The sequence below is a fragment of the Calypte anna genome, chromosome 1 (genome assembly GCF_003957555.1).
Source record: "Calypte anna isolate BGI_N300 chromosome 1, bCalAnn1_v1.p, whole genome shotgun sequence".
NCBI classification, from domain to species: domain Eukaryota; kingdom Metazoa; phylum Chordata; class Aves; order Apodiformes; family Trochilidae; genus Calypte; species Calypte anna.
Genome location: NC_044244.1, coordinates 82,946,988 through 83,070,686, shown reverse-complemented (window position 1 = coordinate 83,070,686; position 123,699 = coordinate 82,946,988). Strand labels below are relative to the sequence as shown.

Genomic DNA, 123,699 nt, shown 5'->3' with positions numbered 1-123,699 from the left:
TTTTGACTCCAAGCCTATCTGAGATTCTATTCCAAGGCTTAACTTTTTGGTAATTGTTCATCTTGTACACGGGACACAGAAGAGAGGGCAGCATTTCTTGGGCATCTTGCTTCTGATCTCAGTGAAGGTAATTATGTTTAGTGGGTCCTCCTAAGCCTCAGATATCCCATATACTCAATTACTTATGCATTTTAATAACTCATAATACAATGCCAACAACACATTGTGGCATATGAAATAGTCATCCTCTGCAATCACCACTCCTTCACAGGTGCTCAGTAAACACAGCAACTGAAGATGTATGTAAATTGAAGTTTATGTGAGGGTCTAAATGCCTTGCCAAAGAGTCTCTGAAGGGTGTGCTTCTTCAGCAAATGTACAGCATTTGGTTTTTTATATATTTTAACTTAACCATCCGAGGTTTTGAAAATGGAGGTCACAAGGAAAACAACTGCTGTATGGTGTTAGCTCACTAGGCTGTCACTCAGTGATTAGTGATTTATAACTAAAAGGAAGAGGAGCTTATGTTTGGGAAGCTGTTGTTTTTAAAGCAACTTTTTGAAGCAACTTTAATGTTGGCAGCACCATTTCCCTGAATTCGTGTCTGTCTGTCTCTGAAAAACATGTGGTGGGCTTAACAAGCCTTGTGTCTCCAAAGCTTTCCAGAACCTTTACCTATCTTTTTCATAAGAAAAGAAGGAAGAGTGTACATTGTTCCTCTATGCATTTGATCTGTCATCTTCCCTCTAGTTTGAGTGTTCTTTCAAACCATTTTAACTGAACAGAGCTGCAAAAAGAATCAGGATAAGAAGCCAGATGCTGTCTCACATTTAGATTTATCAGAACTTGAGTAACAAGGGGAAAACACATCCTTATATTCTATTTGTGGCTGCAATTGCATATGTGATACAGGATGTGGCTTTATATCTGGTGCAAGTACAACAGCACATATGGTTCTTTTAAGCACCCTACAAAGTAAATTTGCTTTGCAAGGTAAGCCATGCAGCCACAGGTGAGTCCCAGCTGGCAGACATAAATATACCCCAGATCAAGAAAAGGCAAGAAAGATAAGCATGAAAGGGTCTCCAAGGTCAACAGTTCTTCCTCTCCATCCTTTCCTGCCACCTCAGAAAAGCATAGCTGTCTGATACGATGGAGAAAAATGTTTGTCAGCCAGCGCATCCATGACAGAAAATAAGAGACTTAATCTGTGATGTCTGTGCCTGAATTAGGCCACTTATTGAGGAGGACACTCCAGCAAATTACAGCACCATCCACAAAGACTTTTTGGCATTGTTGTTAAATGGAGTGGCAATAAAATACTGTTACCAGCTCTACATAACTACATTATTTTTGTTTGCATCATCAAAGCATTAATGGATCCAAATGGGGAAGTCACGGAAAAAATCCAGAGACTGAAGCTGAGAGTCTTCCCATTTTAAAACAATAGCCAATAAAGGAATACCTATGTACAGTTGGTATTCTGAAAGATATTTATTTGGGTAAGGTACAGCCGGAATTTCTAAGCTAAATCTCTAGATTTCTAGATTTTTTTTCTCTTTCATGAGAAAGAGAATTCAAGTAGAGTGACAAAATTCAAATGTATTCCTAAATAAACTATTGATGTTTCTATCTCTTACTGAAGCATCTGGAGTACTACCTAGAAGGCCCAAGAATGTCTGACACTCCTCTGCAGGCTCTGGAAAAAGTCATGTGGGACAGATGAAATGGATAAAGATTTACTCTCTAATGACAAAAGTGATTTTCACCTTGACAAATAAAGTAAAAAAAAATTGAAGTGACATGAAATTCTCAAAGGAGGCTTAATATACATGCAGCAAGATCTGACAGTTCTCCAACTCTCTTCTTGGAACTTTGTGTAGTTGAGGATTTATTTTTAAAAGTTATAAGTACCTTCTTGAGGAAAATTCAACAAAAATTGGAATCTTTGAACTCTGGACTTGGTTGAATCAGAGTGAATCCGAAGCAACCCCACTGTATTCTGCAAGTTCTGATACACAGAAAAACCAGAAGTCAGTCTCTGGAACTCAGTTCCCAGTTAGAAATGCAACAGATAAGAATGTCAGCTCCATAAAAGAAAAGCTCAATATAGTGACAAGATAGTCACCTTTAATTGCTTCCTTGATCTGTCATCAGGGACCACACAATGCATACTTTAGTACTGGGAACTACATGGAAGGGACTGCAATAAGACAATTATGAGAAGCTGCTCTCAATTTTTTTTTCAAATTGATCATGCATAGAGATGTCATTTTGCTCCTGTAGAGCAGAAAGCAAGGGCACTGCTTCTACTAATAATCTCTTTTTTTTTCCTGTTTCTGGCAAGTACGCTAGATTTCATAATTTAATATTCCAGCCAAAAGCACTGGAAACATTTGAGATGATCCTCATGGGATTAAGGACAAACTATGGATTACATTCCTGGCATCAGACTGCACTGGAAGACTGCATTTTTCTTTCTGTTCCTGAATATTTGTGAGCTAATCCAGTAAAACCACAACAGAATTTAGAGTAACTTGATGTTAGTTTACTTTTTCTCCTCAAAACATCCCAGGACGTAATAAACTCCAGTTCTTAGTCTAAGGGAATGTGCTTGGGTCAAGTGAATGTGTTTATGCACATTAACCTTGAATATTAACAAAGTGAGAACAGGTCATGGGGTAGTTGAGGACATGACTTTCACTTTTTTTTCTGCACTCTAGAAAATGTGTACATGGCCATGAATCCTGCTCCTGTTTCACTGATATAGGGGGTCAGTAACAGACAGCCACAGAGGCTGGTTTTGCATCTGTGCATTTAAAAGCCTTTCTAGGATTTTTTTTAATGAAAGTATGAGTACTGTATACTTTCCAAGAAAGTGTACAGCAAAACTTAAAACATATAAAACTGGAGAACAGTTTAAGTAATTTGTCTTTTACAAAAGTTCAATTGAAACAACTGAGATACAGATAGCACACAGAAATCAGTTAGTTTTAAAACTGTAAGAACTTAAGAACCTTGGCCATTACCTGTATTGTAAGATTATTCTTAAAAAAAGGTGTATGTTCTCTAAAATGCTCATGCTTTCATGAAGCCCCAAGAGTCATCTAGTATATAATAATATTGCAGTAATCCTGTGACAAAATTGCTCTGAAAATGTAACAGGAATGTGCCAATATGTTTTTAGAGCAGTATCTTTCATAGTTCCACAGACTAATAGACAGTATTAACACTTATTCATGGGGTTTTTATTATCTAGAAAATGCCACAGCAGTATTAAAGATAACCCATTTTTCTGTTACATTGGACAGTTCAAACAATGCTCCACAAGTTTACAGGACTTGATGCACAGTTCTGGGATAGGTGAATGTTGTGTACAACATCCCTTCCTTTACTTCTTATAGGGAAGTATAAAACAAGAAAGAAATGGATTACAGTGGGGGGGGGGGGGGGGGGGGGGGGGGGGCCCTTACTGATAACAGGTGAGACAACAGAACAACAATTCAGCTAGTGAGCTAGGACACCACACTTGTATACTCAGCTTTTGCCAGTCAACAAATGTAACCCCTTATGCATTCAAGATAGAGGTTGCAAAAACACTAATGATAGATTAAAGCCCAGTTAGTAAATGTATTTTGATATTGTGGAACTCAACCTGATAACCTAAGAGGGACCCTGCCTAAGAATCAAAAGCAGGCTGGGCCCTGCATCTCCTGGTTTGCACAGAACCCCTTGTTTTAAAAAGAAATCCCCATCTTTTTGCACCTTCCTCAGCAGGTGAAAATGAGAGAATGCCTCTAAGGGCCCTTATTAAGAAATTGTGAAGGACAAATTTCTGTTTCTCCAGAAGCAAGCACAGTAGTTCCTTGGTCAGTATCTTACATTAATGGAAGTTCAGACGACAGGAAGTTTGCAACTTCTGTGGGAGGAAAACTTGCAGGAATTTTCTACAAGTAGAAAACAGCTCTTTTGTGAAAAGTAGGCTTGGGACAACAACACTAAGGACTTGAGTTACCACATAAAACAGGGCCCTTGAGGAAAATCAGTGATGAGCATGTGATTCTAGCCAGGGACTTTCAAGGCAGTTTTGAAGAACAGAGGAAGGCAGGCATCAGAACAGGGTTCTGGGTTTATTACACTGAAAAGGAACAAAACTGAGGAAGTGGTAAGATACAGTATTGTTTGGGGCACTGCATTTCATTTAAAAGCTGAAAAGCCAATGAAATCCTACAGAACCCATGACAGGGCATGCTCTTGCAAGAAGACAGTTACGTAAATAGACTAAAAAGGAAGTCTGATGCTGTGGTGGTGCAGCTGCCCCGCAACATCCTACATCTTATCAGTATTTTTGAGATTTCTGGTAAGGAGTCACACAGATAAAGCTCTTGGTAGATGACACTAGTATCAGTAAGAAATTGGTTCTGGGGCTTTCCATATGCTGGCCTGCTCCTCAAATCCATTTTAGTCTTTGCAAGCCACACTTTACCCAAGAGGACTTCCCTAGCATAGTTCATCCCACTTGGGAAAACTTTTGAAAACAACTTTTGAAAAACAACAGCTGTGGTTTCCAAGCTAACTTTTACAAACTGCCTTCATAAGCTTCTGTTCTCTGTCCTTGTTGTCCACTCTCCCTAAAAGTACATTACCTACAATTATCTGTACTGGGGCTCCTCCATTTCTCCACTCCAGCCCAGTCCCTAGAGACCCTGCTTATGGATTTGCTTCTGCAGTCCTCAGCCTCATCTCCACTGTAATTGTTTTTGCTTTGGTGACACAGACCTAGGCCAGTGTGAGATGGAATGTTAAGAAACTCATGCAACAAAGGAAGTGAAAGCTGTGATTCAACAGATGGTGATTCATCTTAGGCAAGACTACAATCAGAGTGCTGCCAGGGCATTTATTGACTGGTGTTTTAAGGTGCTCTTCTTCAAACCAGATACAAAAACAAGCAGTGACAAAATTATCATTCTTTGTTTTCTCAGCATTTTGAGAGAAGAAAAAAATACTCAAGACACTGGGTCAATTTAGAAATTCATTAACTTGTTGATAAAGGTCTGTAGTGTTTTACTTGTGAAAGGTGCATTTCACCAGCAACATGTTCCTGAAACATCCTTGGCATGTGGTGACAGTGGTGATGATTCAAGAGGCCAGTGGGCTAAGACACTCCTTTGGGAGGCCTGATGGCACGGACAAGAGCAACCAAGGGCCAAGACCCACCAGAGCACCTAACAGAAACTGGGTTCTAGATAAGGTCAAAGCTCCTGGCTGCAGGATTTTCTAGATGCAGAATATTCCCCAGGGAGATTGAACCAGCATTTTTAGGAGAGATTTATGGATTGTCACTAACTAGGTAAACCACACCAGGCTCAAGAAATCCCTAAACTGAAAACACACATAGGCTAGGAGAGTATCCAGAAGTATCATGCCTCACTCTTCTGCTTCCCTGCTGTCTTTTCCTGGGTTTGGTTTGCTTTGAGTCAGCCAGCTCAGTTTGTACCTGGTACAGCACCACCAACCTGTTCTTGTGCACATTATAACGCCTGTCCCCTCAGCACCATTCCTGCCAGGAGGGGCATGGAAAGACCCACTAGTGCACTCCTAACTGTGCCTCTGAAGCACTAGGAGCATTTGTACAAGAACCAGATGGTCTTGCTGAGTTTCTCACAACTCTGCTCTGAGAGGATCTCCCACCTAGTTTCCCATTATATCTTCTTGCAGCCACACCACTGTCCCCATGGAGCATGTATGCTTCCTCACCTGCTGGTCTGGGTAGGTGTTGAGCTAGGCAGGGTTTCCCTGAACTTGGACCAGTTGCTTCCCAAAAAGCATCCTTTCACATGCTAGGCTCCTGGCAAGCCATTAGACAGTGACCTTGGGGCCACTGCTAGAGGCAGAGAGCAGGCAGATGTTTGGTCTGAATCAGTCTGATCATTTGTACATATATTAGTTTACAACTACAGCCCTCAAGGACATTCAGGGTCATGCATGAGGGGTGCTGCTTGCACTAAAAAGTGCCTTGGTTCATTGAGAATTAGATGTGTTTTGAAAACAGCAGAAATACTGATGAATAGTCAACCACATTTCTATGCTGATGTAACAGACCACATTCTACCCTATCCTGTTCTGCATTTCATACCCAACCTCACAGGAGAAGAATGACTATATTATATTAAAACCAATGGAGAATATCAGGTCTTACAGCTAGATTTGTTCACTGAATAATGGCCATTGCAAAACCTGTAGTTACAACTTACATGAACTAACACCATGAGGAAAGAATATTCTTACTTGACAGTAATCAATGTAATAAGCTGGCCTTATCACTAGTTTTATGGAGGCAATGCGGAAAAAACAGTTTATCACCTAGTTCATAAAATTCCTGCCTGACCTTATACCTGTAGTACAGTATAAGGGTAAGATTAAGATGGTGCACTGGGCATATTGTTCCACCACACGGTAAACCAGCCTCAGAGCAATAGGTTAAAAATGCAACAGATAGGAACCATCAGGTCCAACCTGCCAGGTTCTGAATGAACTCAATGCCCCTCTTGTGTATTATCTCTTTGTTCTTACACTGCTCATCACCCTCATCAGTGAGGATGAACATAGCCCTTTTTTCCATGGAGACTGCTTTCCTGTCCTAAAGCTCTCCATTACTTCTCTGTATATGCACTGCAACCTTCCCTGCCACTAGTCTTCCTGATGATGCTCTCTTTGGTTGCAGCATGGATACAGCTGCTACTTCTCCAAGACTTCTAATTTAACAACAGCAACTATTACAAAACATGCTGAATACTATATGATGTTCACTTACATGTAAGTTTGATCAGCCACTGCAGATGGCAAGATTCTTTGATTCAAAAATCTTGAAAATTTTAGCAAGCTATGCAAAACAAATGTGAAGAATTACAAAGTAGCTGGGTGTGAATGCAATTTAGTCCAGGTGACTGAAAATGAACTAGAACATAATCCTGCCACTATGCCTTACACCAGGAAAGGTTACAAATATACTAATCTGTAGTATATTATTAGTTGTATAGTAGTATATTAGTAGCTGTAGTGTAGTATATTATTAGTATATACAAATATACTAAGACAGAACTCCAGCTCTTTTATTCTAAAAATTTTATTCTAAAAAATTTTAGTACCCTGGTCTTATCAGAGTGGGAGAGATCTTATTTTATACCACGATAAAATGTGTACTGCTTTTTGAAACCCTTAGAATCAAGGCTTCTTGACAGGCACTACTGAACTTGAGGGAGCATAAGCTTATGATTTTAGATATAGGAGTATGAAGGTCTGTTCTGTAGTTACACAGGAGCATTTCAAAGACTACAAATCTCTGGAGCTCTGCTGAGCTTCCCACAGTAGAGAGTAGAGTAGTTTCAACCACACTGTCACACTGTATGTCTGTTACTCAGGAACTCACAAGTCCCCTAAGACTTGAGAGCTAACTCAGCTAGTCCTTCAGCTTAACCGTAAACATTATTCCAGGGAAGATATAAAGGTGTGTATTTTGGCTTCTGGACAGACTTGCATAACAACAAACATTACATTTAATCTGTATAAACAGCTACAGTGGTTGTAAGAAAAAAAAAAACCACAAAACCCACTGGGTTAGGGGAGTAGTGCGCTTGACCAGGATCTCAGTACAAGAAATAGGGAATCCACTTACACAGCTCACTTCTGCTCATAATTTCCCTTTCCTTGGAAGCCTGAGAGAGGTCATGCTCTGGCTTTTTAGCATTGATGAAGCCATATATGCAATAGCTATAGTTCTGGATAATTCATGATGTTTTATGAAGATGGTGTTACGTAACAGTAAATCCAAAGGCAAAGCTAAGAGAAGAGTGCATAAGAAGCAGGAAAACAATGGGCTGACCTCTCATTGCAGGGAAGATGGTAGTGCCTGACTTGTAATGCCAGCATATTTTCCGAGGAAGTTGCATGCAACATGTTTTAGGGCTTGAGTGTTAGTGCAAACCTTTCCAAGGGACTCACTCTTTGGGCAATTCTACTTTTCACATTTTCTATTCCTTTTATTAACTTTGCAGAGATGATCAAGTGTTAGAGGACAAAAGCTTTTCCTAAGGCATTTCATAATTTCTCTTACCTTTGAGGAGGTAGTCTGAAGCAATTCCAGTACAGCAGCTTCCTGTTCTGTAGTTACCCTTTCTCTCTTTCATATATCCAGGACAATCAATCCTGCATTTAAAATAAAAGTAAAAAAGGGAGATTGTTCTGAAACTGCCAAACAGCTTATTGAGATAACAGACATAGAAGGAAAGGTCTTCATCTTTCTTGTACAGCCTTCACATCACCTACTGTTTCAGCTCAGTACCCAAAGCTCTTACTTCTCTGACAAAAATGCTGAAATACCAACTTAATTCAACTTATACTGTCATGAAAAACTTCTGAGACAGCCTCTGTTAAACAGAATTAACTCTATTAAATGAGTAGTTGTCCAGATTTGCAAGCCCTCAGCATCACTTTCAAGTCACAATCAAGCCTTCATGTGATAAACTGTGTGAGATTGGGTTTTTTAACTTTAGAAGTGAAGAAATGCTAACTTGTTAGGGGATTTTCCCATTCACAATAGATCTTTTTCTTCCTTCTTCTTTCTGATAAGAAACTGCATTAAATCAGTGCTCAAAAAAAAAGTATCAAACAGCCTCGGTGAAAGCATTGCACCTGTCTTGGCCTGAATCAGACCTGATCCTGCTCCACTACAGTAGAACATGAAGTGTCCCCTGTTCTTTTGTCAATACCCTCTTTGTGCATAAGTTTTCATTAAAAAAAAAAATAACAAAACAAGGTAGACAGCACCTAAATACATGCAGGAGAGAAGCTCCAGAGCTCTTTTCAAAGTACACATAAAAAAACACCAACAAAAGAAAATTAGCTGTTTTCTTCATTGGAGGTCTTCAGAGGAGTTAAAAGCCCAGTTCTTCAAAAACTTCTTGAAATCACTGTAGTCCCTGCAGTCTTTTCTAGAATCACACTCATCTGCACCAGCAGAGGTTTTAGCTGTAAAACAAGTCTCAATGGCTTCACTGTTATTGACAGCAAAACCCACTAGAGGACCCTCACTACCACAATACATACATGCATGATTATGGGCACTATGTGATACAATATTCAAAGTCATCTTACCATGTAAATTTAAAATTGACACAGAAATTTCAAAGGGAGGTCAAGGCCCTAGAATTTCACCCAGCCCACTTACAAAGGGTAAGGTACATTTTCTTAGGTTCAACTCTTGTTCAAGCAAATGCAAGAACCAACTCCAGGTTTTCCTTTTGGCTTTAATCCAAGATTTCCTCTATTTTTGGTATTTCCAAAAAAACCAGAAGGGCACAGAAATTCAACAGCACACACACAAACTGAAAGCCACCACGCTTCATACCACCACACACAAGCTGAAAGCCATCACCACACTACACAGTGCAAATGCAGATCAAATTGAAAGATGTAATTTTCTTGCTTCTTTTCCCTGTTGAGTTGCTGAGCATCTTACACGTATCAAGTACACGCTGCTGTTCTCAGTAATGTAGAGAAAAGTAAGATGAAATAATGTGGCTAAGTACACTAATTCAAATAAACTGAAGGAATCTTGAGCTACAACCTACAATGCTATTCTTACTGACCAGCACAATTTGGGTTTACACATATAAATAGGGCTTGAAAAAAAAAAATCTCTTGTGCAAGATGCCATATTTGATATCTTGTTTGCTAATTGCACCTTCCCCACTGCTGCACAGGGAAAGTATATGGCATTTGGCTGACATTTCAACCTTAAACTAGTGTTAGGTGTTAGAGAGGAGGCCCTCAAGAGTTAATGTGAGAGGATTCAGCACAGAAATAGGAGGACTATCAATTTTACACTGTCACTTCTCCTCACCTCTACCAGAGAGTGTAGCCTAACCACACTCAAGAATCCAGCCTGAGAAATCCCAGTCTGTAAAGAAGTTGTACTTAAAGATTCAGCAGCAAGAGCAAGACGCTGACCTGACGATATGGTTGCAGCAATGTAAATTCTCACTAGATAGAAGAAAAAAATCCTCCTGGTGGGGCTGAGCAGTGGTGGGGAAGGAGTCCAGCCATGATGATGAACCTCACTCCCCAGAGGTTTTGTAAATGCAGCTGGTCAACAAAGGCCCTCCACAACCAGGGAACAGTCTGGGAACAGTGAACCCCTGAGGCTGGACAAGAGACCCCCAGAGGTCCTGTCCAGCTGAATTACCAGATGTTACCAGTGAAAGATTGCACTCAACATAATACAAAAGAAAAAAAAAAACCACAAAAACAACGATAAAATGTTCATCAGCATGAATGCATTTTGCATGTCTTTTGGCTTCAGTATTTTTTTTTTTCCAGACCCCTCTTGGAAATAATGGGACACTCCTTCACTCGCTCCTATCTCCAGTGTCTCGGGTCAACTGGCTCATCAGGGATTCCGTCCTCCAGCTGATGGCAGAAGAGAGCTCAGCTCAGAGGTCTCCTTGCCCTCCTGCACAACTTCAGCAGCTTCACAGCATCCTCTGCTGCCAAAGAGCAGAATCAGATCAGAAGTGAGGAAAGGGACTAAGCCTTCGAGTAAACGTTATCACCTTACACAGACCTTTCCGGGCCCAAATTACCCTACAGTGAAAAGACAGATAAAGCCCTGAAACATTTTAGGAACAACTCTCATTGCTTTCACAGAGACAGCCTTGAAAATTATCTCCTCTTGGCTACTACAGGTGCAAAGCAGTTCTGAAATAACAGAAGGACACTGGTTCTGAGGAACAGTCCCATACCAGAGAACAAACCTTACAGGGCTGGGCTTTTGAGGTAGCTGTTATTTTTCTCAGCAAAACTCTCGTATTGGTCCTCAATCAATGACAGGCTTGATAAATGTCATTACTTCTTAGAAAATAATAGTGTGCTTATTAAAAAATAACATTGGAAATTAGCTCTTTGAGTTGAAAGAAAACATAGCTGTGTTCAGCACAGTACCATCATCAATGACTGTAGTCAGTTATGTGTTTGCCTGAGGAAACCTGTCGGTTTATTTGCTCACTAAAGTAATTTTGCTAGTTGGTTTTTTGTACTGCTTCACTGTTGCCACAGTGATGTCAACGCAAAAAGAAAAGAAAAATAATTTGAATGGATCCAGTGACAACATTAGCATCAAAAAAATCAAACTGAACCGTAAGTTGGTGCTACACAGTACCTTTCAACACCTGGCTATACATATCTTTTCTCCTTATAACTCTGAATCCTTGTATTATTAGGAATGAAAATGCACTTAGAACAGAGAAAGAAGGTACAAACATGTGTCTTCTCAAATCCATGGGACATACTCCCAATGCACTAAACTAGCAGTCCTGAAAACTGGTCAGATTATAAAAAGCATTACTGCAAGTGAAAAAAGCAGCAATGCCATACAGAGGAGAGCAAGTCTACTCGGTTCGTAAGACAGCTCAAGAAAATACACCTTGACTCCTATTCCAGCCATGTCTGGCCTCCTTGCTACTCACACGACTCTACAGCCTCAAGCAGCTGCACGGAGGGGAGCAGGTTGTTCGATACCACTTCGTAGAAATGTTTTATGGGTACAAGGCCAGCGGCCCCGCACCGGCCGGGCAGCAGCGCCTGAGCTCTCCCTGAACCGCAGCACTGCCTCGGGGCGGGCAGGCTGGCTCCGGTGGCACCCAGCCGGGAGGGATACAGGGCTCTTACCCCACCCCACAGCAGCCAGCCGAGTTGAACTTCCCTATACAGGCACAGACCTACATCCACCTCTAGCGAGACATATTTATATACCGCGCCGAGCGGCCCAGCCCGGCCCAGGCCTGGCCCAGCCAGCCCCGCCCCGCCCCGGTCCGGCCCCGCCTCGGCCCGGCCTCCTCGGCCCGGCCTCCCCGGCCCGGCTCGGTCCTGCCCGCCTCGCCGCCAGTGCGGCGCTGGTGCTCATCATGGCGGCAGCCGCCAAGCTGCTTGGCGGGGTTGCCCGCGGGCCGCCCGCCCTCGCTCTGGCAGCCGTGGCAGGCCGGCGAGCGCTGGGCTCCATGCCGCCTGGGGTAGCGCCATTCCGGGAGGGTCGGCGGGCCGCGCTGGCGGCGGCGGCGGGGGCGCTGGGCGGGCTGGGGCTGGGGCTGTGGAAGTGGCAGCAGGCCGAGATGGCGGCGTCCAGGGAGGACGAGGAGGAGAAGGAGGAGGAGGAACTGCGGAAGCGGTTCATGGCGCCGCCGGTGAGCGGGCTGAGGGAGCTGAGGCGGCGGCGGCGGGAGCTGCGGAGCCGCATGGAGCTGCTCATCATGGAGACGCAGGCGGAGGTGTGCCGCGCCCTGGCCGCTCTGGACCCCGGCGCCGCTTTTGCTGTCGACACCTGGGAGAGGAAGGAAGGTACGGGGTGCAGGGTTGGGGGATGCTGCGGGGCACGGGCAGCCCGGGAAGAGGCGGCCACGGCGAGGAGTGACCCCGGTGTTTTGACAGGCGGAGGCGGCATCAGCTGCGTACTGCAAGACGGCGAGGTCTTCGAGAAGGCGGGTGTGAACGTGTCCGTCGTGTTCGGGCTCCTGTCCGAGGAGGCAGCCCGGCAGATGAGAAGCAGGGGGAAGTCTCTGAAGGCCAAAGACGGTAAGGGGTCCGGGGAGGAGGTGGGGTAGGGGCGGAGATGCGTACACTCGGGGTGTTCCTCTGTGTTACTCTGGAAGAGATGCAGACCTGTGAACAGAACGTGCGGGAGGCTGGAATGACGAACGCCCAAAGGTGTATCTGGTGGTTTCCAACCAGTAAGCCTGGCAGGTGGAGTTGCATATTCCTTAAAAAACTCGGTATCCGGGTGTTTCTCTGCCTTGCTGCTTTAAAAAGCAGTGTACTCTGTTGCTTGTCTGTAACGACGCTGTAGCTCAACAGTGAAACAGCAAGTTATGTCCCAAACAGGAGTTATGTCCCAAAGACGAGGAGGGAGAGCGCCGAAGAGACCTGAAGGCTAAAGACGATTCAGCTGATATGTTGCAAAGAGTAACTGTGGGCCTTGGGGTGGCAGAAAGCCTCAGCAGTGCCTTGCGTTTTATGTGATCTTATTCTAAGAGATGGTCCAACATATTTTTGCATTTTTGGACAAACACACAAAAAAGAGCATTTAGTTAGGTGCACACAAAAGTGTGAATGAGAATTTGCATGTTGATTCATACTTATTAAGAATGCAATGAGAAATATTCTGGTAGCTTTTAGCCAAAGGATAAGTAATGATGTTAATTAACTTATTATAAAAGAAGTTATTTGAAAAAAGGAATATTTTTTTTTTCCTCTGCATCCTTCTGTCTAGGGAAGCTGCCATTTTGCGCCATGGGTGTGAGCTCTGTTATCCATCCAAAGAACCCTCATGTTCCAACCATGCACTTCAACTATAGATACTTTGAAATTGAAGAAGCAGACGGTAAGGACTACAATCAAGTAAAGTACTTGTGAACCATATAACTCACTGTATGAAGTATGAAGTGAACAATTAAGAACTTGTTAAGTTTTGTTCCCAGCTATGCCAAGAGCTTGTTGTGTATTACTGGATCTCTTAATCTCTGGGTCTTCATTTACATGTTTTAAAATCAGCAGTGTGATGTGTGTGTCTGGTACAGTAAAGGTGTTTGTCATTCACATTTTGCAGTGTACAAGAGGGGTCCCAGATTGAAGTTAAAATGTCGGAGATACAAATATATGTAAAATATATTCAAAGAGTTATAAAATTTAATAGGAAAAAGGTCTTTGAAAGGCGGATAAGCATTCTGGTTTGGATGTCCCTTTGTCTCAGGAGCCAGGAGGATGTACTGTCAGAAACATTGCTCTTTACCTGAACTGTACGTGAGTTTCTGCAATTTGCTGCTTTCAGAACCAGACCACCAGGTTAGATGGTTTAACACTGAGAGCCCCTCTGTGCTTTGTGACAGTGTATGTACCCTCAGAAGCTCAGAGATTTTTTTTTCTCACAGCATCTTGAATAATTTCTAGTCAATTACTTCTCTGAATTAAAAAACTGTTTCCCTTTCTTTGGCATGCAGTAAAATGTTTCTGTATGTTTGAACAGGAGTTGCTAGCCTATCTTGTGAAATTGATACCCTGTAGTCAGGATCAGTGGTCCAAAATACTGAATCAATGATTTTTACTGCTTTGTTTCATGTGTTCCTGAAGTCGCTGGTCATTGCACTATCTTGAAATCAGATTTTTCATGCTTGATGTTTAGAAACACCATTGGATAATGATTTTGATTTGTATTGCAAAAGTAGTTGTTAGTTGCTGGTGAATCACTAGCAATGTATTTCAGTTTGAAAGTTTAAAAGCAAAGTGTTGCTCCTTGCCTCTCTCCCATAGGAAATAAACAGTGGTGGTTTGGTGGTGGGACAGACCTCACTCCAACTTACTTGAATGAAGAGGATGCTGTTCATTTTCACAAGACTCTGAAAGAAGCCTGTGACAAGCATGATCTGAAGCTGTATCCCAAGTACAAGAAATGGTATGTGAAGAGAGAGGCACTTGGGTTTCTTGGGAGCAGAAAGCATGGCAATAGATATTACCATTTAAGTGTACTCTGGGAACAGTCAGTCCTGGTGCCTTTTTTGAAAAGTATCAGCATATGCTAATGAAAATCAGCAGATGTGCACTGAGACAAAATGTAGCCTTACAACAATCTCTTGTTTACAGAGGCCTGAGTTTTTCAAATCAGAGGGACAACAACTAGGATCATAAGTCTGTAGTCTGAATGAAAACCAAGCTGACTCAACAAGGTTTTGTAAGCCCAGGCTTTACTAAGCAACTTAAACATTCCTTTTAGCCCCTGGAAACTTAGGACAAGACATCTGCTCCATGGACTTGCCCTGGTTCTGCTTACAGTGAATTAATGAAAAATTACTTTAGTGTGAGCTCTTTGATCAGCACTGCAGTTCTGAAAATCCCATTTCAGTTTTTCACCTTTCACAGTCAGACCTTCATGACCTTCCTTTTCTTTTTTTTTCCTCATAGGTGAAGGAGTTTATCTTTAATGTAGAAGCTTCATAGTTTTGATGGAGCTGTACTTTTTTTACAGTGACACATTCATTGAGAGTTCACCAGCAAATTCTTTAAATATGCAAACTTTGAATTTTTCTTGAGTTGAGAGATACAGGTGATGGGATCCTCCACTGCTCAGTGGGGGCTTGCTGCTGTGTCTGATAATCCTATCTGCTACAAGCGGTGGTATCCAGGAAGGTGGGGTAGCCCTTTTGTAAGCTACCAGGTCTTGTCTGAGAAGAGAAGATAAAAGTGGGTGATGTAACTGGTATGAACCACTTAGTAGAAACACATCTTACAATCGTAAGTCCAGAGTCTTGTTCTCTTTTGCATGGTAGTTCAGAGTGTCTGCCTTAATGGTCAGGGTGTTTGCAGTGTAAGTAGGCTAGTAATGCCAGCTGCAGGAAGCCTGTTCTGAGTCTGAAGGCAGCTCAGGTGAACTGAGTGTATTGCAAAGACAAAGGCAGTTTTCTCAGTCCCAGCACAAGTTTTTGCTGAAAGCAGCAGCAGCATTTCTCACTGGTGGAACAGTGTGAATCTCCTCTGAGCTTAACCCCTCTTTCCACCTTTCTCAAACATAAAATCTCATGTTTACCATGCTGTCTTCTCATCTAGCTTTAAGACTTTTGTGAGGCTTGTTTGTTTGCATTTCTGACTCAGCCTTTTTTCCTAACTTCCTGCTGCTAAAAAAAAAACACCTTATCATCCCAGAGAATAAAAAAATGAAATCGCTTAGATTATCTTTTACATCTCCATGTCTCTCCTGCTATGGCCATACCATTTATACTACTTGAGAACAGCAACTGTGGTTGGATACATGTATCCCAAAAACTAGCCTGGAAGGAAGGCAGGGTTTCCTTGCTGTTGATGGTTTCTTCTTCCTACCTCACTTCATTTCGACTCCATGTGAAGACTTGCAGAGCATAGCTGCCCAAGCAAGCAACTGTAAGCAGGACAGGGTGTGGATACAGTACATCAGCTAATTACAGTAATTGCACACCATATTCCTAGTAAATACAAAGGAGATTGTCTCCCTGTTGTAGGATAAAGAATCATAGAATCATAGAATTGGCTGGGTTGGAAGGGACCTCAGAGATCATCGAGTCCAACCTTTGAACCACCGTTGCAGTTGCTAGACTATGGCACTGAGTGCCACATCCAGTCTCTTTTTAAATATCTCCAGGGAAGGAGAATCCACTACTTCCCTGGGCAGCCCATTCCAATGCTTGATCAAAGCTGCGCTTGCTCCTTCATAAACTTGAACATGAGCCATGAAAAGCTTCTGGAATGATTCCATACTACTAGAGGTACTCCATCTTCCAAGTTTACATATTAAAAAGTCTTTTTTCCAAGGAAGGCAGTCTAACTTTTCATTCTTCTTTAAATGACAATGGCTTTCTTATCTCATCTTGCTTTTGTTGATTGTTTTAGTTTTGATGCAGAAGATCAGTTCTTTCACTGGAATGGCAAAAAATATAAAGAAATTAAATTCCAAATTTATTTTGAGTTCATCTGAAAGCTGTACAAATAATTTGAGATCTCTATATAATTCTGTGAATGAGATCAAGAAAGAGTTCATAGGGTGAAGTTTTGAAATCAGGTGTACCTCCTTGTAAGCAGAGGATACAGACTGGATTGCTCCACACAAAACATCTGCCATGGTATTAGAGTGTTAGGTGTTCAGTGACTGTGTGGTGATACACAGCTTTCAGAAACCATTTGAGAGTTTTTACTGTAAATGAATGCAGGGGTGCTTTCCACATGATGCTGTACCACCCTAGCTCTCAGCAGTCAGTGAAACAGTACAGTACCCAACACTGCAGGATCTGACTTCTCATCCATATTTCACTAGTGCCATCCTGTGCCTACATGGCTCCTGTTTGGAGCTCTGTTCATTTTTTTGAATACTGTGGACCCCATTGATAACTCTCTGCTACCTCTTCTAGGTGTGATGATTACTTCTATATCAAACACCGTGGTGAGCGAAGAGGGATTGGAGGCATATTCTTTGATGATGTGGACTCTCCCTCCAAGGAGGAAGTATTCCAGTTTGTGAAGAGTTGTACCAAGGCTGTTGTGCCTTGTTACATTCCCCTTGTGAAAAGGCACTGCCATGACTCCTTCACACCAGAGGAAAAGCTGTGGCAGCAGATTCGGAGAGGACGGTGAGTACTCAAGGAGCGAAAGAATGCATGGGAGGTGGATTATGCTGGCAAGAACAAAATGAGATAGTTCTTCATGGTTGCAGGGTTTCTGTCCTGCTGTGGTGTGGGCTACGTTTGCATGAGTGCTTTAAAGCTGTGCACAGAACTATTTTTTAAATCCAATGCTAGATTGCCAAGGAGGGTGCAAAGAAGATGCAAGCACACCCTCACCCATATCCTGCCACTCTCCCATGTTGGAGGTAAAGTAACTTACACAAAATGTCCCAGTTTCTTTCCAACTTCTTCAAAATCCAAGAGAAACTGCTGCTTTGCAGCAGTCAAATGGGGGTGTGTGTGTCCTGAATCCTGCTCAGTGTCCTGAATCCTGCCTTGTTTTGCAGCCCAGTGCTGCAGGTAATAGGACTGCTCTGTGACATGACGAGTGTAAGGATGAGGGAGTCATGCTTCCTTATGTGTAACATAGAAAGTCATGTAGTAACCCCAGAAGTCATGGAATAACTATACTTTAGAGTATTTTCACCTTCTTACATATGCATTTACTGCATCCAGTCTTGGCATTGAAATGAGGATGCAGCGAAGTGCTTGTAAAGGAACAAACTTATCAGAGGAGTTTTGTTCTTCTTCATGATCTAAGGTCACTGTAACATAAAAAACCCTGGAGATTACTTATTAATGTGAACAACTGTTGATGCTGCAAAAGCTTAAGTACATTGGTATATACAATTGTACTCATTTCTCTATGTCCTGTGATTGTGTAAGCATACAGAGAAATGAGAATACATGTGTTTTCTGCAGAAGTAGTGAGTCTTTAGTTTCTGCCTCTCTGCAGAGAAGGCTGTGAGAGTGGCATAGAGAGGATATAAGCATTTAAGTTGAGATCACTGGCCTGCAGCAGTTACTGAAATAAACATATATCCTTAAGTTGGTGTGACTGTTACTGGAAGCACTGGGCTTTCAAGATCCAGTCTGTGGATAGGATTTAGGAAACCTGCTAAGGTTATAAGGGAGGAATGGCTCCTTTAAGCTGCAGCTGGGACAGCAGCTCATGAGGCCTCTGTATTTCTCTCTGTTTGCAGGTTATTGGCCTAGGCAAAGTTCTCAATTTCTGCAGACAGATAAGAGCTCCTCCCTTCCTGTACCACTGCTAAGTACTAAAACCTGAGCACTGGTTATTAAGATAACCCCTGCTGAACTGTCACTACTCTTCTCCTATGCTGGGGGCAGGAAACTCTATTTTGGCACTTCTAAGTCTCAGCCAGGACTCTGAAGTCGACTTCTGCAGCAGATCTCCCCAAGAAACAAAAAAATCTTCTGACCTTGCTACTTACATATTTTTCAGCATGGAGGACTGCACAGTAGAGTTTTTCCCTGTGGTCATTGGCAGTTTCTTTAAGGCTCTTTTTAATGTCATCATTTTTAATGACACCACTACACTAAAGATAACTAGCATAACCAAGCTAAACTTGATGTCAACTTTGCCAGCAGGGCTGAGGCCAGGGAGAAGTAAGCTAGTATAGCACCATGCAGAATGCTCTCTTTGAATAGTTTGTCTGCCCTGGTCTATTAGCTCAGGTCATTACTTCTGAAGCTTTATGGACTGGGAAGGTCACACATGCATTCCTATGTAGAGGATGCTGGAGAACAGGTGTCCCCAAACCATGGTTTGTTTTGACACCCAACAAAGCAGAAGGTCAGGCTGATTTTTTGTGATGTCTGCTAGTGGAAGAAGGCACAAGCAACTTCTGATTATAAATTTTTGTTTCATCTCTTCACTCCCCATAGGTATGTAGAATTCAATTTGGTTTATGACAGAGGTACAAAGTTTGGCCTTCTGACACCAGGATCAAGAATTGAAAGCATTCTTATGTCTCTACCACTGACTGCAAGGTAAGGGCATTCTTATATGGACTTGCAAGTAGGCACTGTTCTTATTAAAGTACTTTATAGGATTAAATCAAAGGTCTGTCCTAGTGTCCAGTCTGTTAACAGTGGTTAGTTCATGCCCACTACAAGAACAATACAAGAATATGGCCAGATACATAGAGATGCTTTTTCTGGTCTGCTGCACCTGCCCTGTTGCCAGTAATGTGTGGCCTAGATATTTTCTGCCAAAAAAAGTGGTATTTTTTGTCCTTAGTACCACTAAACATTTCCCTTCCTTGCTACATGTTTTTTTGTTCAGTAGCTCTTTGAAACCATGTCAGCTTTCGGCAGGCCTGACAAGCCTGTGGTAAGTTCCACAGTTTAATTGCATGTTGTATAAAAAAGTGCCTCTGTTTTCTACTCAACCCTGATGGCTTCATTCAAGTTTTCAGTGAGGAACTAGATTTTCTTCCTGTTCGTTTTCTCCATAACAGTTCTTTACAGACTTTTGGTTTTATTATTGTCTTATTTCCAGGCAGACAGCTCCCCTTTTTAGTTTTTGCATAGTAGCTGTTTCATACCTCTGATCACATTTGCTGCTTTTCTCTAGGCTTAAGTTTTCTATGCCCTTTCTGATCTGGGTGTAAGGAACAGACAACATAAGCTACATATGTGTATCCAAGATGCAGGTGTGCAGCTGACTCATACAGTGGCATAATGATACTTATAGTTCATTACTTCTTGCATAATCCTAATATGCTGTTTGCTGGTTTTGCCTGCTGCTAAATATTGAGCTGACTTTTTCATAGAATTGTTACAATGCCAAGATCGTTTCAGGGCAATAAAAGTTAACTCAATATCTCCATGTGCACGTAACTTTTTTTGGTGTTCATTGCTTCAGGTTTATCATCAGTGAATTTCACTTACTGTTTTATTGCTCAGTTGTGTGGCTTGATATTTATTCTTTTCAACTGCCTTTTTATGTTTTGAACTATCTTAATTTGTAATGTCAGGAAACTGTCATTTACTGTTTGCTCCCCTTTCTAGGCTGCTTTTTAGATATGCTGAGTAGCACAGGTTCTGGTATGAATTTCATAGGACTTCATTACTGACCTGCATAGACTTCTAGGAAAACTGACCTTTGCCTGCAGCCCCTTAACCATGAGGGCAGTCCTGCACTCACCATATAGCTTCATCCCACTGTCCACTAGCTCAAGGACACCTGTAGTGTGGTGTAGCATGGTCCTACCTTTTGCTTTCATTGCTGGGATGATCTGGTTTTGCTTGTTTTTATAAATGTAAATAGCTCACTTCATAGCATGAATGTGTCCTTCCTAGGTAAAAAAAAAAAAAACAAACAAAAAAAACAATGGAAAAAGGTTGTACCTATCCCTCTGTACCTGCTAACACTTTTTCACTGTTATACCTCTTAATTGCCCTTTCATTAAAAAACGTTTTCTCATCAACTTTAGTTTTAAAACCAAGATTCAATATGGACTTTGTAGTGCTTATAGTCCAGCTTCTAGAGAAAGATGCCCTTGGTGGCTGAAAATAATGCCTCAGAATCAGATGATAAAATTTGAAGCCGGCAATTTCCCTTCAGTCTCGTATTCTCTCTTTCTTTTCTCTGGGTTCTTTTTTGGCTTGTCTTTCTGGTGATACTAGTGTGTCACTGCTAAAAGATCCTTGCAAATAAACCTGCATGGATTGTGGGGTAGGGAGCATTGCTCTTTCTTTTTTCCAGCCTTTCCAGACGTTGGGAAGAAGATTGAGCTAACATTTCTCCTGTCTCTTCCAGTGTTGTTATTTGGTTTTACTGAACTTAATGGTTTACAGCTGTATCTACCAGGTGCAAGAGTTTCAACTATTTTTCTGTAGCTTTGCATCCTCAGAACATACAACTCAATCCAAGCTGGTGTGGGAAAGGTGTCAACCAACTGGGCAGTTTGAGTGAGTTTCCCCTCTCCCTGCAGGTGGGAGTACATGCACACCCCTCCAGAAAGCTCGAAAGAAGCAGAAATCCTGGAGGTTCTGCGCAATCCCAAAGACTGGGTGCACTGACACTGACTTTGGACAAGATGACCTCCTTACACTGCTTACACTGAGCCATTATGAAGGAACAGGAGCACCTGCAGACCAGCTGATTCAGACTGCTGTTGGCGTGGTGTTTTGGTATAGCTGTTTATACCCTGACCTGGTGCCTTAATAATGACATAGAGTTGTTGTAATTTGCAAATATGTGAAATCATTCTTTGAGATTGATCATCTAATGTTATCACCCCCTGTTGATATTGCCTCGTGAAGGACTGGTAATACCCTCCCAGGACTACTGTGTATGTTTAAGAACTTCCTCAACTGATTTGTTTGACTGCAAAATGGTAAACTACTGTGAAGTGTTTGCCCACTGAAATGAAAGCATTATATGTGCCTAAAGGCATTGCTTACTCTTTAAAAATGTTGGGATGTTTTAGAAATATTTTTTCAAGAATAAAGGGAATATCAGGTATACTTTTAAACCTTAAAACTCTGCTTTCTGTAAATGGTGGAAAAGGTGGTACTTGACATGTATCTTGATGTTATCCATATTAAGTTTACCTGGAGGAAGTGTTTTAAGACCTGCTGCAGGAGCCTTTACTAGGGAGGTTGGGGACAGATCAAGAACCTGTTGGGTATTGCCCTGAGGTCCTCAAATACGACTTTATGCTTCTCCCATATTTTGACCTTCCCCCAGCCAACATGGACGTTGTCAAAAACCCTGTGGGAAAAGCAAGTGAGAGGTGGCACCATCCCTCTTCAGCAGAGGAAAAAGCAGCATACCCTATGCCTTGGGAAATCGAACTCTGATCTCCCATGTGACAGGCAGGGATACTTACCACTATACTAAAGAGTAAAATAACGATAAGTTGAGTACTTGCAGCACCACCTATGATACTACATCTGGTGGTGTGGTCTCTGTGTGGTGACTGTCCCGGTGCCCTCACTAGCTGCCCTCTAATCACCAAAGTCAAACTTTCCCTCGCGGGCTACCGTGTTTACTTCGTGTTACCCTTCCTGTTTTAAAATACAATAATTTTTTAAAACTTAAAAAAAACTAAATAATGTTCAGTAGTAGTCGTCTTTCCTACAGTGTGGGAAGTAAAAAAGTGGCCCGTACGGGGATCGAACCCGCGACCTTGGCGTTATTAGCACCACGCTCTAACCAACTGAGCTAACCGGCCCCTCTGTCACAACGGTACCATTCCCGTCCTCTCGGGAACAGGCAGCTGCTGGAACCGCTACCGCCCGCTGCTCCCGATGCCTTATGACCCCCGCCCCAGCTTCCTGGGGCCGCTGGCGCAGCGGCGCCGGCATGAACCGAAGAGGCGACAATTGCTATAAGGGCAATTTCCCAAACTCTCACTCTGCGCCCCCTCCAGAGGCCCGCGGCTGCTGCTTCCCGGCACCACGGAGCGCGGCAGGGTCGCACACACCTATTGGACGGACCGGCTGGATCAAGGGTGTGTACCCTTACCAAAACGAGAGGCTGCGCTTTCTCCCTCCGCTCCCCACGAGAACTCTCCGCGTTCCGGAGCCGTTCCCGATGATCGTGTCCCATGGTCGCACCGCGGAGGAGGCACGGTGAGAAGAGGAGAAGCAAGACCACTCCCGGTAAAATGCGATAAAAATGCTACCGGTGTAAAAATGCGAAGCTGCCTCCCCGTCGGGGAATCGAACCCCGGTCTCCCGCGTGACAGGCGGGGATACTAACCACTATACTAACGAGGAGATGCACAGTAAACGTACTCCCCCCTTCGCCTCGGACCGGGCACACCCAACACAGATACACCCCTCCCCCACCGTCCCCGGTGCGATAGCACGGGGAGCAGAGATGTGATACGAGGCCCCAGCTCGGACCCCATCATCTCAGTACCAGGTGGAGGCTCCGTCTAACCGGCTGCTCTGTCCTGGATAGAGAGCAAGGGGGAGAGGGACGTGTCCTAAACCAGTGGAGCAGCCTTGGCATGCGGCTGCTGTGTGAATGGGCCGAGGTTCCCAAGGTTCGCCAGGGTTCCCCCTGAAAATGCAACAGCCAGCTTGAAGGAAAATGAGGCAGCAAGGGAAGACAGGCTCACTTCCTAACCCTATGATGAACCCTGTTTTCTACTGCGGTGAAACACTGGAGGAAAGCACAAACACTTCCCCAGCTAGACTGCCAGGTAGATCACGTCTAGAATCAAGACACTAAGTACAAACAACAAAGCAAACCCCAACAAACTAGAAAATACCTAAGAATTAAAATAAGAATTAAATACCTCTGGTCAGTGAAAAAGTTGAAAAGGAGGAGGACATCATGAAATCCAAGCCTCTTGCTTCACCACCTGTCAGTACAAGCATTAAGTCGAGCTCCTCAGCAGTAGTCTTTGCCACTAACGCCACCTATCACAAAAAAAAAAAATATATATATATATAAAAGGAACATAAACGTATCCTGATAATGCAAAAGCTTTATCAAAACCAGGCAACATTTAACAAAGATGGTCCTGTACTCTCCCAGACATTCCCACACTCTCCACGTGGAAGATGGCGAAGCTGCCATTAGGAAACTGCCAAAGGCATGGTTTGGGGACAGTCACAGATCTGGTTTAAGAAAATCTGGAGTTATAATGAAGTAGGAGAATAGTAAGCTGATGCAGGAAAGCACAGAAAGATCCAAACATGCATGAGGAAGAAAGAAATAGAACCCCCCCCCACAATAAATGCTTCTAAATTGAAAAAGCATAATTTAACAGTTAAATGTAGGGATGTAAAAGAAATAGCAATTGTGGGCAGTCCACAGAAAAAAATTAGTTAGCTAGAGACCTGGAAGAACCTGTAAAAAGCCATATAACCAAAACATGCAAACCTGACATGCTTCAAATGCAATAGGCCTTTTGTGGCCCCTCAGCAGCACTGCAAAGTTGCCAAGACTGTGGGACACCAAGACTGTAGGTTTTCATCCATTAAAGAGACCAAAGGCCTCAAGAAGCTGATCATACAGTTCTGGGAAACAGCGCTGAAGCAATACAACCACTCCAGAGGCTAGATGAAGAGTACCTATCATAAGCAGAATATAGTTTTTAAACTTCAGTCTGTCTCGTGATACAGAGTATTAAACACAGTATTAAAAGATCTCATTAGAATTCTGAGATCAAGAAACATCATAACAAAAAAAAAACACACTACGCAGAAGTGTCTCTTGAGAAGTTGTCAGATCTACTTTATGTCTCTGCTGTTGTGAGCAGACCTTATCTTACTGTCAACTAGTTTCAGAATAATGAAATTTAAACACAGAACAGAGCAATTCTATATTTCTGCATCCTTTTGTCCTAATGCTGATAGCCAAGAAAATTTGAGCACTTGGATTCATCACACTGAATTTTTGTGCGAATTCTGGTGGTTCTTGACTGCAAAAAGCAATAGTAGAAATAAGTGAAAGCACATTGTTCCATCAAAGATCCCCAAAGAAACAGGGAAGCAAAGGATTCATAAGAGCAAAAATTGTATGTAAGCATAAAATAGGTTTTTTCCCCAATGATAAATTTCTGTGAAGGGGTGAAATGGGAAGCTTCTGTACCTTTCAAACATAACATAGGTTTCAGAAATCCCTGAGCCACACCTGCCTTCAATAAATTTTTATGATGTGCTCCACTTTCAAATTTGCATAAAGGGTTGAACTGTTGAAGAACAGAAGATCCAGGAGAGAATCCGTATCATCTATGGCTCTGCTTCCATTTTCCAGTGGGAAACATACACTAGGCTGAAAACCGTGACAGTTCACAGGTGGATCCACATGCAGACAGGTCACTGCTGCCTCAGAGTCAAACATTTGCTCAGGATGTTTGGGGTTAATGACTAAGAACAATAACATTTCCAGCATACAATTTAATCAGATGTCCTGAGTTTGAATCCTCATTGACATATAAGAAAGACAGCAATAAAATAATTTGTCCCCACAAAAAAAAACACCAAAAAATTTGTCCCCAAAAAACCTCCACAAAAAAAAAAATTACAGTAAGAGATACTTATATAACTGACAATGGCAGATTTTAACAAATGCCCTTAATTGAAAAATTAAAGACTTAGCCTGAATTTCCTAAAAGCTGTAAGGAACTTAAGTACATCAAAGACCAAACAAAACAGCAGCTTTGCCTCAGCGCGGTAGCACATAGGATTGGTCAACTATTTAAGGGCCAGGATTAATCCCAGACTTTTATCTGTAAAGTAATGGCTTGTTCTCTAGCCTCTCTTAGTTTTGCACTAAAATTGGAAAACTCTTCAGCACTGTGCACTGAAGAAAATCTTGACCACAAAAGAGATGCTGTGCTGCCTGGCACAGCCAAGGTGATTCCCAACACAGAGTGATCGACATGAACAACGTAAGAACTGCTGGGATAAGACCTTCTCCAGAGTAGATCACTCACTAAAGAAAGAGTAAGTGGGAATTTGCATTCCAGAAGCCAGAAGGGGAAACTGCCATCAAATGCAGTGCTTTCGAGTAATCTTATGTGCACAGGAAACCTCAAAAGTAATCTAAAAGCTTTGCTTTTGTCTGAGTTTGATTTGCCTGTGCAGTCTTTTGCTCTGCCTATTAAGTCTATTGCTCCATCTGTGCTCATCTTCATCCTCACTTCTTGGTACACAAGAAGAAATGCCCATTCTGGCAATCATACTCAATACATTAGTTTCCAGAATAGAAAAATTACAAAGAACAGACAAGTCAGAATCCTTTGGAGAACTGATAGGCTATTATTAAAAAAAAAAAAAAATCTTAGAAATTATTCCATAACCTCATCTTAGGAAATTTCAACTTAGTACTAGGACAAATAAGATGTGTCTTTCTGCAAGACAAAAGGTCCTTTGCAAACTACCTTGGGATTTCAGCAATAGCTCAAAGCCTTTTTCTCTCATTCTCTCATTTTTCTCTTATTCACTCACACAAGAGTGTAAATAGATTTTAGCCCTCATGTTTCATTAGGAGGGGGTCTCTTGGCTTTAGTCCAGTAGTTTATGCTGTTACTCTTTCCCTTACTATGTGCAGATTTAATATTTTTTCAAGCAGTACAAGATTTTTTGTCACATATTACCACGTGGACCAAAGATGTCAAAAGCAAAGATAAGGGAATATATGAAAATATGTGCTCTTTTTATAAAGAAATAACTCTGATTTCAAGTTTCTTAGTTTTGCCACTGTATTTGTCTGTAAAAGCCTTAGTATGCCATTATTTGATGTAGCATTTGCATTAGAAAAATTCTGAGCTGACTAGCTCTATGGTCTGTCTTTTGTGTAATCTGACTTGCTCTGAAAATAAGAGTATATGTTGTGTTCTGTTTTCTCTAATGAATTAAATTTAATACATTTGACCTCTTTAATTTCCTTCTCTGGGAAAAACAGTGTAACCTAACTTTGTGATATCACGTAGTCTGAAGAGTTGGACCACAGATGAGGAAGTAAAGGGTGAGATGCACATTACTTTTCCTCTTTTAATTATGGTGCCTTGGAGAAAAGTGATCATGTCCATAAAACTAATTTTTGTACTTCGGTTTAGCCAAGAACTCTTCTACCAGATACTTATTTATGACTTTGCAAAGTTCAGAGTCCTCAGGTTGTTCCTTTTACACTATATTCTACATGAGGGTTGTTTTTCTTTAGAATTATGATTATTTACAGACAGTCTGTCCTTTCAGATGGATTCATAGGTTTGTAGGTTGCTTTTTGTCAATTATAAGAGTGATTTTTCATTTACTTCTCTGTAATATAATGTAGGGAAATTTTGTAGCTACTGTTGTAAATTGCGGTCCTGCCTACTAGTTATTTGTATCACTGTATTCACCAAGGTTTGCTGTTGTTCCCTACGGGAGGACAAATATGTAATTTGAATACACAATCTGTCAGAAATACATGGTAGAATGCTAGTGCTTACCTTTATTGCAACTCTTTGCACAATTGTGGACTGCATAGAATCCAACCAGAAAACAAAACAAAACAAAAACCAAACAAAACCAACCACAAAAACCCAAAACAAAACAAAAACAAAAAGCAAACAACTTTTTAGATGGATTATGGTAAGCAGACTGTTTGCTCTGGAGGCCACATACTGTGTATTTTAATTTGATTACATTAAAAGGAAAAAGCTATAGACTTTTCAAGGCTGATAGCGTGTTGATCATTAGCAGCAATTTCTCCTCCTCCACTTTTAGAAGAGAGGTCTTTATATGAGCTTGCAGTGGTTGCTTTAGTCACCATCATAGTGGCTTCCTGATGTCCAAGGGCCAGCAAAAACCCCAGCACCATCAGATGCAGTCTGGTGGTGAAGTATGCTGTCAGACAGCTACCAGACAGCCCCTACAGGATGGGGGCAAAAGTAAATGATGGTGGATGGGAAGATTCTCACAAGTTGCAAAATGCTGTGCTACAATCTGCCATCTCAGACACACTGGATAAACCCATGTCTGTAGGTCAAGATGGACGACCACTAAGTCTCCTTGGCACAACAGGATGGAGAGCTGCAGGAATCCACTCCAATGGCGACTGTGATGGTGGCCATCATGGCAGCTTTCTGATGTCACAGTCTGCCTCCTGCCTCTTGTCCTGGAGACACCGAGACCTGAAACAAGGAAGATCCAGATAAGTGGAGGCAAGTGGCTGCTGTCCTGAACCATGCTCTGAACCTGAACCATGTCCTGAACCATGTTCACTGAACCATGGATTGGACCACTGGCTTTGGCAAGAAAAGGCACTGGGTGAAGAAGAGGGACATCTGGGACATCATTGGAATGTGAGTCATCACCAGTACTCATGATGCACAGAGCAAAATGGCATTTGTCCATGTGATTATAAATGTGCCCAAACATGCCAAAATGTCTGCTAAGTGGGGTGGCAGATTGGTGCCATGCACTCCAATGCCATGTAACAAATGCCACCTCCTGATCACACCTTTCTGCAGAATCCTGTTTCCCTACAGAGTAGCACTCCAGAAAATCGTATTTGAATTTTTTACGTTAAATTGTCACTTTTTGGAACGTAATGGATAGTCAATGACGTAGTGCCAAGTTTATGGCACAAACTTAAAAGTACTTCTGTAAAGGATGAAACAGTATTTTTTGCTCTACGGTTTGGAGCCTTCAGCAACCTGACAAAAGTTAGCTGCCTTCCTAGCAGGGAAAACGGAGGCAGCTTGCCATGGGAGATGCATTTTGAACTTCTGATTGCCATAAACCACCCACCATGCCCACTACAGATTACCAGAAAGCAGTACCATGGCAGTCGACAGGTTGCTGGCTTTGGGGGGTGGTTCCCTCTTCGACGCACCATTCAAATCCGCCTCATGGAGCAGGGCTCGCTTCAAACCTCATTTTCAAGCTCGGAGTAAAGCAAACCCAGCAAATAACGGGCGGCAGGCAGTCTCCCTTACTGTGCCTGCGGCGTCTCAACTCAGCACCATTTCAGAAACACAAAACCTCTATGAAAGCTGACTTCTTGTCCGCTCGCTCACTGCAGCACGGCAAGTTCTGGGGCCGCCCGACCCCGCCGCCATTTAACCCAGGCCATTTGGCACGGCTCACGGTTGCCAGGGACAGAGCCACCAACCAGCTCGCTCCTCGTTAGTATAGTGGTTAGTATCCCCGCCTGTCACGCGGGAGACCGGGGTTCGATTCCCCGACGGGGAGGAAGCGTTCTTTCTTTTGTTCGTATTTTCTTCCTGCCCCGGTACCGGCCCCGTCCTCCGTTTCGCCGCCGGCCCATTTACCACCCACCACCTGCCCGCCGGCGCCAGAGGTCCAGGTGGAGCCTCGGGAACACACGCGCGGCGGTGGCGCCAGGCCCTAAGCAGCCGTGATCGTATAGTGGTCAGTACTCTGCGTTGTGGCCGCAGCAACCTCGGTTCGAATCCGAGTCACGGCAAAAAGAGCGTAACTTTCCTTTTTTAAATTATTATTTTTTTAATTTTATTTTTCAGTGGTAATCTTTTTCCTTTCCTTGACCCTGTCGTTGCCCACGAGAGCTTTAACGAGGGCGACAGAGCGAAGCTGGTCCTCCCAGCGCTGCCCAGCTCCAAGGGCGAAGCCGGAGGACCTGACCTACCCCAGTCCGGTCACGCCAGCAAGTTTCAGACCAGCCACGCCCGCCCCTCCGCCGCGCTCCTCGGCCAAGGGTGTGCCCAAGACGCCTGTGTCGGAACCACTCAAGGCAGGTGATTTCTGACAAAAAAAAAAAAAACACAAAAAAACACCACCACAAACAAAAAAATCCCAAACGTTCAAACAACTGACACCAAAAAAAAAAAAACCAAACTAAAACAACTGGCCCGTACGGGGATCGAACCCGCGACCTTGGCGTTATTAGCACCACGCTCTAACCAACTGAGCTAACCGGCCGACCACGTCATAATTATTTTACCGGGGTCGAACAACAACCTATCAGCTGCCTCGAGTGCCCGACGTGTGCAGCAGCTTCAGCCCGCCCCTCCCCCGCCGGGACTCCGCCGCCGCTTCCGCCACCCGCCCGCATTTCCCCGCCTTTTGCAGCAGGGGGGGGGGAACGTGGCCGCCGCGGTTCAGCGCCGTGGCGGGAGCGCGCGCGGCGGCGGCGGCTTCCTTCGCGTGCCGCAGGCAAACACCGAGGAGCGAGGCAGGAGGGGCGGAGCCGCCGACGCGGGCGCTAAAATGCCGGAAGCCCCATATTGTAAGAAGGCGGTAGTCGTGGCCGAGTGGTTAAGGCGATGGACTAGAAATCCATTGGGGTCTCCCCGCGCAGGTTCGAATCCTGCCGACTACGGGGTTGTAGAATTTTTTTTTTTTCCCCCACCTCATTATCTCCCGTACCCCAACCCCCTTCCTCTTCTACTTTCCCCAGATCGCACAAATTTTCACCGATATTAAATACGGAAAAAGAGATTCCTAACCTCGCCCCAGCGTTCCGGTTCACAACGGAAGACGCTTCCTTCCCCAGCTCCGCTGCAGGGAGAGGGGTGACCGATAGAGCCCAACGCTCCCGAACCGACCCCGCCCTTTTGGGCTGAGCGAAGGGGGGCGGTCCGTGGCCCTCCCGGCGCCGTGGCTTAGCTGGTTAAAGCGCCTGTCTAGTAAACAGGAGATCCTGGGTTCGAATCCCAGCGGTGCCTGGGTTCGCTATGGCCGCCTGTGCCGTTAGTTTTGAGGGAGGCCGGGAGCCTCAGCGTCCAACCCCGGCAGAAGTAACTGTCGGCGGGCAGCTCAGCGAGGCCCGGGGAGCCCAGGGCTGTTTGTATACTGGGATAATAATAATAATAAGCAGGACGAGGAGCAGCTTGTTTCAGTCATTTGTCTTGTTCCTCTCACTGACTCACCCCCATGTGGAGTGAGAGCGCTAGTTGAAGGGCTTTTGACAAGATTATTTAGTAAGAGGACAAAGAGGGCAACAGTATCCAAGTGGAAGAGGGGAGAGTTAGATTGGCTATCAGGAAGAAATTTTGTACTGAGGCCAGTGATATTGGGCACAGGCTGTCCAGGGGAGCCGTGGGTGTACCCTCCTTAGAGGTTTAGGTGTTTAATGCCAGGTTGAGCGGGGCTTGGAGCAACCTGGTCTCATGGGACGTGTCCTTGCCCAGGCAGGGGGGTTGGAACTAGATGATCCCAACCCAAACCCCTCCCTTCCAACCCAAACTATTCTGTGATTCTTTGTAACTAACTGCCTCTTGACAGAAGCGGTTACTACCACAGCCAGCAAACTTGGCCCCTTTAACTTCAGGCAACAAAACAGGCTGTCACCTACAGGAGATGACCATCTCTGGAAGGGTAAACTCTCGGCAGCAACTCCTTTACCTCCTCAATCCTATCACTTCCTCACAATGGACACCCTCCAGCCCCAAGAAACATTGCTGAATTATCAAAACTATAACGGCAGCATCTCTTTGAACCCCGTTTTGATGTGTAGGGAAACCTCAAGAAAGGACGGGCAACTCCGAAGAAGGCAGCTTTACCTCTTCTGAGTTTTGCTCCCTTCTATGATGCACACATTTCGGTGCTGTAGGAGGCCAGTGGGACATCCCCTAATGAGCAGGAGGTGCGGTGAGAAACATAAAATAACCCCAAAACAGTCACATATTGAAGAAAATTAACCCCATGGCCCGTACGGGGATCGAACCCGCGACCTTGGCGTTATTAGCACCACGCTCTAACCAACTGAGCTAACCGGCCGATGTTATACGGTGCACCTGTTCCCGCCCTCCGGCGGACACGCAGCCGCTGGAGCCGCTACCGCCCGCTGCTCCCGATGCCTTATGACCCCCGCCCCAGCTTCCTGGGGCCACTGGCGCAGCGGCGCTGGCACGAACCGAAGAGGCGACAATTGCTAAAAGGTCAATTTCCCAAACTCTCACTCTTCTCTGCGCCCCCTCCGGAGGCCCGCGGCTGCTGCTTCCCGGCACCACGGAGCGCGGCAGGGTAGCACACATCTATTGGACGGACCGGCTGGATCAAGGGTTCGCTGCGGTGCCGTGGTGGCGACCCCTCCACGCCCACCGGCACCCCGCGGCTACCGGGCCACAAAAGAGCGCCCCGGGGCGCGCAGATCAATAGAAAAATTACAACTTGTCAGGAGTGGGATTCGAACCCACGCCTCCAGGGGAGACTGCGACCTGAACGCAGCGCCTTAGACCGCTCGGCCATCCTGACTGTTATGACGATGTCTACGCCGGCCCAATTCGGCTCGGTGGCAGAGACAGCGGAACCCACCCCCAGCACAGCCCGCAGCACCAGCAGGCACTGAGCACACACGGTTTGGATTTTTTGTTTGTTTTTTTGTTTTTTTGTTTTTTTTTAGTACTTGAAGGAGAGAAGGGCGATGCCCTGGTGGCACTCCTTCCCTAAGTGCAGGTGGGCAAAAGCTTCCTGTCCCAGCGTCCAGGCTATATAATATTCATTATATAAATAATATAGTAAGTTGAAAATTAATAATACTAAAAATATAGATAATAACACACCAAAACAATAAATATTCATTATATAAACTGTCCGATGCAAACACCATCCTTAAGCAGCACGCAGCATCTGCAAAAGGCTGTTCCATCACACCATCAGTGACTCCTCTTGTTCAAGCAGTTCTGCAGCTAAATGTTACCCACCCTTGGCCCTCTCTAGGACACCACAGTGTATTACGGAGTACTTACTGTATTACCAAGTACTTACTGGAGACATCAGGCACCACAGCCACGCTAACTCCCTGCTCCATGATCTATCCGTTAATTCCAAATATATAAAGTATTATAGTGAAGTTTTGTTTTTGTAAAGAAACAAGGCTCTAGTATCTAGTGCTTTCTTGTTGCAGTGAAATACAAATACCTGGCTACCTGTGGGCTAGCAAAATTTAGTAGTATTTTCTGATCCATTTTAGCTCAGTTTTGAATAGGAGAAACCGAAATCAAACAACAAAATTTTCTCACCACCATGTGACAAAACTCCTTAAAAATTTTTACCTTATATACAAAAAACATCTTTATACAAAAATATAAAATATAAAGAAACTGATTCTTCATTCATGTCTCCTAGGTGCATCAATTTGCTATTTTGGGAGACAGTAACTAGAGGTATCGGATAGGCCTTCAGATTCAGAACTTCTCTGAACGTCACTTCATATCCTGTTGGCTAGTCAGGTTTCCCAAGAGAGATAGAAAGCCCTTTCCTGGAGAGAACTTAATAATACTCTTTCTCATGGCAATATCAGCTATATCTAACAGTTACACTATTGAGAGTAGTTAAATTCAGCCAAAGGGAGATACACAGAATGAAGGGATATTACTGTGCACAAGAGATCCATTTAAACTATATTTAGTAATACGAATTAACAGTAGCCCTAAGGAAAACAAGAGGAGTGCACGTGAAGTCGAGACAAGAAACTATTATTTAAGTTCTGCTTATGTAAATGTCCCAACCAAAAGAAAGTAATTTTGAAAAGCTAGCCCATGTCTTCCTGTTTCATGGAAGTAAATAGATGTTTACAAGAAAATCAGTACAGCAAGGCAAAAGCACAATGTTCCACAAACTGAGATTATTGTTAAATGGAATCTTCCTTGGTTCTGAGAGCTGCTTGAGGCAACCCCACCATGGCTGAATTTATGAATTAATCTTGCACATACAAGAAAAAATAATTTGTATCGGCGTGTATGCCCTCTAGCCTCTGCTATTGTGCAACAAATTGGGATAATCCTACAGCTTCCCTTGCACATCATATCAAGGCAGGTAAGAGAAGTGACTAAAAGAGCCATAGGGCACTGTTGTACCAGCAAGAACTACTGATTAGTAAATACAGTTCTCCTTTGCTCAGAAGGCTACCAAATGCTATTATCATATCCTATAGTGAATGACAATCCAGGAACCAACATCTAGTTTCTTACTGGTGATCTAACTTGTCATGCTTTACCACTTAGCATTAAAAATAAACCTTTCAAAGGACCTCAGTCAGTGCAGAACTTAGGGGAATTGCACCAGATCCCATCAGGGGGAGATTGAAGATGTGCTACCAATAAAGAACATTTGCCTAAAAACTTCACTGACCAGCACATACCTCTTGTGACAGGAGAAAGAATACAAACCATTAACCAAGGACTTGTAACTCATCTACTATTAAAATCTTGGGGCATCTTCTAACATTGTGTGGTATCTATGGAAGTCTATATTAGAAGGTTTGCACTAAGGAAACCTTACACAATTTGTACTCTGAAAAAAACCCAAACAAAACAACCCCACAACTATCAGGTTTCTGTAACACATGAACATAACAGAAATCCACTTCCTGCTTGAGAAAGTATTTTGAGCAGGGTAGAAAAATACTTTTTCACTTAGATGCAAAAAGTCCTTCTAAAAAGCAAAAGAGAAAATTAAGTATTCCCTAAAATCTTCCTCCATTTTGTTACTTATCCATTCTAAAGTTTACATACTTCTTAGCATTGTGCTCAAAATAATTTGTTTCCTTCCTTCACACCTGCCCAAACTCTGAACTTTCCTACCTCATGCTTATCTCTTGCTCTTGTTTCACTTATACCTGTGCTTCTCCTGTTCTGAAAAAAGAAAATTTTCTAACTAAAAAGCATACATAGGAATGAAGAAGCAAACAAATGCTTGGTTTTAATATTTACTCATAAGTGAAGCTATTTTTGAAACACTTTTAACTTTATTAGCCTTTAGATAAACAATCTAGTTTTAGTATTAAAACTTTTCTTCCTGGCACAGGTACAAAAATGTAGTTGTTTGTTTAAAACAAATGATCACCTTCAACAGCAGTCCTTTGTTGAATCCTGCACCATTTATTTGGAGGTATAAAATCACTTATGATACATTGTGTATCATAAAAGATAATTATATGCCAAAGAGAACTTTGAGATCAGCCAAAGAGAGCTTAGTGAAGGCCTCGCCTTTTCCTGACAGCACCTGCTGGGCAAGAACCTTCTTCCTCCTTTGGAGTTCCACAATCTTTTCTTCTACCGTTCCTTCACAGACAAACCTAAAAAGCAAAGCATCTCAACTGCTAGGAAAAAGTGTCAGCATTATATAAGCACTTCCCTAGTAAATTTCCAAACACTCATCTCGCTTAGAAGTTATACCTATTATGTGACTAACAAATATACCTGTGTACAGAAAGTAGCTGTTCTCATATCTAAGCATTATAAACATTTTACATAGAAGTCTGATGCACTTCAGCCTCAGCTTTGGTCATCAGAAGCAATAGTATTCTGTGACAAAATCCTGTAATGAGTGCTAGATAACCGATGGCACCTATTATACTAAAAGCATCATACCCAAAATAGCATTTTAGATTCCACTTGCTTTTTTGATATTTGCTATTCATTTAGAGCAACTAAGCTAGCCTCTTAGTACTTAAAATTACAATGCTTTTTCTAAAAGCCACTTTCACTTATTACAAGTGCTCTATATGTTGATGTTGGTGATATCAGAACCGTATAGGCCTAGGGAACACAGTGAAAAAATCTCTACTCAGTAAGAGAAGAGAAATGGCTTGGTGCCTGAATTATTCTTGGGAACACTTAGGACATTCCCACTAAACCACAGGCTGAAATAAACCACTAATAGCTACTGGGACAGCAACATGCAGGCAGGCGCCACACACAAACACATTTGTGTGGTCTTTTTTATCTCAATGTCCAAATCCCAGTCCTACTGTTAGACCTTGTGCCTAGCTTTAAGTAAAGAAACAAACTTCAACCGAGGCCCTGTCTCATCAACTAAAGCCAGACAATATGTGAGCAGTGACAGCCTCAGGAAGATCCTGACCTGTGTATCACAACATCCTTCTGCTGCCCCACTCGGTAAATGCGGTCACATGCCTGGTCCTCAAGGGCAGGATTCCTGCAAGGCAAAAAGAGGAGAGAAAAAAAAAAAAAAAAAAAAGCTGTAGGGCTTATGTGAAGGAATAACTGAAATATCAATGCCTCTGTGGCTTGCCTTATTTGTCTGCCTCCAGAGCATCCTGTTTTCTTGCTCTGTAGAAGTAAAACTGAACTGCTTGCAGGTTACCTTAGGCTTCCTAGCTTGATCACCAATCTTCACTTCACCGGATTTCCCTTTGTCCTCGGTAGAACTATGCTACAAATCCATACAAAGTCAGGTGAATTAGACTGCTGTTCTATCCTGCAACTTATTTCTGGCCAATAGTGGGTACTCAGGCAAAGCTGAGTAGCTGGTAAGAAAAGTGAAGCATGAAGGCAAACTCCATTGAAAGAGACCTCGAGGATATTTACACAAGAAATGGTCTCATTTGACACACAGTTACAGGCAATACTTGTTGATATCACTTCTGTATTGTAGAAGCGTATCCTTAACGCTGATACTCAGCAGATACTCAGAGTTTCAGATGGTTTGTACTGCAGCACCTTAGTTTGCTTCACAAGTTCCCATGAGCACCACTCAGTTAAAAACCAACTGTGATTCCAGCTTCAAGAGACAACATGAATATTATGAGCTCATATGCATTGTCTTCATAGCTCTGTAAAACCCCAAGGTACAATAGCTATGCCTGATTACTGACTATATGCAACACAATTGGTTTGTTTCATGACAAATTCCCTGTAGGCATTATTGTACTATTTTCATTACTGCAAAAAATTAAGACGGGGACTGCAAAATCTCCAGTACCCTTTAGTGATGCAGACTGCATACCTGCTTCTTTTGTTTGCTGTTCTCCTCCTCTGTTTTTTTACCCTTACAGAACCACATTTCATGGTGGCGAGCACTGGGCTAACAAATCAGTGTCTTGGAAGAAGACTGTTTTTTTACAATTAATCATTAGCCCCTACTTTCAGCTAAACACTTCCCTATTAACCCAGCTATATCACAAGTCACAATACATGTGGTGAGAAAGCAAGCAGCATGCCCTACACACATCCTCTGAAAAGGAACTTTCATATCTTTTTACCAGTGCATGTCAAGGAGAAATAGGTGGTTTCCTCCAGTCAAGTTCAGGCCAACACCTCCAGCCAGCAACGAGACCAACATTACCTTCAAAGACCAAAAGACAGTTAATTTAAGGAGCCCATTTCCAGAAAATAAATGTTTCACATGCTCTACATACTAATTTGAACTGACATATGTTTATCATGTTGAGACAACATGCTTATATTTATTATGTGTTTGGGAGCTTGCCAGATATAAGACATAGAAGCCTGGACATGGAAGTTATGGTTTAGAGGCACCAACTTAACATTCCATATGTATTACCCCAAGTTTTCACAGACTACTGAAAGGACTGAAAAGTTAGGCTCTCTCCACCTCCCATTCAAATGACCAGCCTCTCTGATAGTATCCTCTTGTTCCCACTGTTGTCAGTCAGCACCAGCTCCAAGGTAACACTAATGATTACAGGCAACTGAACTGAAACAGCCTTCTATTCCTTTCACTTTGTTTCCAGGTAACCTAGAATTACAAAAAAACCAAAAAAACAAAGAGTAGCTAGAGATGAAAGTCTATATAGCAGATGGTCAATTTAGAGATTTCCCTTTTAGAAAAAGAATTAAATTAAGGACAGAGACACTTGCTATATATGTTTACTACTTACTTTCATGGCATGGTACTTTAAACAAGATCGGGGTTCTAAGGGGTCAACTATTTATATATAGTTGGCAGAAATTTTCCTTTGTTAAAGTTCAAAGCTAGGAGGAGAACTATCTCTTTTGTAGATAGCTGTTTGCTCAAGAAATCCAGCAAAGAAAACAAGCTAGGGCACCACATTCTCCACTTCCAGTCACAGATCCATCCTTAAAGGAGACAGCTTGTCCTTCCTAAACCACTGAATCATCAGTATTCAGATCAAAGTGTTCCAGGACAACCATGAATTCACATTCAGACTTCTTTAGTCACCTGGCAAGCTTCCCTACCCTAGACAAAATTTTAGAGTAGAATCTAGAAGAGTCAAAACACTGTAGTTAATCAGTATTCAAAAAAAAGAGACCTCTCCAAAATGTAAGAAGTCAAAGTGACTTATTTTGGAAGTGTGCAACACTGACTTCTCTCACCCCAAACTCAATCTTCTTATCCTTATAGCAGCATGAAAGGAACTTAAATTAATTTTGGTCTCATTCACATATTCAGCTACTATTCTCTCTTAAAGTGATCAGTCTGGCACAAAGTATCTGTTGTGCTAGAAAAAAATTGAGGAAGTCTTGCAGATTCCTTGACAAGCAAGTGATATATGAGCTCATATGCACTCATAGTGACATGAGCTGGAAATAACCAATCTGCTCTGAGCAGAGCTAACTGGCACCAAAGTTTCTACAGTATTCTGCACAACAGCTTTGAACACACCAAAGACTCAGACAACCTGTGAACTAGCCTTGGAGTCAGATGATGTCAGTACAGAAGGTTAACATCAAAAGGAACTTTTTAAGCAGCTGCTTCTGCCCAGTAGAAGATACACATTGTTTTTACAGCTACCTCTTTCCCTGCTGATCTTAGCACCTAAAGGTCCAAATGGAAGTGGTGCCAATAAATGGAATCATAAAGTCAGTATCACAGCTGCTCAAAACAGCACCAGTAACTGTTTCTCTGCCCTGCCTGTATACCTGAGGCCCCTTGGGATTGTTGTTGAACTCTTCTACCACATCCATCCTCTGTTTAGGATTGACAGAGCCATCCACTGTTGCATACTTCAACCCTAGGCGCTGGAGGTGCACAGCCACAACTTTTAACATACTTGTCCACTGAGACACAACAACACTGGAGACAGAAAAGGGAATTTAGAACAAGTTCTGTGTGTCCTGTACAGTTTGGTTATTACAGTGTTCCACCCAAGAGGAGACTGATTCAGGCACTGTTCCCCACTGCAAACTGGAGCCAACTCCCTTCCCAATTCAGAAACAGATTCACCTGTAGGTGCAATGGTAGAACCTGCTTCAGACAGATTAATTCTTTCACTTCTATTTTGGGGTTTTACATTGCCAACTAGCAATCGTAATTGTGAGCTTTTTCTATAAAATGAACCAATATCAACACCAAACTTGGGTTCCCCTGGGCCTCTCACTTTTCACATTTCTTCGATTAAGGAGTTTGGGAGGTAATAATTTGTTTTGTATCTTTTTGGTAGGGAACAAAAGTCATGTTGGTGTTCCCATTCTTATAGTGGGAATGCTTTTTACAAAAGATTCTGGAAAAAAGCTTTCTACATATGGTACAAATCTGGAGTTGCCCAAGAACAGGACTTACCCTTCCAACCCACCCCCAGCAAAACACCAGTGCAACCACTCTGTATCCATACACCTGTAAATGCATTCTACACTGTAACAAAATGAAGCAGAAAACCCTGTATCACTGCAGTCTGGTGCAGAGACATAGTGAGGAGTCCTGCTTCTCAAGCTACACTTTTTTATTTTAGATTTTTTTCTCACAATCAGCTTACAACTGCTGCAATGCTGTCACTATCTTACCATACTGTAAGTCTTGTATTCAATTGTTTTAAGCTACTTCTGCTGCTGTCAAGGGACATGCTTCTCTCTGTTGCTTTGACTAAAGAAAAGGACATGTCTACTAACCTTTTTTGAGACTCAGAGTGATTCTGAAGGGTTTTCAGTTCAGCCAAGAGATGAGCTATCTGCATGGGGAAAAAAAAAAGTCTGCTTGCTGTCACAGTTCAGCTCATGCTTGCCTATTCTACACTACAATAGTAAGTTATCAAAATAACTCTTCAACTGTAATTTCTTCCATACTCAAACTTTCAAGATATTTTAATAGTCATTAATAAGAAAGCTCCCACCCAACATAGAGAACAGAGTTAAGAAATTAAACCATACAAGCATGTTTACAGAATGCAATCTTCCTGGGAATGGAAGTTATTGACACCTCTCCTCTTGCTGCCATCCCAATTTTTTTAGCTCTTCACAAGCACCATGCTCTTATAGGCATACTTTTCTAAACATGTGCGAGTTGAGTGCTCAAGATTTTCACTAGCAGTTTTTCAGCACAGTCAGATTCTCTCAGCTTTATTAGAAGTAACCATTAACACCTGCTAAATTGGAGCCTTCCCAGAAGGGGTTCAGTAGACTATCATCTACTCACCTCATACCACCTATATTGACAGCTTAGCCTGATTTGAAATCACCAAGGTGTAACAATTCATTACCAACATAAAAGGCAAAGTGGTGAAACCCAAGTTTGTTAAATAAGGTAAGAAGCCACCATCAGAATACCTTGGTGCTCTCCCTGGTGATTTGAAAGATATCAGTTTTAAAAGCTGTGCCATTGAGGTAGACTGTTGACTTGTGATCATGATTCTGGAGCTCGGATAGGGTCAAAGCACTAAACTCTTCCTCAATGGAGAGGGAAAGGCCTTCATTGTTCAAGTTCATTTGGTCCAGAGCCTGTGGTAAACAATGCAATATAACAAAGGATCATGCTCAAGCCTGAGATCAAATTCAGTAATGATTCACAGCCTGTACGATGTCTGCTGAGGACAGTGGGTCTGAAGGAAGCTATGCAATATGAAGACAGAACTGTTCAGAAGCATTACCGGGTCAGACCAACAGCCTCTTACTCTGTCTCAAGAAGGGGCAGTGTAGGGAAAGCATGTGAGCTCAGTAATATTCTGTCATCCAGTCTCCTCAGATTCCCCCTTCCCCACAGCATTTAACAATTATAGGGTTAAAGATGTTAGAAGATAAATACCAGCCTGTTCCCTTAGTATCTGGACCTATTCTACAGCTGCTTTATATGACAGAGCAAAAACTCCTGAAAGTCTACTTCATGCAAGGCAACTTCAGTCAAAGCACTTACAAAGCTCTCCACCACACAAGCCTTTGAAATAGGCCACACCTATGGACTTCCACACTTTTCAAGACCAGGTTGAGATGAGTTTTTTGCCACTAAAATTCTCTTTTTTTTTTTTTCTGAATAAATGTTTTTTTTAAAACATAGCTGCTCACATAGGTCATGCTGGGGAACTCTTCAATAGGAGCACATCCAACTAAAACCTCTTGGGCTGTAAAACACAAGTCCTAAAAATGGCTCAGTGAGTACACCCCTAATTAAGAGATGCAAGTGTGTTATAAAGTCTGTTAACTTACTTAAACACTTAAAATCCCCACAAAACCCCTACATCAGTACAATACAATGCAATTACCACTTTCAGTAAAGAGAGATGGCAGCAGCACTGACGAAGTCTCAACAGCATGGACAAGACATGGACAGTACTTGAGATCTGGGAGGCACTTTGGGAGCCTGCTATAAATTCATTTTGACTGACTCCAAACTCTTGTGCAACTGCCAAGGAAGGAAGACAAAACATTAAGAGCTCTTGGAGGCACTTCAAGCCCTGCCCAGCCACCTCCAGCAAAAGTTTCATCAGTGAGAGACAAAAACCAAAAGGTAAGCAAAACCTGATTTAACATAGGAACCCATCAAACCCTACAGACAAAAAAAACCCAAAGCCAAACCCCTTGCACAACATAAGTCAGAGCACTACATATATTCTACTAATATTAACATCTCTCCTATGAGCAATTAGACCTTTATTTCAGAAGGGAATTTTAGAGCCAGGGAGATTAAGAAGTTTGCCTAGAGCCAAAACAGTAAGAACACAGTTTTGCAATACTGTGACAGGATTCTTTGTAACATCAGGGGAGCATTATCCAAAGAATTTCTAAGTCTTGACCCCATGCGTCCAGGACTATTCCCCCTCCTTATCACTCTACAATGTTTTTAGAGAAGGGTGTGCTCAAACCTCTTTCAAATGGGTTACCACCAGCATACTCCCTGCCTTCATTTTTCTCTTCTTGTCTCTTTAGGTAGGATTGTAGTGTTGACCTGAAAAAACAAGACAAAGACTGTGGGATTTACAGCAGGAAAAAAGGCAAGAGGGATCCGAGCTTAACAAGCAAGTTCTTGAAATATTTAAAGTAAGGAAGATATAATTTACTTACAAAATTACAGAAAAAAATGCTTTGTTTAACTTGAATACTAAAATCAAGATCCATTTCAGAAAATACAAGAGGCAGCAAGACTGCATATTGGAATGCCTTCTGTATAATAGGAGCCAGGGCCCAAAGGGTAACATTCTTCATAACAAAAGGACATCTTTAAATGTATATTTTAAAGGAAGGAAGACTCTTTACAGCACTCTTTTTCAACACTGCTGAAAGAGACCCTAGGAGAACACAAAGCGACGCTGCCTTGCAATACAGCTATCTGGAGAAGCCAGTGTAATTTCTGGTTGTACAGACATCACAGAACAAAAAAGACGCATTTTCTGCTTTACAGGTGCTGACACACCTTGCTGATACAAGCTCATACAGGGCATGAACATACAGGAGAAAAGAAATTAATCCGTTTCAATTGTTATCAGAATAGGCAATGCATTTTTAAACATGCTTGACAGGTAGTCAGAAAGAGAAAAAAATAACAGGAATTTCTCCAAAAGCTCTTCCCACCAAAAGTGGACTTCTTTCCCGTTCTTAATACCAGTAATAAACAAAACCACAAGATACCCTATCTCTAGCCACATTCATACCTGGATCTTGCAAAGAGCACATTGTACACTGACTGTTCCTCTGCTGAAAGTTTTAACTGATGCAACTGTGTGCTACGCTGGGGCAGAGATACCTGAAGTAAAAACACATGGTATCAGATGGACATCGTGCAACAATCTTATACAGCACCACAAACACCAGCATTCCAGTATTTAACACAGTGTTCCAAGTCTCAGAAGATAGCTGTTTCTTCATTTAAGTTATTTGTGTTAATGCAACTGTGACACAACATAGATACTCACAGAACACCAAGTAGCCTGGTTGACACTCAAGATAAAAATCTTTACTCCAAATCTTCCAGTTACAAAAGCCATGACCAACTAAGTATGGACTGTCATGTAGCTGCCACGGAGGGATTAACTTCTTGTATTGTAAAAGTAGCATCTCAGTTCCTCAGTTAGAATCACAGTACACCAAAACTATACTTTGGGAAGGCTTACAGACACACCAAAAATTATTATAAAGAAAGCCAATGCCCCGGCATACATGAGATCCATTTGACATGCAGCAGCTTAGATTCTCAGAGATCTAGGCTAGCCCAGAGACCTAGGCTAACTTTGAACTATCTGGACATGTACTAGCAATTAACACTTTTGTCTGCATGTGATTTATAACCAGAAAGTTTAATTAATTAATCTGAATATTTCTGCTTCCTGGATAACAAAGCATCCCACAGGCATTCACTCCTCTTGCTCAACTGACTAGAGCAGACAGGAAAACCCACCCATTAATAAATTTACGTATGTAAAAAACTAACTGCCTGCTGGAAGGAAAGCAAGGGAATAATTGTCTAATTGGAGTGTGAGATTCTTACCAAGGGCTTGCCAGCTGAATCTGTCTGGTCCTTAGTTCTCCGTAATAAGAGGCTCCTGGTTATGAGGCTTAGCCTCTCTCCCCACTTTTTTGTGTTGTCAGCTACTTGGTACTTCCACACTTTGTATTCATCAAAAGGAGAGCAACGTAGAAACCTACAACAGGAAGGAAGAAGACATACCAAAAGGGAAGGAGAGCTCTTCAGTTACTCCTGAGTGACCAGAGCCAAACTCCTTGCTATCCAAAACAAGCCATTTTCAAATAGTGTTCATGCTAGGAGCAACAAAATACTTCCAGTGTAATATTGTCAATAACTCATTTGCTGAAGTCTCACCATCATTAACACCATGAAAGAATCTTTCTGATTCTGTACCTGTCACTTTCTCTTATCTCATTACGTCTCAACCATCACCAGCAAATGAATGACACCAAGATACAGAGGCACTTGCCAAAAAGCATAATAATTTGTTATTTCAAAATCTCATACCTCTTACTAGAAACTTAATTTCAGTTATCCAGAATTCATTTCAAATGCACATTCTCTCTGGTTCTCCAACACCCTTCATAATCTTTCCCCCCTCAACAATGAGAATCTGTTTACCACTCAGCTCAGAGAAGCTAAAGCTTTCACCCTGTCCTTCACCATGCTTTAGTATGGTCTTCCCAGGCTGCCCTGGTAGGAATACAGATTATTATACCTAACTTCTGGTCATTAACCAATGTTTTGTGGATATTAATCTTTGAGACAAAGGAGATCTGAAGTAATATTCCTTTTGTCCTCCATAGAAGCAGAATAGCTGCATGCAACAGCAGACGAATGGTCAGCCTTATGCAATGCCTCAGCCACAGCCTTTGCAATCCAGTGCCTGAAGTATTATTATTATAACTCACATCCACACATCTTAGAAACCTTTCAAGCTTAGGAATGACCTTAGCATTTCATCAGCAAAGAATTACTGGAACTGGAGCCCTATCCATGTGTTCATGTGCAGTCAGCTCACCTCAGGAGAGAGTACATGTCCAATAAGTTGTTCTGTATTGGTGTCCCAGTGACTGCCCACCTGGCACTGGCTCTCAGTTTGCACACAGCTATAGAGGTTTGAACCCTTGGGTTTTTAATATTGTGAGCTTCATCCAATATAACTCGAGCCCAGGCCACTCTGAGCAAAGCAGAACAAGGAGATGACCCACTCTGAAAGAAAAGCAAACTGTTCATAACACGGAGCAATAACCTTCCTAGAATCTCTGAGCCACAAGAAAATGTATTTTTCCAGCAAGAACCCCTTTCTTTATGTTAGTCAGCAGTAATCTGAGCTTACTGCCATATAAGAGATGCTCTCAAAAAAATCATCTCTCTAGAGCTTCCATGAAAATGTATAGGCCAAAGAAGTTAATGTTTGCCTGTTCTTAACAATTTCTAATATTTTGCTGTTTTTTAAAATTTTATCACCTCTTTCTTTGCAAGAAGCATTCTGTATCAGTAAAATTTTGTTAGGATGGGACCAAGGACCACATACAATCACTCTGATCTCTCTATAGTTTTACAGATGCCACCGTGAAGTTTCAGGAAATTCAAAGGCCTGTTTGATTTAAGAGTTACACTTAGGTCTGTGCAGATGTGGGAAACAAAATTATCGACCAGAAAGGCAACTTCCACTGTTGTTTTTCCTCTGTGTTGTTTTTCTGTGCCTTTTGACTAATTACAGATATTAACCCACTACTAAATCATACCTTGAAGTGGTCAGACTTGTATTTTTATTTCCAGGACTTCTCAAAAAATACAAATATTTACTTCCACTCTTAGAGAAGTTCAGTCAGCAATCACTTTGTTATTTTCATAGCCTAACATATTCACTGCTGTTTTTTCAAGAATGCAGCATGTAAGCTGCCCACAGGCTCAGTTCAACCAGACACAGAACCTGAGCCTGACAGATTGAGTAAATTGTCATGTCCTAAGAAATAGTATTAAGAGTGCAGTGATAAATCTTGCCTTCTTTTGAGGTGAGACCATAAAGGAACCAATAGAATCTCCTTGTGGTGCTTTTTGCTGGTTGAAGCATTAATGTCACTTTAAAGTATCAGAAACCTCATTTATTCTATACTGTTACAGAACAGATTAATTTTGAATGTTTTCCTCCATTTTCTTTCTGCACTTCACAGCACTTCTCATCACTTTATTTTTATTCTGCAAATTCAACAGGGGGCTTAGTGGGGAAAAAAAATAATTCAACCTGCTTCTCACTGTAGCCTAAGGTGTTTAATTGCTTGCAACACCTCAGAACAAAGCATTAAGGAAATCCTCCATCAACCATGTAGCTTCTCACCCCCACGTCATAGTCCTCAGCAGGGACTTCTCCCTCCTCTTTTCTTGTGGGAACTTCTTTGGAGAGAAGGCTGTAGGTTGTGACAACAACATCATATTGAGAGAGCCTGCACAAAGGGAAAGCAGTAATCAGAAATAAGAACAGCTGAAGAATTAATTTTGCAAGGCAAGACAAAATGCATGCTCAAGGTTTAAGAACCCAGTTCTATGAGAGCTGCAGTGCAGTTTTACAGGAAATAGACCTTCATATCAGCGTATCAAACAGGAAGGACACACAGTTCCTGTTTTATGGACAGTGACAGTAAACAGCAAGCTCAAGGTGGTAATAGACAATTGTATAGAATGCACTCCGCAGGAGATAAACACTACTTAGAATTTGGTACCTAGAAATCCTGCTCAGCATGGCCTAAAGAGGTGTAGAAATTTTTTTGATTTATATATACAGCTGATAAAAAAAATAAAAAACCAACCATGAAGCACAAGCATCAGAAAAGTTGCCACTGGCAATCCCTGCAAGAGATGTTTCAGAGAACATACAACTTTTTTTTGTTGTTGTTATCAGGAACACCAGCAGCCTGCTCCAGAACTACTCAGCATCATTACAGGCCTTTACAGTTTTGCTGTAGACACCTTGACAGCAGAGACATCAGCCTATCTCTTGGATCCTCCCCATTTTTGTACTTCAGGTTCTTCCATTGTTATAAAGCCACTGAATTTCTGATATGCACAGTCTCCCACTACATAATTTTTCAGTTTTCTTGGTCATATTTATGATTTAGCACTTACGCCTCTGCATGTTTGTCTCGGTTTGGCCCATGGTACAAATACACCCTCAGTTTGCCATAGCCCACGTGCCTGTCAATCTCTTTCTTCCAGTGATGGATCAAGGATGCAGGACAAATGATTAAAGTGCTGCATGAAGGGATAATAGTGGAATCTGCAGGGAAATATTGCAGACAGGTTTCAATGTCTTCACATCACACCATAACAAAGAACTGTCAGAAAGTCACAACAATTCAGAAGATCAGTCCAATTGTCCTGCAAACACAGTTTGAGAAGTACACATCTTGACACAGCATTCCTAAAGACTATTAGTTCTAGGTAGAAAAAAACTTAAACACTGAAGTGCCACTTGTTTTCCACTCAGTTTCACTGTGCATTTTTTGGGATAAGCTGAAAAGCTAGAATTCAAGAACTACCCTGATCTCTCCTGAGAATACAGTTCTAGAGAAATGCTTCTTTTTTGTTCTAGAAGACAGAATTTTTATAATTTCAAACCACACAGGAAAAACAAATACATCCTCAGTAAACTTGGCAAAACAGAAAAAAGTAGTCAAACTGATTCAATGAGGATGGAGAAAGTGATAGGTTGTGAACACAGAACAATACCCTCTAAAAAGGCTTAACATCCTTTATAAAAATATAAGTAACTGTATGAAGAATAAATAAATAAATAAGTCAAGGGAGGTGCATAGTAACTTACTGAAGTCCTTATACGATGAAAATTACACATACATTGAAAAATCTGAAACTTTTTTGAAAGCAGCATATGCTGGCTTAACCTGGTTAAAGACACTAACCAATTAAAAAATAAATCCCAAAACAATATAAAGGAATCGGTTAAGAAATTTGACACATCCAATGGAAAAGCAAATGACACTAATCAAAAGAAAGGCCTTGAAGGGATGCATTGAAATGGTCCTACAGATGGGAAGTGAGTACAGATAGTATCTCTTGTTCTAAGAAGTAATTAGCTTGTAATACTTAAGCCATTTCAAGTGGCACTGCATCACAATGTATGTACTGTATAATGGAATTAATTCTGTACCATTTTTTGATAGCTGTATTTCTAATTTCTCCTTTGTTTTCTCTGTCTTCAGCTGCTTCTGGGCCAAAATGAGAGCAATCATTGTAAGAGTCTTCCCCAAGCCCATGTCATCCGCTGGAAAAAGACAGACAGAAGGTGGGATGAGCTGCAAAAGTGATCTAGCCCAGATCTACACTGAGGTAAATCCTGCAACAGAAATTGTCCTGAGGAGTCCTGGAAATAAAAGTACAAGTCTGACCATTTCAGGAAATAATTTAGCAATGGGTTAACAGCTTTAATTAATCAAAGGGTACAGAATAACAATCCCCTTGACATGACTATAAAAAGAAAGTTATTGGCCTCAGAGTAAGTTACATGCCAAGGTGTTGCTGCCATAAATCTGCTCCCCAAAATACTCTTGCCCGTTCTGTTGCTTACCCAGAATTCCTCCACATGGCCTCTGACTCTCTCTCCAGAGTAGCCATGCGAGTGCTTGTTTTTGATGAAGCAGCAGTGGAACCTGAGAGGGCAAGACAGAGAATTTTAAGGAAATATCTTGCAAATTTCAGGCACTTGTGCTTCCTTCTGTCCCAAATTACCCAGTCAAACTGTCCTACTACAATCTTCCTGAAAAGAGTTGACCTACCTGTTCTTTCCCCACATGAACAGGTCACTAGTACCATAGGAAGCCTCGCTAACGCTTTATGCACAAACCAACCTGGCACCTTCGTAGTGCTCCAAAAACATTGCATGCAAAGACCTCTTCTTCAGGTAGAAAACCTGCCCAAACCTACCTTGCTCACAACAGGCATCCCTGTCAAGGAGAAGGATCGAGAACACTTCCCCTTTTTTCACCAAGTCTAGGACCTCTAGAGACAATTAAAAGACTGGAAGAGGGACTATCATCATTAGACATTAAATGGCCTTCTCCGGGACTGAAAAGGTCCCAAGAGGAGCTGACAAGTTAAATAACATCTTGTAGAGGCATGTGCCTTCCAGCTGCTTGCACATAACCTCACCTAAAGGTTCTGCACCACCTGACAGATAAGAGCTGCTTTCTGGCAGATCAAACAGATGACTCCAGCATTTCATGTTGCATGAACTCAATCATCACTTTTTAAAAAGATTATTTCTTATAGCTCATTGGGAGACTTAACTAGGAGAAAGGAACAATAAGAAGATTCTCAGCCTTGCTAGAGACCTGCCTCTGTTCTGCCAGTCAAGAGCAAACATATGGTTGAGGGTTACTACATCTGAGGCATTAATACTTCATTTGAGCACTAAATATTCTGAAGACACCACAGCAAGAAGGTAGAACATCAGTATTGGAAATTTGAAGCAACTCCCATGAACAGATATTAATTAGAGCATCCCCATTCAGCAGGATGTAAACAACAAAATGCTTCCAAAGTGTGAAAGGATGGGATGCCCTGGACCATCACCCAGATATTACACTTATGTTATCAGCACGACATCTTCCATCCTCTCCAACGCACCTTCAACCCAGAGGGATCTTCAGCTGCTGTCTGCTCTGTCGGACAGGATTCTAGAGACTTGTGAAGATAATTAATAGCCTCCCTAATGGCACTGTGTACAGCTTTGTTTCGGTCTTCTGTCATTCTTCCTCCATAGAGATTCTGCACACCAGAATTCACTGGAAAGATATAGCATAATGCATAAGATGTGTTTACAAAGCTAACTTTCCCAAGATCTTTTATCTCAGAAATTGTTCTCAGTGGCTATTGATGCCCGGGGGGCAGTATGTAGCTCACAGTAACAAAAAAGTTTTAGTACCTTCATATATATCCAAAAGTAGTAGCATTATTTCAGAGAAAGTCCTCAGCTGTGGATTTTTTTTTTTTTTTAAAGAAGTCTTTCTGTACTTACTTCCACAACTGCGGCCATAATATTCACTGGAGCCCAAAGCAACAGCAGCAGAGGGGTGACTGTGTGAGACTGAAGAGGTCCCTGCTGTGGGATCCTTGAATGGAAGGGGCATTATCAACCTTGTACCACCTGGCCTGGATAATGGGTAAGGCAAAGACTCCTCACGGCAACCGCTGCTTGTGGTATCCTCCCCTTAAGAAAAAAAGAATCACAGGTTGAAAAGTCTCCACAATGCACCTCAGAGCCTTGTGTTTCAGCCAAGAGAAAAGCCTTTGTTTTGCCTAAGAGTCTGCTTGCAAAATATTAAGTGGTCACATGGATCTAACAGCATAGTAGCAGGTTACTGCATCACCTCAGCCACTGCAGCTATTAATATGAATGTGCTTAGCTTGTTCCTACATGACAGGCAAAACAGGTCAGCTTAAGCTTCAATTTGTGGTTTAGAGCAACAATGAACTTTACAGCTGTGATCAAACTAGCACAGATGCAAGGTCAGTGCACTCCGAGGATTTATTCCTTTCAGAAACATCTTTCTTGTCAATGTTTTGGTCACAAAAACTATCAAAACACTCAAGAACAAATGGGCCAAGAAATAATCAGCTTTTCTCACCTTCCTAGAAAGGTCTGTCTTGCTTAAAATCAGATACTGTATAAGACATTGGGACTGGTGTGTGGTGGCCTATGAGTTACTACTTCCTTGCTAGAGATCATCAGTTTCCAGAGTTGTTAAACTGGATCTTTTCTTCAACACATTTGATATTATGATTACAAAATACAGGTAACTCAACAAAATGCTTCTCTTCCACAAGTGATTAATACTAATTAATTCATAGAATTAGGAAATCACTTTACTGGAACAGTGCACTGGGAGATGCTAATCTTTTATCTGGTAACAGGCACAGCAGCCAAAACATTAATCAGCAGGATCGCTCCATACTGCAACAAAGTGGAAGTTCACATTTCACTGGCAAATTCTTGGAGAGAAATCTGCCTTATTCAAGAAGCCAAAGCTTGAAACACAACTAGCCTTGGGTCCTAAAAATGGGAGAAAACTCTTGAAAAGCCACCATACTTCATAGCAAACACTTGAGTTTTTTCATTCATCCCCTCCCAGATACACACTTTGCAACTAATAACTTCCATCTTCAATGCATCTCAACAAACCAACTTCATACAGACTACGTGCCATACATTAGTTTATGCTACTTTTCCTTAATGTTAGCAACTATAGTAAGACAAACTGTTTTGCAGAGTTTTGGGGCAAAAAAATTTAGCCCTACCTTTTTCAGTGGTATCTGATGTTGAAAACTTCAAGGCAGCGAGGGCAGATTCCAAATCCTGCACTTGCTTTAATAACCGTTCCCCTTTGTCTGGCAGCATCTGGGTGTTCACTGAAGCCAATGTGCTCTGCAATACAAAAAAAGAATCAAAACCTGAGTGTGCTTACCAAGCTCTCTGCCAACAGGGAACAATCAGAAGTTTAAAATCACTAATCCTATGCCAGAGTAATTTTTTAATACTGTTCTACAATGTCCAGAAGCATTTAAGTGACATTTGATGCGATTTAATAGTATTTTAGCACAATATAAACAAACCATTAGTGTATTTTAGCAAGGATGGAAGAATGCAGGGCCTCTCCCTTTCCATGAAACAGGGAGAAGAGGTACTCAAATGACTTGTACAACTTGAAAAATTCTCAAAGCACCCAGCATTCAACCTACTTGCGTGTTTCCATAAAAACAGTAACAACAGTTACAACTGTTTATTCCAAGCTCCTGCTCTGAAATCTAGGCAAACAAGGGGTTTTATAACAAAAACGATGGAACACAGTTATTGGCAATCATTAAAAAAAAACACAGGTAGTTTATTTCATCTTGGTGTGATCTTTCATGGCTAGATCACTCTTACTGCATAAGGCCAAGAGAGACCATCAGAAACAGCTGTTATTTAAAAAGGTGAAGCTGGTTCCATCTTATGCAAATAACTTTCTAAGTATAAAGACATAACTTCAGTCAGGTCAAAATGGAGCATCCCCCAAATGCAGAAGGTTGTATTTCCTTAAGGGTAATTGTTTCATATGTGACTTAAACCAACCAGCCTGTATCTAGGCTAAATTACCTTCCTTGCCTCATCTTTCAAAACTATCCAGATATTTTTAAGTTTCTATTGTGAGAGGATACCATATTCTGATGCCTGTCATAAGGGAAGTCACACTGAACATAGATCAAAACCAAGGAACAATAGGTGTAATAAATGACCTTCTTCTGCTTCAGCTGGGATACAAGATGGTTGTGAAGAGCTTTAGGGTCCTGCGACGCTACGACATCTGGCAAAGATGTCCCCTGCATATTCTTTCCTGATGGAATCTCTCTGGACTGCAAACCCTCAACTGATTTTTCAAGTTTACTTTGATATGACGAGGAATAAACCAATTCTACTTCATCACTGTCAGAGTCAGAAACTTCATCAGCAGAGTGTTCCAACCCTGGAATGATCTGTGTCTTGGACAGCACTGCCTCTGCTTCCCCCATCCCATGTTGCAATGCCAGCTGTGGTACTACTGGGGAAAATGCATCTTCTTTAGACGTGTTTTTTGTTTCTCCATTCTTCCAACCAATGTATTCTCTCTCTCTGACTTCTTTATCCCCACAGTTTTTTAAGCTTTTCTCTCTGAGCTGCTCCTCCTCTGGAGGCTTGATACTTGCACTATGCTTGCCATGACTTTTTGAACTCCAGTCTGTGTATTTCCCCACACACTCAGATGACTTAGATTCCATGCGACTGCCACCATTCTTCTCTTCCTCACAATGGGTGTTTTTCCATTTCCAGGTCTCAGAAAAAACAAGCTTAGACTCAGGCACTGTACTCTTCTTATGTTCTGGATCACACATATTTACTGTGGACTGCTTCTTTTTTGTCTTCAGCCCTTCTAGAGGTTCTTTTTCTATGGAGGAATCAGAGGGTGATTCCTTTTCTTTATGTGATACCAGCATGCTTCCTTTCTCCTCTTTTTTTCCTTTTGTTTTACTGTCACCTTCGTTTCCTTGCTTAATTTGTTTCCCGGATGATGGTTCACAGTTCTTGTCTATAACTTTAAATGGATTTCTTTGGCCACTGGGATTGAAGAGAGGTGCTGTGTTGGTATTGGATTGTAAGACTTTTGACACTTTGGCAGCTTTTGGATCCTGCAAGACATTCAAGTGAGTAAACACTAATGTATAAATAATTAAAGCACACAACCTGATCATCTCAAACAAGACTTCTTTACAAACATAATATTTCCTAATGTTTTAACAGGATCAGGAGAAACAGTTTACAAAGAAAACAAAACAAAACTGCCTTGTTACTGCTTTCTTTACCACTCCCATGTTTTTTGCAGATCAAGTCCCAACAGGATCATCCTCAATAAAAGAGGACAGCCAGAGAACAAACCCAGGTCTCTTTTAAGACTGAAGAACATTGATTGCTTCTCACAGTTAGAAGTAAGAGAAGTTTCATTTGGAGGACAGCAGGCTTTTCAGATAGAAAATACAAACCCTCCTCCTACATACTCTCAAAGGTGATTACAGTACACAGAACAAAAGGTCATGCTGGAATAAGCTGATACTATAAAACAAATGAAAAATTCATACCTGCCATGGGATGCTCCCACACCACTTCTTCCCATTCAACTTACTTTCAAAGCATCGATAAAACAACCTACCAAAGAGTAAAACAAGATATGAACTGGCAGAAGCAGCAAAAGAAGTCTGGGCATTCATTACAAACCAGAAACATCACAGACAAGTTTTCTTGATCTGCACGTTACATTCAGGCTTCTGCAAAGTAAAAGGCCATGCACATTGGCAACAAAGCTATTTTTGATTTTTACAAAAACATTACTCTCCAGATACAGATTTCCAGGGTTGGGTTTTGGGTTGTTCATTTAATTTAAGCAATAAAAAAGTGCTCAGGCAAAATATTTTCTACGTTCTGAGCCTCAGAAGTGTCCTATGAATTCAAGGTGTAAGGAAAGAAGTTATTCTTTTAGTTATGCTGCAGAGGCCATCTCACCTTTAAAGCACCTCTAAAATGCTTTGGATGTAATTTTTTTCAGATCTGGTAGACAACCAGGACTACTGCAAGAACTGTATCAGAATTAAAATTGGTGGATTTAACGCAACTATTCTGAGTCTGGGAAGAACCCAACCAAAAAGCCATGTTCAATTCTATTAAAAACAAACATTACCTCATCCCTTAAGTTTATACTCTTGAATGCAACTGTTAATAAAAACAGTATTTTGAAATATTATGAAAAACATATTTTGAAATATGAAGGCCTCAATTTTAGCAGCAAACTGAAAGTCTGCCACCACTGAGCAATTCCAAATGTTCAAACCTGCACAACAAGGATTGAACTTGATGATCTCAGAGGTCCTTTCCAACCTGGCTGATTCTATGAACAAACTTAAGTTTCCACTTACTGAACTTACTGGTATTCATCTCTGTCCTGCAGCTCAACCAGGAACTGCAGCTCCACCACGCATCCCTCGTGGATCAAGCAGTGAGAAACAGGAATACTGAAAAGAGGAGATGAAAACAAGGGAGAATAAAGACAAGGAAAGATGCCCAGGTAACAGAAACGAGTGAAAAATAAATAATAATAATAATAATAATAATAGTAATAATAATAATAATAAAGTTACTAGGGACAAAATACTTGGAAGATTTTCTCAAAAAGAAAAATAACAAAAAGTAAAAGTCTACGACCGCTGACGTGGCACTGAACTTCCCTCTAACCAGTCGTGTGTTTCCCCCCTTCGCCCCCAGCCCCGCACTCACGGCGCCGGGAGGACGAAGCCACAGAGCGCCGGAGGCTGCCCCCCGCACAAATAGAAGCTCTTCCCCTTGTTGGGGCCATCGCGGACGCCCGTCTTCAGGTGACAGAGGGACCCTGCGGGGCGGAGGAGGGGAGAACCGGTCAGAGCGGAACCCCGCCATACCCAGGACACCCTTTCCCCTCCCCGCAGCCCCTCACCGTGCTCCGGGCACCGCACAACCTCCATGGCCGGCTGGCAACAGCCACGCCCACCCTTCAAATCAGCCAATCACCTCACAGGGCCTGCGGGCTGCCCAATCGGAGCGGGGCAAGGCGGGGCGGAGCCAACACCGCCGCTCCCTTGGTACCGCGCAGGTTTTGGTTTCGAACGCCGGGGGAAAGGGCGGGAAGAGGAAGGAGCGGCCGGATCCGGTGGGCGTGGGCCCCGGGGGTGGGCGTGGGCCCCGGGGGTGGGCGTGGGCCCCGGGGGTGGGCGTGGGCCCCGGGGGTGGGCGTGGGCCCCGGGGGTGGGCGTGGGCCCCGGGGGTGGGCGGCGGGAAACAGCTCCGTGACCTACACCAGGCTGGTCACCCCGTACGGCCGCGGAATCACACTCCCCCAGGATGCTTCCCCGGATTGTGGAAGCGCAGCTCCACGTGGTGTCAGGTCCGATCTGTTTTGTTTTTTTTTTTTTAAAGAAGCAAAATGTTTAAAAATAATTTTTAAAAAACCGTAGTGTTCTAGCACGGAGCGTTAGAAGCTGGAAAATAGGTGGGTTTTTTGATTTTGTATTTAAGACGGAGAATACAATTTTACAAAATGTGTGCATTTCTTAATTACTGCTTTTGTTAATGACAATTCAAGTGAAATAATGACTGGTTGTAATAACAAGTATGCGAAGGTTATAAACGTGCATACAAAAATATTAACAAGATTTACACTCAATAACAGGTTAGTGAAATTAATGCTGACAGCCAAATTCAGCCACAGGTTAAACTGATGCGACTCCACTGACCATCCTGAAGGCTGAATTTGGCTCAGTACCTGTGTGAAAACGTTTTTTTACACAATACTAACAATTTTGTGCTTTTACATGTGCTCTGGAGTTCTCCTCCGAAATACACACGGGTTTGGGCAAGCCCCAGCCTCACTCCACCACAGTGCATATGTACTCACGTGTGCCCCTTTTTCACATCCAGCAACAACTTTGCCCAGCTTGTTTTGAAGAAGGAATATGAAATAAAAGGGATGCAGATAAAATACTTCATGACACCCACAGCACTTGAATACCTTAAGGAGTGCTGAGCACTACAAACATCTGTGATTGTAATGTTAATAACAGCAACAGTGACCTCGGTGCAGGGCATTTCCTGGCGATCACTGGAATTTTAATATTTATTTTTAGTGAGTGTCCACTGATACCAATTTATCTAACACACTAGAAGCAAAAAATACAGGAGCGAAGACCTCGCTAATTAGTAATTTTATGCCTGTGTTATGCAAAGAATCATCTTACTGGTGCTTAAGTGTTCTGCTCTAACAGCCTGTTCTTAATCAGCAAACCATGTACTGAATTTTAAGCATGCAGTTACAGCTTACAGGGGAATGTGATGAGATTCAGGCTGGTTCATAAAAGCCAAGCTGCTTTGTCCAGAGATGGACATAAGCTTGTAGTGAAATATATTTCTCAGCTGGGAACACAGGCAAATAACATGTCTAAATACAGTACTGGGCTGAGGCTCTGCCTCAAGAACAGTTTTCTTCGGTTCCTCCAACAAAATCAGATATACCCATAATTTAACAAGTTTACACCCAGTTTTTTTTCCCCAGCTCAAAACATCCTGCCCCTGATTTCCAAACAATCTGCATCAAAACCTCATACAAACCACTTCTGGGAAAGGTGGAGGGGCAGGGGAGCAGAGACAGGTAAAAAAAATGCAAATTGATGGTCCTTACGTCTATTTGCTACTGACACTCACCCCCAATAAATGACCCTATTTAATTACGTCTCCCTCTCTTTGAAATAAGCAGTAAGGCAGGGCTGTAACTCCCAAAAAAGTAAGGAAGGGGCCAGCCCAGAAAGGCACAGAAGGTTCCTCAAGCCAGGCATACGTATGTGATCAACCTCATCCCTTTCCTCGCAACCCTTCCCACCTTTGCAGCTTGTTTCGTTGCCAGAAGCTTGACTGTTGCTGAGTCCCCCTTCTTTGGCGAGAGGGGCTGATCAACCCTCCCACAAAGGCCTAACAAGGTAATGTCTGTACAGTGCTTAAGAACATGCAAAGTGCAATGTAAGTGCCAAATGTTCTTATTTTAGAGATTAATGAATCAATACTCCCACGAAATATATGTGCTGAGGTAACTATAGCTTAAATACTACATTCCCCCATAGTTTTTTTTAAAAAAGGCAAAAAAACCTCACTGAACTTTTCTCTTTATAAACTGCGAATCCTGAATATGAAGTGATAATACCTTATTTATATTCTGTCAAGCTTACTACAGAGACAGAGTGCCTTTTTAGTAAAAGCAAAGCCAGGGAAGTGAACTTCTCAGAGAAACTATGAACTCTGCACTGATGATCTCCTCAAATACCATCTCTGCAATATTCCCAGCACAATTCTGCTCCCACAGAAGAATGTGTCTGTAAACCTGCCAGAGCTGGTGTGTCATAACACAAAGGGAACACACAATCAAGTTTCAGAGCTAGCATTCTGATGGCTGAACAGACAGTATTATCTGCTGTCAAGTGTAAGTCAGCCCATAATTTGCAGAAGTTGAGAGGTTCAGGTATTGTCCCTTAGTGAAGTCCATGCTCCTCATTTGGGAGCCTGTGAGAGTAAGGCTGTATGTAGTATCCAATCCACAAGATCCAGCCATCACTGGACTGATCATCACAACTGATCATCCTGGTGGTCAGAAAAGCATCAATGTCAATAATTAAACACTGCACATACTTTTCCTTTTTCATTCCTGTATCAACGTTGGCCAATAATGGACCCAAGATTCACCAGACTCATGATCTGGTCGAGGAAACCAAATGCTGCATTCCTACACACTGTGTGATAGACTTAAGACGTGGCACAAAAGAGTAGAGTCAATAGCACCCTAAAACAGTAAACAAATACTGCTGTAAAATGCTGATGTATTCAGCTGTTTTTCAAGTGTTGAAAAAAACCCTGAAAACATCCTGAAAAGATATCCTGGTTCTGTTGAAACACTAACAGCTGTAAGCAGGTCCCGCTTAGTGGTTTAATTCTGTTTTCTTGCTCCAGTGCTCCTCATCAATGCTCTGCAACTGCAGTCTTTGGCTAACGTGGGGCTTGATACCACGCCGTGCATTCATACTGTTTCCTGGAAGAGTCCTCACAGGGAACAAAGCTCCTGGTAAAGCATCTTCACCAAACAAGCTCATCTTTACATCTGCTTCTATAGCTCTTGCTAAACTGGATGCGTAACTGTCCAGAGATTTATGGACTTCAGCTTTGACATGAAGAATAGAATTTTTTGCAGCTTCTGAGAGGAAAAAAAAAAAAAGGCAACATATCAGAAAATAGCAGTTGATCAGCATGGCTGTGCAAATGCTTGAAGACTAATCTTGATCCTTCTGTAAAGGTATGATTGTGCCCTCTGCAAAATAACTACCTTAGAAAGTGCATTTAGCAGTGACATGTGGGGTTTCTAAAGCCTTCTATGAACACAAAGCTTCAGAGTGACATTGATAGGTCAAACTGAGAAAGATTACCTCAAATTCACATGAAAAAAATTGTATCTGACAAAGCAAAGTGCTTATCCATGTTTAACTTTTAATTAAGTGCATGCTGAATCATCTTCCAAACCTGATCAGGATCTTATTGGTCTGAATTTGTACCCAACTGAAGTCTACAGCCTGATTTCTGCTTACTACCTAGAGTCCAGGATTAGGGACTATGGGAATTGTCTGGCATGAGGCAAGAATTCATGCAGCAGACAGAAACAGAACTCTCAACTTGTACTTTCTCTGTTGTAAACACAACCTTACAGGGATTCTCAGTGCATTAGGACTAAGATCTCACACTTCATTGACGTGAACAGGGCAATTTAAGAGCTCTGTATTTGAAGTCCAAACACCAGAGATTGTGTTTATGAAATAACAGTCTCGAAATTCCAAGAGCTTCTCCCAAGTAATGATAAAAATCAGCAATCTGCTTTCTTTAGGCTTAAATTTGTTCCAACCACACTGTGGTACCCACTTGCACTTCCAGTGGGAAAGCTGTATTGCCCTCCATACCAGGAGATACTGAAGACTGAAGCTGCAGACAGTAGTATAATTCCTTCTAACTTTTTATTACCTTGGATACATCTGCTCTTCAGTGTTGATGTAGTTGCTTTTGTAGTATTTATTGCTACAACTGATTTATTGCTACAACATCTATTTGGGATGAACAGGTGTTCATCCTAAATGCAATTTGTCAGTAGCACTGCTGAAATAATTTAACTTCTCAGAGATCCTGAAAACCCTGTGACTTAACCTGTGGGAAACTTTATATTAAGATGTTTTTTTTTACTGAACTGCACAATAAATTAGATGCCTTCCCTATACATAATCACTCAAAGATAAGGGGAAACATATGGTAATTTATTTGTCCAAGGGAAGAATCAGCTCATGCTGGGATGAGAACAGAAGTTAATTTTGCCGAAATGTTTGAAGAGAAAATTCCACAGGGTGAGCTCTCTCATTATTTCAGAATTATAGCAATCTCTCAGATTTTATTATCACCTGATTCCTAAAGGTGTTCTGCTTAGTTTTATATTGTCCACAATAATTTATTGTTCAGTAAATTGTTATTATCATGTCCATATTGCTGTAACTATTAGCTTAAACTACCTTTGCCGTATTTTACACGTGATCACAGCAAGACTTTGTTAGCATCAACAAGTGAGTTGACTGGAAAAGGAGTGAATGCACTTCATATATTTTCACCCCTATCTACTGAGAAACATACTCAGTAAAGTGAGGTAAAAGGTGAGTAAAAAAAATGAAACAGAATGAAATTATATTCAAACCATTGAAGTCTGTAAACAAAAATTTCAAGTCAAAGTTGACAAGACAAAGTTGAGAGGAAGCAGTAAGTGAGAAACACAGGAGTATGAGAGAAGGAAAATATATTCCCTGAGAAACACTAAACAGACTGCAACAGCCACTAGATGAATGGAGTTGCAAAGAAGATATTGCTGCACAATACAAATTATGTGTATGCAGGTAATCTCAGCTTCTGACTCTTCTCTTGCCTCTTGGTACTTGAGAGCTAAAAGGAAGGTCTGACCTTACTTTCTGTTGTAACTGCATGAATGGTCATGTCTGACAAGGTGAACAGTGATCAGATATGTTTTATGGCAATTCTGAAGGTCCTAGGAGGCTTCCTGAGCAGGTAATACAGTTGGTTCTGAGCACTTCCATACTTACCCCTCAACCCACCTTTAATTTGTTCTACTTCATCTTCAAATGTCACTGAACTCCTTCTTCGAGGAGGACAGATTAAGTGTGGGGCATGAGGGCCATCTGAGCTATCATCTTCAAGAAGCATTGCATCTGTTCCTGAAACAAAATAAGAGAGTTCTCAAGCAAAAAAAAGACTAACACTGGGATACAGTATTTAAACGGTGGCAAAACCTTCTCAGTCTTTAACAGTTCCTTCAAAACATGTCTAAACCCAGCTTCTGTGAGTAAATTTTGGCTTGAATTAAACATTTCATAGAATAACAATGTCGGACTTTCCAACAAAAGGGTTTGGAAATCTTCTCATTAGCTGCCCAAAGCCTCAAGCAGCTCTGAAATGTTCAGCTGCAGAACTTTTACTGTCAAAACAACAGCAAACAAAGGTGAAACCTTACCTTCAGTAAATAAAGGGTGAAGTTGAGGGCAACTCCCCCAATTCCCTGATGAAGATAAAAGGCTAACAATGGCTCTCTGAGAGGCAGACAACCATAGCTGCCAAATGTCATGCCTGTAATCAGATCTGGATGGAATTTTTCTGCTCAATTTAATTTGTCTCTAATAGCTTATTTTGAAATTCTTGAAGTGTATAGGGGGAAATCCCTTGCTGGTTGGGAATTATTTTTGTCTGATGAGCCTTTTTTCCAGTTTAGGAGTTTGGGGCTTTTTCCAATTTGACTTCCCTGCATTTGCTTGGCTTTGCACCTTTCCAACAAAAGATAGAGTTTACAAGCACAAAGAAATTCATCTCAGCATCTCTGCAATGATTTTACACAAAGGTCAAGTCTGCAGCCAGGCTACAGACTGTACCCCTCTCTAACAAAGAGTGGCACTTCCAACAGCATTAGGTGTAGGTATTTGGTTTGCTTATTTGTTTAAATTGCTCAGTAGCGTTCCACAAAAGATTATTAACACAGCACCCTCTTAACAGAGAGGGTTATTCTCCTTTTACAAATGCAGAATGCCCACAAAAGCCATAAAACTATCAGTGCAACACAACGACCAAAATAAATTCGAGCACCACAGAATTCCTTTACAAAAGTAAGAAATAAACTTCTAACACCAAGCAAATGTTAGAAGATCACCCTCTAGCGTCTCTAGAGCAGAAATACTCTTTAAAGTAACTAATGCAGTTAAGGAGTGTAGCTAAATTAACTGCCAGAAAAGTCTATCTACAGTTCTGGATAGAAAATTACTGGCTGAACTCCTCTCCCCTTTTCCAAACAATCTTCAACTGAGATATATTAAGTAGTGACAAAACCATAAACTGAAACCATCCTAAGGGCTTATATTTACACTGTGGGATGAACAAGACAAGGTCTCTTGCAGACTAGAAAGCACAAAAGCACATTCTCCACAGCACTTTGTTGCTCTGTTCCTTGTGGATACAGGGAAAGACCCCAAAGAATGACAGAAAATAATGAAGAGCATAAAATCTCTAAGTCCTGTTTCATGACATAGTATCAAGGGAGGGTCATCATTCGTTAGAGTAAACAGCATTTTGCAAGTAAATATTTTGAGAGCAAGGAAGGAAAACCAACTGCAGCAGTTTTGTTGTCACAGCTGGAACAGATGCTTCATGTCATCTATCCACCAAAAAACATCTGTATGTGTAAATACAGTCTATGCCAGAGAGTTCTGCTGAGTTACAAGTGCAGTCTTCTGCCCAAGAAAAGAGAACAGGAGACTAATATTTACCTGAATCCTGGGAGCAGCTGAAACCTGTGTCTCCTGTGCTGCTGCTGTTTCCTAATGGCCGCCCACCTGCCATGAGGGCAGTGAGATGAGGAGACAGTCCCAAATCTGCAAGAGAGTTTTGGTCTTACTACACAGTGAATATTTAAGAGGTTTGCAATAGTAAAAACCTCTTCCAGTAATACCTACTGTACTGCCCTATTGATCATTCTACATATATAACTTACCTTGCTGACTCAGAGTACACAGCATCAAGACTTCTCATCTAAGAAACCCAGTCAGCAGATTTCAGGTATCCCTGGAGTCTTTCCATCTGGCAAGTCTCCTTTCTACCTGCACCACCTCCCTCCCACTCTTTCTGCAATTGCATGTGTTTTATGAGCCAGATAGGCTGAACACTGAGCATACGCACTGGGAGAGATGGCAGTATTTGCCAGACACCTTCTAGCCAGAAAATAACCTGGTACCCACCAGCAGCTGTGACAGGCCATTAGTGTGTCAGGAAGCTCATGAGAAAGGCTGGGACATCAAGATGCCTGGCTTCTTTCAAATCCCCAAAACAAGAAAAGAGGAGATTCTCAGAAAGGTGCTCTCTTTGGCTCCCACATCAAGATTTTGTTGTGGGTTTGGTTGGGTTTTTCTTGCTCCTCCCTATCAGACTCCAGCTAATACACCTGACGTATTTGAAGGTGTCAGCTTATCACTTGGAAAGAGCAAGAAATTTCCCTCCCACCTCAGTTCCCAAAGTATGCAACCATAGCATCTCTTGGATGCAGATTTGCCAAAGGGAGGAGTGTTAGAGCAGCCTGTGATGTGGCTGCAGCTGCAGAACTTACTCATTTAGATGGGAGCCTCTCTCAGTAATATCCTAGGTTCCAGAAAAGATAACGGACACCTGACTGCTCTCCCCTTCTTTTTGCATTTTAGATCTTCCTTCAGAGTTAAATAACTTCAGTTACTGCCTCCATCTCACTCAGTTCCTGCCTCTGCAACTTTAACACCGTTGTTGGCGATGTGGACAGTTGAATGGAATGCACCCTCAGCAAATTTGCTGATGACACCAAACTGCGTGGTGAAGTCAACACACTGGAGGGAAGGGATGCCATAAAGAGGGACCTAGACAGGCTCAAGAAGTGGGCTTGTGCAAACTGCATGAAGTTCAACAAGGCCAAGTGCAAGGTTCTGCACCTGCATTGAGGCAATCCCATGCATGAATACAGGCTGAGAGGAGAAAGGATTGAGGGCAGCCCTGAGGAGAAGGACTTGGGGGTGGTGGTGGTGGACCAGAAGCTTCACATGAGCCATCAATGTGCACTTACAGTCCAGAAAGCCAACGGGGTCCTGGGGTGCATCAAAAGAAGCACAGACAGAAGTTGAGGGAGGGGATTCTTCCCCTCTGCTCTGCTCTTGTGAGACCCCACCTGGAGCACTGGGTCCAGTTCTGGAGTTCCCAACATTAGAAGGACACAGAGTTCCTTGAGCATGTCCAGAGGAGAGCCACAAAAATGATCAGAGGACTGTAGCTCCTCCCCTATGAAGCCAGGCTGAGGAAGTTGGGGTTGTTCAGCCTGCAGAAAAGGAGTCTCCGAGGTGATCTTATAGTAGCTTTCCAGTACTTGGAGGGGGCCTACAAGAAAGCTGGGGAGGGACTTTTTGCACAGGTGTGTAGCGAAAGGACAAAGGGCAAGGGGCAATCGTTTAAGTCTTGAAGATGGGAGATTCAGATTAGATATTAGGAGGAAATTCTTTATCATGAGCGTGGCAAAATACTGGAACAGGTTGCTCAGGCAAGTTGTGGATGTCCTCTCCCTGGAAGTGTTCAAGGCCAAGGTGGATGAGGCAACCTGATCTACTGGTAGGTGTCCCTGCCAATGGCATTGGGGTTGGATCGAGATGATCTTTAAGGTCTCTTCCAAGCTTAGCCATTGTATGAAATGTCCCAAGGGACTCCATCAAGATGTCCTGGTTTTGGAACAGTCTGAACAGGGCCAGGAAAATTATAATATATCACAATTTTGTAGCATTGCTACTTTAAAAAACAAATTGAGCAACTGAAACTCTCAGCCTGTAACTTGAGGAGGCATGAAATAGGTTTACTCTTTTACACTTCTGTTTATAATATTTCTTCACAACCTTTAAGCCTAAAAATCAAACTTACAGAAACAGCACGAGTGCAACTTTGGTGAATCTCAAAGAGTTGTAACATAAAGCCAGGAATCAAAGAACAAGTGCTGAAAAATGTGCAACTGGTAGAATGGTAGAGCACAAATCTGGGCAATACAAAATAGTAGGGACATGAAAAGAAGTGCTTGAGAGAAAATAAAATAAAAGTCTTCTTTTATTAACCTCATCACAGCATCTTCTCTGTTGGAGAAAATTTTGCTAGGGTAGGAGAAAGAGGCCAGCTCTCACAAAAAAAAAATTGAAATTCTCTTCTCAAGTGACTATGATAACATAAACTAAAGACTGCCAAAATCTCCAGAAACATTCCACTTTTATGGAGCCTTGAAACATGCCCAGCACAGGCAGACATTAAGCCTTGTTCTTACTGGTATTAAGGAAGAATGTCTTTTGAGGCCATGCGTCTTACCTGTGATCCTATTGGAAATGCTGAACAACCTCGATGTCCTGTGTCGCTGAACAAAGGACTCGCGGTAATACCGATCCCCAAAGCACATTCCTAGAAGCTCCTTGCGCACTGTCTTGTTCCACAGTCCATAAATTAATGGATGGCAAATGGCACTGGAAAAGGACAACCATGTAGCTAATGTCTCCAAGGCAGGAGAAATACTGTTTTTTCCCCAAAGTGCCTCTGCTGTAATTACTACCATGTAAGGCCCCCACGTAATGACAAAAGCACCGATGACAACCAAGATGGTTATGAATGCTTTGCACTGGTTGGCTGAGTAGACAACCCCTTGGAAAGTGTTCCTCCGGCTGCCAGAAGAGGATGTGGAGGTGCTGGAGTTCTTCCTTCCATTCCTGTGGGAGTCCTCCTCCACAATGATGACACTACCACAGTGGATTTTGCGGGCCTTAATCCTTGCCACGCGGAATATGAATCCATAGCAGATCATCATGACCACAAAAGGAAGCAGCGCGCACCAGATCTGCCAAAAGGCGGTGTAGCCAGCCTCCTTGTGCCAGGCTGCCACACACATCCACTTGAATTGGTCAAACTCCAAAGATGACCAGCCGAAAAGGGGAGGGAGGCAGCCAATAAGGGAATGTAGCCACACATACACAAGAGCTACTACTGCTCTGTTGCCGGTTATCTTCATCGGGTAAACCATCGGATACAGGACAGCATAGTATCTGGTGGACGAGAAAATAAATAATCAAGGGGAGCACAAAAGCACACAGTTAAAAAAAGAACATTTAAACGATGTTAGTTCTAGCTCTAGACATATTTTAATGATGTTAGTTCTAGTTTTCTTTTCTGTAAATCTTGAAGCATGCTCAAGGACCATGTTTATGATTACATGTAAAAATACACACCGTTGCAGACAAGATTTGTAAAACTTGAAGGCACACATGTAGCAATTACAGAATCGCAGAATGTCTTTGGTTAGAAGAGACCTTCAAGATCATCCAGTCCAATCTTTGACCAACACTGTAAGCTCACCACTAAACCATGTCCCTAAGGACTATTAAATCTGTCCCTACACATGAGCGTATGCTTTAGGGCATCACCTGGAATTTTAAGTCACTATTTTTTTTTCTCAAGTAGTATTTAGTACATCATCAACAGCTTAAAAAAAAATCATGTCTGCATTTGCATTACTGAAGATGTTACTTTTTTGTGTTCCACACCAGAATTTCACAAGGAAAAGGACTGAAGGAAAAACAACACTACAACAGTATGCAGGGCTACCCACTCAAGTGCTTTTCAATTCTATGAGCAACCAACAAGTCACTCCGTGAACCAACAAGGCAATGTGTTCAATAGAAAAGAGCTGCTCACCGGTCTATAGCTATGAGTCCAAGAGTAAGCATGCTGGCTGAGCTGATCAGCATGTAGAGCAGGGCTGAGAAATTGCACCAAACAACTCCGAAGATCCATTCTCGCCTGATGGAGCTCGTGACAACAAAAGGCAGCACCAGTACAGACAGCAGAAAGTTGGAGAGGGTCAGGCTGAACACAAATTTGTTGCTCAATGTGAGAAGGTAAGACTTCCGATACAGGGTGACAACAATCACCAGGTTGCCCAAACAGATGAAAATAGCAATGACGATTATAGCAATGGACTCGGTGACTCTGACTGCGCCGTATTCCTGTGTGGTGAGGTTCCTCAGGCCCTTCACGTTGCTGAGGGAGGAATTGCTGCTCATGGTCAGAGCGTGCAGAGATGGAGCAGCCAAGACATGCTGAGCAGCTAGAAGCAGAACAACGCTCAGAAACATTCAGGCAAGATTTCTTCAAACTCTCTCCAAAGACTGGAGGCCCTTTAGCTTGTGTTAACTAAAATTTACCTGTAGGATGCAGGAAACCATTTTAGATGGGAAAGCAAAGGGGCAGGAAATTGCCTATGAGTACACCAAAGAGATCAATGACAGCACCAAGCCTATAACAGGGAAGAAACTGTCTGAAAGACAAAAAGAGGTGGAAGGGAGGCACAAAGGAAGAAAATTAGCACATTTCATGTTTTTAAAAAATCCTGCCTCTTTATCCTGTTTGTTACTTCGTATTCTGTCTATGCAGCATTTGCTGGTGGTCTGTGGATGCTTGGCTAGTCATAACCTGCTGATTCTTTCTTAACTTCTCAGTGTTAGCATACATCCCACTGACTCACAACCTCATTTTGTGAAACATTGGTATCTCTCCCAATTCCTTAGCAGCCTTCTCCCTGCTACCTCCAACAGGCACTCCCCCCTTACTCCATTCAGACTCTTCATCCACCTGCAGGCCAGCATATGAAGAAAGAGACACCACCAAAAATGCAAGTAGGCAAACCATAAAACTAAAGAGTCTGTCAATTAATATAAAGTTGATATCAGCTTTTTTTATTATTATTTTTGAAATTAAGGACTTGGAGAAACTTTTATCAGCTAAGTCTTGGCTGTGCCCACCTATGGCTCCCAAACGGCCAGGAGTACTCACAGAAACAATTCCGTCTGCGTGGCTGCTGTGGCCTTAGGCAGCAGTGTCAGACTGGAGAGCAGCGTTTCTTCCATTTTCATCCGTGTTTTCCTAAGAGCCCAATTAAAAGATATTACTTCTGGGCCGTGCTTTGCAAAGCATAACTTACTTAGCTTCTCTCCAGCTGAGCCGTCTGCCGACGGGCTTTACAAGAGGGCTTCTCCTCACGTTCTTCCCGAAACACCCTCGGTGAACGTTTCCAGTGCTTTTCGACCGCAGCAGGTTTTATAGGGGCGGCCATCCCCGAGGGGCTGCTGCCGCCGCTCCTTTCACCAGCACCGCCCGTACCCTCTGCTGCTCCCGGTCCCCTCACGGCTCTCCTGTCCCACCAAGGGGGGAGCAGAAAGCCTCCGGGAGTGGAGGCCCGCCCGGGGCAGGGCAGCATCCCATCCCTGCTCGGGGCGTGCCGGCACACACAAAGCCAGCAGTGGCGAGCTGGAGATACGCTGGAGATGGAAGGGAGGGGGGTCGCCATTTTGACCCCGCGCTCCCTCCTGCAGCGAACAAAGGGTGAGGGTAGGGTCCTCCGTCCCGGGCATCCTTCGATACCACCCCGGCGGCCACCGGTACCGGCGCCGTTCCCGCCGTCTTTGTCCCCCGCCCCACCGCGGCCGCCAGCGCCGACACCGCACTCACCGCCCGCCGCCGCCAGAGCGGGAGGCTTCGTGTTACAGTACCCCGGACTCCCCCGCAGCCGCCGTCACCGTCGGCAGACGGGCCCTAAACCGCGGCGAAGCTCGACCCTCCCTCGCCATGGCCGTGCCCATGCCCCTGCCCCTGCCCCCTCCCCGCCGGCCCGCCCCGCCGCGCCCCCTCCCTGGCCCCGCCGCCCGCCATTTTCTCTGCGGCCGCCCCCCCGGCGGGAGGGGTCCCCCGCGGAGCCTCTAAGGAGCCCGCATCCTGAGCAAAAGAAAGCTGTCCCGGTGCTCTGGCTGAGGGGGGACATCGCATCTACCCCGCGGGCCCGGCCTGAGGCACAGCTGTCACCCCCCCCAACACCGCAGGGCACCTCGCAGCCTTTCTTCGATGGAAAGTCAAGAATCCACTCCAAGGAAAAGGAGTGGGGGGATCCATTTTACCGAGGTAGGGTGGGGTGCCTTGCCCCGACATACAGTGCAAGTCAGCCACAGAGCGGAACAGATCCTAATTACAAACTTCCTAGCTCCAAAAATGCTATTAAAAGTAGCACAGAGTAGATTTTGAGAGGAGCTGCGCGTCTCCACCTGAAGCAAAGGCGGATGCAGTATAAAGGGTGAAGGATTATTACATGCCACACTTGACCTCCCCATAACCCGTCGAGGCCCTCGAGCACAAGAGAATGCCCGCTCTCCCCCGAGTTCTGTTGTGTTTTGTTTGCCCCGTGATTTGGGAGAGAGTTTTTCATGACATGGGCATCACGTTCCCTGCATCCCCTGATACTGTGGTCCGTCCAACAGCAGCCAGAAGAACATCGTGCCTCAACGCCAAGGGAAGTCTCTGGGGAGTTAGTCTGTCCTTTTGACAAGAGGGCAACGCCATCACCCGGCCACCCGTACTGGGATAGTGAATTGTCCTGATGTTTTGAACAGGATTTTAAGCACACCATGCCATCATATTTTGACATTTTAAAAGTGTAATATTTGAACAGCGTTTAAAAAGATAACCAAACCGGCACAGGAGACTCCACATGTATGTGTGCACCGACCAGGTGTAAGGTGCCTGTACGTTTCGGGCAGTGATTGCTAAACTGCAACATGTCCGGAGAGCCACAGCCCGAGGCGATCAGGGGTTTAGGAGCTCCCCACGCCTGCTCTAACCCACCCGGCCACTGTCAGGCTGGGCTCAGATAGGTATTAGCGGAAGATACGGCTGTAGGCATGAATGCCGGCCGGGGAAACACACGTTCTGCGCGGGCTACACCCCGGTTCCCCGCGAGCCGGGGCAGAGGTGGAGCCCGCTGGCTCTTCGCGCCCCGTTGCCCACCCTGGCGCAGCGGGGCTGAGAATACCGGAGACACCCACTCCAGCCACGGCTCTACGGGCGCAGGGGAACTGAAGGCTCCTCCCGGGAGGAAGCATCCACAGCTCCCGCCCCGCCCGCCGGACGTCTCCCCCCGCCACTGCACGGCCACCGCCCTCCTCCCCGGAAGCGGAAGTTGCTTGAGGCGGTGGTTCCGGCGGCACCGTTCCTGCCGTTAGGGGTGTACGAGCTGCGGTGGAGAGAGGCGAGACGAGGCGAGGTGGGGCTGGGCAGGCTCCGCCGCCGCCCTTCCCGGCCCCTCCGGCCTTCTCCTCGGTGAGGCATTCCCCTCCTTGCATCAGCCATGCACCCCGTTTTCCAGAGCAGTCGGCGCGAATTCAACTTCGGGCCGTGGAAGCTGAGCGCCGCTCGAACGCACATCATGAAGTCGGCGCAGGCCGAGAGGTGGGGAAGGCTCGGGTCCGGCCGAGGCTGGGGGGGGAACGGGACACGGGGACGGGACAGTACCTCCGCGGGTCCTTGCCCTTCTCTGGAGCGCGGAGAGAAGCCTCCGCGGGGCTGGGACGTGGCTCCCTGGTAGCGAGGGGTCTTGTCGCCTTGCGCGACAAAGAAACAAGGTTCTCTGAAGGGGGGGGACACTTTAATCCAGTAGGGAAGGTTGTTCCCTCTTTTTTAGCGAGGATAAGCTTGATTCTTTGGCTTGAGAAGAAAATGAGATGATCTGCGTTACAGTTGGTTTCTATAAGCTTGTTTTTAGTGATTGCTAACGGTTTGGGAGTGGTTTTCTTAATTACATGTTAATTGCGATTCAGGTTCTTTTAAGTGTGGTCCACAGACTCTCGCAAGCTCCTTTGTGGTAATGGCTATTTTAGTCGTTTTCATTAGCAAATTTTTATTTGCTTTCTCCTTGTAGCAATTCCTGCTGCTGTCAAACTGTTACAGAAAATGCTTTGGTGTCAGCATCAAGTACTGAAGTCAGATTTGCTAATATGGAAATGAACAGCTCAGCTGTGCAGTACCGTAGCTGACCTTGGTGGTAACTGGAATTGAAAGATACTTCTTGGTTTCAAATTCTGGAATACATATATGGAAATCTTGTTAGTATTCTGAAATGGATCTCTGTTCATGTTGCTTTTAGCTTTTCTGAAGCTAATTGGTTTGATAAAGTCCCATTCCTTGAAATGTTTTTTGTTTTTTTTTGTAGTAAACTATATAAGTGTCAATTTTTTGACATGACAGCACAATTGTTTTTGTTTTGATTTTTGTTTGTTTTTTTATAAAACTTTCCATCTGCCTTAAAACAGGTGAAAGCTAGGTTCCCTTCTGCACCTTTGCTTATGTTTGATGCCTAAAATAATATTCTTAAACTGCTTCTGACTAATGGCCCTTTATTCTTTTGCAGTTATGGGTACAAAAAGTAGAATCCCGTGATTTATCAATTTCTCCATAGTGAAGATTCAACATCTGCCTAAGATGTGCCTGTGTCCTGCAGAGGAAGGAAGGCTGTTAGAGTATCCCATTTTTATGGCATGTTTGTGAAGACTTATTTTGTAGGATATTGCTTCCTAAAAATTAAGATCTTAATTCTAAAGATGAAGAGAATATTAATTCTCTTCATTATCTGGGAACAAGAGAGAGGCTCGAACTGCTAGTCTAATAGACAAATTGCCTGCTGTACTCATCTTCTCATCTATTCAGTTTCTTTAGCTGTGTAGCTATTTAATAATAAAGTCCTTTCTCTAATTTTCAGAAATTACTTTTATCTGTCTAGATGTTTTTAAGGGACATACAATTTTTCTGAAGACATTGAAAAAGGCTGAAGGTTTCAAGAGCCACAACACAGAGGATTTAGCAGGGTAGGGAAGAGAAGTCCATTTACCTATAGGTTTGGTACCTAGCATTAAATCCCCCTGAAAAAAATCTTCTACTTGATATTTGAAGATTCAAGAACTATTCAGTTGCAGTGCTTTTAGTCAGCTTCCTTTTATAATGTATTTCTCTTGGCATTTTGCCTTTCTAATTGCTTGAGACACATCATTAGTATATGTAAGAGTTTTATTTCTGGCAAACGTGTATCACAAAAATCCGTTGGCAGCCTCTGTGGAAAGGTGAAGGATGAAATGTGCCATAGCCAAGAACTCCTTTGTATGCTGGAGTTGGTCTTTGCAGGTCAAGGGGCCTACACTTGATGAAATAGAAAAGTTCATGACATTATCCTGCCTGCTCTAAGAAAGACAGAGATTATATTCTTCACGTCTGTGGAGTCACTATTTTTGCTTCATTTTGATTACCATAGTGTTCTTCTGTGTGCAGGATGAGTGAAATAACCACTTTTGTTCAGGAATGCATTATTATAAATGTGAAAGTTGCAATTTAGGATGCTTTGGGCTTTTTTTTCCCCTCATGATTAGAGCATTTCTTAAAGTTTTCTTCTCTGCAGATGTTAGCTGTTTCTTTTTGATCTTGAGAAGTAAAGTAAGTAGTGGTAAGGAGGAATAAGAAGTAAAAGAAGCATTTTGGTCAGTGGGCATATGAAGTCATACATGTGTGTGTATCTATATACAGTGTATGTGTATAAGTACATATGCATAATTAAGTTTAAAGATTGACAGATGTAAACCAAAACATGAAATAGGATGGTTTGAGCTTTTCTTCATGCTTGTTTGGTCCATGAAGTACTTTGTTCAGATGGGTCTGTGGCTATGGCTCTCATGGTTAAGGTTACAAATACTGGTACCTATTCTCTACCAGCTTAGGAAAGTAATGGAGCACACCAGTGTCTTCTGCACTTTTCACATACTCTGCCAGGGCTGTTTTAAGTCCTTTTTTCATTGCCTTCTAAATTTGGAGGTGTAGACCAGTGTGTAGTGAATTTAAACATGCTGGCAATAATTGCTCATTCCTATAACTTCATTTTGGACACCTTCCGAAGTAATTCATGGACCACCCAAGGATTTGCTACAACAGGTTGAAAGATGCTACTTCATGCCTACCAGATCTTTTTTGGATTCTGCAAGTATGAGCCTTTTGAATAAGCCTGATGGAGAAGGAATGTCTTGGGAATATTTTGTGGTGAAAAAGTCACTTTGGATCAATGGCTCTGCAATTCATGTCAAATGAGTAAACTGGGAAAAAAACAAAATTTTGCAGAACATGATGTCTCCTATAATTACCACAGCATAAAGTACATTTATGCCAACACAAGAACTACATTTGCTGAACTATAGCTGACTGATCTCTCTTCATGGGACTTCTTTTCTGTGCAGACTGGCAGACGAGTTACACATGCCTTCCCTACCAGAGATGATGTTTGGAGACAATATCCTAAGAATACAGCATGATCATGGTTTTGGAATTGAATTCAATGCAACAGATGCTTTAAAATGTGTCAATAATTGCCAAGGTATGATCAAAGTGGCTTGTGCAGAGGAGTGGCAAGAGAGCAGGTACAGTATTTTATCCTCAGTGGGCAAGTACTGGTGTGTTTTACCTGAAATTGTCATAAAGTAGTTAAGAGAACAAACTGAACTCTTGAAGACCGTGTTGCATCTAGTTCTTCCATAAGATACAGTGTGTGATCCCAGAACTCACTTTGCTTTTCTTTGCCATGATGATCCTATATGATAAAATGGGTCAACTACATTTTTCATTTGTCTTTGCTTTCTTAAAATAAACTACAAGTTTAATGGGGCTTATTGCTGTTTCTGTTTATTCAAACTTGAGAGGTTCAGGCATTACAAGACTGTATTGTGTGGCATTTCACAGTGCCAAATTCTCTGTGTTCAAAACCTTAGCCTTAGGAATATAGCAGAACAATTGCCACACATGAGAACTAATTGTACTGCTTAGTAGTTACTAAGTTAGTTGCAGAGCACCTAGAACTAGAGCACAGAGAGAGAAAGCTGTGATGAAAACTAAGGCAAATAGCAGTGCTGATGATTACTGTTTGTTAACAGCAGATTGCTTTCTGCTTCCTACCTAAAGAAAAAAGTATCTTGAAATGCAGATTTTTCAACAGCATTGAAATAAAATTTAAATTTTGACTTGGGACTGAGATAATATTAGTACTGGAATTCTGGTAACAGTTCTCTAATTTATTATGGGAATAAATGTGAAAGAAACAATACTGCATTATTAAGTCTTGACGTTGTCATTGCAGCACAGACAATACTGCTGGTTTTCTCCATGCAGAGTGGAGGAACTGAAATGCATAAAATTATCTGGGGTTATAATTTTTGAAGAACTGCTATAAAGCATGCTGTTTTCTCTTTCACCTCTTGAGGAGTGAGACTGAGCACACCAAGGAAGTAGTCAAGCCATATGATTGGACTTACACAACAGACTACAAAGGAACACTGCTGGGAGATACTGTAACATTAAAGGTAACAATTTTCTCCTTGTTTAATGCTGATTGCACATTGTTTCAGTCGAAGACCAACACTTCTTTTTTTATAAGCAGTCATTTACCTTTCAATAGGCTTCTGTAAAATCTTTCATGCTTCATAGTTTCTAACTTGAAAGTATTGTTTGGGCTTTTCATGTCTCCCAGCATATTACCCTATTCAAATAATGGCTTATTTTACTAATTGGTGCTTTTTTGCAAAGCATTTTTTGATTATATCAAAGGGTTCTGATATGTCCTTTAGTGAGGACTTACTCGGAGAGTGAAGCACATAGGAATCTTCAGTGGTTTCTGGATGCCCCTCTGAAGCACTGAGCTACTCACACACAGAAGAACTATAAATTGTGTAATTCTCCAGGACCTTTACTCTCTTTTGCTTGATCGCTTATTTAAGCAGATATGTAGATCTGGCTGCTTTCAGTGGCTTTATGGGGTTTTGTTTTGTTTTGTTTTGCAACAATAATTCCTCATATTTAAACTCATGGTCCTTCTCTTGTCTTTATTTACTTGAAAACAAGACTGAAGTTCCCAGCTTCTTTTTACTGTATGCAGATAGCTTGCTACTAACCAGATAATTTATATTAATTCACTAGGATTTCATTAGTTATAGATCACTTGAGTTATTCTGGAACTACAAGTGCAGCATAGGAAGAAACAATGTCTTGTTGGCCCTGTAATCTTTAGGCAGTGGAAGTCTGTGAGTGTGGAGACCACGAAATGGAGACCACTTGATTTCCCAGGAAAGGCTTTATTAGAGTTCTGTTCAGGGTTGGTAGTGGGCTAGAGATAACCAAATGCATGGAATCCTGCTTAAAAACCAGAGCTTCTCGTTTTTATGTTAAACACGAGGTACTGTCAGATGTTGTGAAATACATAAAGTCAGCAGAAGTTTGTAGGTGAAATCCTGATGAGTCTATACCCAGAGGAAAGTTTATTTAGAATTGTCCACTCTTGTTTTTTTTCTTTGATTAGTTTCCTCTTGGAAACTCTGTTTTTAATTTTAACTTTTTCTCTTAGAAATTTGGGATGTTTTAAGATCAGTGCCTTAAAAGCTTTTTCCTTTCTGAAACTAGCAATTGTGTGTTTTAAATGATCAGGACAAACTTTAGCTTGGCAAAAAATTAATGTTAATTGTTCTTAATCTTTTTCTTCAGGTTGTTCCTACAACAGAACACATAAATACAGAGAAATTGAAAGCCAGGGAACAAATTATGTTTTTTGAAGAAGTACTTCTGTTTGAAGACGAACTTCATGACCATGGAGTGTCAAGTCTGAGTGTAAAAATAGTGAGTACTGAGAGATGATACTTGGTGACTCATTTGGCTCATGTATGCAAAATGCAGTAACTTTTTGCATGTTGTTCCTTCTGGGACTTAAAGTTTAAAATAGAAAGTTCTTAGACGTACAGTCTTACTGGAAAGTATGTTGTCTTGAAATTTGGAACACAGGTGCTTCAGGGAATGATCTTTTCCTTTTTAGAATCATAGAATCATTAAAGTTTGGAAAGATCTCTAAGATTATCAAGTCCGACCATCAACCCTACATAACCCTGATGACTAAACCATGTCCTGAAGTGCTATGTCTACATATTTTTTTAACACCTCCAGGGACGTGTGTCTCCACCATTTCCCTGAACAGCCTGTTCCAGTGCTTGACCATTCTTCCAGTAAATAATTTTTTTCTCATTTCCAATCTCAATCTCTCCTGGTGCAACTCGAGGCCTCTCATTCTATCATGAGTTACATGGGAGAAGAGACCGACTCCCACCTCACTACAGTTCCAGTACTTCTAAAGAGCAATAAGGTCTTCCCTCAGCCCCCTCTTCATCAGACTAAACACCCCCAATTCACAGAATCACAGAAAGTTAGGAGTTGGAAGGGACCTCAAAAGATCATACGACCCAACCCCCCTGCCAAAGCAGGATCACCTACTCTGCCTCAGCCTCTCCTCGCAGGACTTGTTCCAGACCCTTCACCAACTTGGTTGCCCTTCTCTGAACTCACTCCACCAACTCAAGGTCTTCCTTGTAGTGAGGGGCCCAGAACTGAACACAGTACTTGAGGAGTGGCCTCACCAGTGCCCTCATCCTGCTGGACACAGTATGTCTCATACAGGCCAGGATGCCATTGGCCGTGGGCACACTGCTGGCTCATGTTCAGCTGGCTGTTGATCATCTTCCCCAGGTCTTTTTCTGCAGGGAAGCCTTCCAGGCACTTTTTCCCAAGTCTGTAGTGTTGCATGGGATTGTTGTGACCCAAGTGCAATACCTGGAACTTGGTCTTGTTGAACCCCATACAATTAGCCTTGGCTTACTGAGCCAGCCTCTCCAGATCCCTTTGCAGAGCATTCCTACCCTCAGGCAGATACACACTCCCACACGACTTGGTGTCATCTGCAAACTTAGAGGGAGCACTCAATACCCTCATCCAGATCATTGCTAAAGATATTAAATAAATTATAAAAATAAATAATTAATAAAACTGATCTCTGGGGAACACCACCTCTAACTGGTCCCCAATAGGATTTAACTCCATTCACCACAACTCTCTGGGCTTGTCTGTCCAGTTTTTAACCCAGCGAAGAGTACATGTGTCTAAGCCATAAGCTGCCAGCTTCTCCAGGAGACTTCTAGGAGAAACAGAGTCAAAGGCTTTACTCATGTCCAGAAGACAATATCCACAGCCTTTCCTTCATCCACTAAATGGATCACCTGGTCATAGAAGGAGATGAGGTTGGTCAAGCAGGACCTACCAGTCATGAACCCATGCTGACTGGGCCTGATCCTGTGGTTGTCTTGCACATGCCATGTGAGCTCACTCAAAAGGAACCACTTCATCATCTTCCCTGGTACCAAGACTGGGCTGACAGACATATAGTTCCTCAGATTCTCCTTCTGGCCCTTCTCATAGATGGGTGTCACACTGGCAAGCCTCCCCTGAACTTCCTGCATCCTGCCTAAGAATCTTTTGAATCATTGTCTGCCCTGCTGTCCAGTGATAGCTGTAGCGTATCAGGTGCCCAATTTTTCATTTGATTACTGAAAACTCATCACCCTATCTTTTGTTGTGAATATCTGATGTAGATAAGTACATAAAACCTTTGTACTATGCTGAATAGAACACCTTTATTTTTGCAGAGAGTTATGCCTTCCAGCTTTTTTGTGCTGTTAAGGTTTTTCTTGCGAGTTGATGGGGTACTTATCAGGATGAATGACACAAGGCTTCATCATGAGGTAAACTCCTACCATCATCAGTATTTTACAGTTGCTCCCTTGCTATGTTACTTTCAGAGATTGCTGCTGATTGATATCCCTGTAATTTAATACTAATTTTAGGGGCCAAAAGTTTACCTGAACTGAACGTTCAAGTGTGTTTTATTATTGTGGTGGTGGTGAAGTAGCAACCATGGGGCTAGGTATGTGTGAACAGAGTAGGCTGCCCCTCATTGTGAAGTAACATTTGAATATATTTGCTGGATGCAGATTGGAGAGGAGATACAGGCGGAAAAACAGTAAATGGTGTGATACTATTCTTATCCTTGTCTCCAAGGAAATGGTTTTTTGCCTTGTCTAATACATAACTGCAAGTTTTGGTGTGCAAATAACTGTCCATACTAAACCGAGTTCTAGTAGCTCACACATAACACAGAATGTAGCAGTTGTGGTTTGCTTATTCCATCTAGCTTTATTTGTACTGATGAAGGAGGTATAGCTGAGTAAAATAACAAGCATATTCAGTTACAGATTTTCTTTTTTATGCATGCACACAGAAAGGCAATTTTTGGGAAGGAGAACAATACTAAACATCTTTCTCTGTCTTTGTGAATTTGAACATGTTTCTGCTCCCAGGTGAAAACCTGTGGTCAATCACATTAAAATGTTTACTAAATTAAATGTATTTAAAAAGCTAATTTGCACTGATACTAGATGATAATTTTGTAATGACTTTTTTTCCATTTTTTCCCCACTAGGCTGACAAGGCTTACATGTTGCGAGAATATACATCCAGAGAGAGCAAAATATCAAGTTTAAAGGTATTGAATTTTTAAAGTATTTTTTTCTGACTGCTTTTTAAAATTGTGTTACAGTCAGCATAGAGAATACTGTGTCTAAGCCATTCTCCCTAATCTTTCTGCTTATGTAGCATCTGTTTTGATGATTTCAGAGCAGATTTTCATTTGTAAGTGCTAGGATCATATGGCAAGATACAGGATTGGGTTACTTTTTCTACTTCTGAGTTAGAAAGTTTTAATTTTTTTTTTAATAGAACTGTTCAGCTATAAAATCAGTTAGTCCATGTCTCATGATGCTACATTTCAGGGCTCTTCATATGCTTGCTAGTAGTATTAGGGATTAAGATTTAATTGGAAGTAGACACACCCAGTTTTATCAAACAAGTTCAATAGCCCACCCTAAAACTCTAGTAATGGCTCAGAATAATTTGAGGCACTTTTGGAGTTGCATCTGTTGATTTCCATACTTGACCCGCACTTGATCTTGGGTATTTTTGTTACTTTCCTTCTCCCTTGTTTTTCCTTCACCTGTAAAAAGTGACTGATGTGATCCTAACCTTCTGAGGATTTTGTCAAATGCTTCTCTTTTTGAGGAAAGGGGCGTTGTATAATTCCTTAACAATGTGTGATCCTTATTAACAAAACTAAGTTTAGGTACAAGATTTCTGATTGTTTTGTGGGTTTAGAAGTATAAACCAATGATTTAAATTTTATATCACCTCATGTTTAAAAATTATCATCTGCTGTTAAATAAATTTTATTGCCTGCTGTTACAGAGAGGAAGTGCATGTGAATTTTAGGTTCCCTAGAGCAGCTTGCATAGGTAAACAACAACAAAAAAGATTCTTGATTTACATAGGTTTGAAATAATTTAAACAGCAGTAGAATTCTTTGCATGTTAGGGATAGCCAAAATACAGGTGGCATTTGAATTGCTCTGAATACTTCTTGAAGAATGTTGGTAGAAAGTTTCAGTGTTATAATCTGCTACTTAAAAACATTAAAAAACCTTTTCTTATCCTATTGATCCACACAAGGAGTAAAAGACTATGTGTAGATTTGAATGTACAAGGTAAATTTTAATAATCATACCTGACATCAGGTGTTTAAATCAGTTAAATTATGAATTGTCTGTTAAAATTCAGGTTTTGAATACTTTCATTTTGTTGGGGTTTTTTTTCCCTCTCTCTTCATTCACCTGTTTCATGTAAAATCTTTGCTTCGTAGCATGTTCCTCCTTCCTTGTTCACGGAACCTAATGAGATCTCTCAGTACCTACCCATAAAGGAGACAATCTGTGAAAAACTAGAGTTCCCAGAGAAGCTGGAGCCTAAACCAGAAGCATCACTGGAAACCACGTGTGTTAAGTCTAAATAAATGTGACTTTATATGGACTTGACGTAGACTGGAGATAATGTGATCAGGTAACAATTGCCATGGCTGGCGGTTTCACTACTGGTGGAATAAAAAAATTGGCTAATTTTTCTGTAGCCCTGAGAGAAAACATTTCAAGCAGGTTTTGCTAATGGTGTTTTTTGGTTTTGTTTTTGTTTTTTAATCTGTACCTGGAATTAATGATAGTGTGGCTGTGAGCTACAGGTTTCAACGGCATTTTGAGAAACACTCTTGTGATTTTAGAGTCTGTATTTTGTTTAGTTTCCCAGTTAGGCAGGAGTATTGTCTGGACCCTCCACCACAAACACTTCTATGAAGATTTTGCTATTGCTGCTTCAGATACTAAGAGACTATTGGAGTCGTAAGATTGGCATGATGTTATTCTTACTGAGAAGTCATCCAAAGGAAAAAAAAAAAAAGAGGAAAAAAAGATTGTCTTCCGTGTTTTGAGCTGTCAGTCCTAAATGACACATTTTGCTTGGCTTTCTCTGCTGTGAGCTGATAACCAACTGAGTTACTTTTTGTATTCTCTGATTCAGACTAATTTAAGAATATTAATTTCATCTGAGGCTATGTATAGGGAGTAAAAAAGAAAAAAGCCTTGTTTGACACTATTCAGAGGTATTTGTGAGGCATTACCTCCAGAGCAGAATAGCTAGAAGTAAACAGAGACACAGACTGGTAAATCTATTTGACAAATACCAGTTTATTCTGATGTCTGCTAGATTTCTCTAAGCAGTTCTAGAGACTGTTACTTTGGGTCTGTATGCTACTACAGTCATGTGCTATGTTTGAAACACATTGTGTTGTATTGACCTCCTGATGGAAGTATTTGATGGTGCCCAAGTATGATGGTTTTACTGCCCTGAGAGTAAAATTGCAGAGTGACATAAGGCTGGGGAAGAAAGGGGTGTTAATCTCTAGTCCTTCAAGGATTCTGGTATTTGCAGATTGAGAAACAAGATCCTATATAGCTTTAAAAGGATGCTAACAGGTATTACAGATACATTGGTTTAGGTTATTTTTAAAATTCTTAAAATTCTGATACTGATAGAAGTGTGATCACATGTATAGTCATGGTTTTAACTCAACACATTTTACATTAAATTTTAAATATTTAAATTGCTTTTGGAAATCTTAAATTATGTTAATGGTTTGGCTTAAGAATGGGGGAGCTAAACAGACTTGTCTAGGTTTACCCCGTGCTCGCTATGAAGAGCAAGAAGCAAAAAAAAATTGAAAAGCAAGGCCTTGTGACTTAAGGTGGTGGCCAATAAGAATGTGTACATGTTCTGATGTCAAAGTTTTTGTTAAAAGTCTTCAGATTCTACACTGCATGGCTCAATAGAAACAACCCACCTCAAAACCTGGTATTGAACCAGGTCTTTTGAGAAATTGTTTTCGCTCAGAGAAGAGGACCCTGAGGTTTTTTGAAAAAAAGCCGACTGCCACCTAAGTGACTGTTTTCATAGTAAAAACAAATAATACACTAAGTTTCACTTTTATTTTAGACAGCCTGAGTTGATCATAAGATTGAAAGGCAGCAACTAAGTGCAGGTTTTCCTGTGTAACTGATTTGCTCCAACCTTTTGAAAGTCACTTCTCTGTGCCTCAGTTCCCTGTATGTAAAAATGAGAGTTAATACATGCCTACCTCACTGGGTTCTGTGAGGATTATTTTGTAAAAAAGTTAGTGATTAGAATTATTTTTTTCCTGAATACACCTTCAGCCTTATCTTTGGAATCCTTTGGAAAGAATTACTACAAAAAATCTTATGATCCAAAGGATAAAATTAGTGAAGAGAAATGAAATTAAAGTCTCTGAAAAAAATTATCAGTTGGACATGATCTGGGTGGGGGAATTTACAGCCAGTATGAAGTAGAGTTGAGGTCCTCCATGATTTCCCATTGGAGTCCTAAATTCTGTTGGCTTTTTTTATCTTCCTGCACTTGATTCTAAAGATTTTAGTGTCAGGATGAGTAATGGTTTGGCTGCAAATGGAAAGCAGCATGGAAGTTTTCAAAATTCATTTGGTAATAGAAGATTATTCAGGTTCACTCCAGTGATGGAGGGGTATGAGGAGAGAGTGACAAGGAGGAGAACAATAAATGGGAGTGAAGAGATACTTTTCTGGTAGAGGGAAATCATCACACCTCTCTTAGTCATGCCTTAAAGGCTTACAAGAACACACTTTAAAGCTGGTAGTGACTGAGGGGAGAGCTGATGTAGTGCTGGCATGAAAGAAACTTTTATCTGCATTTATTAACAAAAATTGTGATTTAGTTTTGGTCAGTACTGCTAATGTTGAGTTCCACTGAGCTGAAGTATGGTGTGTGGGGGACACCCACAGAATCAACACACAGCACTGAGAAGGGTGCTCTGCATGTTTAGCTTTACATGTGTTTAGACTTGTCCATCATGTATAGCAATTTGTGACCTGTTGAAACAATTGTTCTGAATGGACTCGAATCCTGATTATATAGATACGTGATAATCCATCTATTTTGAGTGCTGCACATTTAAGTGGAACACAAATATTGGGGAAATCACAAGAACTTGTCAAGGAAGTTAGAGTTGCTACACAGTAAAACTTGGAGCACTTTGTGACTCTTAAACAACACAGCTTATCAAGAAGCAGCAGTATAAACTGTCCTACCACAAGCTCTCTGATGCAATTTTTCCACAGAAAAGGAGCACTTTGGATACAATAATTTTAGGGGGAGGGAGCGAGGTGATTCTCCAGCTGCTTTGTGGCAAGTTTAACATGTGGCAGTTTATATTCTTGTATGTTGCTAAATAAAATGTACCAAACATTTTATAGTTCTGTTTTTATCTGATCAAAATAAACTGAATTAACTATTGGTGATGCTGAATTTTGCACGCATAGTAAGATGTTGCACTTGTGTGCCTCTGTGTGCCGTCACACCACTCTGGCTAGTTAGGAAAATAAAATGAGACCTTTTTCAGAACAGAGGAAGAGCCCCACAGTAGTGGGAGCAAAATGAAATTTGTATTACTGTTTTTATGAGCTTCACTATTGCTAAGGGGTAGATTCGAAAGGGGTGGGAGGAGGTGGGAGAAGGAAAACTGGCAGAGTGTATGGACTCTTCTGAAGCCTGGGAAACACTCAGTTTTGATGTCAAATGTAAGAAAGTAAGAAATACCTGACTCTTAGGGAATATGTAAAAGTATAAAATGCCTGACTTTTAGGGAAAGCGGAAGTGTTTACTGTCTCTTAAACCCCAAACCTGTAAATTTCAGTGAAGATAATCTCTGCCACATGAACGCGGGAGTAGGCGCTACGCTGCGTTTCATGAAACCAGTTGGGAAGGTTTGCAGTAGTGAAGATCATGTACCCGCCCCGGTAGAGCTGTTCGGGAGGGGGCACAGGCACAGCTACAACATTCCCAGCACCTTTCTCCTCTCGCTCGCTCGCCCGCCCCTCCCTGGCAGCGAGGCAGCCTCAGGCGCCGGTGGTGCCCCGGTGGTGCCCCGGTGGTGCCCCGGTGGTGCCCCGGTGGTGCCCCGGTGGTGCCCCGGTGGGCTGTGGATCCCAGCGCGGGGTCCGCCGGCACCGTGCTTCTCGCGGTGCCTCCAGCCCTCCCCCCGCCCTTAGGAACCCGGCGGCCCCAGGAGGACTCACCGATTACCCCCCCCCCCCCCTCGCCTCTCGTAAAGCCTCAGGGCCGGTGTTCGGTCTTTCACCCTCATCGCCGGACGCGGTTCCACCTTCCACCTCCCTAAACAGTCTGCTTGAACTACATCTCCCGGCAGCCTCCGCGCCGTCGCCGCCGGCCTTCATCTACCTGGAGAGTGCAGGTAGCCGGCGTTGGCGCGGTGCATGCCGGGGCGGATAGTCCCGGAGGAGAGGAAGGAAAGGGCAGGGCAGGGTGGGGCGGTCCAGTCCAGTCCGGCCCGGCCAGGCCGTGTGCGGGACAGAGGCGCTGTGGCTCGGGCCGAGGTGGGCGGTATGGACAAACTCAAGCGGGTGCTGAGCGGCCGCGACGCGGAGGAGCCCGGCGGCTTGACCGAAGTAAGGCTCCGCTTCCCCCGACCCTGCCTTCCCCTCCGGGTGGGCTGCGTGCCGGGACCGGGCGATGGTTGGCGGAAGCGCAGCACCGGGAGGCCCCGGGCCGCCCCTCAGAGCCGCGGCGGCCTCTCGGGGAGGATTGGCCGTGCCCCTCACTCAGCCCCTGGGTTGGACTCCGGCTCCCCCCCGGTCGGAGTCTGTCGGGGGGGCTGCCGGGGACGGCGGTTCGTCTGGTGCTGGTTTCGAGACCCTCGGCTCGCACTTCCAGTCCCCGTGTTTGACCCCGCGAACCGGGGGTGCCGCTGCCTGGGAAGGGGGCCCTGGATTCTCTTGTGTGGGAGAAAGGGTGACTCGGTCTCCCGAGTGAACCCGGGCTGGGCCGGCACGGGAAGCCGGGTTGCAGCGAGCCCGAAAATCCATCGGAGGAACAGGAACTTCCCTGCTCACTTCCCAGAAGAGAGTGCATCAAAACTTAGGCTCCGTTTGTGCTAGGACACAAGTTTAGCATTCTAGAGGAAACGTACAGGCTTGGTGTGTGGTAAGGTCTATGAATAGTAACACATACTCTTACTTTTCTCCTCACGTCTAGGTTATTGATGCAACTACGTTGGGCTGGGGCACCAGAGTTAAAGGCTTCGTTGCTTGTTTTGCATTAGGATGCCTGTTCTCCCTCTTGGTAAGGGCTTTTTGCCAGATCTCCTTGATACTTGATTTTCAGGAGCCCAAGTAATTTCAGCCTAGCTGGATGCAATTGTATGCTAGCTTTGGTTTTTTTTATCATTTTTTTTTTCTGCTGTCTTTGGGAAGACACATGACTCAGTTTCAGTTAGTGCAGTACACTCACTCTTAACAAGAATACCAACAAACGCAATTTACTTTGTGTGTGTGATTCTGCAGCTTGGGTTTAAGTTTTACAAAGATTTCTTTTGTAATGTGACATTTCTTGGATATGTTTCTTTTTCCAATTTAAAAACAATACTAATTTCTCCCCTCCCCTCTGTAAATGTTCCTTTTTAGGGTAGTTGTTTCCTATGGATACCGAAGAAAGGGCTGATGCTCTTTGCAGCATTTTACACCCTGGGGAATATTGCATCTATTGGGAGGTAACAATCTTTATATATTCCCAAATGAAGATTAAAAAAATAAACCAGAATGATAGGTGAAGGTCTGTAAGTGATAAAAACTGTTGCTTTTGTGGGAGATTTGCTTATATAGATTTGCTGAATTTTGAAGAAAAGCATTTCCCTGTAGTGCCCTGAAATGGTAAAGAAAATATTTGTTTATTGTGCTTAGCAATTTATTCAAGGTAAAAGTTACCCATCAGTAAAGAAGAATCAAAGTCATGCTTTGAGTATTGAGGTTTTATTTATTTTGTTAGCTTTCACCTCCCTCAAGATAAAAATAGTTATTTGCCATTTTACCTTTGGTAATTTTCTATGTGAATATATTTAGGGCAGATCTGTCAGGGTAGTCAGGGTTTGATAAGCCTTCTTGTCCACTGAGGTTTCTGAAGCATCATCCCACTGACTTTGTGGCAAGCACAACTTTCTGTGATTGAGGAAGCTTAACATTAGAAAGCACAAGGAATGGAATTGGAAAGATTATAATGAGGCAGAATAATGTAGTTTATAAGGCAGAAATACCACCTTTAATAGAACTTCTACCTTGTATAATTAGTGCAGCATCAATCACTGGGGTGAGAGCTGCATATCTGGTAAGGGATCAGAGAATAGATCCAGGCCTGAAAAGAGTCCTTTATGTAGAGGAATTGAGTGGGATTACCTGGCAATCTGTGCAGAGCCTCTGTGGCTGGTGTTTTTGAAAAGCAGGTTAAAAAAGCATCTGTCAAGAATGCTCTAATTGAAGCTGACCTATGCTTCTAGCTTTATAGTTCTATGTTTATGTTAATTGTAACTGAACAAGTGTGCATAAAGTTATTGAATCAATACTTTGCACAAAGAAAAGCAGGACTGGATTTTGTCTTGTATATCTATGGTAACAACATGATGTAGAGATGCAGTATATCACTGCAGTCAGCACACTAAACTCCCTTAATGAGGAATCTTGCCTAGTTTCACTTATGCCTTTCTACCTCTATGTAAATCTTGTATCATTTTTCACAGTACTCTCTTTCTTATGGGACCAATGAAACAATTGAAAAGGATGTTTGAGCCTACACGTTTGATTGCTACTACTGTTATGCTAGTAAGTATCAAATAAATCAGCTCTAAGTCATGCTAACTTAGGAACAATTTCCTTTTCCTTTTTTTTTCATATAAATTGATATAACTACCTCTCAGGATGTGTTTAGGATGTGTTTGGTGGTGGTTTCTTGGTGTGTTGGTTTTTTTCTTAAAACATGAAACGTCCTTCATGTGTGCTGTGGTGCAAAGATGCATAGCACCAGCAAACCCCCTTCCTATTACAGCAGACTGAGCTGAAGCCAGGTTGTTTTGCTAAATGATGATTTCAGGTCTGTGGCTGGTGTGTGTGCATGTGCTTTTTAGGGTGCTTCAAGCTTCAACATCATGCTTTGTTGTTCCTTAAAAGATGAAAGGTGAGAAACTAGTTTTTTACATAGTTGCACTATGTAAGTTGCATAATTTTTTTTTTTCCATCTGGTAGTTTATTTCTTGACAAGGCAACTGGAGAATAGTTATGCCTTCATCATCTTGCATTAAAAATACAAAAAATCATTCCAGTTGACTAGTTTGGTTTAGTTTTTGAAACTTGGAATTAGTTTTATCTTCAGAAGATGGGAATTGTGGCCAACCCTCTGCTAGGGGGAGAAGTGTGAAAACTGCTATTAAGTTGCTGACTGACTTGTTTCAAAGTGCCTGTCCTTTTTTGTCTCTTCAACTTTCTTGGGATCTCTTGGAGAGTCTAAGATCTGGAAGGTGGCTCAACTTGCATGAAACTGTCCTCCCATTTTCAGTATGAGTATCTTCAGAGCATTTGCTTGGTAACTGCACTTTCTGTTTTCTCTTAAAGCATCAGAAGGGCTGCAGGCAACAGATGGAGCTTGAGAAATTGACCCTGTGTGCTCACAGAGCAGCAGCAGTCAAGAAGCCTACTCTGTTGTGGTTGTTTTATATGTATTTAGGATGCCTAGAGTCAGGAGAATGCCTGGAATGTTGTTCACTGGAAAACAGACAGTTGTTAGATGTATGCTATAGTATTCATAGCAATATACAAATCACCACCTCAAAACTAATAGAAAAACTGCAGTTAATGTTAATAATCATGGTTGAGGTGAAGCGTGTGATTTCTTTGGCTTGTATATGTTGCTGACTTAAATATGCAGTACTAAATACCTTTTTTTTTTTTTTAAATCAAACAGGAAAATGCACATTATCATCTCTAGTATCACAATGGTACATGTATATTCAAAAAGCTCTTAGATGTTGATGAAGCCAGGTCAAGTATCAGCATCTGTCACAGCTAAATGGGCTGTTGTGTCTTAAATTGAAAATGAAAACTTGAACTAAAAAGAAGCTTCTGTTAAAACTGAGGGTTAGAGAAGAAAGCAATCCAAAATAGCACACTATCCCATAAGATTTTAACTGTAGTAAAGACATGGTGCAAGTCTGAAGAAAGTGCTGTGTTGAATGGCTGTGCTGGACTTTAGTGTAATAGGAGAGCTACTAAGCAATAGCCTGAAGTTTATGAAGGTATATTGTAGTTTCAATTGGCAAGAATTAAGTAATGACATAACTTCAACCTCCAACTTGGTAACCTTGAGAATCAATAGGAAATGTGACACGTAGGGAAGCAGAAAGACTAGAGTAGCAATTGAAAAAACTTAGATAAAAAGATGAAAGGTGGTGTATACCTATGACACCAAGAAGTGTGAGGATGAAGTAGGAACCTGCTGATGTTGCAAAAGAGCTATAGGAGCCTCTTCCTCTTGTTCTTTTACTGCTAAAAAATTATTTTCTGGAGATCTCAGGCTGATATTTTCTTGTTACTTATATTCTCTTCAGAAATGCAATAGCAAGAACTTGTTATATAAGAACTTTTACTCAGGATTGGATAAAACTATGAAATTATGTAATCTGTTTATGCCTCTGTGAAGGAACCCAATATGGTGTTGCAGTATCTCACAAAAGTGGAGTGTTTTCTTAATTCAATAGGAATTGTTTGTTTTCTTCTAGTTGTGTCTCATACTAACACTGTGTTCCGCTTTCTGGGTGAGTACACATCTTCTACCTATATATATATATAACTGGAGTATGTTTTCAAAATAAGATGCTTACACTGTTGTCTTATTGTGTGTTATGTTCCCCTCTGGCCCCTTCTCTCTTCCTCCAGTGGCGCAAGGCAGGACTCGCGCTCCTTTTCTGCATCTTACAGTTTTTTGCCTTGGCATGGTAAGTGATTTCTTCCCCTCACACTCCTTTTTCTATTGCATTCTGACATCAGGAGCTGAACTGTGTGGATTTTGACATTGCATGAGGAAAGGAGATTTTTTTTTTTTTTTTTTTGTACCTCACCATTCACCTAGATATGAGACAATGAATCAAGGAGGAGCTGACTTGTTACCTCTTCTTGGTCTCTCACACTAGTTGAAATGCTTTGGAGATGGAGCTCAGGGCTCCATTTCTGGAGAGGTTCTTTTGAATGTGTTTAATTTTTGTGAACTTGAAGTAAAACTGCTTGTTTTCTTCCCCTTTTAAATCCATTTTTTGTTTACTCTCTGTTATTTCTCTTTGTCACTCTCCTGAATTTGCCTTGTTAAAAGACCCAGATCTGCAATCAAGTTAAGTGTTAGTGTTCTTTAAGTTAACGTGTGCTCTGTGTAATGTCCCAGAAGGAGCACAGAAACTTATAGGAACATCCAGCCAGCCTTCAATGGGCACTGGAGCATGAAGAACATCGGGTGCAGGAAAACTGTGTCTAAAATGCTTCTACAGCATGCCCCCTGATTTTGCTGTGGTGTTGCACAGCCTAACTTGGCTAAGGTGACTTGGAAGGAAGCTCATTCCTGTTGCTCACAAACTCAAAACTTCATTTTGGTTGTGTATCTTGCAGTTACCTATAGTGACAATGGAGGGGTTATTCCCCTTGCTTGCTGCTCTAATATAATCTGACATGAAATGTAACTGTTAATTGTTGCTTTTTAGGTACAGCATTTCCTTCATACCATTTGCAAGGTAAGCTTCCCTACTGCTTTATCTTTTGCCATCTCCAGATTTAATTATACAAAAAATTCTTTTATATAAGCATTTTAATGTATGGCTTTAGAAGTTGTTCCGTGGTGGTGTTTTAGAGGGAGGAAATACATGTAGTTAAATCTGAAAATGAAACTAAACGTCTTCTCTAGAACACAAACATAGCAAAAAGAGAGGGCCTTCCTGCAAAAATATCTAAGTTGCTGACCACACACTAAACTTAAGGCTTGCCTTTGGAATGCAGGCCTACAGGTGTCATCTCCACTGCAGTTAGAGAGTGAGCAGACGTGTTTGCCTCTAACACATTCAGGTAGGCACGCAAACCATGTAAGCACAAGTAGCATGTGGTCAGCTGATCTTTTAAGTCCTCCGAGTCAGTGTGTGATAGCAGCATGGAATGAGTCTCTCCAGCTCAGTGTAACTGAGCTGACTTTTTTTTTTTCTCTCTCCTGCCTGTAGGGATGCTGTGAAGAAATGTGTTTCAGTCTGCCTGTCCTAACAGGAACAGCAGGTGCTTCATGAAGTTCTAGCAAGTATAGTAGAACTGTATTAAGATCACTGTGTATGTATTTTCCAACTTCTCTCTCAAATGTGTGCCTTTCAGCTTGTTGTTAGAAGCCCCTTGTGTTAAATCCAGTGTGTGCAATTGCTTGTTTTTGTAAGCAATGGTATCTGTAGCACAAGGTGCTCATGATGAAGTGATGTTCAGTCTGGCAGAAGAACTGGACAGAGGTCTGGAATTTGTTATGATAATTTTTATGTAAAATCAGGTATTTGGTTTTGCAAAATTAAGAGTAATGCATCAAGTCTGTAACAAATGGAGACCTTGACTCTGAGACTATGTCTGTTTAGTTAATTTGTTTGAGAAAAAGAAATCAGTTGCCAACTGACTTCTTATTGAGAAGTTGTCTTTTTTTTTTTTTTAAATAGCCTTAAGTCAATTAATCTTTGCACTGTTTGCCTTGGATAATGGAATATTGGTATTCTTTCTTTTCCTGCCTCTCTTTCAACATTTTAGGTTTATGAGACTTCTAAAAGATTTAATTATAAATGAAAAGACTGTTTTGGACTAAGTATGAAATGTTTGCATCTTTAACAAAGCATTTAATTTTCAGTTTAGACTGGTGGTTTTCCTTAAAATATACAAAAGTGACATTTTCATCTGTAAAAGACTTTTTCTCATTGGAAAAGTTCTTGCAAAATAAGGTTAATAGAATTTTTTAGCTGCCCGGAACCTGAGGTTTTGTTTTGTTTTTGCCTTTCCTGCAGCTAAAGGCAATACATACAAGTTAGGAAACTGAAATTTTTCATGAGAAGCAAGGTGCTTCTCCAGCTGTTACATGGGAGTAGTGAGAAGCTGAGGGCATGATAGGTAAGCAAGGACAGTTTGTCCTTTTTTTTTTTTCCAAAGGACAAACTGTTGATAAGGTCAAAGTGAGCTGTTGTGTAACCAAGTTCTCTGAACCTTTAATTAACTCCAGTTGTTTTGTTTTGTTTTTGTAAATGGGACCAGTTTTGTTTCTCCTAAAGTTCTTGCATACATTAGTGAACTACTTCTGCTTTGAGGAGAAAGTACAATTTTTGATTTACTGTCTTAGCAAAGAAAGCATGTAATAATCTATCTGCCACCCCCAAACAAATACTGAGCAGCCAGTATGCAAATTCCAATGCCACTCAACATTCTTTTTATCTTCTGAGCTAGGTATAATCATTTACTCCCCAAACCACAGCAGCAGTCAGGTGTTTAGTATCTCAGCAGAGATTCCTGCTGCTCCTGTGTGGAATGCTGCTTAACTGCTTTCACTTCTCCTCTTACCAAACTGTCTTGCTGGAGTCAGTGCCTATGAAGAGGATTACCCAGTGGACTTTAGTATGAGCAGAAGCCTTTCTTCCCTGTCAACCAAGTCTTTAGTCATTTAACAGCTTTCCTGGGTTTGTATGACAAGTGTGTCCCTGACTTGTACCACAAAGATGTCAATGTAAGAAAAACCTAGATCTAATTAGCAGTAAAGTCTAATCCCTTAGTGAAGCTGAATATTTCCAGAAAGCTTCCAGAATGTTAGTAGGAACTGAGTTAATTTAAAATCTTAAGTGTGCTTCTGATAATTTATAAAGCACTGTATCATACTGCTGTCAGGCTTCTCTGAAAAGCGTGAAAGGGAAATTTAAACAGACTTCCTCTGCATTCCAGCTGGCCAGAGTTACTGTTACAAAGGTGTTTGAATGGAAAAATGCCTCTTTGAAAATGTGGCACTGATGTTGGAGTGAGTCAGTTACACTTCATGATGTGCTGGTGCTTTCCTCCCCTGTTGCCCCCTATGATTCGGATGTTAGTGTTGAAATAGTAAGATTGACCATTACTTTGCTTAAAAAGAAGGATTAGTTAAATGCCCAAGAGAGACTGGAAATTAAAGAATACTGATACTTCTTTTCCCTGACTGATCTATAAACTGAAGTGTGTCTTTCATCAGTGAATAGGTTCAGTACCTAATTTACATCTGTCAAAGGACCTGTGTTAGTTTTTTTTAATAGCACTTTGATAATGTTTACAGAATTCCTTTGTATAAGGGCAATTGAAATGTAACTCTAATGCCATTAACATTCCAATATTCCTTTAGTTTTAATATCTCTGGGTGTTCCTAGAAAATGCTAGGAGTACAGCATTCAATAGTTATCTTTCCCATCTCCAGGAAAGTTAGATTACCTTGGATCATCATTCCAGGCCAGGGTCATCAGCAGTCAACATAATGGAACGTGACTTCTGGTGTCCTTTTTTGAGTAGATCAGAATAGGGGTAAAAGCCTTTTGATTATTTTGACTAGCTTGTTCAGGATTGTAGTACCCTGGCTCTGTTCCTCTGGAATAGCAGAGTTCCTCTGGAATAACACCAGATTTAGGTATGCTGAATATTAGTTTTTCACTTTGCACACTAGGTAACTGGAACCTTTCAGCTGACTGTTGTGAGCACAAGCACTTAGAAGCATGAAATGTAAATTACCAATAGATAGCGGATAAGTTATTTTTTTTCTTTCATCCCCCAGTCCTTTTCAAATTTAATTTAATTGAATAAGAGAGAAGAACAAATCTTCATTTGACTGCATGGCACATGAAGCTAAGCAATTGTGCCCTTAAAGGACGGGAACCCAGGGGGAGATGGCAAAGACAAGGATCACTGGAGTGCCACTGGGTTTGTGTTGCCTTTTGGTGTTGTATTCTGTTCCTATGAAGGTCAGACAGTAGGAGAGATTCACCATATTCTTGCCAATAAGTGAAACATACTCAGGGTGTGTCACTTCATCTACAACCATTTTTGGTTTAAAATAACTCTCCTCTATCAGAACAAACAGCTTCAGATTTTTACTCTTCTTTTTTAGCAGCGAAAGATTTTTCCACTTTGTTATGAATGTTCCCTCTTAACCAGTTTCAATCTGAGTTTCATTATACTATTTCTTGGCCATGAAAAACTACTTTGTGTTAAGTTTTGATATCATCAGTTTTGGCTAACTGCTTGGCAGGAAGTGTAGCGGGCATTTCTGAAGCCTTTATTGTGTGCACACTACTGTAAACAGTAGAGACTTTTGTGTTTTAAATCACAAAGTGCCTTCCTTCCTGAACTTCATGCTCAGTTGCCTACAGCACTTTCAAGGCTGACTTTCCTTAGGAAACTTGTATGATGTTGGATGGCACATCTTGGTAGGATTTGGTGTTCTACCAGAGAGTGTTTACCCAGCTTCACTGTTGGTCATATTGCCTATCTACTTTTTTTTTAATCTTTGCTGTACAGATAATATAACCTTAACCAAGCAGCCTTCGCATAAGGTTCTAGCATGAAATGTATAATCTGGGTTCAGATGACCTTGCAGATATAGTAGAAATGGAAGGGGAAGAGTGGATCTGTACCCAAAAGTACTGGGATTCTGTACATTAAAATGTGGGAATATTTTTTTCATTACTTCAAAGTTTTGCTCTGTTTTATGTGATGAAGTCTGTTGTGAATACTGATAGTGAGACAGTTCTAGAGTGATGGTGTGAACAATCCCCTCTTGTTAACTATTTACAGTAATAAGATTGTACATGAGCTGTTGGGAAAAAAGGAAGAAATTTCTGCACCACCAAATTGAAATTCTTCTGAAAATCATCTTTTTAAAAAGAAAGTGTGTTAGGCTTTATGTGTGAATCCATAATATGCAAGTTTGGTGGAGGCTCTGCTATGGGTTGGCTTCCAGCAAGGTGCAGGGTGAGAGTATTGAATCAATTGTGACTTGTGGGTAGCTAAAATCTGGCATGAAAAGCATCTGGAAGCTCGTGACTCTGTAGCTTACGTGTGGTGTGAAACTCATGTTCTGGGATCTGCCTTGTGGAGCACTTGAAGCTCATCCCCTTTAGCTGTATGGAAAGAGACTGAAAGAATGTCTGTTGAGTTTCTGAGGAAAGTTCCTGCTTAGTTTTGGTATTTAATCATGTTAATGAAAGTCAGATCACTGTTGCTATTGTAGACTTTTGAAACTGAGAAGGATAATGTTTAAACACATTTGTCTTAAATCCTGATGTTTACAACTGTGGCAAATACAAACCATGTAGAACAGAAAGCACAGAAATGTGATGTTTTCTTGAAACCAAGTGCCTCTCTGTAATCGGACAACACTAAATTTTTTTAACAACTGGGGAATTGTTTTGTAAAATTAAAAACGCAATTTTTCCTCAATGTATTATACTGTTACTAATTATGTTGTGCTTTTTTTTAATGTACTTTCATTGTTCGATTACTACTTTGATAAACACATTTTTTCCTAACTTTTGGCTTTCTCTGTAATGAGGTGAAATCTTTACTTAAATGTGTCAGTTTTTTTCCTTCAATAAAGTTATTGCATTAAATGAATTGCTCTTATAGCTAATGTGGAGTTTTAAATTATTCTAGTTCTCCAGATGATGCTGAAATTGCTGTGATTGGTTTTTTTGTTTGGTCTGGTTTGTTTGTTTGTTTAACAAATAAATTATCTTGTCCTCACTTCCTTTGCTGAATACACAACAGGTACTGCTTTCAAGTGACTTTGTTACCACTGCTGTGCTGCTACTTTATCCATGCATAAAATGCATGACATGTTATGTCTAGCTCAAACAAATCTTTTTGGTGTGGTTGCATGCACCTAGACAAGTGGTTGACACACCAAGAGTTGTTTTGGTGGTGATTATATTTTTGCTTCTTATTTACCTCCAGAGACAACCTGGGTGTGCCTGCCTGCTATTGGCTTAGTCCATGCTACAGAGCAAGCACTCCCTGATGTTATTCTGTCAGCAAGGACTAGAGTTATGAAACAACATGACTCTGGCTCTTTTTTGTGGTATAAATACATTCTGAATATCGATGTACACTGGAGGTAAAGAGCCAATTATTTGTGAATGTATGCTAAAAATAGAGTGGGGAGCAAATAGTTTAATTTTTTGTGGGTTTTTTGTTTTGTTTTTTTTTTTTAACTTTCAGAAAGTATGTCCATTTATGTTTGCGCCTAATACATATCAGAACACTTGCTGGGGTTTTAATATTCTTTGGCAGTGTAACAGGGCTGTGGACTGAGCTGTTGGGAGTACATTAAACAACTTTCTTCTGGTTGACAGGGCAAACCAAAGCAGTTGTTGGTGAGACTTCTCTGCTGTGAGTGGCAGTGTTTTCAGGTTTTTTGTTTTGGTTTTGGCTTTCTTTTTTTGTTTAGTCAGCTTTGAGACAAGGCTTGCTTTAAATTGAAATTTCTGACCAATGGGAAACTCCAAAGTTTTGTTCAAAAAAGAAGCATCAGCCTATCTATCTTCTTGCAGTATAGAAAACTCGGCTTCATACTTTGTGTTTTTTGAAAAGTTTAAAGCTTCCAAGGACCATTTAGAGAGCTTGATTTATCTATTTCATATCAAGATGGTCATGAATCCAAATGGCAATAAATTCTTTCCATATTCAATAGCTTTAGAGCTATTTTGCTTACTTACTTTGGCCTCCTGCATAACAATGAAGCTGCTGGACTTTGCCTCATAGTTCTAATGCTGAGGTCTTAATACCTGAATTATATAAAGAAAAAATAAAAATGTAGCCTTCATTTGAAAACTCTAAACAACGAATGGTCAGTTCCCCTCTAGGGCATCTATTCTGCAGATGACCTTGTTCATTAAGAATACTCTGGAGGGGTTTATCAGTTGTACTACATCTAGCCCCCATGCATCCTATTTATAAATATTGGGGCAGAGGTGTCAGCATCACATTCAAGTTCAGTGACAAGACTTGGAAGGCTGCAATACTCTCATAATGTCTTCCCCTTTCCCTTCTCCGTCCACCAAACTTGCAGGAGAAGGTATTTTATCGATGTAAGAAGTTCAAAGTTGAGGAGTGACATTTATTTCCTACTCTAACTTATACCCTTCCTATTGAGTTCAGACTCAGTTGCAGTATCAGTGGAGGTAGAAGCTTGTAGAAGCCCAAAGGGGGAAAAAAAATCCTGTTTCCTCACTTTTCTGAAGAAAGTGTCTGATTAATTACAGATGGAAAAGTATATTTAAGCAGCCAATCTTTGGGATCAGTATTTTAAGTTAACCTATTAGAAACCCTTGTAATTTTTTCTTGACCTCCTTTGAGGCATTTCTGAGAGAGTTTTTTCCTGAGGGTTTGTGCTTTAAAATCTCTTCAGAACCACTGGTGGAATAACACTGGCACAGGGGGGAAATGGTATATTGAAAGTATTGGTTGTCCAACATGGTTTCATTGCAGCTCTGAAGGGCTGTCACTTTCTAATACGTGGAATGAAAATAAATTACTTTATCATGGGCACGTACTCCTGTGTTTTCTAGTTGTGTGTAACAGGTTGTGTCAGCCTCACCACTTTTGAGAGAATCAAATGCTTCAAATGAGTTATATTTGCAACCTTTTAACTCTTAGTTAGAAAAAAGCTTAGCTTTACACATCCAAGTCAAAAGTGCACATTTGATTTCTCAGATTTAAACACTGAACCTATTATTTTTGATAGAAGTTGTAAATAGAAATTATATGTTTGTTTAGAATCTCATAAATTTTTATTATTTTCTGATCTTAAAAATGGGGACAGTAATAGTTTCCTCCTCTACATACTGATTCATGCCCAGAGACAGTGCTGAGGATCTTCAAGTAGGAAAAACAGATAAAGGAAAAGCAGAGTAACTGTTTAGGACAATCTAACTTGCATACATCACAAGCTTGACTAGATCAGGCTGGATTTTTTTGCCTTTTTTTGTTTGGTTTGGTGTTTTGTTGGGGTTTTTTTTTTGTTGGCTTGGGGATTTTTTGTTGGTTGGTTTTTGTCTTTTTTGTTGTTTGTTTTTAGGTTTTCATGGGGTTTTTTTATTTTTTTCTTCCTTACTTTTTGAAAAGAAAAAAGGTCTTGGAAAGCTTCCCATGCTTTCTGGGCTCAGAATTAATCTAAATTATAATCTCAACTATAACACCAGTCAGGGAAGTACTACTTGAACAAGCTGCCTGTCTGACTGCTAAAAACGTACCTGATGGTAAGTTATTGAAACTGTCCCCTCTCCCCCCACATTAATGAAAAGGCTAATCTTCTTTAAGTCTCTTCTAACCTAGCAATCTCTTAAGGGGCTGCATCCATGATTAAAAACAGAGGGAAGGCAGCTGTCTTTTTATCCTCTCTTAATTATTCCTCGGTAGCCGATAGGTGTTGATTTCCTGGGAGTGTCATGGTGATGGAGGTTACGTTTCCCTGTGCAGTTGGGACTAAATGTTCAGAGGGGGTTTACTTGTTTTAATAGTTCAGTGGGAGCTTTGGGGATGGAAAGAGTGAGTCTTGTTCTCTGTGATTTCATCTGATCACGAAGAGCTGCCTTTTATTTGGAAACATGCACCTAAAGGCCAAAAAACAACTATCCAATGTCAAGGCAAGGAAGGCCTCTTTTAATTACTTTTTTTTTTCCTTTTTTCTTTTTCCTGCTGTATCTCACCAGCTGGTCACCCACAGGGTTTTAGAAAGAGTTTAATTAGAAAGTCAAAAATAGCACCCTGCTTTTTCTTGATGTAACTTGGTGAATAAACTGCAGTTCAGTGTTGCAGGATTGTTCTTTCTTTCACTGATCTCACCAGTCCTCATTTAATTTAACAATATGGGTCACTGATTTCATATTAGTAAATCCTGGATTTCGCTGGAGATTATTATGAGTCTTGTACTTGCATTTTTCACTAGTAGAGGTTATTTCTGACTAGCTGTGAGCCAGGAGGTATCTGCTCCCTGCTTGGAAGTGCCCAGCTCTCCCAGCTGAATTTCAGGGAAAGTTTAAAAGACTGCAGGTTTTGTATGAGTAGTTTTTGGTCCCTCTATTTCCCCTACTGGTTTGCTTGTTTAACTAAGCAGGAGGCAAGTACAAGAGGTGTCTTCTGTCCTTCAGCTCTGCTTTGTCCCACTTGTGGTGGCAATGATTGTTGGTCACCCTGTTACTCTTTCAGTTTAACCACTACCTTTTCTTAAAATGTTAGCTTCAGGGACATTTAACTTTCAGCCCCAAAATAAACCACCTTACATCTCAGAACGGGTTAATCTCGGTGCTCCAGCAATACCTGAGTCAGGTAATATTAATCTGTTTGTGCCTTGGTTTTGGCATCTGCAAACTTGGAAAAACTAATCTTGCAAGAAAGTAGGAGAGAGAAGGGATGCTTGGCAAATATTCAGAGTCATTATTTAGGTGAACAGAGGGATACAAGTCTAGACAATATCTCTTATGTCCCCTAAACCAGACTAAATATTAAAAGTAAAGATTTCCACTCTCAATATTTTTTTAAAATTAAAAGTCAGGAATAAGCATACAACTTGTCCTATGAATCTGTTAAGTTTCTCTTCTGCAGCCCTCTCCTGTGGCAGCTGTGTGAAGCAGACACTGTATGACATGAGGAAGCCTGATGTGTGTGGAGGGTTTCACATGGGTCTGAATGGGTATGTTAAAGTAAAATCTTGGGCACATTCAGCTGACCATTTGCTTGCATGCATGCAAACTTGTTAGTTCTTTAACTAATTCTTCTAGGCTGGAAAGATAAGTCAGTGGTGAACTCGGCCTTCTGGATACCACAAATTGCTCTTAATCTGAACTCATACAGCTGGAACACCCTTTCCCATGCTGAAAATATCAATTAGGCTTTTCATACTAGCCCAAGTAACTATTCATAAGTAGCTATTCTCATTTTGGAAAATGTTGTGGTTGCAGGCATGCTGAACTGTGGTTACATAGTTGTAAAATTAAAATTTAAACTGCATGAGAGATATTTTAAAAAAATAGATTTATGGGTTGTTTTTTTTCTTCTGGGGCACAAGACTTTCAAATATCATGTATCTTGTGTAAGTGATAACAGTGAGCACTGAAGTTTAACTTACTGTTAGTATCTGAAAACACATTTTATTACTGTGCAGGATACAAATTTTGGTGTGATAGCCCAACGCAAATACCTTTGTGCTTCTCCCTGGGGGATGTTAGCTGTGAAAAATCTAGTCTAATTGATGAAGAACTTGCTTCCCTGCCCAGTACTGGAATAGTTCCATTATCCATTCCTTCAATACCTCCTTCCTCCTCTACAACTCTGTCCCAGGAGTGCTTTGGGCAAGCAGTATACTCAGGGCAGAACCTCCTTTTCTTTTGCTTTGTGGCTGGTTCCATTTCCAACCCACCTATGCTGAACACATCCTCTATCTCCAGCAGTTCACCAGTGTCTCGTGGTGACAGTGCTTCACTGCCTCATCTTGAAACCCTTCCACCAACATGAACTGTTGTCTCTTTTGTGTGTGGTTTTCATTTCCTTTAATCATCAAGCATCTTGAGAACAGCAAGTGGAATCTAATTTTTTAGAGGCTCTAATCTGGTGTCTGAAGCCCTGTGGGAGAGATGAGCAGTCAGCATTTCTGGAAACCAAGCTACTTCCCTTTGTACTTGTCAACAAAAAGAACTATGTGTAACCACTGAAATAGTACTACTTTTATGGACTATTGTCTCTTTGCTTGTCTCAACTTTGAGTATTCTGATTTCTGAGCAATAAATTCTAAAAAAAAAAGCTGTGGGGAAATAGGGCTTCAACTAACTAACTAACCAACTAACTAAATACCAAAGTAACAGATGCATTTGTTTTAGAGCTGTCTGAAAAACTGAAGTTGTTGAACTGAAATACACAGTACTTCAACCACTTTTGATTCCTGTATTTTTTTACATTTTAATATAATGAAACTGAAAACTGTCTCACATATGCATTTACTATACCATTTGATCGTATGCAGGGAAAAATCACAGTAGTAGCTTCTCTCTCTTCTTTGAGCATTTGGAAGAGAACCCAAACATAAACATCTTCCATGTTACACAAACATGCTACCTGAGGTGCAAATATTTTTCCAGATACTTTCAAGTACCTAAATATCCTATAGATTTTTAAATACATTCCTCGGTGTTTGAACAGTGAAAGTGAGCTGGATATTAACAAGAAGCTGGTATCTGACACCTCCCAGTATAACTTATAATGTGAGTTGACTGATATGGTAATCTAGGTGATTTTTTTAAGAGCTGAAAATTAAAAATAGGTACATAAAGGCTGAAGAGCAGGGAGTTGTGTTAGAGTATGAAGTCTGAATAGTTAGTTAGTCGAATAGTTAGTTAGTCTAAATAGTTAGTTAGTTGAAGACCTATTTCCACACATCATTTTTTTAGAATTAATTGCTCCATATAGGGTTTGAGGGATTAGTAGGACAAGTTCCCAAGCAAGATGCCATACAATGGAAATAAGATCAACAGTCTCTCCTTTACAGATTAGGTAGATAGTATCTCTTATTTTTTTTTTTAACTGCATAATCTGTTGAGCTTTGTCAAGTGATGGATTTAGTTCAAATCCTGTTTTACAAAGTTTTCCAGACTTTTGCTTTTGACAAATGTCACCAGTGATTCACCAAGTCATTCTGTCTTTTAGAAAGAACTGGAATTCAGTGGGGCCTATTGAATGAAATGAATGTAAAGTTCTCGGTAAGTAGCCAGAAAAGATATTTCTCTAAAAATTGAGTTTCATCAGTATGCTTTTGTAATCAAGTCCCTGACTCTGTGATGTCCAACAGACCAGCAATTTCAGAGATGCTCTCAGACCCAGGTGCATCAGGATAAACCAGGCACTCACATGCCATGCTATGTGCCAGGGTCTGGTGTTCATGGGTCACCAGTATTCACATGGCCTTAGGCATGGAACCCTTTAGGCATGGAACTGAAGCCATACCCTTGGCCAAGTGCTGAAATTCTTGGGCTTCTCGATAAAATGGTGGCTTCTTTGTGGAGGGTTATGTGCAGTTGTATTAGTCTTGTTAGTGAAGGTCTCAGCTTGACGGGAGAGGGAATGCCGGTCTGAGGGATGCTGAGGGAGTTTTTGTGTGTGATGAACCTTGAGCAGGTCAGCAATGCCAGGCCTCAGGCAGCTGGGCTCACACCCAGCCCCAGGAGCATGGGGTCTATCCCTGGAAATGCAGCCAGATGGGAGTTCAGCTGCTTGTAAGGTGCATCAGGGGTTTTTGTGAATGACAGTGGGACCAAGGGGTGTACACAGTAGGCATCAACAGCGGGATGTCGGGTTGGTACTTTCTCCTTGTGCATTGAAACCTCAGTGCAGAAGGGTCTCTTAGTGTTACATTTTTATTTAGGAACATAGAGGAGCAAGATTAATGCATTTATTCCACATGCCTGGTGAAAATACTTTAAGAGTGCCTGCTCTGTGTAACTATCTTCACTGTTACCAGCTCCTCCAGTTAGGGTCCACATCAGCATGAACGCAATTTCCATGCATTGTTTCAGTCTGGAAATGAAACAATTTTCATTAATGGAAACCTGGTTCTCAAGCAGAACAATTAGACCCACTTCAGGTTGAAAAAAGATAAAAGCATGCTAATTTGGATGGAGGACTCTTCTTTCAAGGCAGCCAATTGAGTCATCAGCCTGCCACCCACCTGACCGTCTGACAGGTAATTAGGAATAGTCCTCTTTTTGTGTGGAGCCTTTGCGTAAACCTCCACACACTGGTGTCACTGCCCATTGGGACTTCCTGAGGAAAGAGCTGGTCAGCGGCAAAAGAGTGAGGAGAGCACCTTTATCAGACAGTGCCCAATGAACTGACTTATTTTGGTGTTTGTTTTTTCTTTTCTTTTCTTTTTTTTTTTTTTTTTTTTTTTTTTTTTTTTTTTTTCCTTTTCTTTTCTTTTTTTTTTTTTTTTTTGATGTAGCTCATTGTTTTTGTCTTTTAACAGCTACCTGAAGTTTCTGGCAGCGAAGTCATCATCATGGAAGATCTGGGCTGCAAAAAACCCAGTGACTGCACTGTCTCCAGGCTACTCAGCGTGGTAGAGAGTGAACTCCGGGCTGGAAGAGACAAAGGTGACCCCACTGAGAAACAGCTCCAGGTTGTCCTAGAGGATGCGATGCTCTGGCAGAGATTCAGGGAAGTCACTAATGAGATGATTGTGACCAAGAACGGCAGGTGAGTGATCTGCTCAGCACTGGGGACTAAGTGTAGGTGATAGTCAGGGGGGTTAAGTGGTATAACAATAAACTGTGTGTGCAGACTTGAATAAGGAGTTTTATCCTTGCAGCCTTGCAGTCCCCTAAAATCAGCATGTGAAGAGACTGAGGTGTCCCTGCTCCTTTTTGATCGCTGCTAAACCATTCCTGCCACCCATTATTCCTGCTTGTGAAATGTTCTGGAGAAATGTAGTGGCTGACTTAAGGCTACACAAAAAGGGAACTTTTGCAAGGGAATAGACGATACCTCTCAAAACAACTTGAATGACTTGTACTGATAAATCATCTGCTTTTCTGAGCAAGTCTTTGCCAGCAGACTGCAAATTACTGCACAAAACAGATTGATGTTGTTATCCCAGCTGCAATTCCTGTCTCTCTCTGGCCTCAGATATTTACAGCTTGTACAAGCAGTCTGTACTAAAATGGGGTACCATCAAACCATGCCCTGTATGGTGTGTATGTGCAGTCCGCATTGCATGGTCCCATAACTGTATTGCTTTGTAGTTGCTGCTGGTGCCCTTAGACACAAGTGCAGAATATTGTTTAACACACAGTTTTAGCAAGGCCAAATATTATGTTGTAAATGGAACACATATCTGACTATTTGCAAAATGCATAGGAAAGGAGTAGGAAACCTGTTGAGAAGGATACTAATGCTGAATCAGACACTGGTTTGAGGGAAGCTCTCTATAGTGGTTCTGCTCTGGCTGACAGCAGAGTCCAACCCAATAACAGGCAGGCAGCTATTAGAATAAGGTTTTAAGGTACAGTGATGCTAAGGTTTTTATTTAATGTACCCTCACTACCCTCCTGCTTTTCTCCCTCATCGTCACCGTGCAGATGTTTCTTTTGTGAGACCTCTCGGGAGATTCGCGTAGGAGAGAAGGATTAAGAGATGGAAATTTACTTTCATGGCTTGACTTTTATTACTTTTGCAGACTTTGATTTAGCAGAATTTGTGGATGATATTACTGTTGGCTACAGCTTGGCAAGGGACATAGGGGAAAGCAGTTAAAAGGAAAAATATAGTCTGTTGTCTCAGCAAGGTTATTCTGTTAAGAGAACAGCTACCTTCCCAAAATGCAAGCTCTTGGTGTAACACTGCCTATTACCATTCTGATTCTGCCTTATAACAGACAGGGATAGAAATCTTCTGCTGAGATTCTCTTTTTACACTAAGAAGCTGCTTTTTCTTGATTTAAATTCCCTTTAAAACTGCTGTGAAGCTACAGTACCCTTCTGAGTGGAACTTTGGCTTACTGTATGGTAGCTTAAACTGACACCTTAGCAGTGTGTGACCAAAATTGAGACAAGACATTTTTGCCTCAAATTAAGACAAAGATTCTCACCTACCAATAGGATTTTTTCAGTTTCTTTTCTCTCAGCTAATATGAATCATAATTTCATGGTGATACTAGTTCTCTCTAAAATGTCTAGGTGAGTGCATGACTAAAATCTTTTTCTGATTATGGCATGGGAATCCTTATTTGATAATGCCTTGTTACTTTTAATTCCATTGTGCCAGCTTTATCCTATTTTTCCTAAAGCCAGTGACAGCTCTAGTAATGTCAGTGAGGCAGGAGTAAATTCTTTATGATCAAACTACAGCAATCTCTAAACAAGTAGTTATAAAAGTATCTCACACTATCATCTCCATAAAACCTTTTAACAAAGTTACTGTAGCATCAGGGACTATGAAGAAAGGTTTCTGGAATTTCTGAAAGTATGTGCCATAACAAATACATCAGTGAACCAAATAAAGGAACTACAGACAGTGGCCTGCAGCAAAGCTCTCAGAACAGCTCTTTGCTATTCAAAAGGAGACAAACTTGAGACAGTTTCCTGCGAGTGCTCAGTTTTTTTCATGTTCAATATTCTTCAGTGGTTGTCTCCAGAGGGAATCTCAATAGAAAAAATATTGATTTAATTCTGCTGCTGCTTAAATCAGTAGAACTAACTCAAGCATTCTTGCTGATGGGTATATGAAATGCTTTTGAAAACTGTTTTTTACAGTTAATGAGAAGAGCCAGTCTGAATTTCTGTGTGTGAAAACTAAGATAGTTTGTGCAGACACTTTGTTAGCAAAATTAAGAAGTTAAACTGAAACCTGATAAAGGATCATCCTAGATGATGAAAGGCTGATTGATTAGTGATCCTCAAGTGTCAAATTTTAGCCTGTACAATTAGATCTGTTGTGACTGAGTAATCTCTAATTGGTACCAAGTGTCCCAAAATGTCATAATTAGATGAACCAACTTCAGTGTTAGTAATATAAAGTTATCTCTCTGTGCTGTATTGTACTTCATTATAATAACCACCTGCCACTGCAATATCCTTAGGTACACAGGAAAGCCAGATATATTCTGAACAGGATAGGTATCAGTAAAATTAAACTGCATGCTGTATCACAAAATACATCCCAATGGGTGCAGCTGATAGTGTGGAAATCACTCTCCTATTTATTTTTTTTTAGATTTACTGTATTGACTTGGAATTCACTCTCCTATTTTATTTTTTTTTTTAGATTTACTGTATTTAATTGGAATTTAAAGTATCAAACTCTCTCTTTTCTGATTGAGCAGGTCTTCTCTCTCAGTGTTTATACCATATTAGCTATGCAGTGTCCTGAGTCTTTGCAGTCCACATTACTGCCTGGAGGCAGGAAGGTGCCAGTATTCCCCTCTGCACATGGGGAGAATCCACAATGGATCAATTCAGGTGAATTTGAGCTGGGAGGAGGGAAAGAAGCCCTTTCCAGGCTTAAATGGTAAAGTGATTTTACTGGTTATTACACATTCAAGTCTGATATCCAACATCTTTCTACTCAAGTTCTGTACTGTGGAGTAATTTAGCAGACCTTCTCTAAATAAATTGAAGAGGCTGAAGTGCTCAGCTATTGCAATAATGGAGGTGTACCTGCCATGTGTACCTGCCTGATCACTGAAACAAACGTTTTGATTGAAACAAATTTGGAGAAATCATTTGCCATGCTAAAAGACAGACAAATGTTATCTTAACATTAAAGCCACTTAATCAGAAGAACAAGTGAGGGGGTAAGTTTTCTATTGCTAGATTCTGTACAGTCAAGACATGCTGGTTCATGTGAGGCAGGGATCTACTGTGTGTGAAGCAGGTTAATGCAGGGAAAACACAGGGAAGTGCTATAATCTCTGTGATACAGGAGGTTAGAGTTGATGTTGACTGCATTATCTTCTGGCCTAGGTTATAGGTCTTTTGTAGATAAACTCAAGCCTCTCAAGTAGAAAGGCAGAGAAAGAAGTCTGCATTATGGGCAAAGGAATCAACAATCTGTATGTAATACAAATAGTTCTAAAGAATCTAGTGAAATTAAATTTTCATGTGGTTGCATTTTCCCCACCAATTCCAACTAAATAAGTGTGTTACTCTGAAGACTTGGCTGCAGGGGGCATAGGGGGGTGGGGAGTAATGCATCCATAAAAGTATCACATTCCAATTTGATAGCTGGTGCATTCTGGTCAGAAGGACATACAAAATATAGGATATAAATCCTTGGCTAAGTTTCTATTCAGTTAGAAAGATCACGGTTCAATATCTCTTTCACAATGTTGCATTAGCCCGACATCACCAAGAATTTCTATTAGATTAAAAATCAAAAGTTTATGAAATCTTGTCTTTTCCTGTTAGCATAAGATTGATGAGCATATGCAGCAAACACTATATAAAGTGTATATAAAGAAAGGTAGGTGGTGAGTGTGATGTTGCGGGGGATAGTTAGCAGTCTGCAGCTGAGTGCCACTGGAAACTATAGCTGCAGGGGCAAAGACTTCTGGTGTCCCTTGAGAGAGCCTGGAGTTTCAGTTCTCTTCTTGTGTATTTTGGATGTCTTGCACTTAGCCCCATGGCAATGGACCTCAAGCAATTGCTGTAATCGTTTGGGGTAACCAGTCTCTCTCTACCTGTAGAGAAGAGGGGCTTGATGATTAATTGGGCTGTGCAGAAAAATGTGGCACAGCAAAATGGCATTTGCCAGGAGAGGTCAGTATGGATGTGTCTTGGGCAGGGAGGTCTCTTACTCATATAAGAATGTAGGAGGTGATATGTAAGATTTATAATAATCCTTCACAGTAATGACATGGATTCCTTGACAAGAAAAGGAACCTAATGAATAGGATACCTTGGTGGGGAGACTCCTCTGTTCTGCTGACCTGTTCCTGTTTTTCCCTGTTCCTGGAATTATTTGAGCTCACTAACTCCATTGCTGCAGACTTTCAAGCCTGAGATGCCCATTCAAAACCTTCTGGTATGGATCACAAGTATTGGGACAGACAAGAAACTGCTGGAAGTCTAGCTGTCAGCTGCTGCAAATCCCTGTTGCAAAAGAAAAAATAATACTTAAAAAGGGATTGACAGTAGGTACTATTAGACCTTTAAGTACAAAAGGAGCATTTTCCTTAAACTGAACAAAGGCAGGATTTCAATGTTAAATGCACAAGATGGCATGAAGGCTGGGTGATAAATGTTTAGAGCTCAGTAAGGGACAACATTGCATCTAAGGTGGAACTTAAAGCAGAAGGTGAGGGGATATGGAAGAGTGGGGTGAAATTACTAGAAGAAATGTCAAATGTGAGGTCTAAAGGATTTTAACCAGAGTTCTTGAACTGGAGATTAGTTTAGTGGGAGTGGGACAGCATGTGAATACTTGCACTTCAGAAAGGGAGAGAACCCATTTCAGCTAAGTACAGACTTTAAAATATATCCCTGTAATAATAATTCAGGATGTATTCATAACTCTTGGCGTGAGCAAGACCTGAATTCCCCACTTCAGAAAAAACGTTGTTTTTTTTTTTTCCAAATGCTTGAAATGAAATAAAAATAAAATGAAGAATTAACCTTTTAGAGACATCCCAGCTAGATGTAGGAAGGGCATTTTTTCCTTAACCTAATCTGTAAGCATCTGGTCAAAAAAGGATGAGTAGAGTCTTTCAAAACCAGTTTCTAATGGTGTCTCCCTTTGTTTCTTGGCCAGGCGGATGTTCCCTGTTCTGAAGATCAGCGTGTCAGGCTTGGATCCAAATGCTATGTATTCCTTCCTCTTGGACTTTGCCCCAACTGATGGCCACCGCTGGAAGTATGTCAATGGAGAATGGGTGCCAGCTGGGAAACCAGAGCCACCAAGTCACAGCTGTGTCTACATCCACCCAGACTCTCCCAACTTTGGGGCCCATTGGATGAAAGCTGCTGTTTCCTTCAGCAAAGTCAAACTTACCAACAAGCTCAATGGGAGTGGGCAGGTAGGGCTTGATGTTTCCCCCTACACCTCTTGGCTTCAATTGCAAGCACCTACCAATCAAGAAATATCAAGGGTGCATTTATATAATTATAGAGGCCCTTACAGGGCCTCTTCACCCACAGATGCCAATTATTTTCTGGAGGCCAAATGTAAACAGGAATAAACAGCCCTTAATTGGAGCTTTCAGATTTTAATGGACTTCTTGATGTTAAGAGAAATAGAGTGCTGTGGTTTACTTAATCATCAGAGGGCTTTTCAGAGTTGGTCTTGTGTGCTGGGGATTTTTACACAGGACTTCAGAGAAGGGGGAAAAAATGGTCATGGGTATTAGGTTTTTGTTGTGTTCCCCCATGTTGTTTGGTGTAAGTGGAATGTTGGCAGGAGTCAGATAGCAGAATAAAAGGCTGCTCCTAAATGAAATAATTACTATGTCTGCTTCTGCATCATGATAATTATCAATATTCTCTTGAATCAGCTTTGGCCTTTGGAAAGAAACCACATGTACCAGAAATAAGTGACTTTCTCTTTGAACCCCTTAAAAATGCAAACAGGAAAATTAGATTTGTTTTGTATTTTATTTTATTTTTGATGGTGCATCTAAAGGTAAAATGTTGCACAAGACCTTTTGTTTGCTTGTTTGTTTTGTACAAAACTCCTACATTGGGTGATACTTGCCAGCCCATAATCAATTTCTTTCATATAAATATTATACATTCCCTGTTACTTCCATTAGATTTGTGAGGTACTTCCATAAGTCTGTTGTGTTAATTAGGTAGTAAATTTATTAGTTTTTACAGACTGGAGAACAGGAAGATGACCTGACTTCCCAACTCACGCATGGAATTAACACACAAGATTTATTGTGGAGCATAGAATGGGACCTGAATTTGCGAATTCGTGCCCTGTATCCAGGTCCTCAGAGAAGTTTAAGTCCTCAGAAAAGTATGCACAGGACTAAGAAAAGCTACAGGAAACCAACTTGGAGGGTCAAGGAGCCCCTGGGGAAATAAACAAGGGAACATGATATTTATATATGGTCAGGCAGAGGGGAAAAAAATTGAAAGCAGGGGATGAAAAGCCATATGAGAAACGGAGCCCAGAGAAAAGTCACCAAATAAAAGTCACTAAATAAGAAATGACTGAAGGTTCCCTTGTTTTCTTTTGAGCTCTTGACAAGTGTTAAGGTAACCATGTCCCCACTCTATGCTTCAACTTCCCATTCTGTGGTGTAATCAGAAAGTAATAGCTGACTAGCAGCACAAATGCTAATGGCTGTGTTCTTCCACATAGATACATGCATACAGCACTTTCTGAAGAATGTTTTCTTTTAAGAAAAATACCTTTTTCTTGCCATGGAGAGAATCTGGAAATAGACTTCCTGAGGAAGGTGTATTGTGGAATCAAAGCTATTCACAGCTTTTAACATCAGGTTAGAGACATCTGACAAGGCTTGTTTAGATACACTTTATCTTGTCCAGAAACATGACTAGATGACTTCCTCAGCTCCTTCCTGGCTCTGATTTCAGTGGTAGGGATTCTGAGTCTTTCAGAAAGTCAAAGCAGGACAGGAATTGCACCTCAGCTGTTTTAAACAGTCTCTGGAAGCTCAACAGTTTGAAGGCCATAGCTGGTAACACAAACATTTACTAATGCTGCTGTATCAAAAGTTTTAAATCCAAGTACAATGAAGTCTCATTCTGTTCTTTTCCATGGCTCATTAAGATGGGAGTAAGGCACCTGCCCTTCTGTTCTCAGTAATCACTGACTGGGAAGGTTTAGCAGTGTTATCTGGCCTGTTGTAGAGCCAGAGTGGAAAAGCAGCTGTGAGATACCAGACTGGCACTGGGGTCTGTCTCTCTGTTTTGTTTTCTGCAGATAATGTTGAACTCCCTGCATAAATACGAGCCGCAGGTGCATATAGTTCGTGTAGGAGGCCCCCACAGGATGGTGATGAACTGTTCCTTCCCCGAGACACAGTTCATAGCTGTGACTGCCTATCAAAATGAAGAGGTAGGTGGATGCCACACTGTGCTTGGTCACAATGGATGAGATGTATCAAAAGCTTGTTAACTACAAGATCAGCATGGACAGGCTGGTTGTTTTCTTTTTTCCTCACCAGTGCCATGCAGTGTAATGCTCCATCCTGTCTAGTACTCTTGTCTTCTCTCTGCAGTAGAACATTGTTTAATCTAGTGTCTGGCTGCAGTACTAAGACAGGTTGAGCTTAATATCCTGCCAGAGCTATTCCAGACTGGCCCATCTGTCCTGGCATCCCAATCTCTTACTGGAAAAAAACCCTACGTTCAAGTCCAATATCTTTCTCCAGCAATGACTGATAGTTATGATGATAACCCTACATGTCCCCACTCCTCATAATACAGAGAATTGCAGAACATCACCAATGCCAAAACTGTAATCGACAGATTGTGACAATTGCTTACTCACATGTCACATCCCTTACCTAGTGTTGCTGCAGATTTGGTTCATAATTCTGTGTTTAAGCTCCCCTGGAAAGGGTCCACCATTGCATAGAAACTGCCAGACTGAACCACGCTGTAGAGCTGCCCCAAGTGGTGTTCTGCATTTGGCACTGATCACTGCACAGCTCTCTGCATTGCTCTCTCTTTACCAGCCCTGGAGAACATTATGTGTGGGGATATATTTTGTCAGGCTAATCAAGGCAGTTCCACATAGATTACTCTGGAAGATGTTTTGTCAAGTTGCTACTCCAAAGTACCTTCACTAACATGCCTTGTTTTCTGTAAACTCAAGATAACAGCTCTCAAAATCAAGTATAATCCCTTTGCCAAAGCCTTCCTGGATGCAAAAGAAAGGTGAGTTCATTTTTTTTTTTTTTTCACTATGTTGTACCTACACCCCAATGAATCCCATATTTGTTAGCTCAAGGAGAAAAAGTTATCTGCAGGTGTCAAAAATCATAACTAAAGTGAAATTGCCCTGTAACTGTAAGTTAACTACACTGCTGTCATTAAATCTGTGTGATACTGTATGATGTGTTTATTAAAAGTAACTTTTATGTACTTCCTATAGAAGATGTTAGAGATGCTTCCATCAGAAAAGAATTGTGGTTTATCTTTCAAAGTTTTACCTACATCATCCATGCTAAAGTAGTAGGACATCCAAACAGTGTATTCCAGTCCATAGGAGCTAATAAATTCTGTTTGGGCCTGATATGTCTTCTTATGTGTGAATTGTCCCATGTACCTGAGGATCTGGATTGCTTCCCATTCCTCTGACCACTTAAGAAGATGCTGTTTCTCAGTGTCAGGGTTTCCAGCTCCAAAAAGGGAATGCTGCCTTCAGCTTGTGTGGCTGAGCAAGAGGCCTCCCTTGGTGTAGGCAGGCAGCCAGGCTGGGGCTGTTGATGCAAGTGGAATAGTGCCCACTATTAGATTTATTAAATTTAGAATTCCAGGTTCCAGCCCCCAGATCTGGCACAGTCTTAGGAATTTTTTCATGTATACCATGAAACAAGTTCCTGTTTCCTTTGTGGCAGAGGCTACTGCTGTCTTGCAAATCATTAAAGAAGATGGATTTCCCATCTTCTTTACCATTTTTTTAGTGATTAGTTTTTAACTTTCTTTTTCAATTTCTCAATCAGATGTTTTACCACTAAGCATTCTGCTTTTCAGAAACCATTCCAAGGATGCTCCAGAAACAGTCTCCGACGGTCAACATATGACATATTCTCACTGTAAGGTTTTTATTCATGTCAGCTAGAAGTTTTGTTGTGATATATGATACATTCTGGGAACTTTGGACTTGCTTAAAGGGATCATATCAGCAGTTCACTGAGTCCTGAATTGTGTTCACAGAAAGGGACACTTTAAAAAATTAAAAAAGGCACATAGGAAATAATGTGACAGTTTTTGCAGAAGGATAATTTTCCTTATGATTCAGTTCTTCAGTATTAAAAAGGAATCTAGGATCAGGATGTTGTATGAAATTTTTTGGGTTTCCTCCCCTCTGTTTTTTGTTTTTTGGTGTTTTTGTATCTGAATATTTTTGTCACCTGCAAAACTACCTTTCACTGGCAAGAAGGTAAAAAAAAATATGGGGAGCAGCGGTTGTGGTTTTTTTAATGATAGTTTTTCTTTCATTTGTTTTTTGTGTGTGAAGCCATGATAGTTTGTGTCCTTTCCTATTAGTTGTTTTCAGGTCTTCTTTTTATGGTTGGGTTGTGGGATTTTTGGAGGCTGGGTTTTTTTGGTGTTGTTTTGGTTTGGTTTGGTTTGTTTTTTTCCCCATAAAGTAGTATCTTGGAATCTGCTAGGTATTTCTGAGGCAGAGTTGATTCTGCAAGATGGTTGTCTGCTTTCTTTATTGTATTGCAGTGTCCCAGCACAGTAATAGTTTTCTTCTCTCTTTCCCCTCCAAGTGGGTGGCTGGTTGATTTCCAACCCAGATACAATGTGTGCATCAGGAAGCTCTAATTATCAGTACACTGGACCTTTGCCTCTGCCAGCTCCCCACAGCTGCGAGGGGTATTCAGCTCTGCGGGGGCACCGGGCTGCTCCGTACCCACCTTCCTACATCCAGAGAAATCATTCACCTACAGGTACAACTCTATTGCTGCTTTGCTTCTAGGGAACAGGAACCTTCTGCCTGACTGACCCTTGCTTTGGGTTAAAACAAGCAACAGCTGAGGCTGGGGAAGAGCATGATGAGTCTCTTAACAATCTGCAATGAACTCTGCGTGCACTGAGTGTGTTTAAGGCAGCAAAACAAGAGGTACAAAGCATGGGGTGCACTGTTAATTAGAAATGTGACTGAATGATCTTGCTTGAAGTACAGATTGCAGTTACACAAAAAGAGCACTACAAGCTTGCTTTCAGTGTCATGCCTTGAAGCAGTTTCGCTCTCAAGTCAAAGCAGCCTCTAAAGACATCATTGGAGCTGACTTCAGATGGGGGCATTTTGGTATTGCCTGAATGCCTTTGAGTCCCTTTCACTCTTTAGATGTGGGTGCAGACTTCCAGAGATTGATTCTGCTTTGATCAGAGGAAACTGGTCAGAAACAAACGTAAGGATATAATAACCTGCTCGTTAAATATAATTTGTGTCAAGCTCAAGTTATATGGAAATCTGTATCAAAACATTGCCAGTCATATGACAGTTATCATCAATGAAATCTATTAGTCAGACTTGCAGAAATGCATATCCTATGTCCATCATGCTCTACCTCATTATATATCACACCTGGAATTGCAACGGCACCTTGCTGCTCTCTTGACACATACATGAATTTTGCTCTTTTGCCTGTGGTTAGGAACCTGATGATCAGATTGCTTTCTCAAGCCAACCCATGTTCTGATGCCTTAAGACAATGTCTCTGCAATAGTCACTCAGGATTTGTTTGTTGCTTTTTTTTTTTTTTTTATGTCCTCAAAGTTAATTTGTTGGAGAGCTCCAGCAATAATCTTCAGGTATTCTCAGGACATGACAGCTGGACTTTGCCATCCTCTCCACATGGTAATTTGCTCTCAGTGCCACACACGAAGGGAGCTGCCAGCCCTGGACCCAGGTAAAGTTATGGGAAAATGCTGGTATTAAGAGTAGTGAGGTTTGTAGGACTGCCCTGGTGATTCATACTTTGTTCCAAGCCTTAATCGACATCTAGGTTTTGAAACATGTCCTAAATGCCCAGCTCAAGATTCCTGGATGGATCTTTCTGACAAGCTAATTATCTCCTGCTCTGAAATCAATGGGAGCTTTGTTTTTCCCCAGCACTGCTGAAAACCAGGATCTTGGAACAGCCACAAACAGCTCTGGTACCTACAATCTGTGAGCATTTTAGAGCCAGGTTATTTTTCTCTATATATTCCTCACTATTCTCCTGCATGAAATGAGGATCTTATTCCCATCAAGGGTTGTAGCAATCTAATTCATGTTCTATTATAAAAATAGAAAATAAATAAACAGAATAGAAAATAGAAAAATAAAAATAAGTAGTAAACAGTTGTAGGACTGGCTGGAAATTAGAACTGGAGAGTCAATTAATTATCATATGTTCCTTTGTCTTTTCCCAAAATAAATGTACATATATCTTCTCTAATGCAGGTGCCAGGGAAATCAGCTGCAATTCTTTAATATTTGTAAGCATTCACAAAAAAGGTCTTTAAATCTTGAAACCTCATATGTATTCATACATTTCTCCCCATGCCTCTGTCCAGGGTTACTCAGTCTGATGGTGGCTGATGGCTTTTCACTTAGATCTGCAAGGCTGTTCTAATTTAGTCACTTAATCCAGATAGATTCCTTTTAGGAGATAACACTTTACTGTGGTAAGTCTTGTGCAGGGGAAACTACTTTAAAATAAGAAATTCAATTTGTACTGTGTTTTTTTTTTCCCCCAGCCATTACCCTTGCCTGTGGACAGTGAGCAACAGTGCAGTAAATGTTGCCAACCCAGGAAGCGAGGTAAACAGCAGCACTTCAAGCATGTTTCTAAGGGGTAATGTCTCCTTACCCACTGCATCATCAGTCCAAATCCCTCTGCAGGGAACAGTGCCTGGCAGCATGGAGATGCAAGGGGAAACAGCTCTATCCAGACTGGCCGACTCTGCTTGGACATCCTCACACTCTTTTTAATAGACAGGCAGCTTACTAGGGAAGCTTAGCCAAATAAAACTGACACAAATGGCAAATGATCCCCTAGAAGTGCAGCTCAGAGCAGGGATGTGTATGCAGAAAACTGACATCTTCAAGCATCACTTTCCATAATGTACCTTCTATGTATCAGAGAAGCTAAGATGCATAATGCGAAGACAGGAATTGTTATAGGAACCAGCTTATTACTGTAACCCTTATGCATCATTTAGGAAGATGTCCAGAACAAATCTTCATAGCTAATTTTCCTTCTATATGACATAAAAACATGCTGAAAGTTATGGGACTGAGTGAAGCAAATGTTGCAGCTGAATATTTGCATGTAATTTAAAAAGTCCTTTCTGTAACTCACAGCTCAGTCCAGAGGAAATTGTGAGGAAGTTTGCGACTGGTGATTTGAGGGTCAGCACTGCTTTTAAGACTTTCTGAACCTGTCACATAAAGGTTTTCACAGTACCTGAAACTAGACCTTTCAGGGGATGTAATTAGTCTGATACCCTAATGCAACCTGCATACAGTATTCTCTGTCCCCTCCCCTTCTCCTGTTTGCTCCTGTTTGCTGCTTGTGTGCTATAAGGATAATGGACACACTTAAGATGAGAAAGTGTCTGCAATGTAGCAGCAGAATGAAGGGTATCTAGCTTAGCATTTATGGTCTGATATGACAGTCTTTCAAGTGAAGAGTTCCAATGCTTTCTATATGTGCTATTTTTGAAAGGGTGAAGGGAAAAGAATTACAGAAAAAATACAGCTTGCATTTCTACTTTACTTCAGGTATAGAGTACAAATAAAATATGCGTAAATGGTGTATTACCTCCTCAGTGCCTTTCCACAGTGTAAGAAGACATACAGTCCTTTTCACCTTACAGCCTCTGAGTAATTTAAAGCTGCTCTGCTAGAAGCAAATTGACAGAAGAGGAATTTTCTATTGCTTGGCCAGTGAGTGACTGGCTGTATGCTCTTGGGCATGGTATTTCATGACTTTGCACCTGTTTTCCCTCTCACCTTTTGTCTGTTTCAGCTTCCTTTCTCAGGCTACAGCTTTTCCTATCCTGTGTGAGTGTACAACACCTAGTATAGTGGAGGCCTGATACTGTCTGGGATTTCTCACCACTAGTGTGAGGCAGATAATAATGGTTGCCCCTCTAGTCTTCTTTTTCCTCTCATGTACCCCTCAGGCAATCCCTATCAGCTTCTCGGAGAAAAGTGCTGCTATGTGATCTCTTATAGGGATAAAGAAAAGCTAAACCATGTGGATGTGTCTCTGTAATGTCCTGCAGCAATGCAGTTCTGTTTACAGCCATGGACGTTCATGGAGTCTGGGCAGATAGCCCTCAAAGAGGAAATTCTCAGCATAGGTGTAAAAGAAGGATTCCCCAAAGCTCTTTTGAGCTGGTGTCTTGACAGAAGTGTTTCTGCTCCTGCCAGATACAGCAACATTCCATTTGTGAATGCTCATTTATTGCATCGAGACTCTGGGAGCAGCATTTTATTTTGGATAGGCATCAGGGGCAGCACCAAGGAGAACATTTTCATTCTGGCCATCAAATGCTCATTTGTCTGGTGAACTTGCCAAGCTCCTGTTTTCTGTTCTATTACCTCAGCCCTAAAAAGTCTCCTTAAGGTGCTCTCAATGTTACCCATTTTCATGACTTCCCCATCTGGCCTTTCAGATTCACTGCAGGCAAGACAATGTGCCAAAACCTAACAGTAACACTGTTGCCCCTAAAAGCAAGGTAACGAAGTTGCTTTGGATGTGCACTTTCATTAATAGAGGCATTGGTCAAACAGAAGCTAAGAGAATGCCAAAAGCTCTGTGTCCTGCTGTCAGTCTAATCCTTGTCAGTTCTGATTGTAAAAATGCCTTTCCACATTCTGTTAAAAGCCTGGTGATGAGTTTCTCAATGTTATGTTTCTGTGCTTTGCAGCCAGAAGTATAAGTAGGTGTTTCTCTCAAAAATAGGTCTGCTTTACAGATGAGGTTTATTAACTAACTTATGCTACCCTCTTCTGGCTGTTCAGCTCCCCACATACACACCACCATCTGAGTCTATAGAAGATGGCCATAGATGCTAAAAATAAGCAAGTGGTGACCTCTCTATGTTCCAGGACTTGCTGTGCTTACTTCACTTGTAATGATTTGGATAAGTTCTTCATTTTCCAGTATACAGCATTACAATAACAGAATAGTGATTTAAAGATGTTACACAAGCTGCATTTTTATTTCACAGTCTTGTAAAAATCCAGTCAGCTTTCTTGATAGTCTTGTAGGATTGAAAGGATAAAAAGAGGATCAAAATGAACTGGCAGAGTAATTTTTCTTTCTTATGACTGTAAAAGCAGCCATGACTCACAGCACAGGAGGCAAAAAGTTCTTAGGTCTCAGAAGTAAGCTAAGTTTTTGTCATTGCAGACAATCTGATTTAGCCAAAGCCTTAGAAATGTCATGGAGGGATAAAAATACCCCATGCTTGCTCACTACCTTGACATTCTGCTGTTTTGCTAATGGCTTTGAGAACTGGAATCTGGCTTGGAAAGATCACTTCTCAGAAGCAGAAAAGCTTTGGAGAAAGCTTTTGCCACTTGTCCACAAGAAAAACTGCTGTTGAACTTTGCAGATCTTCTCCATCTCTGTGGAGTTCCCCAGAGTGCAGTAACATGCCAGGATGCTGGCTATGCAGTTCTCCAGTGGGAGGCAGATTCCCTTAAACTGTATATAAACTGTTCTCCTGATAAACCATTATTATGGATCTGGTTTTGGGCCAATCGCACACTTGTTCCCTAATAGATTTCTGCTTGACATGAAAAACTTGACATTAAATAGTAGATTCTGACTGGATATGTTACTGGTTGCTATAAGTGGTAACTGAAATTGCAGCAAGAAAAGAAAGTAGACACATCATCCCCTCCCCAGTTTTTATGTATTTTGACAATGTCACTTCTTGATTTTGTGGAAGAGAAATCCAGCAAGAGACTGGAAGAGCTCTTTTGAGGTCTCCAGAGTAAATATACTACCTAGTATTAATGGCTGTTCATATGTTTTAAATTAACTAGACCATGAAACGTGGTAGGGTTTATCCTGCCTGAGAAGTGATGCTGCTCATAGAGGCTGCAAGACAGCCATGTTGCACCCCTACCTGCCAGGCTTCCAGCTGGACAGCAGAAGGGCAAAGACCTGGGAACACATATGCATAAAACCCTTCATGTTATTAAAGGGAGGAACCATTTGTTTTCCCTTTCTGCAGGGTTGTATCCAGCTACCAAATGTGGTGTTGCAAGGTGTGACACCTCATTTAACTGTATCCATAAAAACAGAAGAAGAGAAGGGGTTAGTAAAAGCAGGAAATCTAAAGCATAACAAAATAAAAGCAAAAATTTGAGACAAGCTGTTTTACCTCCAGTGCTACTCTTTCTGCACCAGGGCCTGCAGCTGTAACAGGGCTCACAGGACCACCTTGCCTCCCAGCTCCTTGGGGTGGCACCGGGGCAGCCTCACAGGAGAAGCCAGCTGGGGTGACAATTTCCCCTTTTTAATCCCTCATGGTGACTTCAGCAGCCCTTGAATTAGTGTTTCTCCTTAGCTTTCCTGGCTTTGGAGTGAGGGTGGCCCCAGAGCTGAAATGCCTCTCCCTCAAAGGTGGCGCCATTTTGGGCAGGCAAAGCATAGGGTGGGTGGCAGTGTCCCCCCTTGGCTGGCACTGGGGACAAGGACCAGGGGACGGGTCACCTCTGTGCAGCATGGAGTGGTCAGCAGCCTTTCCCTGGGACAGCAGCAGGCTCCCATGGGAACGCCCAAAGCCACAGACATCTCTTCGAGCCCCAGCCAGCATCTTTTGTCTCAGGCTTTTCTCTCAGGGTTTATTTCCCTGGTAGTGGGGCAGGTGTCCCCACAGAAAGGTGAGGAGTTGCCTCTGGCTGTGTCTCTGGAGAAGCTTTTCCCTCAGAGTGTGGCACACAGCTTCTCCAGTAGGTAGCATTTGGAGCTTACCTTACAGGAGGGCTGATGTGGCAGGTGCACTCAGCAGCCCGGTCCCAAAAAGTTGCATGCCCTGTGCTTTGCTCATGCCTCACCTCAGGCACCCGCACCTACACCAACAGAGGGGATAGCTGGCTTCAGATGTTCCCATCCTTGGCTGTAGAGTACTTGGCATAAGGGAATGTCCTTTAGCTCCTTGAGAGGTAGAAAACCAGAGAGCCAATGCCAGCAACCTCAAGTCATGGCCAGAAAAGGACATATTTTGGAGCACTTTAGAGTCTGGAAAGTGGCTACTCTGTACCCAGAAAAACAGCAGGGTGTGGGTCGGCTGCTAAGATGTCTTGGGAAGAGCCAGCACTCCTTCTGGAAGATATAAATGTGCCAGTGGTCACTCAGTGAAGATACTGGTTCTAGTGTTGGTTCTTCCGCACTGGAGAAGGGGATCATGGAGAATAGAAGTGGGGAAAGGCACTTTAGGGGGCTTTTTGGAGCCAGGAAAGTGGCTGGCCTGTGCTGAGGTACTGGCAGCTTTTGGGAAGGCTTCTGACATGGCACTGGTGGAGCCAGCACCGTCGGTGGCAGTACCGACCCGTTGTTCCTCATGGGTCAGTACTCGGAGCTGTGCTGTTCAACATCTTTGTTGGCGATATGGACAGTGGAATGGAATGCACTCTCACCAAGTCTGCTGATGACTCCAAACTGTGTGGTGAAGTCAACACACTGGAGGGAAGGGAGGCATCCAGAGGGACCTTGACAGGCTCGAGGAGTGGGCTTGTGCAAAGTGCATGAAGTTCTACAAGGCCAAGTGCAAAGTTCTGCACCAGCAATCCCTTGCTGGATATAACAAATAACAGGCTGGGAGGAGAAAGGATTGAGGGCAGCCCTGAGGAGAAGGACTTGGCGGTGGTGTAGATGGACCAGGAGCTTCGCATGAGCCATCAATGTGCACTTGCAGCTCAGAAAGCCAACTGGGTCCTGGGCTGCATCAAAAGAAGCACAGACAGCAGTCGAGGGAGGGGATTCTCCCCCTCTGCTCTGCTCTGGTGAGACCCTACCTGGAGCACTGGGTCCAGTTCTGGAGTCCCTAGCATTAGGAGGACATGGAGCTCTCTGAATGCATCCAGAGGAGAGCCACAAAAATGATCAGAGGGCTGGAGCACCTCCCCTGTGAAGCCAGGCTGAGGAAGTTGGGGTTGTTCAGCCTAGAGAAGAGGAGGCTCTGAGGTGACCTTCTCACACCTTCCAATACCTGAAGGGGACCTACAAGAAAGCTGGGGTAGGGCTTTTTACGTGGATGTTTGTGAGAGGACAAGGGGAAATGGCTTCAAACTTGAGGGGAGATTTAGGTTTGACATTAGGAAGAAATTCTTCAGTTTAAGGGTGGTGAGACACTGCAACAGGTTTTCCAAAGAAGCTGTGGCTGCCCCCTCCCTGGAAGTGTTCAAGGCCAGGTTGGATGGGGCCTTGAGCAACCTGGTCTAGTGGGAGGTGTCCCTGCCCATGCAGGACTAGATGGTCTTTAAGGTCCCTTCCAACCATACCCATTCTATGATTCTATGATATAGATGAGACATAAACATGCCAACAGCCACTTGCTGATGAGAACAGTTCTAATGTTGGTTCTCTTGCACTAGAGAAGGGTCTCGTGGCTAACAGGGCCCACAGAGGACTCTTTTTGGGGCCTTTTTGGGCCAGAAATGTTATCTAACCTATAAATATATAAATGAGGCATGAAAGTGGCAGTAGTCACTAACCATTGAGATCAGCTCTGCTGTCAGTTCGTCCACACTGGGGCAAAAAAAGAAAAAAAATCAGCAAAGGGCTCTTTTGGGGGCATTTTGGACTCTGTAAAGTGGTAGCCTGTACTGAAGGACAAGCAGGTTGCGGGCAAGCTGCTGAGGAGGGCATGGGTGGAATCTACACATTGGGTGGCAGATACAGACCAGGCATAAACACAGCAATGGTCATTAGCCAGTGGGATCAAATCAAGTGTCTGTTTGTCCACACTGGGGGAAAGGCTTTGGGATGAAATGGCCTGAAAAATAGACTTTTGGGGAGTTTTTGTATATTGGAATGCAGCAAGCCTGTGACAAGGGACCTGCAGCTTTTTTGTGGGCTTCTGATGTGGACCCAGGAGCCCTGGCAGCCAATATGGACAAGGCATAAATGTGCCAATGGTTACTGACTGAGGAGACCAGCTCTAGTTTTGGCTTGTCCCCACTGGGGAAGCAGAAAGCAATGAATTGGGCCAGCAAATGTCTCTTTCTGGGGGTTTTTGGAGGAGGGAAAGTGGCCGCCCTGGGCTGAAGATCTGTGAGCTTGTGGTCAGTCTGCTGAAGCATCTTGGTGGAGCCAGCAGCCCTGGTACCAGATATAAACAACTCATAAGTGTGCCTGTGGTCATTATCCAAGGACACCAGCTCTAGTGTTGTTTGTTCCATGCTTTGGAAGAGGTTTGTGTGGGATAGTGCCAGCAAAGGGTTATTTCTGGGTGGCTTTGGAGTCAGCAGATCAGCTAGCCTGTGCTAAAGGGCCAGCAGCTTGTGGTCAGGCTACTGAGGTGGTGTGGGCAGAGCCAGCACCATTGGCAGCAGATACAAAGCATAAACATGCCAATGTTCACTCGCAGAGGAGACTATCACTAGAATTGGTTCATTCAGACTGGGGAAGGGGATGGAGGTTAAACAGCCTGGAAAATTACTCTTTTGGGAGGAGGGGAATTGGCCAGCCTGTGCCCAAGGACCAGCAGGTTGTGGGTAGGCTTCTGGGGTAGTGTGGGCAGAGCCAGCACTCCTTGGTGGCAGATGTAGATGGGGCATAAATGTGCCAATGGTCACTTGCCAAGGAGAAAAGCTCTGGTATCAGTTTGTCCACACTTGGGAAGAGAGTGGCAGTGAAAAGGACTGCAAAAAAGGGCTCTTTCTGGGACTTTTTGGAACCCAGAAAGTGTCTAGCCTGTGCCAAAGGACCAGAAGCTTGTGCACAGGATGCTGATGTGGTGTAGATGGAGTTAGCACCGCTGGCAGCAGGGATGATTTAGTCATAAACTTGCCAATGGTAACTCATCGAGGAGACCAGCTCTAGTGTTGGTTCTTCCACACTGGGCAAGGGGATTGTGTGGATAATTGCCCTCAAGAAGCTCTTTTTGGGTCTTTTTGGAGCCAGGAAAGGAGTTAGCCAATGCCAATGGACTGGGAGCTTGTAGGTGGAACCTGAACCCCTGGTGGCACCACCCTCACTTTCATGGAGATCTTCATGAAGAGGGATGGGGCCAAAATCGGGCTTACTAGAGAGGAGCCTGGGAGCAGCATGCCAGTGCTTGCGGGTAAAAGTGTTAGCAAGGTCTTTCAACATATTGTCTCAGTGGAGGTGAGGGATGGTGATCCATTTTGCTACCTGCAAAGACATGAGGGTTAGTGGTCGTTTGGTAACTATGGAGGTATCTGTGTGCAGCAGGAATTAGGGCTTCTGCCCCAAAGAAGGTTGCAAGAACATTAGCCTGGCTGAAGTGCATGTACACCATGATACAAGGATTGATTCTATGATTGGCTGCTGAGCCAGCCCTGGGCACCCAGCAATACAGACATCTGTGGCTCTATTATCAATGTAGAACAAGCAGCAGGTAACCTGCTCAGAGGCAAACTTTCCCCTTTCACACCCTTGTCCTACCCTGTGCCTCCTGAGTGGGCTGTGACCTGCACTCCCCCCAGGGGAATACTTCTGTGTTTGCACTGGATCCCATGTCAATTGTCACCACCCCTGCAGGTCTGCCCACTGCGTCCCTCAGTATAGACGGTATTTCTGAGGTATTTCTGAGTTCTCAGATCATCAGGAGCTCTCAGGCTTACAAATTTGCAGGTATCTGGGGGATTGTTCAGTGAGGATGTTCTGCCTGCTGCCGAAATGTTTAAAGATGACTGCCCAGGAATAGGACAACCCCCTGACTGTGTGACACATTTCAGACAGGTTTGTAGTGGTCAGAACAAATCAAAAGGCCGCGGCCTCATTCCCAAAACACTTCTGAGGCAAAGGCACATCTGTTTGTAAAGGCCACTTTTGCCAACAAAACTCTTCAGTGCCTTCTGTATTCCTCTGGGGGGTCAGCACTGACTGAGGCAGAAGGGTGCTCCAGAGTGACTTTTCTAGCATGACTGCTGGGAGGATCTTACTTTGTCCTACTCTCCATGACTCCTTCTGAAACTGTTTTGCTTTCCTCAGTCTGTTATACTTACATATAGTATCTCAGCCATACCACAGGTAATTCAGGAAGTCAGCAGTACTGTTGGTAAACCATCCATCCATCCATCCATCCATCCATCCATCCATCCATCTCTTTTCCTGTCAGAGAGATGGCTCATAAAGAATATACTGTATACCATACTCTTTGTAAGTTCTGCCCTTGCTCATTTGTTTTTCAAGGTGGTGTTTTAAATACCAGCTCATGTTAGTACATACTATCCACTGGGAGGGCAGTTATATATTGCAGATGAGAGACATTTTGCTGTAATCTGTGTTTGTTTACCTTTGCTTTCCTCCTGCTTTCCTCTTGCTTTCCCAGTGCTGGGTCTCCACAGTAGTCTAACAGTCCCATTAAGGCACCCTGGACTGAGATATGGATTTGATTTTTTGCATCCCACATTTCTGTAGTATCTACAACTTTGTGTTCCATGCAGACACTGTTACTTTTTTGTAAAATATGGACCATTATTTTAGTCTGAAATGCCATGCAGTTTGCAGGATAAGCAGGAGAAATTTGCTTTTGTATTTGGATTCAATCAACAATGGGAGTAATCACAAAATTTCTTAGAAGAGAGCAATTTTCTGAGTGCTAGATCAGTTTCTACAATCTTAACTGCTTAAGGAAGTTGTGTCATATCTTCTGAATCTGTAAGAAAGACTTGGTAGTGTCCAGAAAACTAGACCTAGCTGCCAATATTTCTGCTTAGTACTTTTTTTTTTTCTTTTTCTTTTTCCCTGTGTTGACTAGAATTTAGCAAATGCAAAAACAGGGAAAGAATGGCTGGTAGTAAATATAAAAGTGCTTTAAAACTGACAAGAATATGGAATTTGATGTAATTAGAAAATATTTCTGTTGGTTTAAACTTAACAGCTACAGTTTGTCCATGCTGAGGTGTGACACTGGGTGCTTGGTTCAGCACTCAGGTGTAATTTTGTCCTAAAGCTGATTTTGGCTTCTTGTCCTTGTGCAGATGCCTTGTGCAGCTCATTTGGGTTCTGTTTGCTCTTCAAATAAGCATGGGAACAACAATAATACTTAACCAATTTTCTATTTTTAGCCATATATATTGATTTTACGAGTATGTAGGTTAAAAATAATCCTTATAAATACAACACACTGGTACAAAACCACCGTTTCCACGTAATAGCTGTGCCTATTGTGTGCCATAGTCTGCTAGGCCTACAGGAACAATAAATAAGAGTTCTTACCACAGGGGTGCTAATATCTTTGAAAATCTCTTCTTTAAGATGTTGTTGAAACAAAAAGTGTGAGTGATTTTTATGGTGGCTTGAAGGATATGTTCAGCTTTTAAATGAAGAATTGATAGGGAAAGGATAAACTTGGGAAGAATGTGAATTATCTGGACTATGTGCCTATAGTTTTCATTGGCTTTCTGTAAGACTTAGCATAAATGACTGACAGCCTCCTAGGTCAAGTGCCTGATCACCTTTTTTGTCTCAGGGCCAGTGTTGCATCAGACACTTTAGTTTCTCATCTGAAAACTGGGCATTCTGCTTTTTTCTCAGCCTTGTAGTGGGAGATCTGTAGGTTGGGAGTTCCATTTTACTGCTTGTACAAAATGAGGCCTTGTCTCGATGGAGCCTTTTGACGTGCTCCTATGCATAAAAATTGCAGAGCCTGGAGTGTTTTTAGGTGTATCCCCAAAGGAGGCAGCAGTCAGTAGCACTGTCATCCTAGTACTCCAAAACCTGTCAGCTGAGCTCTGAATGAGACATTGTTCGTGTTCCCAAAACACAGCCTGACTCCTTCAAGGGAGCAGTCCATTTAAGTAAAGTACAAGTAAAGTAGAGTAAAGTAAAGTAAAGGTAGTGTTAAATGGTGTCACAGAGAATCTTTTAAAATCTTTTAGAAATCTGTTTGCCTGGCTGTACATTTGCAGTGAAATTGGGGTAAAGCTGTCTTCCGTCTTTCTAGGTTGTGAAAAATCAGTAGAACTCCCATGTAATTCAACTCACTTATTTTCATGACAAACTTGAAGCTCAGATCAGATTTACACCTAGACCAGAAGAGACTTCTGGGCTTTGTAGGTTGCACAAGATCTCATCCAGGAGCACCAAACACTGGAAGAATGTGTAGGGCTGGAGCCTCTGATCCCACATCACTGCAGTCTCTGCAGCTGTAGCTGGTGTATTGCTCCTAGCAAAGGAGTGAAGAGCCAAATTCCCCAAGCACAGGGTGCTTGCTGGGTGCTATAGCCTGTACCTCCTCTATTTTATATTCTAGCACCTAGATTGCTTTTCAGAGAGGGTGTAGTAAAAACAGAATATAAAAACCTGACTTCCTGATAATGAGACACTACCAAGGCACTTCATTTAAACTACAAAAATATACTGTAATCCTTGGTTTTGTTTGGGCCTTGGGTGCAGGTGTGAGCCTTAATTGCCCTGACCATCCTCACCTGGGTGCAATCCTGAGCCTTAATTTCCCTGACAATCTTCACCTGGAGCTTCTACCCTTAGGCCCAGGAGCCTCACTTAAGTTCAGCCTAAGGGCTTCACTTTTGTCTAGGATGCACTGGCAACTGTGTCCTGAAAATCCCCCTCTGAGCTGATGTTTGGCTTTCTTGAACCTGCCTTCTTGTTTTTCCTGGATGCTTGCTGGGCTGTTGCTAGGACATGTTTCCATCACAGCCTTGATCTTTTTGCTGGGCTCAGCTGCTGTGGGCTTGTGCCCTGCTGCTCAGAGCCCTGCCCTGCACTGTGGCAGCCCTTACATCCCCACCTTTGGAGTGCAGCTTTGTTTTTGCTGCTTCTGGCAGGTTTGTAGCTGTTTAATGTTTGTCTCCATTTATGTCATTCTTCCTGGTGAATGAGGAGCCCAACAGGGCAGTCTCGATGCTTTGAATGTGTGTGACTTTTTCTCTATTATGGGTATGACACTTGAAACTTCAGGAAAATGATGCTTAAAATGTCCTCTATGTGTGGTGTTGGCTGAAGGTCAGGCCTGTGTGGTATTTGCAGCTGAAACTTTCCAAGGGACGTCCGTCTCTCTATAAAGACATGTTTTACTATAGAAATCTACACTTTGCTTGGTGAAAATGGGTTGTTGCCCGCTAGCATGTGGCCTTGGTTGAGGGTCAGTGGACCCTGAGGAGCACATCTGCAGGAGAACACAGGAGAAACATGGATAACCCTATTTAATACCTGTATTTTTGTCTCTGCTTTTTTTGTCCTGTCTGTTTGGGCTGTGAACTCTTCTGAAACAGGACAGTTTTTACTGTGATTTGGCTCCTCCTTGCTTCTTGAGGCTTTTAGTCACAAGTGTAATGATAAATAACTGCAGTGGCTTAGAAGTTTTGTTTAGTGATAATATGACAAATTTGGTGTGTATGTGTGCAAAGAGCTCTGCCCTTCTTTCTCTAGATGCTGTGAAGTGATGGTTTTGACTTTGCTCTTCAGGTGCTCTATCTCCAAAGGTCTTTTGCTCTCCTTTGCTTGCTCATTGCTTTAGAAGACAGTATAAAATGCAGAAGGTGCAGACTGTGTCTCACCTCCAGAGGAGTAAGACATTTCAGAGCAGAAGCATGGCATTTTAAATGAGGGGGAGAGCAAGGTGTGAGGCAGGTGTAAAATAAGCATGTGAGCACATGGCAGGATGAGACAAACTGAAGGCAGGTCTCATGAGACAAATGTTCTTGCTGGTGCCAGTTATCTTCCTTTGGATAAGCTGGCACTGTGCTGGCTCATTGTAGCCCCACAGTGGACATTTGGATAAAAGCATGGGACATTCTTGCCTTTACCACTTGGGCATCTGCTTTCCCTCTGGGCATGCACCCTCCCTGAGGCTCATCGCTGCCTTCCCATGTGGGCAGACTTCCTGCACAGCCACGGCATCAGCCTGGGCTGGGCACTGTGATTGCAGTACCCGTGGTGTTTGGGGAGGAGGGGAAATGTGGTGTTTGCTGTACAAGCACAGTGAACTGTTTAGCTCAGTGTCACAGTTTAACACTGGTCTGGCAATTAAGCAGATCCCTGTGTGTGTGTGAGCAGGGACAAGGGCGTACAAGGCACTGCTTTTTGGGAAACTGCCCCG

At 42.1% G+C, this 123,699-nt stretch overlaps 6 protein-coding genes and 9 non-coding genes across 19 annotated transcripts; 8 read left to right on the top strand and 7 right to left on the bottom strand.

Annotated features, from left to right (window-relative positions):
- The first annotated feature begins 11,917 nt into the window (after nucleotides 1-11,917).
- CPOX (coproporphyrinogen oxidase) lies at nucleotides 11,918-22,203 on the top strand. The gene is made up of 7 exons (XM_030468803.1): nucleotides 11,918-12,390; nucleotides 12,481-12,624; nucleotides 13,319-13,429; nucleotides 14,356-14,497; nucleotides 16,977-17,195; nucleotides 18,978-19,082; nucleotides 21,032-22,203. The coding sequence occupies exons 1-7, from the start codon at nucleotides 11,961-11,963 to the stop codon at nucleotides 21,117-21,119; spliced, it is 1,239 nt and encodes a 412-aa protein (XP_030324663.1). The 5' UTR covers nucleotides 11,918-11,960; the 3' UTR covers nucleotides 21,120-22,203.
- On the bottom strand, nucleotides 22,203-22,276 carry TRNAI-AAU. The gene has a single exon. It is a non-coding gene; the product is annotated as a tRNA-Ile (tRNA).
- A 475-nt stretch (nucleotides 22,277-22,751) lies between these two features.
- TRNAD-GUC lies at nucleotides 22,752-22,823 on the bottom strand. The gene has a single exon. It is a non-coding gene; the product is annotated as a tRNA-Asp (tRNA).
- A 5,850-nt stretch (nucleotides 22,824-28,673) lies between these two features.
- Nucleotides 28,674-28,745, top strand: TRNAD-GUC. Its single transcript has one exon. It is a non-coding gene; the product is annotated as a tRNA-Asp (tRNA).
- Nucleotides 28,746-28,908: 163 nt separating this feature from the next.
- On the top strand, nucleotides 28,909-28,980 carry TRNAH-GUG. Its single transcript has one exon. It is a non-coding gene; the product is annotated as a tRNA-His (tRNA).
- A 399-nt stretch (nucleotides 28,981-29,379) lies between these two features.
- On the bottom strand, nucleotides 29,380-29,453 carry TRNAI-AAU. Its single transcript has one exon. It is a non-coding gene; the product is annotated as a tRNA-Ile (tRNA).
- Nucleotides 29,454-29,771: 318 nt separating this feature from the next.
- Nucleotides 29,772-29,853, top strand: TRNAS-AGA. The gene has a single exon. It is a non-coding gene; the product is annotated as a tRNA-Ser (tRNA).
- A 272-nt stretch (nucleotides 29,854-30,125) lies between these two features.
- TRNAT-AGU lies at nucleotides 30,126-30,199 on the top strand. Its single transcript has one exon. It is a non-coding gene; the product is annotated as a tRNA-Thr (tRNA).
- Nucleotides 30,200-31,179: 980 nt separating this feature from the next.
- Nucleotides 31,180-31,253, bottom strand: TRNAI-AAU. The gene has a single exon. It is a non-coding gene; the product is annotated as a tRNA-Ile (tRNA).
- Nucleotides 31,254-31,647: 394 nt separating this feature from the next.
- Nucleotides 31,648-31,730, bottom strand: TRNAL-CAG. The gene has a single exon. It is a non-coding gene; the product is annotated as a tRNA-Leu (tRNA).
- A 2,623-nt stretch (nucleotides 31,731-34,353) lies between these two features.
- Nucleotides 34,354-53,968, bottom strand: TTF2 (transcription termination factor 2). The gene is made up of 23 exons (XM_030452713.1): nucleotides 53,927-53,968; nucleotides 53,731-53,842; nucleotides 53,382-53,468; nucleotides 52,542-52,608; nucleotides 51,168-52,094; nucleotides 50,190-50,316; nucleotides 48,910-49,101; nucleotides 48,519-48,676; nucleotides 47,461-47,542; nucleotides 47,044-47,157; nucleotides 46,002-46,152; nucleotides 45,217-45,322; nucleotides 43,894-44,084; nucleotides 42,894-43,047; nucleotides 42,061-42,152; nucleotides 41,275-41,357; nucleotides 40,675-40,814; nucleotides 39,746-39,916; nucleotides 39,092-39,150; nucleotides 38,126-38,279; nucleotides 36,484-36,566; nucleotides 35,343-35,417; nucleotides 34,354-34,554 (listed from the first exon to the last, which is right to left on the bottom strand). The coding sequence occupies exons 1-23, from the start codon at nucleotides 53,952-53,954 to the stop codon at nucleotides 34,410-34,412; spliced, it is 3,498 nt and encodes a 1,165-aa protein (XP_030308573.1). The 5' UTR covers nucleotides 53,955-53,968; the 3' UTR covers nucleotides 34,354-34,409.
- A 2,741-nt stretch (nucleotides 53,969-56,709) lies between these two features.
- GPR161 (G protein-coupled receptor 161) lies at nucleotides 56,710-66,737 on the bottom strand. 4 transcript variants are annotated; one of them, XM_030455020.1, is made up of 8 exons: nucleotides 66,652-66,737; nucleotides 65,977-66,066; nucleotides 65,349-65,461; nucleotides 64,840-65,251; nucleotides 63,466-64,190; nucleotides 60,879-60,983; nucleotides 59,151-59,282; nucleotides 56,710-57,220 (listed from the first exon to the last, which is right to left on the bottom strand). In XM_030455020.1, the coding sequence occupies exons 4-8, from the start codon at nucleotides 65,205-65,207 to the stop codon at nucleotides 56,949-56,951; spliced, it is 1,602 nt and encodes a 533-aa protein (XP_030310880.1). In that variant the 5' UTR covers nucleotides 65,208-65,251; nucleotides 65,349-65,461; nucleotides 65,977-66,066; nucleotides 66,652-66,737; the 3' UTR covers nucleotides 56,710-56,948. The 4 variants fall into 4 exon arrangements, with proteins under 4 accessions (XP_030310880.1, XP_030310854.1, XP_030310872.1 ...); XM_030454994.1 differs by having other exon boundaries at nucleotides 64,840-65,461; XM_030455012.1 differs by having other exon boundaries at nucleotides 59,163-59,282; nucleotides 64,840-65,461.
- A 1,403-nt stretch (nucleotides 66,738-68,140) lies between these two features.
- TIPRL (TOR signaling pathway regulator) lies at nucleotides 68,141-80,597 on the top strand. Its single transcript, XM_008502630.2, has 7 exons — nucleotides 68,141-68,418; nucleotides 71,241-71,420; nucleotides 72,257-72,356; nucleotides 73,531-73,662; nucleotides 75,513-75,608; nucleotides 76,346-76,408; nucleotides 77,614-80,597. The coding sequence occupies exons 1-7, from the start codon at nucleotides 68,318-68,320 to the stop codon at nucleotides 77,761-77,763; spliced, it is 822 nt and encodes a 273-aa protein (XP_008500852.1). The 5' UTR covers nucleotides 68,141-68,317; the 3' UTR covers nucleotides 77,764-80,597.
- A 1,061-nt stretch (nucleotides 80,598-81,658) lies between these two features.
- Nucleotides 81,659-91,873, top strand: SFT2D2 (SFT2 domain containing 2). Its single transcript, XM_030460950.1, has 8 exons — nucleotides 81,659-81,814; nucleotides 82,401-82,487; nucleotides 82,829-82,914; nucleotides 83,935-84,016; nucleotides 85,966-86,001; nucleotides 86,123-86,181; nucleotides 86,935-86,964; nucleotides 87,442-91,873. Exons 1-8 carry the CDS (start codon nucleotides 81,752-81,754, stop codon nucleotides 87,479-87,481), a joined length of 483 nt encoding a protein of 160 aa, XP_030316810.1. The 5' UTR covers nucleotides 81,659-81,751; the 3' UTR covers nucleotides 87,482-91,873.
- A 7,417-nt stretch (nucleotides 91,874-99,290) lies between these two features.
- TBX19 (T-box transcription factor 19) lies at nucleotides 99,291-111,577 on the top strand. 2 transcript variants are annotated; one of them, XM_030461216.1, is made up of 9 exons: nucleotides 99,395-99,487; nucleotides 104,537-104,801; nucleotides 106,676-106,810; nucleotides 107,573-107,634; nucleotides 108,454-108,515; nucleotides 109,200-109,379; nucleotides 110,213-110,345; nucleotides 111,178-111,241; nucleotides 111,323-111,577. In XM_030461216.1, the coding sequence occupies exons 1-9, from the start codon at nucleotides 99,429-99,431 to the stop codon at nucleotides 111,410-111,412; spliced, it is 1,050 nt and encodes a 349-aa protein (XP_030317076.1). In that variant the 5' UTR covers nucleotides 99,395-99,428; the 3' UTR covers nucleotides 111,413-111,577. The 2 variants fall into 2 exon arrangements, with proteins under 2 accessions (XP_008500854.1, XP_030317076.1); XM_008502632.2 differs by having other exon boundaries at nucleotides 99,291-99,487; nucleotides 109,287-109,379; nucleotides 111,178-111,577.
- The last annotated feature ends 12,122 nt before the right edge of the window (nucleotides 111,578-123,699 follow it).

Excerpts from the sequence above, each read along its gene's own strand:
- GPR161 (XM_030454994.1), bottom strand. The coding sequence starts at position 65,279 with ATGTTTCTGAGCGTTGTTCTGCTTCTAGCTGCTCAGCATGTCTTGGCT. Across the intron at positions 64,191-64,839 it reads GGACTCATAGCTATAGACCG|ATACTATGCTGTCCTGTATC; the intron begins GTGAGCAGCTCT and ends CTCGTCCACCAG. Across the intron at positions 57,221-59,150 it reads AATTAAAGGTGGGTTGAGGG|AAGCTGCAAAAAATTCTATT; the intron begins GTAAGTATGGAA and ends TTTTCCTCTCAG.
- TTF2 (XM_030452713.1), bottom strand. The coding sequence starts at position 53,954 with ATGGAGGTTGTGCGGTGCCCGGAGCACG. Across the intron at positions 53,469-53,730 it reads GGCTTCGTCCTCCCGGCGCC|TATTCCTGTTTCTCACTGCT; the intron begins GTGAGTGCGGGG and ends TCCTCTTTTCAG. Across the intron at positions 50,317-51,167 it reads CCCAGCTGAAGCAGAAGAAG|AGCACATTGGCTTCAGTGAA; the intron begins GTCATTTATTAC and ends TTTGTATTGCAG.
- SFT2D2 (XM_030460950.1), top strand. The coding sequence starts at position 81,752 with ATGGACAAACTCAAGCGGGTGCTGAGCGGCCGCGACGCGGAGGAGCCC. Across the intron at positions 81,815-82,400 it reads AGCCCGGCGGCTTGACCGAA|GTTATTGATGCAACTACGTT; the intron begins GTAAGGCTCCGC and ends CCTCACGTCTAG. Across the intron at positions 86,965-87,441 it reads TCCTTCATACCATTTGCAAG|GGATGCTGTGAAGAAATGTG; the intron begins GTAAGCTTCCCT and ends TCCTGCCTGTAG.
- TBX19 (XM_008502632.2), top strand. The coding sequence starts at position 99,291 with ATGGAAGATCTGGGCTGCAAAAAACCCAGTGACTGCACTGTCTCCAGG. Across the intron at positions 99,488-104,536 it reads ATTGTGACCAAGAACGGCAG|GCGGATGTTCCCTGTTCTGA; the intron begins GTGAGTGATCTG and ends TTTCTTGGCCAG. Across the intron at positions 106,811-107,572 it reads CTGCCTATCAAAATGAAGAG|ATAACAGCTCTCAAAATCAA; the intron begins GTAGGTGGATGC and ends TGTAAACTCAAG.
- TIPRL (XM_008502630.2), top strand. The coding sequence starts at position 68,318 with ATGCACCCCGTTTTCCAGAGCAGTCGGCGCGAATTCAACTTCGGGCCG. Across the intron at positions 72,357-73,530 it reads GAGATACTGTAACATTAAAG|GTTGTTCCTACAACAGAACA; the intron begins GTAACAATTTTC and ends CTTTTTCTTCAG. Across the intron at positions 75,609-76,345 it reads ACACAAGGCTTCATCATGAG|GCTGACAAGGCTTACATGTT; the intron begins GTAAACTCCTAC and ends TTTCCCCACTAG.
- CPOX (XM_030468803.1), top strand. The coding sequence starts at position 11,961 with ATGGCGGCAGCCGCCAAGCTGCTTGGCGGGGTTGCCCGCGGGCCGCCC. Across the intron at positions 13,430-14,355 it reads TGAAATTGAAGAAGCAGACG|GAAATAAACAGTGGTGGTTT; the intron begins GTAAGGACTACA and ends TCTCTCCCATAG. Across the intron at positions 17,196-18,977 it reads CAGCAGATTCGGAGAGGACG|GTATGTAGAATTCAATTTGG; the intron begins GTGAGTACTCAA and ends CACTCCCCATAG.